At 54.3% G+C, this 139,743-nt stretch overlaps 4 protein-coding genes across 6 annotated transcripts in view; all 4 read left to right on the top strand.

Annotated features, from left to right (window-relative positions):
• Nucleotides 1–46,530: 46,530 nt before the first annotated feature.
• LOC111158085 (ribosomal protein L38) lies at nucleotides 46,531–51,523 on the top strand. Of its 3 annotated transcripts, none has more exons than XM_022519913.1 (5): nucleotides 46,531–46,570; nucleotides 46,786–46,824; nucleotides 46,993–47,053; nucleotides 50,118–50,240; nucleotides 51,307–51,523. In XM_022519913.1, exons 2-5 carry the CDS (start codon nucleotides 46,822–46,824, stop codon nucleotides 51,330–51,332), a joined length of 213 nt encoding a protein of 70 aa, XP_022375621.1. In that variant the 5' UTR covers nucleotides 46,531–46,570; nucleotides 46,786–46,821; the 3' UTR covers nucleotides 51,333–51,523. The 3 variants fall into 3 exon arrangements, with proteins under 3 accessions (XP_022375621.1, XP_022375623.1, XP_022375622.1); XM_022519915.1 differs by having other exon boundaries at nucleotides 46,552–46,616; XM_022519914.1 differs by having other exon boundaries at nucleotides 46,566–46,631.
• A 4,986-nt stretch (nucleotides 51,524–56,509) lies between these two features.
• On the top strand, nucleotides 56,510–93,188 carry LOC111158176 (tweety family member 2). Its single transcript, XM_022520078.1, has 14 exons — nucleotides 56,510–56,641; nucleotides 64,111–64,283; nucleotides 69,061–69,172; nucleotides 74,016–74,236; nucleotides 78,184–78,279; nucleotides 78,824–78,896; nucleotides 83,222–83,291; nucleotides 83,552–83,607; nucleotides 83,837–83,929; nucleotides 84,159–84,251; nucleotides 85,804–85,946; nucleotides 86,589–86,774; nucleotides 87,247–87,325; nucleotides 91,616–93,188. The coding sequence occupies exons 1-14, from the start codon at nucleotides 56,513–56,515 to the stop codon at nucleotides 91,694–91,696; spliced, it is 1,605 nt and encodes a 534-aa protein (XP_022375786.1). The 5' UTR covers nucleotides 56,510–56,512; the 3' UTR covers nucleotides 91,697–93,188.
• Nucleotides 93,189–100,032: 6,844 nt separating this feature from the next.
• LOC111158169 (dynein axonemal intermediate chain 2) lies at nucleotides 100,033–126,579 on the top strand. The gene is made up of 13 exons (XM_022520067.1): nucleotides 100,033–100,092; nucleotides 106,070–106,263; nucleotides 107,614–107,775; nucleotides 108,830–108,951; nucleotides 111,822–111,964; nucleotides 112,932–113,045; nucleotides 117,006–117,145; nucleotides 118,229–118,351; nucleotides 120,574–120,797; nucleotides 123,615–123,750; nucleotides 124,247–124,393; nucleotides 125,177–125,404; nucleotides 126,493–126,579. The coding sequence occupies exons 2-13, from the start codon at nucleotides 106,081–106,083 to the stop codon at nucleotides 126,577–126,579; spliced, it is 1,809 nt and encodes a 602-aa protein (XP_022375775.1). The 5' UTR covers nucleotides 100,033–100,092; nucleotides 106,070–106,080.
• Nucleotides 126,580–131,286: 4,707 nt separating this feature from the next.
• The window catches only part of LOC111158147 (kinesin family member 19), a 25,798-nt gene continuing 17,341 nt past the window's right edge, over nucleotides 131,287–139,743 (top strand). Inside the window, exons 1-2 of the mRNA XM_022520031.1 lie at nucleotides 131,287–131,325; nucleotides 132,818–132,898. Of these exons, the coding sequence (XP_022375739.1) occupies nucleotides 131,287–131,325; nucleotides 132,818–132,898 (120 nt within the window). The remainder of the gene's footprint in view (nucleotides 131,326–132,817; nucleotides 132,899–139,743) is intronic.

The raw sequence follows: 139,743 nt of genomic DNA, 5'->3' as shown, positions 1-139,743 counted from the left end.
CTGCAAGGGCGAGGAGGCATAGACCCCACATTTGGTGCGAGAAGGAGCATAAAAATTTTAGTGCCATTTTTTCAGACTTCCAACAGGAAAGGAAAGGAAGGTAACACGTCCTGTTGCCTACTGTGTGCCCGGCTCAGTGCAGGATGTTTCCAACCATCAGCTCACGGGGAGGGGCTTGTCCCCGCACTGCGTGATGGGAAAGTGACACGCGTGTGGTGTGTCTGCTCCAGAACATGGACCCGGGACCCTCTGCAAAGCCCAGCTTCCTTCTTCTAGATCACAGCACCTTTCAGAGGAGAGACATTCCTGGTAGTGGGGAAACCCTGGGGCCGGGGAAGAGTGTGGGGGAACAGGGGCCCCGTCTGCGAAGGCTTACCCAGTCCATCAGGCTCCTGGTCACCGCTTCCTGTGCTGAGTTGCTGGTTCCCTCAGAGCCAGTCTCTGCAGACAATCCAAGCCGTCCTGGAGGGAGGTTTCTGCTATTGGGTTGTGAGCCCATTCAAGGCAGGACACAGAGCTCGGGCTGCTCCCGCAACATCGAGAGACTGGCCGAGGGTGGGATGCCCCCTGGGGACAGCATAAACACGGTGACCAGTGGGGGTGCTGGCCTCAATGATCTAGCTTTTCCCTTCTAAGAGTCAAGGAATCTAAAGCAGCATTCCCCAGAGAAGAGAGAATCTCCAGCCGGAGAAAAATTTTGAGTCTTTTCCAAGGGGGCTTAGTTACAAAAGGACCCAAATGATTTGCCTTTAAGACTGTGTGTTGTCATCAGCCCAAAGAAAGGGCTGGACCAGAGTTTCTGAACCAGACATTGTTGACATTTCAGGTCATGTCATCCTTGGTTTGGGGGTCATGCTGTGCATTCCCTGTAGGACATTTCTGGCACCCCTATCCTCTGCTCCCTAGATGCCAGTAGCTAGCCTTCCTCCTCCCCAGCCATGATAACCAAATGTCCCCAGACATTACCAATCTTCCCCTTGGAGACAGAATTGCCCCCAAGGATTGGATTAGAGGGATTTTTTTTAATATTTTATTTATTTGACAGAGAGAGAGATCACAAGTAGAGAGAGAGAGAGGAGGAAGCAGGCTCCCTGCCTAGCAGAGAGCCCGACGTGGGACTCAATCCCAGGACCCTGAGATCATGACCTGAGCTGAAGGCAGAGGCTTAACCCACTGAGCCACCCAGGCTGCCCTAGAGGGATGTTTAAAGCAGCTTTATTTGCAATATTGTCTCCATTCTGGAACAAATGTTTCCTCCTCCAGCTCCATTATAACTCCCGGTCCTTTTCATCTTCTGGATGCTGTGAACACACGTGTGACCATGCAGCTCCTTACCTTCTGATTATTGGAAAACTTTGAAGCAAGCCCAGTTCAACATCGATCCCACTAGAGCACGCCTTTTTGGTCTATTTCTGTTCCATCCTGAATCCTTTCTTCTTTCCTTCCAGCTTTTTATTTACATCGGTCTTCTTATATTTTATGCATTCGCTTTGTCTGCTTTCAATCTTTTCTAGTAGCAGGGAGGATACAAAGAGCGAAATAAACAACTACTCTCCAGGTAAATATCCAAAGAGATGACATCACAGAGAAAGCAGACACTTGCTCAGAGGGAAATAGGACACCCCGGAGTAAGCAATGCAGAGCCTGGCAGGTCCAAGCTACACTCGGGGCAAGGCAGAGTACGGAGAGCTAAGTGGCAGGGGGCATAGGGGGGGCGCCCAGGACAGACTTCGGGACAGATGAACTAGAGACAGAAGCTTGGATGGCCAAAACCTCTCCCGTAGGAAAAGGCCATGTTCTGTCTTCTTTCTGTTCAAAGGAAGGTTTTACTGGTGATGTTGGCCAATGACCAGCCCCAACTTGCCAGCGGTGTGAACGAATGATCTCAAAAGTGGATCCTCCAGCCTCATTGAGTCTCCCAGACGGACACCCCTGGAGCAAAAACGGGCTGTTGCCACTCTCCGCACCCAGTCCCGCCCAAAGTGCAGACTCAGGAGCAAAATAAATGCTTGCCGTTTTGAGACACGACATCGTGGAGTCATTTGTTATGTGACCATAGGTAAGTAGAGAGCTTGGTCATGTCACTTAACCAGTCCAAGGTTATTTCCTTATCTGGATGAGTGCCTGGCATGGAGAAGGGACCCCACTGTCAGAGGTCCTATTAGGGTTACTGCAAAGGAGGGCAGGTGCAAAACACCCTATCTTTAGTACAGCTGGTGGGTGAACCAGATAGAAACCATGGACCATATTCTCCTTCACTCAGAGCTGCCTTCTGGAGCACCTACAGTGTGCCTGGAGAAGGACTGGAAGGAATACAGAATTACAGGCAGAGTCCAGGATGGGGCATCCCCAGTGCCCGGTGCGGGGCCTCTTTTACCCTGTCTTCTTTCTTTCCAGGGCTCTCCCATCTGCCACCCCCGGCTTTATACTATCTCTATCCCCAGGCAAAGTCTCTCTTCTGCGTCCCCGCCTGTGCCTCCAACTTTGCCTCCTGGCTGCTTCAAAGACGCTGACCTCAACCCATCCAAGTCCAGGCTTATGCCCCATCCACCCACCACCATCAACTTGACCTTCTGCTCTCCCTGCTAGTGAATGGCTCTGTCCAGGGTCATGAGTCATAAACTGGCCACCCAGCTCCTCCTCCATCCCCCACATTCCAAATGTCACTGAGTCCTGATAGCTTTGCTTCCTAAATACCATTCAAAACGGTCCACTGCTCTCCATCCTTACTAACATCCCCCTGTCATCCTCCCCTATCAGCCCTCCCACTACCCTCCTTGTCCCCTCCCCACCTGTTGTCCAGGCAACAAGAGCAAGTTTTTCAAAATGCAAATCAAATCATGTTGCTTCTCTGCTTAAAACTTTCTTCTGGTTCCTAGTATTCTTAGGGAAAAGAACCATACCCTGACACCACCTACGACAGCCACTGCAAGGTCTCACCCTCGCCTAACCTACCCGCTCAACCTCAGTCCACTCCCACCCCTGCCCAGCTCGCTGTGCTGCAACCACACCGGCTTCTTCCAGTTTCCCAAACACTCCACACTCCCTCCCACCACAGAGCCTCAGCCTGAGATGCTCTCTCACTCACCTGCCTCCAACACCCACTTTTAAGAAGACGTCTCTGCTCTCCCTGACCAGACCAACCCCTCTCTACCCAACCCTACTGGTAACCAAGTGGTATCTCTCCTTCGTGGAACTAACCTCTACTTAATTTTGCATTCCTTTGTGCAACTCTTTGATGGATATCTTCCTTCTGCACTAGACTTAAAGCTCTTGAAGATTGTGCCTAGTTTTTTGTTACCATTACGACCCAAGAGGCTAGTCCTGCGCTCTGGCACATAGAAGGCCCTTGGAAAATGTTTGCTGAGTGGACAACAGAATGGAGAAGAGAGTGTTGAGAGACAAAGTAGTTAATGGTCACTTGAAAAGTCAGACAGCTTTTCATGGAGTAGGTGGGACTTGAGCTGACCTTGAAATGTGAAGAGATTGTGTATTGACAGAGACATCTGGAAGGGTGTTCTAGGTGTGTGGAACAGAATAAACAGTGTGTGTGTGTGTGTGTGTGTTGCGATGAAAGGTCAGGCTAGTGCAGGTACAGGTTGAGAAAAAGTTGGACAGCAGGTCAGCTGGTGGGTAGACAGAGGGTCTGGAAGCAGACCAAGGAGTTTGTGTGCGGAAAGAACAGGGGATTTCCAAGCAGAGTGGTGATTCTTCCAGACTGGCATTCAGCAGGAAGGTCGGAAGTGAAGTCTTCTAGCAGAGGGAGAGGGACATGGGGCAGGGATGGCTGGAAGACCTGTCAGGAGGCTGGTCAGTGTCCAGGCATGTGCTGCTGGGGCCCTGGATGGTGAGGCCAGTGGACATGGAGAGGCCAAGTGGATAAGAAGACATTAAGAAGAAAGACATCCATCAGCCTGGCGACTGCCATTTGCAGGAGACCTTAGCACGAGAAGGGTCCTCCTCTGCTCCCCCTGCCCAGTGTAAGGAGGAGTCTCAGACTCTCCAACATAGGGTGGAGCAGGAGACAAAAGGCACCAGGATGACTTCCAGACCCTCCCCAAATGTTCTGTGCTCTGCTCTGCGTCCCCTCTTGAGCAAGCAAGTCGATACCGGCCATCTGGACAGGTGCAAGGGACAGAGGACACGGTTCGCTGTCTGCATGGAACACGGGGAAAAGCCACCAAAGCAGGGCTGCCTGGGTGACTTACTGGTTATCAATAATATAAATATGTAAATACGAGAGGCCGTATTGATCCTGACATGGGAGCCATCCATCACGACGGCGAGGAACGGGGTGGTACAAACATCAAATAAGTCTGCATCCTAAGACTCATCAGTAGAGGTGGGTTAAGGCCAGGACAGGCCTGGAAGCAATTTTACTAAAGAGAACAACTCCCCGCAGCCTCACCCAGTGCGGGGGTTGTGCGGGGAAAGGGAGGTGGAGGCTCCCCAGAGGCAGAGGAGACGGATGTGTGCAGGGATCCCAGGGAAAAGTCCTCCCCTTTTCCCCTTCTCCAAGGGCAGGAAGAACAGTCATCAGAGCTCCCCAGTCTCTTACTCAGGGGTCTACCAGCCTGGAAAAGAGCTCACCAAGTGTGAAGAAAAAGCCCATCTCCACTTACCCTGAGACCCCGGACCTTAGAGATTAGGCATGGGGGCCCACCCGGGGACAAATTCTGCCCCCTCACTAGCTTTGCAAACTTCACAGGTTTAACTGTGGTGAGCCTCAGTTTACTCATCTGCGAAATGGGAATGTTGATACCAAGCTGCAGGGTTGTCGTAGAAATTACATGGGAGGATGTTTGTAAAGGAGATGTCCACAGTGGTTGGGGTCACTGTGGCAGAGCAGCGAGGGGTTCTCAGCTGCATCAGGTGCCCCCCACCCACCCACTTAGGGACACAACCTGGAACAGCTCAGTCCCTGGGTGGCCCAGTGCTTCCCCAGAAGGCGTAACCTCGTGAAGCTGGTTCTGGCATTGAGGGGGGAGCCACCTGACCCTAGCCACACTGCTCTCGCTCCCCAGCTTGGTTCATGGACACACGGGGGCTGGGACTGGGGAAATGGGCCATTCTTACGTGGTCTCTGCACGCAGGAATTTCAAGCTAGAGATGGGGAGCACCAAGGACCTCCTAACAAGTACCATAAAAAAGGGGCTCCGTGCCCTGGGACTCAGAGAGTGAGGTCACATCCAGCTGAAGGAGAGTCCCAAGGGGCTTCCTGGAGATGAGCCGAGGGTGGGCTGCCAGAAGGGGGAGTAGGTATCAGCTTGCCACCCTGAGCCCCATGCAGAACAGCAGCAGGCAGGGATGTCCCCATCCCCGGGCGATGGCGTGGGAACCCAGCTCCGTGGCTGTGAGGAAGCACCTTGTCCCCACCGTGGGGAGCTGGACCCCACCACTAAAGGGTGGTGACCCCAATCCCGGAAAGGCTCAGCCTGGCACCCACGCCCACCTCTGTCTGCATAGCACTTACCGCAAGTGTGCATACCCCTGGGCGGGGAGCCTGTCCCCAGATCAGGCCGGCTGGGGAACACTGAGCATGTGCAGAACAGGGTTAGCTCTCAGGGCTGGGATCAAGTTGAAGGCCAGAGAAATGAGGTGTGAAAGTGCAGGCTCCCATCACGTCTCTATTTAAATTTTGATATTTTGGTGGTCATAGATTTGGGGGGGCATTAATTTTGGCTCTTTAAAAAAATGACAGGAAAATATCATTTATCGTGAGTACTGGTCTTGGCACACCCTTTCCTTTTGTGCCCAGGGGGTGCCTCCCCCACCTCCCCCTCATCCTTGCCCTGCCAGAGGCCGCATTTCCGAGGACCAGCTTTGCTCTTCCCCATCCCATCCCTTCTCCAGCTGGCTCCAACCTGCCGCAGCTGTCTGCCCAGTCTTCTGTCTTGGGTTTCGGGCTCCAAAACCCCCTGGATCATTAAGAACCATTGTATCTGGTGGTGTAGGAAGTGGGGGGAGGTGGACATCGCTGAGAGAGATCTCCCCACCTCACCGCCCCCCACCCCCGCCAGGCACTGCCTGGCCCCACTGTCAGCCCCAGGCTGACCTCACTGACATCCAGCATCACCTCCGTCTCACCAGACGGAGAGGAGGCAGCATTTATCCCATTTGACAGGTGGCGACCCCAGGGCCCAGAGAGGTTACCCAGGGTCACACAGGTGGTGATCCGTGGTCAGGCTGGAATGGGATGAGAGCTCAGAGCCCGAAGGAAAGTGCTTTTACACCAGAACCCAGAGTCGTCCCTGGAAGCCACATTCCATGAGCCTCAGGGTCAGTGAAGTTTACCCCGCTGGAAGACCAGGAGACTACCAGGTACATCAGCAAGTTCAAGGTTTGTGGAAGTGTTGCATTTTTTTTTAAATTATTTTGTCAAATTCAGCCTTTTCCAAAATTATTGGCTCCAAATTTTTTTTTTTTCATGGAGCACTTCCTGGGGTCGGTGTTCTGCCTCCTGCTTCCCCAGAAACGCTGGCCCGTGTTTAGCCTGAGAGTTTTGGGGCAGGTCGAGGTGAATCCCACCAGGATCCGTGCCTGAGCCTTCACCTCCACGCTTCACCCCTGTTCCCGGCTCAGTCTACCCAGCAGACGGGGAAGGAAAAGGTGGGAGGGGGCTTCAGGAGAAGCCAAGGGTGGGCTTTCAAGTCTTGCATTAAATTTTTCGATATTGCTTGACCATCTCACAGTGGGCATGAATACTTTGGTGAGGAGGGAGGGACGGAGGGAAGGAGAGAGTCAGAAGGCACAGAGGGAGGGAAGACGGGACACGCTTCCAGCCCTGCTGTCCGTCCTGTCCTCTTGAGCCAACGCCAATTGGGCAAGGCCAATATCAGGAAGAAAGGGAAATCCTCCAGGCAGTTGCCTGGGCTCCTGCCCCTCCCACCTTGCCCCAAAGCCTGGCCGGCCCAGCCCCAGGGCGGCAAGCCCCAGCACACACTACCACCCATCGGAGGCACATGCTAATTAAAAGTCCTTCCCTGGCAGAAGCTGTACCCCTGCCTTGTGTCTCTGCCACACCAACCTCGGCAATGTGACAGTCTCCTCTTCTCTGCCCAGAAGGGGGGGGGGTGCATCAGGGTCCTGGGAGCCCCGGTCCCCGCCCCCGCCCCCCCTTCCCCCGCCCCAGGCCCAGGTGCCATTAGTATTCTGCCTCTTCAAGGCCACGGGCCCTCCTCATGCCGGTTTGATTTTATTATTATGCCAACACACTTGCTTAATTCTCTGCTGTCTTTCTTCTGCATTGTTGATTTACACTGTTAGTGTTTTAATTATACAATTCAGCACTCCTTAAAACATGAAAAACTGCTCAACTTTTCAAGCAATTAAATGGCAGCGGAGTATATCAGCAGATCCCAGACGAGATAAGTAAATCAAGCAATTAAAAAACTCATTTGGTGAAAATGCAGCAAGCCACCCAAAATGGGTGAGGTTTCCGGGGACCCTCTTGACGAGAACTTCCAAAAGAGGCCCCTCCCCCCATCTCACCTTGCTTTTCGGGGCCTCCAACCTGCTCCCCCTCACCGACCGCCTCCCCTCTGCTCCCAGGACACCCACCTGCCAAGGGGCCTGAGCTGAGAGCGGCTCAGGGCCGAGAGCCAGGACTGGGGCAGTCCAAGTCCAGGCTCCGACCTGGCCCTGAGGCAGCTCGTAAACTTGGCTGTGTCGTCCCCCTCTGGGCCTCAGTTTCCCACCTGCAAATGGGGGCTGCGTCGCTGACATGGTGTTCTGTCTTTGTTTTTACTTTGGTCAAATACACATAACATAAAACTGACCGTCTTGAGCATTTTTAAGTGGGCAGGTGGGTGATACTAGGCGTATTGATACCGTGCAGGTGAGGCCCCTACCTCCAGAACCCTCTCTGTCTTGCAGAACTGGAGGTCCACACCCATGAAACAGGAGCTCCCCAGCGCCAGCTTCCCGCATCACTAGGTTTTGAACTGGCCTCTGAGGAGACCCAGGGGAGCATCCCAAGCTCTGGAGGCTGCCTGGGAGGGAGCAGGTCAAGGGCAGGATGAGTAAGCAGGGCTCTGTTCTGATATAAGTGGGCAGGCAGCTCTGTTTCCATCCGTTTATGCTACCGGGTTTCTGGGTTAGGTTTCATTTGCATAAAGGACTGCAGATGATTTTGTGAAGTCTGGAGACAATGGACCTCAAAGCTCTCCCGGCTTGGAAAGAACCCGATCAAGGGGTTTAAGATTCTCTACAGGAAATCTCTCTCCCCTGCAAGGATCGGGGACCTGCTTCTCGGGGTCCAGAGCAGACCAGAACAAGTCCCCCAGAGCGGGCTGGCCACACTCCACGTCTTCGCCTATTGCATTCCCCACACGCACTTGGCATCGTGACTCCAGGCTCCGTGGGACCCGTGCAACCTGTGACTTGCCGCTGCACTTGGGAAGTGAAGGTGGGATGAGGTAGGAGTGGGGACAGGAGGGGCACAGCCCACTCATCCATCACACTGGAGCCCAGAAGGTGCCCCGGGAGGCTACTGGGAGGACATCAGCCAGGGCGAGAAGGGTGGGGAGGTGGGGTGTGCCCTCGGGCAGGTGCTGGAGGAGGACATGGAGAGGTGGGGAGGCTGCCTCTTCAGCAGCATCTGGTCCAGGACAGAGCCGCCCTGGGTGGACGTGCTTTCCCCATTCCTCAACCTGCACTGACAGGATTATAAATGCCCAGTGACAGTGCCCGGAATCTCAACCATGTTGGTCTCCGCAGGAAGAGACGAGGACAGTGACCCAAGCATTTGGCTCTGCAGCCGGGGTTCAGGACTCCTACAAGAGACGAGCACACTCCAGAGAAAAGCCTAGATCCAGCCCTCTCCCAAATCGTCCCTGTGAAGAGGAAGCTAGATGGGACATCCTGGGTTTCTCTCCTTCGAGGAAACAGCTTTGCCACCACTCTCTTTTCAGGCTGGGTCCCCTCCCTTTCACAACACCCCAGGGACCAGTCAGTCAAGCTCTGCAAACATGGTCGCCCTTCCAGACAAGGTGGTTTGCTGCCACCGGTGTCTCTCCTCTCCAGGTCTTTTCCAGAAGAGGATCCCCTGGCCACCGAGTCAGGCCTTGCTGCCACAGGTGGGAAGCAAGCCCAGGGCACGACCAGATGCAGATGAGTGAGGACAGGTGCACACAGAGGTCCAGCTTTTCTGACCCCTGGCAACCCCTCTGGCCCTAACCAGGTCCACACCTGGGCCCACCTGCTGGGCCACGGCCCACTGCTGTCCCAGACCACAGCTTTCTTCATCTTCTCTCACGGGCACTCAATGGGTCCCAAACTGTCCTCAGGCCAGGCCCACACTCTCCTCAAGGTTATTCCCCCTGAACTGTTTCTGTCCCGAACTGTTTCTACTGGTTGCTCTTGGTAATTCCAGAACCTCCATTAATCATTCTTAAGCTCTCTGAGTGTAATATTTTCCCTAAGAATGGAAATTCCTTCACAACTCTGCACCATCCCGCCATCTCCAATTACCCGCTCTCATCAGTCATTAACATATAGCATTAGCATATCTGTGACTTCAAGCCACCTTGATTAATCTGGCTCCCAGTTTTCTGCCAGGGAGCCCTAATTGGCTGAGGAGTGACCAGGTCTGGGGGAGGAACGCATGTGGGGGAGGGTTAAAATATTAGAGCACAGAGTCCTGAGGTTATTAAAACCAATTCTTTCTTTTTGCAGACAAGGGAACCAAGACCTGAAGAGACAAAGTAGCATCCCTCCTCCCTCTCCCTCCACCTCCTCCCCCTTCTCCTCCTCCTCCTCTTCCCCGTCCTTTTCTTCCCCCTCCTACTTCTCCTCACTCTCCACCCCTTCTTCTCCCTCCCCCTTCTCCCCCTTCTCCTCCTCCTCTCCAGGCAGCGTCTCCTCAAGTGTGTTTCCTACAAACTAGCTTCCAGAGAAGCTCCGCAAAAAGTAAAAGTGGGAGGAGACAAGAGAGTGGGTAGAGCCCAGAGGATCTGCGCTCAAATAAATTTTGGAAAGCCTAAATATTACATCACCCTCTTGGATATTCATGACATGTGGTGGCATAATAAACGATTTTGAGAAGTCTCATGGTAAAGAAATCTAACTTTGTTTAATCCTAAACACCTTTAAATACTATCGATCTACCTACGAATATATATGAATACAAATATAGTTATCTACTGCTGTGTAAAAAAATTATCCCCAAACTAAGGAGCCAAAACAAACCAAACATGTATTATCTCCCATAACAATGTAAGCATCAGGAATCTGTGTATGGCTTAGCTGGGTGGTTCTGCTGAGTCTGGTGGGTCTCTGGGATCTGATTGGGTCATGGAGGTGGGGTTTTCATGAAGGGTATTAGTACCCTCATGAGTCATCAGAGAGCTCATTTCTGCCTTCTGACCTGTGAGGACTCAGGGAGAAGATGGCCGTCTGTGACCCAGGAAGCACGCCTACCAGACACCAGCTCTGCCTGTGACTTCATGGTGGATTTCCCAGCCTCCAGAACTATAAGAAATACATTTCTGTTGTTCATAAGATACGCAGGCTGTGATATTCCATTTTAACAGCCCAAATGGACTAAGATAACTACACTGTATAATTTACATGAAATTCTAGAAGAGGCAAAATGATGTGATAGAAAGCAAATCACAAGTGGTGGTAGGAGTGGGAAAAGCATTGACTAAAAGAGACACAGGGAACTTTTAAGGGGTGATGGGGATGTTTTATATTTTGGATGTGGTGGTAGTCACATGCATAATTACATCAGTCAAAACTCAGTAAAGTGTACACTTAAAATGGGTGAATTTCATTTTGTAGCATTTATACTTCAATAAGCTCACTTTTAAAAATCTGTGGGATACCACTAAAACACTGCTTACAGGGAGATTTATACCTTTAAATGCCTTTATTAGAAGAAGAAAGGTTTAAAATCAAATATCTAAGATTCTACTTTAGGAAGCTAGAAAAAGAAAAGGAAATTAAAACCAAAGTAAGCAGAAGAAAGGAAATAAAAAAGATAATGAAATATATAATGTAATAGCAGGAATCCGTGAAATAGAAAACATTTAACAAGGTGCAAAATTGGTTTCTTCTAAAAGATTGATACAGGGCATCTGGCTCAGTTGGTTGGGCGACTGCCTTCAGCTCAGGTCATCGTCCCGGAGTCCCAGGATCAAGTCCTACATGGGGCTCCCTGCTCAGCAGGGAGTCCGCTTCTCCCTCTGACCTTCCCCCTCTCATGCTCTCTCTCTCTCATTCTCTCTCAATCTCTCTCTCTCTCTCTCAAATAAATAAATAAATAAATCTTTAAAAAAAATTTTTTAAAAATAAAACAAATAAAAATTGATACAATTTATAGTCTGCTACCAAAGCTGATGAAGAAAAAAAAAAAACACAATTTACTGATATAATGAGTAAAAGAGAGGATATCACTATGTATCCTACAAAAACTTAAACAGTAATCATAAACATTATGAAAAATCTGTATCCACTTACATAAAAAGGACAAAGTCTTTCAAAAACACAAATTATCAAAACTAACTCAAGAAGAAATAAAAATTAAAATAGTTCTATACCTGTTTAAGGGGTGGAAATCCTTCTAAAAACATATCTTCCAACAAAGAAAACTCTAGGCCCAGATGACTTCACTGGTAAAGGTACCAAATACATAAAAAAAGAAATAATACCAATCTTACACAAAATTTTAGAATATAGAAAATAAGGGACATTCTTTAACTCTTACTATGCAATGAGCATAACCTTGTACCCCAAACCCATAAAAGGCAATATGAGAGGGAAAATTACAGATCAATATACCTTATGAACAAAGTTTAAAAAATTAAAACCTATTTATAGATGTTAGCAAATATGGGGCACCCAGGTAGCTCAGTCGGTTGAGTGTCTGCCTTCAGCACAAGTCATGATCTCAGGGTCCTGGCATCAAGTGCTGCTCCAGGCTCCCCGCTCAATGGGAAGCCTGCTTCTCCCTCTCCCTCTCCCTCTGCCACTCCCCCTACTTGTGCTCTCTGTTCTCTCTCTTTCTCTTTCAAATAAGTAAATAAATAAATATTTAAAGAAAAAATGTTAGCAAATTAAATACAGCAATATATAAAAAGGTGTAACGCATTTTATGTATATAAATGTATAAACTCAACGAAATATAATTTATCCTGAGAATGCAGGATTGGCTCAACATTTTAATATTAAGCAATGCAATTCAGTATAGCAATGCAATTCAGTATATTAATGAATCAAAAGAGAAAATGCACAAAATCTCAAAAGATTCAGAAATCTAACTCCCACTCCTGACATAAAACCCTCAGCAAACTAAGAATTGCAGGGTAAATACTTCAATCAGATGAAAAGCATGTGCAATGAAGCTACACCTACAATGATACTTAAGGGTAAAATGCTTTCATCCTAAGATGGGGGAAACACAAAGATTTCTGCTCTCAGCACTCTGACTTGACATTGTACTGGAAGTTCTAGCCAGAGCAATATGGCAAGAAAAATAAATAAATAAAGTACATACTTCTTGGAAAAAAAGAAAACTCTTTTTCTTCTCTTTTTCATCTCAATTGAGATGATTGTTTACATTTTTAAAAAACTAAAAAAAATCTACTAAAGAAATACTGGAACTAAAAAGTTAATTTAGCAAAATGGTAGAAAACAAATCAATATACCAAAATTTGTTTTTTTCTCTATATACCAAATAACCATTAGAAAATGAAATTTTAAAATCCCATTAACAATCACATCCAACTATGGAAAGTACTTAGAAATAGTTCTAGCAAAGCTTTGCAAGACTTTTATATTGAAAATTACAAAACACTGCTTAAAAAATTTAAAAGACCTAAATAAATGTAGTAATATACTATATCTGTGGATCGAGGGCTCTGTATTTTAAGATGTAACTTCTCCTCAAATTGATCTAGATTCAAAAGAAACTCTAAAAATCCCAGCAGGCTTTTCTGTAGAAAATGACAAGATGAGTCTAAAATTTATATGAAAATGCAAAGGAGCAAGACTAGCCAAAACAATTTTTTAAAAGGGATAAAGTTGGAAGACCCATATTACATGATTTTAAGACTTGCTATAAAGCTACAAGACAGTATGTTATTGGTAAAGGGTCAGACAAATAAATCAATGAAATAGAATATAGAGTCCAGGAATAGACTCACACATACATAGTAAATTGATCTTTGAAAGACACCAAGGTAATTCAATGGGGAATATTTTTGACAATCATGCTAAAATAACTGGGTATGTATATAGAAAAAAAAAAAACCCTTGACCCCCACCTCACACCATACACAAAATTATTTGAGAAGGTTTACTGAAACATGAAAGATAAACTACAGATCTTAGAGGAAGAAATCTTCTGCGAACTTAAGATAGGCAAAGATTTCCTGGAAAAGACACAAAAAACACTATTTTTTTAAATGATCAAATTAACCTTAACAAAATATAAAAAATATTGCTCATCAAAAGACACCATTCAGAAAATGGAAAAACAGTCATCACAAGGAAAAAACTGCAACTACATGTGGTGATGAATGTTAACTAAAGTTATTGTGGTGATCATTTCACAATATATTTATCAAATCATTATGTCGTACACCTAAAACTAATACAATGTGATAGGTCACTTATATCTCAATTTTAGAAAGAAAACGAAAAGCCTAATCCTCCCTCTCCCTCCGCCCCTCCCCCCACTCAGGTTCTCTCTTGCTCTCTCTAAAAATAAATAAATAAACCTAAAAAAGAAAAAAAGAATTGCAAAATAATCATGGGAGAAGATTTTCAATATCATGAGTCATCAGAGAAATGCAGATTAAGACCACCATGAGCTATTACCACACATTCACTAGGACAACTAAAATCCAAAGAGCAATCACCAATGTTGACAAGAACGTGGGGCAAATGGGACTTTCACACACCAATGACGGAGTTTTAGAAAGTGGTCTGATCTCTTTAGAAAACTCAAGCATTTCCCTATCCAATGGACCATCATCCCAGCATTTACCCAGGACAAACGATGACAAAGGTACAAAAATACTTGTACCAGAAAATGCACAGCAGCATTACAATGGAGGAAACAACCCAAATATCCATTCACAAGAGTCGAACTGACAAAGCATAGAGTGTTCTTATGGTGGAGTAGTACGCAGCAGTATAAAGGATGGAACTACTGAAACCTTGCAAAGTATGCATGAGTCTCATAGGTCTTCTCACTGATGAAGAGAAGACAGATGCAAAGGAGTACTTAGAGTAGGATCCCGTTTATGTCAAGTTCAAGCATGGGCAAAACTCATCAGGGGGATAAGAAGTCAGAGCTGTGATCACCTCTGGATGGGCTAAGTTTAACTGAAAGGGGGCATGAGGGAATTCTTATATTCTGATTGGAAAGGGGTTCAGACACACCGGTGTTTTCATTCGTCAAAACTCATCAGACTGGGGCGCCTGGGTGGCTCAGTGGGTTAAAGCCTCTGCCTTCGGCTCAGGTCATAATCCCAGGGTCCTGGGATCAAGCCCCGCATCGGGCTTTCTGCTCCACAGGGAGCCTGCTTCCTCCTCTCTCTCTCTCTGGCTGCCTCTCTGCCTACTTGTGATCTCTGTCTGTGAAATAAACAAATAAAATATTAAAAAAAACCTCATCGGACTGTGTACACTTAAGATCTATGCATTTCCCCTTTATGTAAATTTTACCTTTAAAATTTCTTTTAAAAAAATCACATGTTAAAGAACAAATGGAAAATCATAAACTCTGCCTGGCCTGTCTGACCCTACAAGATCAGGCCATAACTAGACACGGGCCCTGTTTTGCATAACTCACTCCTTTACTGACCCTGCTCTCGCCCAACCAGGCTTCCTTCCTTCTGGTTTCACATATGCAGCAAGCTCATACCCCACCTTAGCGCCTTTGCATTTGCGTAGCCCCAATCCCAGAGTTCTGCCCCAGACTTTTGCATGACTGTGTTCCTATGAGAGGTACCATCAGTCAGAGTCCTGACAAAAAAGAGGTGGCAGAGTCAAACTGAGTAACTGGAGGCCAGCTCAGTAAGAGGACCATTTCCGAACCCAAGGGTATAGGAAGATCGCCAGGTATAATGCAATGCCAGGCACTAATACCAGCCTGGGGCCTGACATAGGGGGCAAGAAGAAGGATCCATTTCCAGAACGTGTTGATCTGCCAGGGTGAAAGTCAGGGGATAAACCCAGCTTCCCCACCTCCTTACTCCCTCTCTCATCCTGGTCCTTGTAGGCGCTCCCCACAGAAGAACCCAGCCCCCTAGACAGGGAGGGGAGAGAGAATCCGGGGAAGCAAACAGAGACCATCCAACACGGACACTGTTCCTGGCTTCTGACCTAAACAGGCTTTCTGTCCATTCCCTGCTTATTTTCTCCATAGAACATTCCACGGTCCAAACGCTTCTTATCTATTTATTTGGTTACTTGCTAATTGACAAACTCCCCTCCTCTGAGTGTAAGCTCCAGGAGCACAGGGACTACGTCATCTTTATTACTGTCTCCCTAGAGCCTAGAACAGAACTTCCCATTTAAAACCAATGTGGAGCACTCCCACAAACTCTTGAGAGAAAACCCAGTGGGCAGGTTATGCTGCCCCCACCAGGCTGGGATACTCTTGTAGGCTCCCACATGCTTTCCATCATTTTTTTTCGGAAACTAATAAACTTTCTTTCTTTTTTTTTTTTTAAAGCAGTTTGCAGAAAAATGGATCAGAATGTACAGAAAGTTCCCAAATACCCTCTCCATCCACCCCCATAGTATCCCTTATTATTTATATTTTGTATTAGTGTGGTACTTTTTACAATTAATGAACCGATACTGATACATTATTATTAACTAATGCCCATAGTTTATATTGGGGTTGACACTCTGCAACAAATGTACAATGACATGTGTCCATCACTGCTGTCTCATACAGAATCATTTCATTGTCCTAAAATCCTCTACACCTCACCCATTCATCCTTCTCTGTCTCCCCCAAGCCCTTGTCAACCACTGATCTTTTTACTCTATCCTCTCGCCTTCTGCAGAATGTCATATACTTAGAATCCTGCAACATCTCCAGGGTTTTTGATCTCCATGGCCAGGCACCGCACCTATCCCGCAAGTGTTCTCCAAATACACAAATGAATGGATGAAAAGACTCAGGATGCCCACATCCTCCCCAGGACTCTGGGTACGTCAGGAAGGAGTGAGCCCAGGCTCCTTCCCTCTTTGGGGTGAGAAGCCTCCATTCCCATTCCCTTTTGCCCTGCCCGTCCCCCAGCCTCACTCTATTCCCCATCTCCTTTAAATTATACAGAGATTTCCCCGTATGAAAGCTAATTTAGGCGCCATAACAGAGACTATATTTAATGTAAATGGAAGAAGTAGAAGCAGAAGGATTTATGGTAATAATAACCTGCTTGTAATAACACAGAGTGGGTCACCTGCTTAAGATACAGTGGATTAAAGAGAAGGAAATTTACCTCCCCAAAGAACATGGTGTCACCAGAAAACTGCAGTAGAGCAAAGTCTTGGATGATCTTATTAAATCCCATAGATCTTATTATGCTTTCCTACTGGAGAAGGCTACTTCTTGCCTGGTTCAGGAGAATGGCCAGAGTGAGGCCTGAGTGGAGCTGGGGGCTGGAGGGTAAAGAGCAGTTCCCAGAAAGACCTATTGGGCAGAGGCTCCTGTCTGCGTAGAGCCCATGTGGAACACCATGATGCTGGGCACAGCACAGTCCTGGGGGTGAAGGGGGAACCCCTGGTAGAGGGGCTCGGGAGAGCAGAGGAGCATACAGAAAGCAGGAAGCTGTCATCTGTGAGGTTGGCTCTGACGTCATGGATCCAACCCTCTTGGGGCATGGGTGACAGGGAGGCCATCAGCAATCTTCCAGACAGCAAATGCAACAAATGCTTCACCCCAAAGTGTTTACCCATAGCAGGAGACTGCGGGGAACCAGTGAGCTCTGCATAGTTGAAGACACTTGGATCCAAATTCCAGCCCCCTTGTTCACAGCCTGGGCAATGTGGAACAAACCCAGGCTTGCTTCATTCATTCCTACCACTGGAATTCTCAATCCAGGTTCATTCCCCTTTGGACACTGGCCTGGCATCAGATCTGCCCTAGCCAGGAGGCCTGGTTCAGAGCCTGGATGTCTTCCTGGCGACAGTAGGACTAGTCAACCCCTCCTTGCCTCGTGAGAGCCCTCATCCCCAGGAGAGATGCTAGCCCCTCATCTCTCGCCTCCTACCCACATTGGAGAAGCAGTGGAGGGTGCAGAACCCCATCTGCTGTTAGCTTGAGTTGTGCAATTGGTTGCCCTTGCCTCAGCCCCCTCCCTCCTCCTTCCCTCTTCCCCTCCCCACCTACTTTCTGTGTTAATGGTTTGTTAGGAAATGGGTAATCTGGAGAGGATCATTAATGCAGTGAACAGAGATATTGCACAAAAGGATTATGGCAGCTTCCCTAGTGCACTGCGGCTTTTTTAATGTGTTTGCGTGAAATCACCCCATTATGAGAATGTCCTCATGGGGGACGATGGGGGAAGGGGCACCAGGCCTGAGAATGAAGGCAAAGCCACATGTGCTGAGGGGAAGGGAGGCTTCCAAGAGGCCCCAAGACTCCAGTCTGAGACCCCTTAAATGACCGTGTATGTTTCTGAGGTCTCATGGCACGATGGATGCTATGACATCCCAGACAAGGGACTGGTCATCTTCCTGCAGGGAAAGGACCTGGACGTCAATGGATCTGACCCTGGAACTTCCGTTCCCAAGGGACTGAGTAAAGATGGTGGGGGTCCAAGATATCATTTCCCCATAAAAACAAAGAATGGACCACCCCCAGAGCTCCCACGGCAAGCCCCAACTCACCTGCTCTTGCCCATGTCTCTCCTTCCTGAGTCTTCCCCGACTGCTTATTTAATCTGCAGCCCACCCCCCCACCCACACCTCCCCATCTTCCCACCACCCTTGTCTTCTGCTTTTTCTCTTCTTCATTGGCTCTCATGACCTCCTAAGGTACCATGAAAGCTACTCAGATGTGACTGTCACGTTCAGCTCCCCAGAAGAAGGTAAGCCCCGTGAAGCAGGCACTGTTACCTGCTTTGTCCATTGACAGATCTCCAAGGACTACAGTCATTTGTGGAACATAGGAGAAGTTCAATAAATGCTTCTTGAGTGAACGCATGACTCAGGCCCCTAAGGAAAGAAGTGGGTTGTTGTCCCACCTCATTTGCTCCCATTCTGCATGCTCTCCCAGGTCACCCTGGCACAGAGTAAGCCAAACCTAAACCACATCTCTGGCCTAAACAGCATAAGGTCCCTCCTAAACCTGATGAGACACCTTGAGAAAAATGCAGCGTTTGCTCAGATTCCAAACTCCGCTATCAGGGCGCCTGGCTGGCTCAGTGGGTAGAGCGAGCGACTCTTAATCTTGGGGTTGTAAGTTTCAGCTCCATGTTGAGCAGAGAAATTACTTTCAAAAACAAAACTCTGCTGTCTCACCTGCCTCACTTTCTGGAGTGGCGTCCTGCCCCACCGCCCCCATACACCCCTGTGAGAGCCTCATCAGCTGCTGGACACACATTCCTCTGTGACCAGGACGTACTTTGTCCTGACGTTTAGATACTTTCCCTGTCACTTCCCAGCCAGAGGCCCCTGCTTTCCCCAAGAAGAATGACCAAAAGTATTGGCTTGCCAGGACCAAGGAGGTTCCAAGATGGGGTCTTCCCATACCCAAACCAGGAAAATCCCAGGCAAACCAGGTTGGTCACCCTATTTCTAAGAAAGCTAAAATAGGGTTAATGGGATACCCTTCCCGGAATAGCTGGAGGCCATCCCAAAGACCAGGTCATCTATTGCTACATGAGGGGTCACCAGCCAGGAGAAGGAGCTGGATCTACATATGACTTGTCATGGAAGCACTGTCTGCTCCTCTGGGTCTTCCCCAACCCAATGATGGGCACCACCTTTAACCAACCATTCAGGCATGAATGAGCAAAGCATCCTGACTCCTCCTTTTTTCTCATTGCTCCCCACATTCATGTCTTGCCTGTTCCATGCACTCCCTACATCTCTCATCTGCTCCCTCCTCCCTGACCATCCTGTATAGCCACCATATTAGACTCTAGGCTAGGGGAAGTGAGAGTAACACATTGGGTCAGCCCAACCCAGCCCAGGTACGAATGCAGAAGAGTGTTACAGGTTGAATTGCATCCCCCAAAAGATACAGTGAAGTCCTAGCCCCCAGTATCTGTGAAACTGACTTTGCCTGGAAATAGGGTCTTTGCAAGATGTGACCAAGTTCAGATGAGGATATTAGGATGGGCCCTACTCCAATATGGCTTCATTCCCTATGCAAGAGGGAAATTTGGATGTAAACATACACACAGCTATAAAATGGTCAGGTAGAGATTGGAATGATACACCCACAAGTCAAAGAAAGCCAAGGGGTTCGGGGAAACATGGGCAAAGCGAGGAGGCAAGGAGTGATCCTTGCTACGGGTTTAGAGGGAGCACAGTCAGCCTGACTTCAGACTCCCAGCCCCTAGAACCATGAGACAATGCATCTTTGCTGTTTCAAGCCACGCCATCTGCGGTTCTTATTCCAGCAGTCCTAGGAAACTAATGCGCTGACAAAGGAACAGATCAGACTGAGAAACCAGAAGGAGAGTTGAAGCCAAAAGAGAAAGTGGGAGCATGGGAAGCCATCCTGGCTCAGGGTCCCCACTGGACCACGACCATGTCCCAGAGATAGGACTCAGCATGTTCTCATGCTTATCCAGGCCAGAGTGTGCCCTTCCTCCACAGCCCTGCCTCTACAACATCAAGTAGCCAGGCCATGGGCCACCCCCTGTCCCTCCTGAGCCCAGGTCCAGAGGCTCAGCTCGCTGTCACTAAATTAGGAGAGCCAGGTAAGGCCACTACACACCTTTTCATCTTCTGCTTGCCGCATTGCCCCGAGAGAGTATCCCAGCCCAGAATGAATACTGACCTGGACCTCAAAAACCTTCGCTCCTCTCTATTGTTGACCCTCTGCAACGTGGGCGTCTTAGCCTGGGTTCTTCCCAAAGCAGAGCCAAGATGAGGACTTGAATGCAGAGGTTTTATTTGGAAGATGGCCCCAGGGAGTAGGAAGGAAAAAAAAATGATGCAGGGACAGACTAAAGCAATACAAACAAAGCAGGCTACTGACATCAGCAGAACTCACCTTCTCCAGGAGGTCCTAAGAATGGTACAGGCTGGGCGCCTGGGTGGCTCAGTGGGTTGGGCCGCTGCCTTCGGCTCAGGTCATGATCCCAGGTCCTGGGTTCGAGGCCCACATCGGGCTTTCTGCTCAGCGGGGAGCCTGCTTCCTCCTCTCTCTCTGCCTGCTTCTCTGCCTACTTGTGATTTCTCTCTGTCAAATAAATAAATAAAATCTTTAAAAAAAAAAAAAAAGAATGGTACAGGCTGCCCCCTGGGGTTGTGCCCCAGTAGCACTAGTGGCCAAAACTTTGCTGCATTGCCCCAGCACATCCCCGGCACGCTCCAGCAGGAAACAAGTCCCTGCAGAGATCTGCTGGGTCTGGCATCCACAGCTTAGCAGCCCTGGGGCAGAAATCCAGATCTGTGCCCTTGCTTGAGGCACCACAGCGTGAACCAGAGGAAGCCTGCTGGGACTGTCTCCCGGATGGTCTGGATCAGAGGTGGGGCAAGTGGATGTGGGTCAGGTACCAGACTACCTGCTCAGTAGATGAATCTTCCTACAGACCTCTGAGAAATGACTCATCACTTCTACCAGGTGGAAAGTTTGTCTTCCCCTTCCGGGTCTCAGGAAAGAAAGAGAGAGAGAAGGTGGTACAAGAAAGAGCCTCTTTATCTTGTTTCCCCGTGTTAAAAGCCCAAGGAGACCTCCAGTGGCCCGTGGGCCCACAGGGTACAGAGCAGGGGAGCAATCCATCTGGGAGACTGAGCTGAACTTGGAACAGGGGTGCCTGGAACAGGGAACTCAGCAACAGAGTAGCTGGACAGGAGAGATCCTGCAGGGCCGAAAGCCCCACTTGCCTGTAGGTGTCTGTCTTTCTGAGCCCAGAAGCCTGTCTGTCCCCAGCCTGGGAATAGGCTGGGCTCTGACAGTGCTTTGAAAAATCTGCTGTTTGGAGCTGGAATGCTTGCAGCACATTTTTCCATCAAAACAACAGCATGCAAGGTTCCTAGGGTCCAGCCCCGCCCCCAGGAAGCCCAAAGAGCATGAGCCCCCAAGTGCAGCACCATGGACAGCTCAGCGCATCACAAGGTCCCAGCGGAAAGTCCAACTGGGGCTACAAATGGGGGACCCAGAGCACAGAGTCCCCTGGGCAGCGAGATCAGGGGTTCTCCCCTCCTACCCCCTTAACCACGGGCAGCAGAACTAGGCAGTTACCAAGCTCCAGATTTCTGATCATGAGTCCTAGGGCTGGAGCAAGCCGTTCAGCAAACGGGCAGGACGAAGCTGGTGGAGACTGAGCCTCCCTTGAGGTTAGCAATAATCTGGGACTGCGGGCATGAGGGAGAGTAGGGGAAAGGTGACATTATGACCTCTTTCTAGCCGTGTCCAAGGCTGATGTGGGCAGCCCCTGCCCCGGGGCTAATAATCACCACACAGTCACCAGCTCCCTGGGGCTGATTCTGACTCCCAGGCCTCCTGGAGTCTTCACCGTGCTTGCTGATCTTGGCTCCTTCTTTAAGATCTAAAGAGTTCCTTCTTTAAGGTCCCTGTGCTCCATTGAGATTCAGTCCCCACACACCTTGCTTCCCCAAGCCCCCAGCATAGCCTCCACTTTTCAGATGGGCAAACTGAGGTCCAGAATTAACCAGTAAGTTGGCCGCAGGACCTAGACTAGGACAGAGAGCAGGAAACCCCTAGCCAGTCTCCCTGTTCACCAAGAAAGGGAAAGGGGACCCCGTGGTCATGGGGTAGTAAAGGCAGCTCAGCCTCTGTCTCGGGACTGTCTCAGGAAGCCTGGAGCACATCTTTGGGGGAAATTACAGGTATCACTTCATTCTCCAGGGGAAAAATAACCGTGGAAAGCGTCTGCAATTACAGCTCATCACTGCTAACTGTGTAACCTGCAATATAAGAACCGGGTAATCAGAAGACCGGAGACAATGAGATTTTGGCTTTATTTAGCACCTTTCCTCTCCACTCCCTCAGGCCTTCATGCATGATGTGACAGAAGGAGCTAGGTTTCTCAAACACTCCATGCAATCCCCCCCCCCGCCCCGACCCTGACCCCCACCCTACCCCGTCTCTCTATACAAAGATCAGACCACTGACCCTTGGCAGTGCTCAGAAATTTCAACTCCTTTTCCTTCCCCAGCAGTCAGGCTGAGTGTCACTGGGCCACTTGGCCCCTCTCCACCCCCACCATCCATCACTCACGGAGAAGGGGGGCAAGTAGCGCAGCAGTGGACAGTGGACGTGCCCGGCCAGCCTCGTCCTCATAGAGATGATAATCTAGGCTGGGAGACAGACCACATCACTGTATGACTACAGGAACCACAGCATGTCAAAGAGCATGAAGAAACGCAGAGGTGGGGAGCAGAGGGTAATGCCGCAGGGACCTTTAGGTGGCATCGAAGCCACCTCCAAAAAGGTGACATGTAACTGACACAAGAAGGATGGAAAAGACCCAGTTGCAATGGAGCATAAAGGAGCAACAGGTGCAAAAGGCAAATAAAAATAAGTTTACAGGCAAGAGCAGCAGCCATCGTGTGCACCCCCAGGTCCGCTGTGTGTTATTCACAATAGCAAAGATGCAGAAACAGCCGAAGTGCCCATCGATGGATGAATGAGTAAAGAAGGTGTGGTCTACATGCACCCTGGAATATTACTCAGCCATGAAAAAGACTGAACCCCTGCCGTCTGCAAACGTGGTCAAAGCATCATCACAGACCTGCAAACACAACAGTGCCAGCCAATCAGCGCCCCCCAGTGGGGTCCGAGCCTGGCTCCAGGCAGCCTCTTCAAGCTTCCAGGGTCAGGAATCCCCAGCCTCCCCCTCTTTGTGCTATCAGCCCTCCAAGCGATGGCTTCTCTTATAGTTACTATGTCCTTGCTACTTCAGTGTTCTTTCTCTTTTCAATCTTCTAATGCATGGGTAGCCAATTCTCCACATTAAATTCTTTCTGCTAAAATAACTGACGTAGTTTCTCTTTCCCTGACCTGACCTTGACTTATACCAGCAGACAACAGTAACTTTTATTATAAGCCTCCTATACAATTGGATTTTTTTTTTTTTACTTCTAAACAGGTGCAACTAGTTGTTAACCTCTTATAACTCTGTGATATAAGTGTTATGAGAGTGCAGCACCGTGTAGAAGGAAAACCTTGTGTACCCTGGATGGGTCACGGAAGACTTCCAGGAAGAAGTGACATCTAAGCTAAATTTGAAAAATTAATTGGATCTTTGTAACCTTGGTGAGGGGTTAGGACATTTTCCTGAGGACTATGGAGATTGTTCAGGAGTTTTCAACAGATGAGGGGTGCAATTGTATTTGCTGGCAGCAGACACCCCCAATGTCATTGTGCTGACCTTGGCACCCACTCTCAGCCAAGTTACATCTGCCCCAGGTGTTTGCCCAAATTCCAAACCTCCTTGTCGCCCCAGGGACCTCCTCAAAACATATCAGTGCTGTGTCTCTTCCTCTCAGGAAACTTGTTAGGGCACTAGTTAGTGTGATCAACTAATTCACAGTGAAGTGTTAGCAAACAAAAAATGGTTTATCTCTCCTCGGGGTATTTTCATTTTAATGGAGACTCAGTTGACAAATATTTACTGAATGGTCTATTACATGCAAGAAACTATGTAAAACTCCTGGGGGAGGTGAGGGGGTGGAGCTTGACCTAAATAAATCAGTCTCTAATAATAGAACTTGGGGCTCCTAGGGAACATATTGTAGGCAGCAGATAACTTTCTTACCTCTGATTAAACCACGTAGGCATCTACTGGGTGTAAGTTGTCCCAGTCACTTACAATGGAGGTGACGTTTACCACCTAAGTGGTGTTGAGTCATTGCTGCTATACTGGGGACTCAGGAGCCAATCCCTGCCTTCTGTTCCAGAATACTGAGGTCTGCCCCCATGCACTGAGGGGTTCACCTCCCATTCTTGGCCACCTTCTGCCTGCTCCTTGATCCCTCAGTCTTCACAACTTCCACCAGGACACGTATCAAGGACCCTCTGGGCACCCGGCACCATGATAGGTCTGAAGGACATGGGGGCATGGAAGGACAGACCCCAAGATAAATGAGACCCAGACTGCATTTAATTCAGTATAGAATGGAGGAAAGTAGAGCTTCCTCAAACTAGCTGGCTCCCTTCTCTCTCCTGCTGCCTCCTTAGCCACACAGACCCCCTCCTGGTCTTCCCACTCCATGGTAAGACCACCCTCACCCCTCACCAATGTGGCTCACCAGTACCATCCCTCCCCTCTAACATCTTCCCACTCACACGTCGCTGCTCCCTTCCTAGGCAATCCTGCAGAAGAAGGTGCTGAAGGAAGAGGCTGAACCTAGGGTCCTTTGACTCGATGCGTGTTATCCAGAGAAACCATTATTTATGCCTTGGCTGTGTTCCCTGAACTCACTGTGCCCATCTCTAAAATGGGCACGACTCAGACACTCATCCTCAAAGACAGTCTAGAGTCTCCCTCTCCAGCATCCCCCCTCCAGACTCCCACCCTCTATCCATTAAGAAACACCGCCATCTATTGGTTCTGTGGGGGACGTGCAACACACAGTCATCCTCCAGGGTAGAGGGACTATAGAAGTATCTAGAAACAGGGAGACCCCTATCCAAGGCTTCCCTCCGCAATTTCCTTCCCAACCCCCTGAAGTGCCCCCGAACACCCCCCGATAGTGTGAGAGTCAAGAACCATTGTTGAAAAGGCCTTGTGTAAAAAAAGAAAAGAAAAAAGTCATGTGAGCCTTAAAAGATGGCCCAGAAGCATCCATCCTGGGAGGCAAGGAGAGACACTTGGATGGAACACATCATGGATAAGCCACAAAGTGAATCACAGGAGCTGAGTACAGGCCAGATTCCAGGAGCCGCGCAGGGGCCCCACCCCCTACAGCCGTCTCAGGGAGAACCACGGACAGCAAGATGGATGGAAGCAGCTCTCTGCCAATCATTCATCTGCCTGCCACTCCATCATGGGGACCACAGATGCTTACTCAGCAAGCCCAGGTGCCCAGCGCCGTACCGGGCAGCTGAGTGTGTGTGTGTGTGTGTGTGTGTGTGTGTGTGAGTGCACGCACACACGCACACACAGGCACACACTGAGCGGCAGGCATGCTAAGGAAGAAGACGCACACAGTGTGAAAAACTGGTCAACCTGAGCAGGTGAACCACACAATAATCTAAACTCATTTATTCAACAAATGCTTCCCAGGCACCTGCTGTGTGTCAAGCATAGTCACCTCCTGAGCTACAGAGGGCTCCCACCCCGCCACCTGCTGGCTACCTAAGTTTCCCCCTACATCCTCTAACTGACCTACTTTACATAAATGCAAGACAACTTCACCATTTTCTTTCGTCTCTGAATCCCCAGTACCTAGCACACAGGAAGTGCTTAATAAGTGCTTATTGAAACCACGAGTCTGGTACAGCCCCCTGCCCAAAGCAGGAATGCTGTCGGATAACGTCACTGAAGGTTGCTCACCCAGCCTCCCCCACACTGCCACCGATGGCTACTGATTAATTCATATACTGAAATATACATATACTGTATGTCTCATAGACTCATATGCTGTTCGGCCATCAGTGCTCCGTGGCAGTGGATAGAAAAGCAATTCAAACTCCCTGGAGCAGAGAAGGGGGCGGTCAGTGGCCCCCACAGCTGTGTAGGGACATAAACAGTGGAGCTGGGTGTGGGCAGGCTGGATTCGGGGAGGATGGTATCAGGTTTCTCCCCATTTCTCTCAATCTGTCTTTCTTAACCCCACTTGTCACATCCCCCTCTCCAGCTTCTGCTGCTTTTTTTCCACTGGCTATGTCCTGTGATGCAATATGGTGGAGGGAGATGGTCACGGGCCTCTCCAGGCAGGCATGATCCTAGCTCAGGGTCCCGGAGGGCTTTCTCTCCCTCTCTCACTAAAGATACCCTGAGGAATATATCACGGGTGACTCTGAGGGGACCGGCTCTGGTCCCCTGCCCTGGGATGCTTTCCCACGGTCTGGGAGACAGGTTCAATTGTCCAGGCATCACACGTCTGCCCTTGCGGCCAAGCAGATGAGGAAGGACAGCAGCAGTGACCGCCCACCAGAATCCTGGGCTATGGGGGAGTGGGATGGATGATCCCCCAAATGAAGGTAGGTAAATTGCCAAAAAGAGGCAGGAAGAGGTTATAGAAGTAGGGTGAATGGAACAGCATCCTCTGTCCAGAAGCAAGAATGTCCTGTCCTCTTCAAGGTCCTTGTAGCCAGAATAAGAATCAAGTTGACACGAGACAGATTAACAGGAGAAAATCAAATTTAATAGCATACGTGCAGGGAATCCACACAGACACGGAAATTCCAAAGATAGTCAGGCGCAATGAGGTACATATGTCATCCTGAACTAAGGAGGAGTGGGGAGGGGTCTGGGACTTCAAGCAGAAAGAATGCACTTCACAGGAGGATGAAAACCAGGAAATGTTTGCGGGGCCACTTGGAAACAATGGGGCAGAGCGGACTTGGATGGACCAGACCTTGCTAGCTTCCTCCCTGCCTAGTCTCCCTGTTCCCATCCTAACGAGGTTATCCATGCTGACAGCTCTGTTTCTGGAGCAGGTCCTCTGCCCAGGTTCTTTTGTGGGGGAGGAGGGAGTAAAGAGCTTTTCTTGAATCTGCTGGGTTTTGATAGCTTTTTAACTCAAGCTAGTCTTCATGCCAAAATAGCCCCTCTGGGGAGAGGGTTGCCCTCACCCCTACACCCCTAAAAAGTTGTGTCCTCCTAGAACCGCAAAGTGTGATCTCATTTGGAAACAGAGGCCCAGATCACTTCCCAAAGCCATGCCCACTGTCTGTGGCTGGATGCCGGACCTCAGGTCAGGTGACCCCTTCCTCCCCTGTGTGTGTCCTGGGCATGCGCAGGTGTGATGCGGTCGAGAAGGAAAGGTCCTAGCGGTTTTCTAGTTTAGTGCCCCACCCCCAACCACGGCCACAATGTGTAAACTGAGGCCCACCGAGAATAAGCAGCCTGTCCACATTCAGACTGCTGAATAAAGAGAAGAATCCTTGATAAGTGGATTCTATTTCTTTATTTTTATCTGATTAATTAGGAGAAACTGGAGTGTTCGCTAATCACTGCTGAGAACACTGGAACTGTCAGAAAGCTAAGAGCTTCTGGGTAGCGGCTGAAGTGCTGGAGACACCGCTGCCTGTTCTCTGGCCTCACAGTGTGACGGGGCCAGCAGGACCTAAAAGCCCTGGTAGGCTGTCACCCTCCTTGTTTAATTATTTGGATGCTGGAGACTGCAGTCACCGTCTGGTCCGTTCTTCTCCTGCCTGAAATTCCTATTCCTAAAAACATGCCTCTCCTTGATGAGGTTTCTGGACCTTCCACCTGCTGGTTGACCATTTCTGTCTCCCTGGCTCTGGCCTCCCTCCCACCAACCAGTGGGCCAGGCTGGGGTGGGGGGAGAGTGCAGACGAGGTACAGGACAGCCTGGAGGCCCAGGGAGGGGTGTACTCCGTCTTCCCCATCAGCCCCAGGAGCAGAGATGCGCAGGAAGCTCAGTCCCAGCCCTCCCCACTGCCAAGAGGGACCCCAGCCTCCCCCAGCCCCGCCTGGACAACAACTCAGAACCACTGACCAGCAGCAGCTTCTCCAATGCTTGCTGTCCCACCGCCTGATTCAGGACCTCTGATCTGCTCTTGGTCCCCAGTTCTCAGGGCTTTGAGGTGCTGACTCCTCTCCCACCCTGGAAGCTGAGAAGAGGGGAGCCCCATGGTGCTGTCTCCTCTCTCTGCTCACAGACGTGGCAGAGTCCAGCTGCTTCTCGGGCCACTTGGGACGCTTCCTAGGAAACGTTCTGAAGCCTCTTCAAAGCCAGTGGCATTGTGTACTGTCACCAAGTGGCGGAAAAGCCCTGCCTCCCCACCCTGGGACACCTCCAGTTACCAAACCCCAAGGGCAAATGGCAGCCACCATGGCTCACTGTGCACTAACCCTCAGGATGACAAAGTAGGGCCGGGGCACCGCGTCGGTGGGGTCAGTCCCTCGGAGACAAAGTGAGAGCGGAGAGGCTGTGATTTCAGGAAAACACATCCAGGGGCCCTTCCTCGGAGGCCAAAGCTGCCCCACGCCACCCCCTCCATCACCCTCCCACCGGAGCCGGGATGCCAGGAGTTTCTTCCAAGTAACAAGCAACTTCAAAAAGAATTTGCTCAGGAGCTCAGGGCCAGAAAACCATACCATGGATCTGAGAGTTACTAAGCACTGGGGTGACTGAGTGCTGCCCAGGCTAGGCCCCCAGGAATACAGACGTGCTGTGCCTGGCTGCACTCCTCTGTGCTTCTGGCTCGGCCCCTGAGCCCCTCGGTGGGTGGCCTCTGGTTCTGGCAGCCTGGAGAAGGGGCACAGCTCATTGATTCCACCACAGCCCAGCGAGGTCTCTAGCAATGGCTCCTCACCCGGCCCCTCGCCTTGCCTCCGCCTCATTCTCCCAGATCCTTAGTTAGGAAGATGCAAATATTCCTTGTCCATTAGCGGGGATAATTCCAACAGATGCCCCCCACAGGGCGAGCACCCCAAGCCTCCTCCTGCCCACTCCCCAGCCCCGGACAGTGAAGTGTGATGTGCGACAGTATAGGGGGCATAGGGGGACCCAAGACTGCACGGCACCCCGGATCCATCCCTGACCCACCTGCCCCCTTAAGAACCAGAGCCCCCTCCCCACCCTCGGGCCTTGGCTTCAGAGCCTGGGGCTGAATCTCATCAACAAGAAATTTGAAGCCATTAAAATACAATAAAAGAGAAATTAAATGTAATCGCTCTGTAAATTATAACTAATTGAAACATCAATTGTGATTTTTATGATCTGCATTCAGAGTGAGTGATGCTGCGAGCCATGGAAGGAGAGTTAAAGGATGATGGGATGTCCTGAAATGCCCCGCACCCCCAGCCTCCACCCCTCTCCTCCTGCTGGCTTCCTTCCCTTTCTTCCAGACCCTGCCCTAACGCACTCTTCCAGAAGCTTCCCCAGTGTAGCTGCTCCTCACGCCTTCATAGGCCTCGGTTTGCTCTTGTTTGGAATACTTTCTATGTAGGTCCCCAACAGGCCCCCATGTTTCCCTGAAAACCCATAAACGACTGGGTCTCCTACGTCCTTCCTGATTGCCCACATTTGAACCAAGACCCTAGTTCCCACCCAACACACACCGGGTAAGCAGATCCCGAGCCCAGCAGTAAGGAGAGAGTGCCTGCCAGCCAGACATTCTCCCAGAATTTCCTTTGTGTCAGCCTCGCTGCTGCAGACTCAAGTCCAGGAGGACTGTAGGGCCATCAGGTCCCAGCTGGGTCCTGGGGGTGTTAGCACCCGTGCCGGCTTCCCTCCCCTAGGTCTGGCCAGGCGGGGCCGTGGCAGAGAAAACGTGAGTGACCCTCCATGGGCATGGACAACCCACCACGCACATTTGGGCGGCTCTTCCTATCTGTCCCCCTCTGCAGACTTGCTCCCCTCCACCGGCTCCCAGCCCTCCGCTCTGTGCACAGACACAGGAAGGCACAGCGGGTGCAGGGGTGTGGTGAGCGGCCCTGTGTTCAGGACTTCACCGCAAGGTTGCTGTGGGAGGCGTACAAGCCACCTTGCTTCCCTGGAAAACTGGGTTTTCTCGGGGGACCCTAGAAATAGGAACACCCACTGAGAGGCTTGGGGGGAGCTATGACAGCATTCGTAACGTCCTTCGCCCAGAGCCGAGCCCGGAGCAGGCGCCCACAACTCCAGCAAGGCTTCTCATGATCGCTGTCGTCATTCACCCCGGCTCCAGACTGATTCCGTCCTGCTCCGGGACTGGCACACCGGGTGCTGAGCAGGCAGGGAGCCCTGACCGTGGTGCTGCCCACACCTTCTCACGCCCACAAGCTCCTCTGGATTTGGGGAGCCAGTGGAGCCCCTCCAGGCAGGGAAACAACAAGCCCCTGGTCTCACTTCTGTGAGCAGCCTTCCGCGGGACGGAGGGAACCAGGTCTCTAGGGTGGTCGACTCCCAGCTGAAGAGGCAAGAGAGACAAGGCTCATCCCCTCCCACCTTCCCCAGAAAAAGCCTCTTCCTGTAGAGTTTTGCTTTGAGGTGTTTCGGGGGTGGGGTGTACAGGACAGACTTGCCGAGCTACAAGGACACCTTTGTGCCTCACTGTGGATGAGCTGACCGATGCCCAGAACCGCTTATCGCAGAGCAGACATGGGCTGAGCTCCCCACTGGAACGCAGGGACCTGGCCACCCACCGTGACTCCCACTGGGATGAACCTGGGTCCCTCCTCCCCCTTGGCTGGAGCTCAGTGTCCTCATCTGAAGGTGAATTAGGTCAGTGCCTCTCAGCCACTGGTCGTGCAGGACGAGCTTTTCAGTGGCCAGCCCGTGGGGGATCAATACTTTAAAAGAAATTTTGTAAAGATTTTGTTTGTTTGGTTGTTTGAGAGAGAGCGAGAGTGAGAGATCCCAAGCAGGGGGAGCAGCAGGCAGAGGGAGAGGGAAAAGCAGGCTCTTTGCTGAGCAGGGAGCCCTAAAAAAATTTTTTTTAAGCTATAATTCACACACCATGAAGTTTGCTCCTTTGAAGTGTGCATTTCAGGGGTCCGTGGTATCTTTGCGAGGCTGTACGACCCTCACCACTGCCTAATTCCAGAACGTTTTCATCGCTCTGAAAGAAACCCGTTCCTCATTAGCGGTCACTCCCCGGCCCCCAGCACCCACTAAACCTGCTTTCTGTCTCTAGACATTCGCTGATTCTGGACATTTCACCAAACCGGGATCCTACATCGCTGGGGTCTGACTTCTCTCATGTAGCAAAGGATGTTCAAGCTTCAACCGTGTTGTGGGAGTAGTTGGGGCTCCCTTCCTTTGTACGGCTGGAGAATATTCCAGAGTACATAGAGACCACATTTTGTGTATCTAGAAATTCCTCAGCTGATGGACATTTTAGATTGCTTCCCTTTCTAGGCCATTGTGAATAATGCTGCAATGAACATTCGCTAACGATGTATATTTTTGATTCCCTGGGGCAAATATAAACCTAGAACTGCCGCATCATATGGTAGCTTTAGGCAAAGGGGTCATGTGCCTAACGTTTTTAGGAACCGCCTAACTATTTTCCAAAGTGGCCATACCATTCCTACTCTGTACAAATAATATAAAAACGAGTTGCTAGAAAAATAACATTTAAGTAACTCCCAGAAAAGAAGCCTAGTTCCTGTTACTGCTGAGTCAACAAGTATAAAATCACCTTGTTGAGGGCTATGGAAGTTTCTAGAGGCTTCCTCTCCATTTCTGCCCTTTGTTGGTGGTGGAAGGGCAAGGAGGCACTCTGGGACTGGCCCGGCCCATGGCCACACCCTCCGTCATGGCTTCTCCAGCCTTGCCTTAGACCCGTGCCGTCCCCAGGTGTCTTCATGGTCCCCTCCGTGTGTACCTTATGGTCTAAGCCAGAACATTGTTTAGAGTGAAAGGGACAGCCACTAGTTATAATGCTGGGACGCTAGACATCAACCAGACCCTTCCTGGGCAAAGGAGGACGTGCAGTCGCTCCATCAAGAAACCAAACCCCAGCCACAGGGAGGATCTGTGGAAAGGAGGAGACAAGAAAACAGGGGACACTGGAGAGGCTTAGAGCAACGGGTCCCCTCACTCAGGCCCCAGCTGCTCCTCTGCAGGCCCTCGGCCCTGGTCCTGGTCATCCTCCTCGGAAACCCTGCCGCTGCCCCCTTCTCTAAGTGTGGAATGTGTCCTGCCTCCTAAGCGGTGTCACCGAGCCCTACCTCCTGGGCAGATATCCTCCTCCCGTCTCAGCTGCACAGTTCCAATCATCACAGCCAAGTCTTGGAGTCATGGAGACCCCAACAGAAGAGAAGAGGGGACCTCCTGGTGGCCCTCTCTCCCGAAGGGGGGCACAAGTGCATCACGTACCTTAGCATCTCTCCGAATGGAGTGTTTCCTCCGTGTACAAGTGAGCGCTCCCTGAGCACCAGCCACGTGCCTGGAGGGAAGGAACCTTGATGCCCCTACAGCCGCCAGTTAGACGTCCTAGAAGCCCAGGATGCTCAGGCTTCTCCGGGGCCACGGGGCGGGGGGTGTCAGTCTGTCAGCCTGGGAGTCATCTTTTCCTGCTGAAAACTGGAGAAGAGAGCAATGAGAAGCTAAAACTGTAAAGGCAAGGGCTCCCCACGTTCCTGGGTTACGGAGTGGCAGGATCTCCCTGGGGCTGAGATTTGTGGTTCCTGGTTAAATGCCGGGGTTTAATGGGCTTGCTAGGGGAAGATATTTTTTAGTGAGCAGTAAATGTCTCCCCAGTGCTTGCAGCCGTAATTACTTCAGTGGGACAATTGCTCCTTAACACACGCTTAGCGGGCAGGTGGGGAGGAGCTCTGGATGGAGGGACCAGGTCAGGCTCCTGAGGGCTCCCGCACACAGGGGCCAAGCAAGGATGACATTGGCCTGGGGAACCAGGGCGTGAGGCAGCCAGGGTGGGAGCGAGCTCAGGTGTGGGAATGCCTCCGGCTAGGTTATTCAGTCATTCAACAAACTTGAACTGAGCTGCTAATAATAACACAGGTCAAGCCCTTGGGGACCAGGCACTGTGCTAAGTAGACACTTTATAGGCATTATTAAATTTATTACGGAAAAAATATTTTAAAACCATATGCAGCAAATATCATTATTATCACCTCCTTACAAAGGAAGAGCAGTCTTGGAGGGATTAAAGGTTCCAGACAAAAGATTCAGAGGATGTAGAAATAAATGAGACAAAGTCTCTCTCTGGGTGTGGTTAAAATCAAGGTGGGCAGGGTGGGCCAGAATGAACAGAAACCAGATCTTTTTGATCCTTCTGTTGAATTATAAAATACACGCATACTTTGCATAAGACACGCAGAGCATGGCACATTTTTGCAAAGCAGACAGTTCTGCGAACCAGCCCTTACCCCCAGGAGCCCAGAAGCCCCCTCTTGACCTTGTCCGTCACTGCTTTCCTCAAAGGTAACCATTGTCTGGACCTGCGTCATTACGAGTTAGTATTTCCTGAACACTAAGGTTTTGTAGGAGATGATAAATGGTGCAGAAACCATATGCATGTGTACTCTGGAGGGACGGGGCACATGTCCCCGGGCATGAAGACTCCAGAGGATGTGATGTCTGACCCAAGTCTTGAGCAAAGCGTATGTGTGCCCATCCAAGTCTGTTGGCCCCAAATCTCTCACCTCTGGCCACTGATGTCCTTTCTGTACCGCAAAAATAGATGAGTTCAAGCAAGACCACAGTCTGTGCAGGGTCCCCCGACCCCCACACTACTTACTGACACTTGGGGCCAGATCACTATTGGTGATGGGAGCCATCCTGGACCCTGCTGGGTACTTAGCAGCATCCCTGGTTCTACCCACTAGATATAAGCAGAAACCCTCCTCCCAAGGTGGGATACCCAGAAATGCCTGCAGGCACTGTCCACCGCTCCTGGAGGAGGGGTACAGAGCCGGCCACTCCTCGTCGAGAACCTGTGGGTGAGCCAGGGAGAGCTGTCCAGTGGCCAACAAGAGCTGGGAATAAGGAACCTAGTGTGCACTCCCAGAAGGACTGTGCCTGGATGAAGGGAGATAAACAAGCTTAGCTTAGCTTGGTGGGGGGGGGGGTGTCCCAGCACCGGTCTGCATCTCCCAGCAACCACAGGGCACACGGGAATTCGGGAATTCGCAGGGGGTCAGCCCCAGAAGCAAATGTCCCTGAGCCAGCAGCCAGCCAAAGGCAGGATTTGCTCTCTGCTCCAGGGAGATAAGAGGAAGCCCGCCACTCAGAGGAGCCTTCCCACTGCTGGGATCGGATTTCAATTACAGTGATTAGTACCGTTTATTTAGACTCCGCATACAATCTACCGTGCGTACAATCTACTCTGCTTTATGGTGAGTTTAAAGAAATCATGGAGGGGTGTGGGGGGGTGGTGGAGGGGAGGCGATTCAGCCCAAATTGAAAAAGTCCTTCTGTAATTACGAGACTGGAGAATATCCACTGAGGGGATCAATAACAGGAAATCTAAGTGCCACTGTTTGCCGAGATTACAGTTTGTGAATCGCTCCTTCTTGGATTTTAATTTTCTCTCTCATCGTCATGTTGCCATGAGCAGTGATTCCAGCCTCATCTCCTAGCTTGAGAGAGGCGGGCCATAGGGCTGGATGCAAAGCAGGGTCTAGCCAGGCGTGTCTGACCCTCTGTAGGAACTTCTTATGGCTGTGTAACAAATTGCCACAAACTCAGTGGCGTAGAGCAACACACATGTATTGTCTCACAGTGCCCGTGGGTCAAGAGTCTGGTCACGGTTTAGCTGGGGACTCTGCTCGGGGTCTCACCAGGCTGCACTCAAGGGGTTGGCTGGGACTGGGATGTCCTCTGAGGCCGAGTCCTCTTTCGGGCACATGTAATTCTTAGCAAAATTCACGTTCTTACAGCTGTAGAACCCTGACAGTTTGCTTACTCAAAGCCAGCAGGAGAGAGGGTTCCTGATTTTCAGACTGGTTCTTAAGGAGTTCCCCTGATTAGGGCAGGCCCACCCAGGAGAATCTCCATTTTAATAAGCTTAAAGTTAACGGTTTAGAGACCATTACAACCACAAAATTCCTTTCACCTTTGCCATATTCTATGGGTTATAAGCAAGCCATAGGTCCCAGCCACATTCCAGGGAGAGGATTATACAATAGTAGGGTCTGTGGAGTCATTTTAGAATTCTACCTTGCACACCTACCATCAGAGCTTGCTCTCCAAGCTCTACAGATTCCCAGAATCAGGCCAGGGAAAGACGTCCCACCCTGAGCCAGCCTCACATCTGCAGGCCTCCCTAGTCCTAGCCTGAGGGACTACCCCACAAACAACCCAGCAGCCAGCCATGACTGGTAGAAAGCCTTCTCGCATGGGAGAGGAAGTGGAGAACCCAATCTGATTCCCTGCCCAGTGCTCTTTGTTGCAGACCAGAGTCGCACCTCACTGGTCTCCAGTCCTCCCTATATCCCAAACCCCAGCAAGGATTCCTGGCTGCTTGACCCAGCAGCCTTGGCCAGCTGTCTTCCTTCTGCCAGGATGCCGAGCACAGGACAAGGTACAAGCAGGTCCTCCAGGCTGGAGGAGAGGAGGAGCCCAGGATTTGGGAGCCCAGTCACCATTCTAACAATTACCACACCATACTACTTCTCACATGCTTCCATCCCCCTGTAAGACCTAGCTTAGATGTTACCGTGAATTAACCTCAGGCAGCCTGCTCAGTGCTAGCCTCCACTGTTTGCATTGTGCTGGTTTGCTCTCTATTTTTATGTTTGAATCTCTCTTTCACAGTGGTACATATATTACTTAGGATTAGGTTCAGCTGATCATTAAAACTTAAAATAACAGGGAAAAGAGAGCTTAATTTCTTTCTCCCATTGCAGTCGGGTTGTTAGCAGCCCAGGTCTGGTCTAGAAGGTCTCTTCTGCACAGTCCTCAAAAGACTTAGCCTTCTTCTGATATGTTGTTCCAAGCTGGCTGGATTTCAAGTCCAAGAAGGCTGCTCCAGCTCCAGCCATCACCCCCATAGTTCAACCAACAGGAAGGAGGAACGGAAGGAAAAGAGCAGGAGAAGGGCATGCGCTCTCCCTTTACGCCACTTGTTCTTATACTGCATTGGCTACAATGTAGTCACATTGGCTACAATGTAGTTTCACTGCAGCTAATTGCAAAGAATGCTGGAATGTGTATTTTTTATTCTGGATAGCCCTATATGATGGAAGAAAGGGGGAGTGGATGTGGGGATTTCTGGAAATCTCCATTCTAATTTCCCTGTCTTGTGTAGGCAACCTAGGGGACAGGATATTTCTTTTGCATCCAAATCCTTACCCACCCCTTCAATAGCCTGGCCATGATTCTAGAACCATTGATTGATTCTCCAAACAATTTATTCATGCATTTTTTTCCCTTGCTCCTCTTCTATTTATTCATTTATTCACTGGTCCATCCATTCATTCATTTCTCAAGAAACTCTCTCACGGTTTACAGTGCTGGGCATGTGGTCAGTACCTAGGAGATGGAGAGGATAATACATACCCTGCACTCAAGTTGCTTACAAACCGGTAGGGAAAACAGCCAAGGAAATGTAGCACTTTAGCATCTTGCTGGAGGTGCTAGGAGAATGTGCAAAGTTTGCCATCCAGACACCGTGGGCTCTAACCCTAACCCACATGGGACAGCATATAAGGTGTCCAAAGAGAGATGACCGGTCACCTGAGTCTTGGAAAAACGGGGAGCAGGAGCATGAAGGACATTCCAGATGGTAGCCTAGAATAAAGCTGTCCCCTGTCCAAGGTGCTGACCCACCGGCCCAGCCAGAAGCTCTGTTTGGAGGTGAGGTCAAACCAGTCCCTGCTTCCCAGCTTTCCCAGACCCTGGGTTGACACTGTGGGTGGGCAGGTGGGAAGGCAGAGGAGTGGCGCTTAGCTACACACTCATTTTCGGAACGACCTTCCCGTCTCCCCTCTCTGTCTCGCCTGTCAGTCTGTGACCATTAAATCTCTCATTAGTGAACCAGATTTGGATAGGCTCATTAAGATGAGGGATGGCCCCAAGCTGCGGCTGGCTAGGGGATAGTTAGAGCTCCTCTTCTCCCTGTTTATCAGAAAATAATACACCTCACATTCTGCGTCCCTTCTCCAGGCCTAATACCAGGCTCAGACTCCCTAGGGGCTGCTCAGGGGACCATTTTAAAGGAAGGTCAGGTCAGAGGACAATGAACAGCATCCAGCTGCTGATTCCCACATACCCACAGTCACCCCATGAGAGCCTGGGCTTCTGCACTTCATATAGAAGCTCAAACTTCCAAATGAGACATTCCAAATCCTTCCCAATCACGTCTCAGTCCTCCCCTCCATCCTCTCCTCCCACCCACCCACAGGTGCCCCCAATTTGGGCCATGGCCCATGACCTCATGTGTGTCCTGCTGGAACTGGCCTGCTCCAGCTCATGAAAGCTGCTTGCCGCTCATTCAAAATTCCACATCACACAGACAGCTTGAAATCAGTCATGGTGGGAGTATTTACACCGTAGGAATTGGCAAGTTCTACGGATTAAGAATTTTTTTTTTTTTTTTGTCAGTAAGCCAGATTTTTAAACACCTGCCAGCCTACCTGTCAGAAGGTCCCTGGGCATGTCTTTAGTCTCTCCCCGTCCTTGTATGTCCTTCCCTCTGCTGGATTCTCCTTCCACTCCCTAGCCTCCTGCCTCCCTTCTCTGCCTGCTGAGATCCTGGTCACCTGCTGAGGTCCCCCAGGCAGGATCCCAGCCCTAGTCTTCTGTGACCCAGCAGTACAGGGATCACAGGTCCTAACCAGGACTTCTATCTTAAGGATCATTCAGTTTCCAAAAGTGGGAACCAAGTCAAAGCAGTTGCAGAAAAAGGTAAAAACATGTGGAGGGGACCTCACAGTACCTGGGGCAGAAAGTCTTCCCCCCAAAGAGCCTTTCGCCTGCTCATTCGCACAAAATCCCAGACCAGTCCACCATACACTAGAGCGTCTAGATTTTGTTTCCAAACCCAGGATGGCCCCCGGGTTAGTCCAATTATCTGAAGCCACGGGGTACAGTCATGTAGTCACAGGGAGCAGAGCACAGCTACCCACACCTCCTCGGCAGGAACCACGGGGCTGGCTCTGAGAAGGACAAAGGGCAAAAAGACCATCTCCCAGGCTGGAGGGCAAAAAATGTGTCTGCGCTTCTCTAGAACATCAGTCCCAGGGCCGATGAGGTGCTTGATAAATATTTGCAGATTAAATGAATCGTCTGTTTTGGTCCTTCTTCAACAATCTGTGACCCACGTGGTCCCTGGAGAGCGAGGCAAAAGGCTTTCCACAAGGGACCCCCCCAAGCCCAAGCAAAGAGGCATCCTTTGGTCCTCTCATTACTAGCTGTGTGACCTTGGGCGAGTAGCTGAACCTCTCTGCCCTTCAGAAGCTTCATCAGTAAAATGGGGATTGGAATTTTGCTGCATGGAGGATTGTTGCAAGGAAGACAGGAGTTGATCTTCCTGGACCAGCTGGTATGGCTCCTGGCACACAGTAGGTAGTCAACACTGTGGTAGCTTATGCTGCCTGGTCTACCTGAAGCCACAATGAGGCTTCCTCTCCAGTAAGCCACACGCACCCAGGCTCTTCCAGTCCCACCCAGGCCCCTGCTCTTAGAAGGCTAAATCCAAGGGTTGGGCCATGATGACCATGGACTGCGGCCACTCCGACCCTCTCCTGGGAGGTCCGGGCTAAAGATGTCAGCCGCTGTAATTAACAAGCCAACTGCACCTGTCTTGCTCCATTAATAGATCAGCCTGTCGGGCAAGGGCCCAGAGGGAAGTTCTGAACAGGAAGATGGGAAAGAGTGTACAGAAGCTGGAACATGACCAGCCAGCCTCCAACCCCCCTTCACCTCCACTCCACCCCACCTTCTATTGCCTTCTGTCCCTCAGCCCCTGAAGCTGCCTCTTTCCAGAGGCCACGGGCTACATCTAAGGGAAGGAATGACAGAGTGAAGGAACAACGTGTCCCCTCCCCAGGTGCTCAGAGAGCTGTGGGGTTGGGGAGGAGAGAGGAAGCAGAGTCGCCACAGGATGTGGGCAGAAACCCCTGTGGAAAGACCCCTTCCCAGAGACTCAGCCAGGCAGGAGGTCAGTCGAGACCTTTTCCTACTCTATCCTTCCTTCTCCAAAGATGCTGGGATCCCAGTGACAGGGAGTGTGTGGCTGCCAGGAGCCTCTGGGGAGAAGATCGTAGCAAAGCTTTCTCACCACGGGACCCCTGCCTGTTGTCTCCTCCTTGCTCACAAGCCAACAGGCCACTTCCTCCAACCCCTGAGATCAAGTCTGGCTTTGTACAGACTGTTTTCCCTGCTCACACACCCCAGAGAGGGACCCAGGGAGGACATGGGATAGTGACCCACTTCCCACCCTGCCTGTGGGGCTGCTGGCCTCCATGGCTGAAATCCTGGTGTCTCCCCTCCCCCCACCCCCGACTCTGGCTTCCTCTGGGGGACTCTCGCCCTCACTTAGAGCTCACGTGCTCCAAGACAGGTGCCATGCGCACACACACGTGGTGCCTCAGACACAGGCAGCCCACAGACCCAGAGCCCCCACTTCCCGCCGCACGGTGGCCTTGAGCGCTGTCTGCAATCTCTTCACCTTGGGAGGCGTTGCGGCGCCCCGGTAATTGCTTCTGGAAACGCGGTCACCAGTTTAATTGGTAGAACTTGTCCCGGGTGATGTAACGCCAGGAAGCTTCGGGCCGTTTCTTTGGAAGCGCAGGCGGCTGGCTGAGTGGCTGTGCGCGCTCGCAGGCGTGGCTGGGCGCGCTCACAGGTGCGCCTGTGCGCGGGAGGCGCGCGGGCGGGCTCACCTGTGCGCCGGCTGGACGGCAGTCACTGCAGGTCCGTGCCTGCTGATGGGCACATTAACCTGGAGACCTGGCCTGGGTTTGGGAGATCAGGGAATGTGGGAGCTGTTTGGGTGATAAGATAGGAGAGAGAGTCCCGGGGGCTGTGTCTGCCTTGGGACCATGAAAAAGACAGATGGTGACAAGGCCACGTTAGGTCATAAGGCCACCTCGGGGTGCAGGTTGATCTCTGGGGAGGAGTAGTGGACGCGGTATCTTGCACTGTCTCTAAGTCCTTACCTCCATCCTGCTCTGTGCCCCAAGGAAGACCACCATGACCTTGCGGGGTTCAGCCAAAAGGGTGGCCTGGCAGGAGACTGGAAAGAGGGAGGGAAGGAGGACCAAGGGGAGGACGGAGAGGGAGCTCAAGAGACTCATTCTCCAGCTCTGTCTGAGGGGTTGCTGCCGGTTGAGCTCTTTCTTGTGCCAAGCTTGGCTGAAGGTCTGAGCCTGTCGGTCACACAGCCCCTCCCTCCACACAGCCCCATCTCTAGTAAGGTGACACCCCCTCCCGCCCGTCTCCCTCCTGGTTTCATGCACCTGCCCACACTTTCAAAACCAGTTCCTCTATTAAAATTATCCTCCAATCACCAGTCATGCTGCACCTGTTTCCTGTCAGGACCTAGAAGGATGCAAAGGTGTGGGGGGAGGGGGACGGCATGGGAAGCGGTCCTCTCCTGGAGCCAGCACCGTTCTGCTTCCCACACCCCACACCCCATGTGGGGCTGACTCTGGGTTTCTTTTCTGTCAGCCCTCCCTGGGCAGGTGAGTCTTGGTGGGGGGAGGAGTGGCTGGGGAGCAAGTGTGGGCGGGGACAGGCAGGGGTGCAGGCACCTCGCCCACTAGCTCCTGTTCTTCCAGAAGTCCCCAGAGCAGCTGGCCAGCTCTGGGAAGGACGTGCGGACATCCTCAGGCTCCCCCACAAGCTTGCCAACCAAGGGCTGGAAGGAGGGGCTGAAGCAGCCCCCAGACCACTGATGAGGGGAGGGCAGACGGCAACCATCTCTGGGGCTGAGGGGAGAGCGGGCACCCAGCAGGCAGAGCACAGACTCGCAGACAGCAAGAGCCAGAGAAAGAGAGAGAGGAGCAGGCAGACAGACAGGGACGAGAGGGGAGGTGGTGCTGCGGGGGAGGCCAGAGCTTCGTGGGAGGGAGCAGTTAGGGAGCAAAGCACCGCCCCTGCCCATGTGCAGTAATCCACAGGCTGGCAATCCATAGGCCTGCCCCTGACCCAAAGGACCCCCGCACCACCCCACCCCAGGATATGGGGGTATCAACAGAATCACTCGGCCTCCCCCACTCTCTCCCCCCCCCGCTCCATTAATGCCGCTAATACGAAATGCCTGCCCCCCCACCCCAGGACCCCCACCTAGCAGAAGGGGCCCTAGACCCAGGGCTCCAGGAGGTAAGGGTCTCCTGTCACTCACACCCGGGATGCTCCCTGGGCCTCAGGATTTATGGACTTTAATTTTCCCAGGTCCTCCGTCGCGTCCCTTCCTTCCCTCTGGTCTGTCAGGGTGTTTATCTCCCACCCCTCCAGCCCCTCTCCCCCTCCCCGGGTTTTTAATTTGGAGCATCCGTCTGGAGCATCCTGAGATGGGGACATCTGCCGTGGGAATGCACTGAACCGCTGACAGCTCTATTGATCTCCTCTCTCCCGCTGCATAATGCGAGATATACACAAGCTGATGGGTTGGCCCCTGTCCCTTACTTTGAAGGGACCATGCCCTTCCTCTTTCTTCCTCTAACGTCCCCTCACCCTGGCACACACTGACAGATAGGAGAGGTGCTCATCCTCTATGCTCGAGATGGATTCCCCCCGCCCGAGATTGTTTTCCTCGCCAGAGGACGGTGTCTAATCTATCCTTTTTATGGTAGCAGAGGGGACACCGTCAAGCAGCTCATGGACTGAGAGGGGCCAGCGGAAGGGAGCAGTGGAGGTGATGAGGTGTCATTGGTCGTCCCCCTCCCCCTGCTGGAGAAGTCCGGGTGGGATGCTCTTCCTCAGCCGGCCTCGCCCAGCTCTGGGGAGGAAGGATGTCTGCCCCTCTCCCCCAGGCTGTGGCTCTGCAAACACGCCGGCCGCTCCTGCCTGGGACTCACATTCAATGACCAGTTCCAGAGCCAGCTGCCGGGCTAAGCACTTTCTGTTCCTCGTGTCTTCTGGTTTCTCCAAAGCAGGGCAGCCACAGATGGTTGCACAGGCCACACACAATGGGCAGAAGGCCCAGAACTTGGAAGGAGCGAATAAAACCCCTTCTGAACAGAGATCTACCCCGAGATCAAAACCTGAACTGATATCAAGAGTTGGACGCTTAACTGATTGAGCCACACAGGTGCCCTGAAACAGTTTTCTTCCCGTGCTATATCACAAGGCCTCCTCCAAGAAGACCTCCTGGATTGATGCCCCCCAAGTCTGATTGCTTCTTCCTTCCGGCTTCCTCAGAACTCATCTGCCTTTGTTTGCACATTCTGGCAGGCTGCTCCGAGGGTGCGGGGTGGGGTTCCTCCTTTGTGAATCAGCATCGTGGTACTTCCTCTTGGAGGGTTTCCCCAGGCCCGCCCCATCCCCAGCCTGGATCAGGCCCTCACGGCCCCCACCTGGTCCCACCTACTGCGCACACAGCCCTGACACACCACTGCCTCCCCTGCCAGTCTGGGAGTTGCTGGAGATGGGGACAGAGACAGACGGGATCTGGTTTCTGTGTTGTCACACGTGTGCAGGGCCTGGCACAAAGCTGGGGCGCCGCAAGGTGGTGCTGACAGGATAGCGCCCAGCACGGTGCCTGGCCGACAGCCGGCTCGCTGAAGATGGCTGGACTCCATGTCATCACTGAGCTCTCAGGGCAGGGGGCCGTTTGCCTCTTAAGGTGGTGGGGAGGTAGGGGCATGGAGCCTTTTCTGCCACCCCACCCACCCCCTACACCAGGCCTCCAGCCCACCGAGGAGGAGAATCCTAGTCCTAAGCTTCTGAGTGTCTGGCCCACGGGCTGCCATGTGTTCCCAGTGACCACCTGCCCACACCCCACCCGCCAGCAGGCCAGAGCCGGGAGCAGAAGCAACAGAGGGAGGAGGGACCAGTCCTTGGAGCAACCCAGACAGAGGGCTAGCCTCAAAAATGAGAAATGACTTTGGGGTGCAAAGACAGTGGCCTGTGCCCAGAAGTGACCTGGCCACAGGCCCAGACAGGCCAGACGCCCATTATAATAAAGAATATTCTGCTAGTCTTGTCATTCTCGGCCAGCGGTCCTCAACAAGAAGTGAGGGGACATTTGGTGATGTCTGGAGATGTGCTTGTTTGTCAGGATCGTGGGGGTCTGGCCGCTGGGGGGGTGGTCAGGGACTGTAACCATCCTACAGCATACAGAGCAGCCCTCCACCCCAGCCCCAAAGGTCAGTAGCACCCAGTTTGAGAAACCCTGTTCCAGTTTGACCAGTCATGCTTTGTGGCTTTTAGCCCAGGCCCTGAGGTTCTCTCCGACTGTGAGGGGAGTGGCTGGAGGAGGGGAGGCACCTACATTCCTTTAGTCTCACCATCTTGGGTCCCCCAAAAACCACCAGTCCCAATGCCCACCCCAGGCTCCTTCCATCCCTCCCCATCCTTTTCCCAGGTAACCGTGTTCAGCCAGAGGGACTGCAGACTGATCCCTGCTGAAAACCCACAGGGTTTAATACAACCCCCCACCCAAGGTGGCTTGAAGGCCAGTCCGGCCGGCAACCAAAAGCATGGGCCTCCTGGGGGCCGCTTGGAGATTATTAAATGAGATAGTAGATATGAAAGCACCCCATCAGGTATTAAATACCATACAAATATTACTCGTCATTTACATAGGTCCTGGCAGCCTGGGATTTCAGAAGGCGGCAAGCAAGGGGCTGCGCCTTTGCTTTCCATTTCCAGTCAGGGCCTTGGCGCCCCCTTCTGTCCACTGTTGGGCACTACACCCAGGGCAGGGGGCTGTTTCCAGACCTCCTGGGGCAAGTCAGGAACACGGGGCAGTTAGCTTCTTCCCTTATCCCGTGGAGGCTTCACAGCAGCCCCGTGAGGAAGCAGAGAGGTAGCATAACCCCACACGCATGGCATTAGAAGCAAGTAAGTGAAGGAGGCAAGACTGGAACCGGCCATGGGCCATTGTGCCCTGATGCCTACAGTGGGCAAGCCCAGGGTGCCAGGCAGACGCACAGAGCAGCTTGGGGAGCCGCTCCTCTACCCCCCCATTCTCATGCAGACCATGAGCTCCCCCACCGAAGCCCCACGAGGGCCCCCGTGGATCTTGCTCACCATCTTTCCCCTTGGTACTACCACCCTGGGTTCTCCAGATGTGTGTTGGATGGAACACCAAAACCAACCAGCCTTTCACAGCTGACATGCTGACTTACGCTCCAGGTGGGTCCAGCTTACCAACTTCCTGCAGGTCTGAAAGGCCCCCGAGCCCAAGGTGTGCATCTGGAATGGGAGAATGTCTGGGTCCCCAAGGATACAGGTAAGACTGGGACGAGACCACCAGAGAGCTTAACCTTTCTTGTTCCATGCCCCCTCCGACCTCTTCTCCCCACCCCCACCCCCAGACCCTAACTGCCACAATGGTATGTTCCCAGAAACCATGCTATGCTGGACCATGGGAGCCTGGCTTTCAAGTCTGGGGGCCTTCATCTCCTACAGGGAGGGCTTCCTGTGTTGTGTGTGTATCAGCACCATCGGGGAAGGCTCTGTCTAGTGCAGCACCGGGCTCCCCCTCAGAGATGCAGGCTTCGGCCACACCACGGTATCTGGGGCTCACCTGTCCATGAAGCATGGCAGATGTCCCTCTAGGTTCCTTGCTTCACCTTTCAGAGGCTGCGGTTTATTTTACTATTTGTGCCTCTTGGGGAGTTGGAGAGAATTTTTAGTACTTGAGCAAATTTGCCTTTGTGTTTTGTTAGTACATGTCTGTGTTCTCTTATTATACAACTCAAGAGGGTGAACAGCTGTCTCTCTGGGATCGTTGCCAAAAGGAAGTTGCAGTCCCTCCCCCGTCCCTTGTCTCTCCCTGTCTTGTAGGTCCTATAGAGGGGAGAAGCACCAGGCATTCATTTAACAACTATTTTGTGGACCTACTATGTGCTTTGTCCTAATTAATTCATCCATCCTTCCCTCTCTCCATTCCTTCACCCACCCACCCTTCATTCAGTGAGTGATCTCAGATGGAGTGTCCAGTTTGAGAACCCTATAATGTCAGCAGGGAGTACCTGTGATAGCTAGATAGATATACTGAATTTCTAGAGTTATCCAAAGAATGCTGAGCCACATTCTTGTCTTCAAAGAAAAGTTGGCACAAATGTCTCAAAAGTTTCACGCTGTCACACAGTTTATCAGGAGGTCTGTACACGTAACGGCTGCACCAGTGACCAGTGACAGGAGTCAGAGGTGAAGGGTCCTGCCCCAGGGGGAGGTGGAAACTGGGCGGGACTTAGTATTGGAGGGGGACAGTGCGGGCAAGGAAGGACATACAGCCAAGAAGTGTCAGTGGGTTGGGCTGAGGGTGGCTGCTTGTGACTGAGCAGTGGTGGACCAAAGACCAGAGAGTCATCAGCCTGGGATGGAGGAGGACTGACAAAGTCAGACTGAGGAACTTCGGGATGTTTTTCTCAGGTCAGAGCTAAGGCTCCCATGATTCCCAGGCTGGACCCCGACCTTCAGGCTCCTACCAATTAACATTTCCTTCTGTTAATACCCAGATCCATCTGTAGTTAGTACACAGTTTGGCTTCTTTAAAAAGGCTCCCTGCACAGTTGGAGCACCTTGGGATCTCCCAGGGGCAAGGACTGCTGGATCATCCCTCCTTCAATCCCCAGTACTCCTAGGAAGCTGGGCTCTTCTAAGGGAAGGAAAGATGGGGGGAGTGAGTTCACAGTGAAGATCATGGCGACGCACTCTGTCTCTTCAGATAGGCTGCTCTGTGATAATAAACACACGGCAATTACTTTCTGTTGTGCAGTTATTAAATTTTGGGGGAAGAAATATAATAAAATGTAGACATTTGTAGAGAGGTTGAAAATAGAATAAAAATGGACGATAAAAATAAAATCGATAACCTCACGTGTCCCGGAGTCTGCCGAGAGTAAGCAATGTCAGGCACAGGGTGGAGCTGGGAGGAACCACAGGGACCAAGGAATTGCGGCCTTCACGGCCTCAGAAAGCAAGGGCCAGGAGCCTGGGCTTGGGACCTGACCTGCCCGCGTGGATTCAAATCCCGACTTCGGCTCTCCCTGCAAGCACAGCCTTCATTCTCCGCTCCCCCTCCCCCAGGCTCCGGTTAAAACTGGGGTACTGACAAGACCGACCTCTCCCAAGTGCGTCTAAAGATCAGAGGTCCCAGGGGTAAAGTGCTTAGCACAGGGGATGCCCCACATAAGTGCTCCTTAAATGTCAGTTGCTGGAAGTATTAATTTACCCTTACGTGCGCCGGCTTTTAAAGGAATTGGAAGAGGCAAGTGGAAAAGCTGCAGTAAGTGGAAAAGAGGGTCTTACTCATGCCAGATTAGATGTCCGCGGAAAAGGGGACCAGAAGGACATGTGAGAAGCCCCTACAAAGAGGTTCTAACACGTGCATAGGAGGGTCCCTTTATTTAAAATCTCTGCGTAGATATTCAATGCACACATCTAAAGAAAGCAGTAGGTAATAAGTGTTCGGTCTTTAAACTGGTTTGGAGATGAAGCTCAGCAAAGCCAAGGTTGGGGGTGGGCGTGGGGAAGGAAAAAAAAGTGGAGGGAGGAGGAAGGCGGCCGGTTTTATTCCTGATCGGCACTATTAATCTGGGCCAGGAGGGGGCAGAGGTGCTGCAGTGGGAAGAACGAACGCCTATGTAATTTTTGACCCTTTGCAGACACCGTACCCAGCTTCCTTCGGGGGGAGGGTTTAACTGAGCGGAAACGGAAGTCTTGCTCCTTTCCGGCCTCCTCCTTGCCGCTTGCTGTGAGTGTTTCGCGAGGTGGATGGGGCACTAAGGGGGTAATCCGGGGTAATCCACGATTCGGTGAGATCTGGGGACCTTGGGTGTGGACCGAGGGTGCGGGAGAGGAGGATGGAGTGCGAAGGAGTGGGCATTTCGGGGGGAGGGTGGGGAGGAGAAGCGGGGGTCGTCGCCACTGCCCGCGCCCCGTTGACGCTAACATCGGTCTTCTCCGCAGGTGCCGGCCGCGCGCTCCCCTGCTCCCTTCGTAGCCATGGTGAGTATGACCCCTGCTGGGGCTTTCTCGGGGGAGGGCAGTGGGGGCGGGACCGCCTTTGCGGGTGTCCTGGGTTCCTGGTCCCCGTGAGGGGCTGGTGGCGGTGGTCAAGTCACGACCGTAAAGAGTGTGTCAGTGCAGCTCACGAGCCTGTTCTTCGCGTTGCAGCCTCGCAAAATCGAGGAGATCAAGGACTTCTTGCTCACGGCCCGGCGAAAGGACGCCAAATGTAAGTGGTCGACCTGAACTGCAAGGGTGGGTGACGGTGGTCGCGTGCGCGTGGAGCGGTCCCTCCCAGGTCCTTCTCTAGACCTTCCCCGGGTCCCTCCGCTGGTCCTTCTCTGGACCTTCCCCGGGTCCCTCCGCTGGTCCTTCTCTAGACCTTCCCCGGGTCCTTCCCCTGGTCCTTCTCTAGACCTTCCCCGGGTCCCTTTCCTGGTCCTTCTCTAGACCTTCCCCGGGTCCCCCCCCTGGTTCTTCTCTGGACCTTCCCCGGGTCCCTCCGCTGGTCCTTCTCTGGACCTTCCCCGGGTCCCTCCCCTGATCTCACCAAGACCTGGAGCATTGGTCCCGGGGCTGTTGAAGCAGATCCTGGCTGCCTGGGAGCAGGGACTTTATCCCATTTACCCAAAGGAAGGCTTTGTCGGGCGGTGTGTTCCCTTTGGCTGGCTGTGAGCATTTTAAAGACCATCGTTAGTTCAGGAGAGGTATGTGTCTGAGCAGAGTCCTTACCAGGTGGAAGTGTGGGTCTCAGAACCCTGACCTTGGTGCCCCCCGTCGGGTTCTGGGCTCACTGCTGCCTCAGTCTGGGCCCCGCATGGTTAGCTGTAGGAAGCGGTCTGCCTCTCACGTGTAGGAGTTAGTTTCCTGCCTCTGTAAATGAGAAGGGAACGAAGCCCCGGAAGCTTCCGACGGCAAAGCTTTCACTGGTGAAGTACCAGCCCCTGGTCCCCGAGTGTTCCCGCTGGTGTGCCCCATGTGGGAGGGAGTCCTGCTGGCGCCCTGTTGTTACGGTGGAGGGAGGTGTGGGGGCTCGTGCTTCCTATAGGGTAGATCTTGGATCCATACTGGGGGGTAGCCCAGGGTCCTCATTTTTCTGCCTCATCAAATACTCCTTAAAGCTCCCTTTTCCACTCAGAGATGTGTCCTCAGGAGAACATCAGATCATTCGTGAAAGCAGAGCCGTGTCTGCTGGCGGACTGGGGTGGCCCAGACTCTAACACTCCGTCAGTGGAAGAATGAGAAGGTGGCGGGAGCTTGGGGAGAGCGTTCTAGTGGGTCCTGTTCGTGTCGCTGTGACCTCTGATCCTCTGGGACTGTTGGAAGTGGTGCAGGTGCCACCTGTGGGAACAAGGAGGAGGGTCTACCCTTTCTGCTGTTCTGGGGACCGCTGGTGACACTGTCGGTATACAGTCATGCTGTAAAGAGGTTATCGTGACCGTCCTCATTCGGGCCAGGGAATTTGAGGTGACGGCCTGGTTCAGATCCTGGCTCTTACAGCGGGTGGCCATCCTCAACAGATTAAACTCAGCACTGTCTTTTCTCTCTTGAAGGCGGGGCCGGGGGGTAATAGCATCTGTCCCACGGGATTGGTGCAAGGGTCACATCAGAGGATCCTTTGAAATCCTTAGAATCATGAAGACATGGTACCCAGTCCCATCAGATCGGTTTGCTTGGGAATTCGGGAGCCTGGTTTTACAGTGTGATCCCCTGGACACAGTGTGTTTAGGACTTACTGAGTAAACTTTAAAAAATATTTTTAATTATAAATATGCATAGCAAAACCTTACTATTTTTAAGTGTACAGTTTGCTGGCACTGGAGACGTTCACTGGGCTTTTTTTGATCTTGTGATCTTGCACAACCGAAACTGCACCCAAGAAGCATAACGCACCACTCTCCCTCCAATCCCTGGCTTCCACCATTCTGTTGCTTTACTGACTTGACTGCTCTAGAAACCTCCTGGGGGTGACAGCAGCAGCATTTGTCCCTGTGGCCTGGCTGGCTTGGCTTAGACAGCATCTCCGGGCTTCCTCTGTGCGGTGACATTCGGTAGCGTCTGTCAGGATTTCCTTCGTGAGGCTCAGGGACCCACCGTGGGGGCTGCCGCAGTTGATCTGTGCGTCCGGCAGTGGGCGCTTGGGGGCTTTCTCCCCTTCAGCTGTTTCAGATCCCGTTGCCCTGAGCAGTGGTGTACGGACCCTCTCGCTACTCTCAGTTCTCGGGGCTGGGTGCCCTTATGTGGAAGGACCGCACGGTGGGACAGTGTTGAATAAATGGTTTTTCTTAAAGAGCTCCCCGCGCCTTACCTTGCAGTTGTCCGAGGCGCAGGGCAGCTGCTGGGGCGGCACAGCATACTGAGCTTTAAGAGGAGCGTTAAGATAGCAAAGCAGGTTGTTTGAATGAAGACCCAGTTTGCCGAAATTCCTAAAACATAGGCTGAGGCAGCCATTGCCTTGGGCAGGCTCAGGCGCTGCTTCTCGTGATGCGCCTCATTTCTTCCCACTCACCGGACTGGCAGAGATGGATGGAGTCGGGGGTTGTAAGTCCACTTACTGCTTCTGTGGGGCTGAGGGCCCGTGTGTCCAGCCATCTGGTCAGGTGCGCGGGCTAACAACGTGCGAACCCGTGTGTGGATGGACACTAAAGTGCACATGTGGGAATGAGTTCTCAGGAGTGTCTGAGCTGTTTTTAAACGTAGAATGCAGAGTTTTGATGGATACATGAAATGTCGTCCCCCATGGAAACGCACTAGCACGTGTCTGCCGACAACAAAACTTCACACCTTGCACCACTGAGCTCGAGTTAACACCTGGGGCTCTGTTGTCTGAGCTGTGGTCCTGAGACGGACTTTGGCAGTAGGAGAGAACCTGGAAAATGGGTTTCGTAAACTTGAGGAAAAGCTTTAGCACATAACCCTGGGGCTAGATGGAGGATCCTGAAGGAAGTAGTTACCATCGCCCCGGGGCCCCAGAACTGATTCCCAGAAGAGGGGAGGTGGTGACAGAATGTTCTCACATGCGTTCCATGCATCAGGTACACCAGGTAAAATTAAGCCCTAGGCTGTGACATACTGATAGAAGGAAAGTGTAGGTTTTTGACACGTTTTTGACGATTGAAGTCCTAGAGCGCCTCTGGCTTTCTGTTTCTACAGAGGGGACGTCCGGGGAGGGGAGCGCAGCCCTGAGTGTGGTTGCCAAAAGTGCCACTTGGCTGCGTAAACAGAAAGCAGGTGAACTGTGTGATGTCACTTCTATGATAGCATTTAATTCCTGATTCCGGTCTCTTTGGTAGCCGTCAAGATCAAGAAAAATAAGGACAATGTGAAGTTCAAAGTTCGGTGCAGCAGATACCTTTACACCCTGGTCATCACGGACAAGGAGAAGGCAGAGAAACTGAAGCAGTCCCTGCCCCCAGGTGAGCGAGCCTGGGCTCCCGAGGGGCCGACCTGAAATGTGGAGGGCTCCTGTGTCGCGGTTTCGTTTCTTGCGTTGTCCCCAGACTTAGGAAAGTGCATCTTGTGGCTTGTCAAAGTATCTGTTCTTGCTGTTGGTGGTGAAAGGAATGAATAGGTGTGATTCTCTTGAGTTCATCCCGTTCCAGAAGTAGTTTCCCTGGCCCGAGAACAGTTGGTTTCACTCCTGTCCGTGGTTTTCTAACACAGAATAGTAACAGCGAACACTTAACTAGGGTAACTCTTCCTTCTCCCCATAACCCTGTGAGGTGGGTGCTGTCACCAATTCCCAATTTCGCAGGTTGGAAAACTAAATAGGCTGTGAGCATAGGTGAGACTGGGGGCCCATCCTTGGGGGAGGGGGAGATGGCCCGGCGCGCAGAGCGGGCTCAGGCCGCCCCTTCTCACTGGGCAGTTGGCCGGTGCACCTTGACAGTGTAGGGACTTCCCGGGGCCTCTTCATAAAGGCTGAGAGACAGACTGCTTTCTGACTGTGTTTTTGTTTTTAATTATCAAACACTAAACTTAATTTTTTTGTTTACGTTTTTTGTTTTTATTTTTTTAAGATTTATTTATTTTAAGAGAGCATGCAGGGGGTTGGAGGGGCAGAGGGAGAGCGAGTCCTGAGCAGAATCCTCTGAGCTCAGAGCCACACGTGGGGCTCAGTCTCATGACCCTGAGATCACAACTTGAGCTGAAACCCAAGAGTTGGATGCCTAACTGACTGTGCCACCCAGGCGCCCCCAACACTGACTTAGTATTTTCTTATTTTTATTTCTTTAGATTTAGAGAGAGGGCTTGCAAAGAGGGGCAGAGAGAGAGAGAATCTTAAGCAGGTTCCACGCTCAGTACAGAGCCTGACATGGGGCTGATCTCACAGCCCTGATTAACTTAATATTTTAAGCAAAACTGCCATGCTATGCTTAATTTCTGGGTTTGTTAACTCTCTTTAGCTTAAGTACAAAGTCCAGACAAGCAAGAGTAAATGTGTGTCCTGGATGACTCAATTTTGTATCTCTTCTCCTCTAGGTTTGGCAGTGAAGGAGCTGAAGTGAACCTGGTCCACTGATTTGAACTGTATTAAAGTTTTAAAAATTCTTAAAATGTCCTTTGTCTTTGAGGGTGGGAAGGGAAGTAGTACTTGGTCGTCACTTCTGGTGGGATCACGATGGGAGTCCTGGTTGCTACTTTCATCTCTGATCTTTGGCTGTGATCTCAGTGGACAAATAAAACCATCCTTTTTCTAGCTTCAGTTTGAAAATAAATAGTTGGAAACACAGAAGAGGCACGTATTTGTGGAAGGAAGCCAGTATGCCCTCGTGGGATTTAAAAGTAATTTAGGTAAAGTGAGCTTCCTAATAATGAAAATGGTAGTTACAGGGCGGAGTTGATGAGCTTCTTGGAAATCGCAGCAGGCTGCGCCATCCCATCCTCCAAACACTGCGTTCAGAGCCACCGGGGGGGAAGGATTCCTGGATGCAGGAGCAGCAGACGAAGACACTTTGTTTCCTAAGTGTCGCTCGAGGTAAAGTGGAGCTTCAGAACCTGTAGGGTGTGAGGAGATGATTGCTAAGAGCAGATGAGTGTCAGCCTAGCAAAGTGGGCCATGCTCTCCAGGGAAAGAGGGAGCGGGAAACAGGATCCTGGGACTGAGAGACCCGTCTGGTAAATGCAGCTGAAGGTTGGGGGAGAAGCCAGGGTTCTTGCCAGAGAGCTGACCCTAGGCCTCAAGACGGTGGGGTGGATGTTGAGTGCACAGGGGTAGGCAGGGGGTGTGAGTGCGGCCCACTGCTCCAACAGGCCTGTGAGGGCTCAGGTCCCAGCCAGCCCTGACTCCCTGGGGATCCTGCTTCTACTACTTGTCAGCCAACATGGTTTTGAGAAATTACCTCACTGTTGAGCACCATGCGCTGGTCCCAGCCCCAGGGAAGAACTGCACACCTCTGCCTGTAGAGTCTCCATGGGAAAATCAAGCAGGGTTGGGACAGTGCTGAACAGAGAAGAGACCACAAGGTCAGCTCTAGTGGTGGGCAGTGGTGCCCCATGGCCAGCAGGTGTCCTGTGTGGCGGCTGGGCATTCAGCCTCCTGGGATCCTCTTCCCTCCCCTCCGAGGACAGCTAATGGGGTTGGGCAAGTGTCCTGTGATGCACACGGTTCAAGCAGAGAAAGTTTCCTCCATGCAACGCGACAGGTACCACTTGTGTTGGGCTCGTAGGTGCAGGGCTGGTGTCTAGGAGGCTGAGCGGGGTCTGCCAGATTGCTTTCCCCACACGGCGTGAGTTGCCGCACGGTCACAGCACATAACCCGTGACCACATTGATGCTGCAGCATCTAGCAGAACGGTGAAGGCACGAAGAGAAAGTCCGGTGGCGTTTCTGGCACTGGGCAGTTTTGAGACGCATGGGGTCATATCAGGACAGACCGCAAGGTGGCGACATCCTACAAGTGAGCAGTCTCCAGGGCGGGTCTAGAAATGGATCACTTGATAAAATGCCCAGAAGCCTAGTGCCTGAATTCATTTAGTTGAGTCTTTTCCTATAGAAATTGTGAGGGAGTTTGCATCCAGTCGCGAGAGGCATGGGTTTCCCCCAGCAGGGGTCCTCGGGGCGCTCGGTGACCAGCCCAGGACGGAGCACCTTCACAGGTTCCCAGTCCTCCCCATTCTCAGGGTGTTCACGATTCCCAGGAAGAGGGAGGGCTTGCCACTTGGCCCCCTTTGTCCCGGCACCTTGTGCAGAGACAGGCCCCAGCTCCTAGGAGACAAACCCTGTGGACGTTGGTCAGGCTTCCGTGCCGGGAGAAGACACCCTTTCAGACCACGGTTCTCAACCCCGGCCCTGGTGGCCTAGGCTGATGGCAGAGTCTGGTTAAGTTGGTAGGAGGCCTAGGTACATGTTGAGCCCTCGGGTGGCCTGGGTCAACCACTGCTTTGCTGATGGCCGCTTATCGGTTTGCGATAAAACCGATCGCTGGCTGAGTGGTGAGGCGGGGGCCGCAGTTGCTGGTTTGGAATGGGCTGGAGGGCTGTTCTCACTTCAACTCCCGTAAGAGTCCCTGGGCACTGGTCTCCTGTTCCTGTTCTGCTGCTTTGCTCGCCCGCTCCCCTCCAACAACCACATTTTCAGGGCACCTCACCTCGATCCCCAAGCTGGAAACTCTGGAGTCCCCTTAGCAGGCCTCTGGGGAAGAAGCTAGAAGGGTCACTGTCCAACTGGGTGCACACTGGCAGAGCAGGTTCCCTGTTCACTGCTGCCCCCAGATGGCTGCCGCGCTGGCCCTGAGGGTGCGCTTCCGTAGTTCGTCTTCAAGCCTGTCAGCAGGCCTGCCCCTGCCTCATCCCCTCCCTCTGGGGCTGAACCCTAGCCCCCCAACCACCAGGTCAATCCCCAGGGTGACAGGATGCTTCCGGGAGGCAGGCCCTCCCGCTTGGGATCTCTGGTATCTTGCCCTCCCTTCTCTCCCCGGAGCACTTAGAATCACTGTTGTGACTCTAATCTTCTAGAGGAATGCCAAATCCCCGAACTTCCGGTGTTCAGGAGGCGGGATCAGCAGCTGGAGCCTCCTGTGCTGTGGACGTAGAGGGACCAGGAGGGGGAACTGTGCATGTGGCACCAAGCCGGGCCCATCACGGCAGTGCCGGGCTGTGTCCTCACGCCAGTTGTCAGAGCCCGCCTGCCGAGGGCCCCAGGACGTTCAGGTACATTTTCCCGGGCAGGCAGCAGGTTCGCGTCAAACACCACAATCCTTAACAGGCCTTGGGCAAAATGGCCCTTGCGTACCACGCCCACTCCTCCTTTTTTTTATTTTTTATTTTTTTATTTTTTTTTAAGATTTTATTTATTTATTTGACGGACAGGGATCACAAGTAGGCAGAGAGGCAGACAGAGGGAGAGAGGGAAGCAGGCTCCCTGCTGAGGGGAGCCCGATGTGGGGCTGAGGCTCGATCCCAGGACTCTGGGATCATGACCTGAGCTGAAGGCAGAGGCTTTAACCCACTGAGCCACCCAGGTGTCCCTCCTCCTTTTTTAAAAATAGGTATTTATTTGAAAGTAAGACTGATTGAGGGGCACATGGGTAGCTCAGTCAGTTAAGCGTCTGACTCTTGATTTCGGCTCAGGTCATGATCTTAGGGTCGTGAGATCGAGCCCCACATCGAGGTCCATTGTCAGCACAGTGTCTGCTTGAGTTTCTCTCTCTCTCCCTCTGCCCCTCCCCGCTTTCTCTTTCTAAAATAAATAAAATTAAAAAAAAAAATAAAGCAAGGCTTATTGAGGCAAAACTTAGAGTGAAATTCACCCTCCTTGGTGTCCAGTTCTGTGAATTTTGACAAACATTTACAGTTGTATAAATACCACTGCAATCAATGTTTCGTCTCCCAGAAATTTCCCACTTACACCGCCCCAGCCTCGGGACCAGTCAGCCTCTGCTCTGCTTTCCCGGCCTGCAGTTTGCTCCCCCGCCATGGTGCTGTACTGCCTTGATTCTCCTTTTATGCCCTTACAACCCCACCCGGACTGCGGTCCGAGCTCATAATGTACTGTCTCTCTGCTCAGAACCCCCACCCAGGACGCCCCGAGAAGCTCGCCCTCACCCCTCTACCACCAGGAGACTCGCGAAAGCACCCAGCCGGGTTTGCGGCTCATCACTGGGGCTCTCCAACCCTAATAAACTCTAGACCCCATGCAGACAGGAACGTGGGGGTTTTACTGGTCCCATTTTCCCTAGAACGGAGAAGATGCTCAGCCAAAGATAGTTGAATTAATGAAAACCCGTAGGAGAAAAGGAGCTGCCTCCCGCCTTCAGCGCCCCACTCGGCGCCTGAGCTTTGGGCATGCGCAGATGAGATGGCTGCAGTCAGGCCCCGGGAAACCGGGATTCCGACCGCAGGACTGGACTCCCTCTCCTGGCCCCGGGACCTCTGACAGCGGTCATGGTAGGGACGTCTGTGGTCCGCTCCCCTCCAAACAACCACATTTTCAGGGCACCTCACCCAGAACCCCAAGCTGGAAACTTGGGAGTTTCTCTGGAGTCCCCTTTCTTCCCCGTCTCTGCCCCCTCTTGTGACCACCCCCAGTTTGTGTCCAACTCCAGCCTGATCCAGCAGGACCCCTAACTCCTCCACTCCCACCTAAACCTCAGGTGGCCCTTTACCTTGACCTTGTCCTTGCCTCAAGCACTACCTCTACCTGCCAGCCCCGCCCTGTCCTCCCATCACATCACGCAGTCTGCAGTTCCCCAACCCGGCCTTTGCACGCCTGGGGCCTCTGAGTGCTCAGCATACCCCAGCCAGGTGTTCACAAGGCTTTACCAGATCAACCTGAGCGCATCGTGGTCCACAGACCCTGCTCTGCTCATGCTTTTCTCCAAAGCCCCTCAAAGACCGCAGTTTGCATCTTTCTGTGTGTGCTATTACCAGCTGCCCGCTCAGGCGCCACACCCCTGCTCTGTTCCGTGCCCGGCACATAGGAGGTGCCTGGTGAATGTGTGCTGTGGACAGTCCTGTGTCTCCTCGAGATGTCCAGCCTTTCCGGGCGCTCCCAGTGCTCTCCTCCCCTCCCCTCTGGTCAGCTCCACGGTCCCTTCCTCCGGGAGGCCTGCCCTGTGCCGCCTACCAGGCACAATCAAGCTACTTTTCTCAGTCTCCAGGGCTTCCAAAGCCGCATCAGTTAGTTGTTTGGGCAGATAGGTTGGGTGCTCGCAGGACAAAACCACTTACTGCTCTGAGTACACGTGGTTTACACAGTCGGATGCTCGATAAACGAGAGAGTGAATTTAGAACTAGTGACCCAGGGGCAGACTGTTGCTCCCTGCCGCCCCCAAACTGTGAACTCACTACCCGCCCTGGAAGCCCTAGGAAGGACCACCTCGCCGCCAGGACTGCCCTGCTCGCAGCACGCATTGACAATCTATATCCTGATTTGATAATAAGTCAGGAGAAGCCCGGGGACCTAGAGACCGCTATGAAGAAACAGGGGCGTTGGGGGAAGTTTTCACTTCTTGCATCTCTTTCGCCCGCGGGGCCAAGACAGAATGCTGAGCAGGAAAATCCTGCTGGTCCCGAGCACCATCCGCAGCAGCCCGTGGGCGTGCCCAGGGCTGGGGTCTGGTCCGGGAGGGGCGGGGCGGGGCGGGGCCTGCTCCGGGGCGGGGCGGGGCGGGGATGGGCGGGGCGCGCGTCCCGGGCGGAGTGGCGGCGGCGGCGGCAGCAGCAGGCGGGAGCCCTCCGGCGGAGCTATGCCGGCTGCGCGCGTGGAGTACGTCGCGCCCTGGTGGGTTGCGTGGCTGCACAGCGTCCCGCACCTGGGCCTGCGCCTGCAGCCGGTGGACAGCACCTTCAACCCCCGCGATGAGAGTTACCGGGAGGTGAGTGCGCGCCGCCCGGACGCGGGCCACGGCCGGCGCCCCAAGTTCCCGCACCACCCCGTCCCCACCCCCTCCCGGCCCGCCTCCCACCCTGCCCCGCAGTCTCGTCACCCCTCTCCCTTTCTCCCCCGGGGCTCTTGGCCACGGCGCTCCCGTCTGGGAACCTCGTGGGCCGGGAAAGCTGGAGAGATGGGAGTTCTGCCAGCGATGGGGAACCGGGAGGAGGAAGGGCGCGGGGGCTGCGTGCGGGGCGTGGGGGCCGAGCACCGGGGAAGGGGGGCTTTTGTGCCTGTACCCGCGTAACTCCCTCGCGCGAGCTGCGGGGATGCCAGGGGCGCCACGGACTTTTCTTCCGTCTGCGGTTCCAGGACGGGCGCTCTCTTTCCGGGTGTCTGCGGCCTGGGAGAAGTTTGAGCAGAAACTGACAGGTCTCCCGAGTTCGACTCTGCAGCCCCCCTCCTCCCCAGCCCCTGCCCGCAGGGTGGGAGCCGCTGACAGCACCTCTGCCTGGGCCTCTCCCGGACGGCTGCAGGGCTGGGGGAGGCGGCTGCGTGGGGGGGGGCGGGGATGACCAACCTCCGGTGCGCCCAGAGTCCGCAGGCACATGTGGAGATCTGGTGGAAGGGACGTGTCCCCGGTCAGCCCCATCCCACCCCAGCCTCACCCTCCTGCTCAGTACGTACAGCACAGAACAAGGCCCTGGATTTCTGGGGTCTTGGCTTCTTGGCCGGCCACTCCCCTCATCCTTGCACTTCGGCGCTTTCCTTGCTCCTTTGACCCTTCCCTCTGCCCCTTCCCTCCTCCTTGTCTCTACTCCCACTGGGGGAGGGGCTCTCCTGACCTCCCAGCCCGAGCGGAGCTTAAGATTCCCCCAGCCTTCTGAGGTCTAGCCAAGCCTGCTCCAGCCCCTGAGTCAGTCCACCGTTGGGTCAAAGATTCAGGCCGAAAAGCCCAGAACGGGACCCATTTGTTGAGAGCTACCCGCCCATGTTGGGACTTTGACCCCTGGTGGCCTCTGCCTGCAGAGTGTCAGGTTCTCGGACATGATCTGCCCATGGGGGGCAGGTTGGGGCAGAGCCGGACCTCTGCTGAGTCCCGGGAGGCTGAGGGGGAGGCTGAGCGGGGAGTCAGCTGTTAGCCTTCCCGGACCAGCCCTTCTGCAGGGCCTGGGATCCTGACCGGGCAGGGCGTGCAGTGCACTGGGGTGGGGAGTCTAATAATAGCCCCTAGTGTCCCTGTCAACCTCAGGCCCCAGGCACTAGGTGCCTGCCCTTCCGGAAAGAGGAGAGAATCGGGACCCCTTCCTGAGGCTGAGAGGCAGTTGGGTGGGTTAGCCTGGCTCTCTCCTCCTCTGTGTCTGCCCCTCCCGCTCTCAGCGCTCTGCCCCTGGAAGTCAGCGTTCCCTGAGAATGCGGCCGCCTGGGGATAGCTCCAGGGAATCTTCCGCTCCCAATGAATGCATGCAAAGAGGCGGATATGATTTCTGAGACAGCTGTGTTGTTGGTGTGTGTGTGTGCGCACACGCCTGTGTGTGCGCGCCCCTGTCTGTTGATGTGTCCCCAACCCTGCCCCCAGATCCTGTACTGGGGGGCAGGGAAGGTCTCCAACCATAATTTTCTTCTCTCCACGGGAGGAAATCTAAACTGGCTGGGTCAAGAAGACCTCCAGATGCCCGAGGGGTGGTGGTAGGGCACTCCCCCACCCCGGTGGCCCCAGAGACAGCACCTGTCCCGCCAGCAGCTGTGGTGGAGCGGGAGTGGGGGGAACTGCACCTCCCCCACCTACTCAGTCCCCTGGAGAGGTGGCAGCTGAGCCAGAGGCCCCCCCGCTCACAGTCCCTGCCCCTCTCCTCTCAGGGTGTAGCCTCTGGCACACTGTGCTGGGCACCAGATGACTCCAGAAGGCATCCCCTTCCTTTGGGTCCCTGTTCCTGGGCAGCCGGATCATGGCTCTGGGTGTTAGTTAAGGGGGCTCCTGCTTGGTTAAGTCCTCCTGTTGTCTGACCATGGGTCCCTCTTGGAAGCTCCCTTCCTCCCAGTTGGCAGGCCAGTTAACATCGTGGATGGGGCACCTTCTGCTGTCAGTCATCTGAGTACTTAGCAAACATGATGGAGGCCAAATGTTGTGCCAGACATGGGGGTCACGTGATAACCAAGGCTGCCCAAGGCTCTGGCAGCTGAGTAGGTGGGGCTGGGGCTCTGCTCTCGGGCTGTCTTGGGTTGGAATCCCCATTTTATCACTTACTGCGTGTCATGGCAGGTGTCCATACCTCTCTGAGCCCCACTTCCCTCATCTGCAAGTACTAGGGCTTAGTACCTCGAGGGTCCCAGAGCTCGTGGTAGGACCTGTGATACAAACCATTAAACGGGCTGCCCTTGGGGTTCAGTAATGTGTCCAGCGACAGTACTTTGTATCAGGCGATACAGAGGGAAGAGATTTTCTTCTACAGACACTGATCAGAGAAGAACTAACCCATGCCCCAAGTGTCCAAATGAACGACACCGGCTTGTGGGGATGTGCGTGTGCGCGCTCACCAAAGACTCGGTGGGAATAGAAAGGGGCAGGTGCAGTCCCTGTGGAAAACTCAGGAGGGACCAGCTGTGCAGAGATCTGGAAGAAAAAGGGGGTCCTACAAGAGTGGATATAACAGACGAGCCGCTTGCCTGGTGACCCAGAATATCCTGAGCAAATTCAGCTCACAGAAAGTTCCTGCAGAAGCAGGGGTTCCCACTCACTGTCTTCACTCTTGGGGAGCAGTGGAAGCTTGCCAATGTTTGATCCTTTCACCACCCACCCATCCCCACTCCCGCCAGTGGACTTGACCTTGTACCCCCAGCTCTAGGTTGCATGTACAGAGGGGAAGCAGCCCGGACCTCCCAGCATGAGTCTCTCACCTTGGATGGGGGAGGCATAGAAATGGAGAGAACCACCCCCATCAAGGAGAGTAGGAAAGGACCCAGTAAGTTAGGGGGTCTAACACATGTGACTGGCCCTCAGCTAGCCAGGTGTCCACAGCAGGACCTCTGGCCCTGCACCCAGCCGTGGCTGTCCCAGAACAAGCCACTGGAGTTCCCACCTCCAGCTGCCCGCACCACCCCGCTCCCCGCCACGGCGGAAAGACCAGGCGCTGAGGAACGAATGTACTTAAACTCCAAAATGCCATGCAGATGTTAGCAGCTGCCTCTGTCGAAGTGCAGGAGCCACACAGGGTTTCCTGTTCCCTGGCTCCTTTCTGGCTTCCGTAGACCAGCCATTCTTTGGGGACTTGCGTGGCAAGATAGAGGAGACGTTTTTAACTTTTTACATTTAGACGTGTATTTTCATGTGTTAACTGGGTGGCTCAGTTCCTAGGCTCCCCAGAGTCCCGAGTGTGTCTTCAGGCCAGGGGAGGGGACAGGATGGGGCTAGCCCCAGAACCGTGGGGCTCCCCCCACCCCCCTCCCTTGGGGGCAGGTCTCAGAAGGAAAGGCCAGGCTGGGAGCCCAGCCGAGGAGCCCAAGTTGGATGAGGAAGCCCCATTCATCTAGCCTGCACACTGAGTCATGGTCATCGGACAATCACGCTGTGCCCCCCTCCCCTGCTGGGGGGCCATTGGGTGGGCTTAACCCTTTCCTCCCAAGTGCTTCCAGCTCCCCTCCCTGGGGTCTCGCCCCCAGGCCGGCCCACTCTCTAGCTGTCTCCTGACCCCTTGGGTGGGGGTGGGGTCTCCCACTGCAGCCCCCTCCCGCGCCTAGTGCAGAACCCCCTCGTGGTCAGCGTTCCCAGCGTGCATATCAGTCAGTCCCATCCCAGCCTGGGTCCTGGTTTCTTGCTCTGGGTTTCCCATTACAAAGTGGCAAACCAGAACTACTTGAAGTCACTTGGCTGAGGACAGAGGCTGGAGCCCAGGCCCGTTGTGGAGCTGTGGGCACGGTGGTGGCTGGGTGTCGGGCAGGGCGGGGAGGGAGTGGCTGCTGGGCCCTGAGGTGGCCAGCTGCTTTCTCGGCTCTGTCAGAGCAGGAGACCTGTGAACAGAGCTCCCAGCTCCCTTGGGAAGAGAGGTTTGCTCTCCCCCACCCCCACCTGCCACGCACATGGGGACTTGCAGTGTTAATTAGGGGCAGGAAAATAATTGCCTATTAGAGGTTGGCAGGTGCCACCACGGTGGTGGAAGGGGGTGGGGGGGTTCTGCTATTTGGGCTACTGCTCCCTCCGCCCTCCTAACTCCTTCCTCCTCCTCTCCGCTCCCCAACTTCCTCCTTTCCTTCCCTGCCCCCCAAACCTGCCCCCCTTGTCACCCAGCACCGGTGCTGAGGAGAGATCCAGAGGTGAACTGCTAACCAAAAACCCCTGTTGGGCTTCCCAGGCCCGGCCTCTCCCGGGCGGGACTTGCACCTGCTTGAGGCCCGCTGCCCACGTGGGGAGGCTGCGCCCTCGGGGCTGGGCTGGCAGGGGGCCGAGGGGTCTCTGAGAGCACAAAGTAGGGGAGCCGCCACACAGACGGAGGGGGGCAGTTGGCCGAGCTCTGGGGGGACTGACAGCACCAGCCTTCTTGGCGGTGCTTCCTTGCCGGGTGTGGACACATGGCATAGTCCTAGATTTTCCTGTTTGGGGAAAGACTGGGACTGTCCAGACCAGCTGGAAGTCCAGGGTAGCTGGGAGGAGGTCTGGACACAAATCACTCTCTAGCGTATACAAAAGGTCCGTCTGGGGTTTTGTTGCCCTTTTTTTTTTTTTTCATTAGGAGCAACTTGTAGAAAAGTGTGCACTCTTTTATTTGTTTTTTATTTTTAAATTTTTTTTTTAAGATTTTATTTATTTGAGACAGAGAGAGCACGAGGGGACAGGCAGAGGGAGAGGGAGAAGCAGACTCCTCACTGAGCAGGGACATGATGTGGGACTTGATCCCAAGACTCCAAGATCATGACCTGAGCCGAAGGCAGATGCTTAACTGACGGAGCCACCCAGGCGCCCCAGAAAGTGCAGTTTTAAGTGTCTGCCTGAGTACGTGCATGAGAAACCATCCTGACGGAGTATTCCCGACCCCCCAGGAGCCCCTCACGGTCCGTCCCTTTGCAGAGGTGTTTCCTGTGCACACCTGTCTCTCACCATAGGTGGGCTCCTCCGACTGCGCCGTATGTCTGCCGTTTGGCTTGTCTCCCTCACCCTCCCGTCTGTGAGATCACCCACGCCACCGTCTGTGGCCGTGGCTTTCTTCCCGTGGCTGCCTGGTATTCCTACTTCTGACGACAGTGCATTGTATGTGTTTGTTCTCTTGTCAGGGGACACTTGTGTCCTCTCTGCTCTGGGGCTGTTACCAGGGTATTGAGCTGCTGGGGACATTCAGGGGCATATCCTGGGGGGGACACTGGCCTCTTTTCTGTAAGGTAAAAGACCAGGCATGGCCTTGCTGGCTTGTGGGGCAGGGGTGTAGTGATTGGCCTATTAGTTAGGGGGACCCTGGGTTTTAACAGAGGGGTTTCGGGGGCCTGCACAAGGGTGGCCAGGACACAGCCTGGCATGTCTGTCCCCTCCTCAGTCAGAGGAGGCCCTGGAGAGGGGGGCTCTGCTAAGAAGTCTTTGGAGAAAATCTTAAGCTTATAGAAAAGGTTTGAGAAAGTCTGTGGACGCTCCTTGGATCCCCCCAGACTTGCGGGACACCGACCTCCTGGGATCATCTCTAGACGTCCTTCTGGGCCCGGAACAAGGTTTGAGACCCTGCATTTCTAACAAGGTTCTGCATTCTAAGAGATGGCGTACCGTGCCGGGTCAGTGAACTTCACTTTGCGTAGCGAGCGCCTGTCACCTGTCTCTTTGTCCTCCTTGGCCATCTTCACCTTGGCCTGGGGCTCCAGGGCACTCCGGTGAGGGGGCGTGGGGGCAGGAAGGTGGCGGCTCCTTTCCACCTTCTCAGCAGGGTGGGCGGCCTCCTGCCCCGGTCACAGGACAAGCCCAGTGCTCCAGGCCGAGAACCCCGGCCCCGCCACGCTGTGAGGACATCAGGGACACTTCCGCTGGGCTCATGTGTTCGGGTCCACTGGGGGCGGCCACGCTGCTGATGGGGGAAGGCGAAGCCACGCCACACACTTCCACCATCCTGGCATCCAAATGAGCCACCTCTTCCGCCCTCTTCTGGGCTGTCCCTGCCACTTGGGCCATTTGTCGGTGAGGCTCAGAAGCCTGCAGGTCCAGGCGACAGGAGGAGTGGGTTGAATCAGGGCTCCGAAGGCCAACCCAAGCCCTCACAGACCTAGGACGGGACAGGGTGGACCCAGCAGGTGCCTCACCACGGTGAGGCTCCGCCCCGCACCCCCCTACCCCCCGAAAATGACCCCGGCCTGAGGACTGCAGACCCCAGCCTCTTTTTTCATCGCTGTCTCCTCTGTGCGTGCGTGGTCTGGCACAAGTCTGGTCTCCCTCTTAGACCGGAAGGTCCCAGCATCTGACGACTCTGCCTCACTACCACCAGCCGCAGGTTCCCCAAAACAGGCTCCCACCCCAGCAGCCCAGACTAGAGTGCGGGGGGCTGTGGAGCCGGAATCACCGGCGGGCACGTGGGGAGCAGGATGAGGCTGACTGACGGCCAGGTCCAGCCCTGGCTGGCGGCCACCAACCCTGGTGCCATCTGGTGTCCATCTGGCTGTATCGGGAGACTGGAGGGCGAGGAGGGGAGTGCCTCCGGGCCTCCTGACAGCAACTCGCCTTGCAGGACCCCGAGGTGCTCTGCTGGCCTGAGGCAGCCCCTCTTGCCCTCTCCAGAATCGGGGGCTTGGCTGCTTCCCCTGGCCTGTGGGGGACGGCTCTCCCTCTCCAGCTTCAGTGAAAGGGACCCCATGGTACATGTTCTGACTCTGCCCCACCCCCCACCCAGCCTTCCAGCCCAGAGCTGCCTTCTTGTTGCTCTCGAGGGACCCCAGCATCTAGAACAAGGCTCGGAGGAAGCGGGTGCGCCAGGCGTCCCTTCCTGGTCCTGTCCCAGGTTCCTCTCAGCTTCCAAAACATCCTGCCCAGACCCGGTGTCCTCCAGGAGGCCGCGGCCCCCAGACCCTCGTGGATGTCCCTCCCTTTGTCTGTCCCGCAGCCACGCGGCTCACCCCCCACAGCTGCCCGCTGGTGGTTCCTTCCCGGTCTCTTGAACGACTCAGAGGAGCTCATCAGGCAGGGCCTGGTCCGGATCCTAAACCACCAGCCAGGGCCCAGCCTCAAGCTGCTCCTTCTCCCTCACCTCTGCCTCAGCAGCCCAGACCGCATCCACCGTTCTTCTGGCCTCTGCCCACCCACCCTGTCCGCATGGAAGCGCCTTCTGCCCCCGCGCCCCTGCCCAGCCTGAGCGCCAGGCATGGTGTGTTCGAGAGGAGGAGGAGGGAGGAAGGGCGGAGGAGGGGATGGAGGCTACCCACAGCCCCAGGGGGAGCTCGGGGCCCCAGCACAGGGTGCTTCTCGAACCCCACCGTGGGACCAAGTTCTGACTCCGGGCCTCTCCTCTTCAGTCTCTGCTGTTCCTGGGGCTGGTGGCCGCCATCTGCCTGGGCCTCAGCCTCATCATCCTCGTGACTTACGTGGTCTGCGTGTGCTGCTGCAGACGGGACGAGGCCGTGCAGACCAAGCGGCGGGACTCCTGCTGTGTCACCTGGACGGCGGTGATGGCCGGGCTTGTCTGCTGGTGAGTGTTCTATGCACTGGGCTCGGTGTGTGGCTTTGTGGGGGGGGGGGGGTTCTCCGGTGTCCACAGTGGGGGGAAATTAGGAATACAATGGGCCTGACCGCCAGGGTCTTCCTGGTGGTCAGCCTGGTCTATGACACCCCTTCCTCTCCCTCTGCCTCCAGCCCTCCAGCCTCCAACCGTAGGGGCTCCTCTGCTGTCTGGCCACATTCTCCTGCCCAAGCACTGGGTACTGTGACGGCAGAGGCTTTCCCAGGGTGAAAGCTGTCCCTTTCCCCGCCCAGTAGCAGGAATCAGATGGGTGGGGTGGTGATGGGGGTCTCCCCAGTGTGCCTCTGCCCTGGTGCAGTGCTGGTTAGCCTGACGGGGGGAGCATGCCTAGCAGACCCGGACAGCCTTCCTGGACAGAGGGGGATGTCGGCCGTTTGCGTCCTGCGACCTTCCTGGCTGCTCTGCGAGGTCAGAGAAAATTCGACTACAGTCTCCATCAAGTCCGTTCGTCTCAAGAGATCAGTAGCTCTTAGTGCCATCCTCTGGGCCTTCTTTGCTCTGGACAGTGAATGAGGGTTCCCAACCCCACGTGAGAGCCCACATTGCCCAGACAGGATCCGCACGCTTGCCGGCTCTGTTTTCAGGAGGTTGTGTTGTTCTTGTTCTCATGTCCGCAGAGGTTTTTCCAAAAGCCTCAGGTCCTGCCGTGAGATCCTCCTGGGGTGGTCACTCTCGAGGGGTAGAGACCTCCTTGCTAAGTGTCCGTTGCATCCAAGATCCCACAGCGGGACTTGGCCCTCTGTCTGGGTAGCAGGACGGCGGGGGTGGGGGGGGGCGGGCGGGGTGCAGCAGTGCTGGGAGTGAAGACGCCTGGGCTGTGAGCCTCGCTTCGCTCCTGTGGTTTCTTCTCCATTAGCGCGCGCTCCCGTCCTGTTCTGCCTGCTGCATAAGGGTCACCTAAGCCAGGAGAGGAAGGAGCCAGAAGCAGCATCGCAGTCGTGCCAAAGCGCTGAGCGCTAGGGCTGGGTGGAGGGCGGGGGGTGGACAGGCCTCCGGGTCCTAAATCATAAACAGAAAAGAAGGAGTTCTAGTCAGGAGTTCAAAGACAAGTCTGACTCCAGCAGAGAGGCGCTCCCACGAAGTAAATGGAATAAAAGCCTCCCGCGGTGGGTGGGCAGGGAGAGACGGGAGACAGCGAAGCAGCCAGTAGTGCCTTCTACACGGCGAGCCCTCTCCGTGTGAACTCAGATTTTTTTTCAAAAACGCTGCAAATGACAGAAGAATACTTTGGAACAGTAAGAATGACTTTGGAGGGCCAGTTCCAGTAAGTAATAATTACCGGCCATTTCAGGAAAACTCAGAACAGAAGGAACACATGTGGCGTGATTCATTCTCCAAAATTCTACAGGCTGTTTGCACCAGGCAAGCGCGAGTCCGCAGGAAGCCCAGGCACTAATTCTGCCTTCTGTGGTTCTTGGTGTATTGGGAGAGGCGGAGAATCACACATTTGATTTGAGTAATTACAAACTAAGGAGTAAGTTTGGAGGAAAAGAACCAGCATAAAGGTGATGGTGTACTTGAGTCGGGCATTCCTGGGTCACGGGCACCAAGATCCATAGGATGACCAGGCAAAGGTGGGGGCAGGGTAGGAGGAGATACTTCAGGCAGAAGAAAGAGGAGTGTGTGCAAAGGCCCTGTGGCAGGAGGGAGCAGAGGACGTTTTAAGGAACTGAAAGAAGCTAGTGTGGCTAGAGCAGAGAGAGCGGGTGAGGGGGCTGGGGTGGGGCTGCTACACAGGGTCTTGGGGATCAGCCATAAGTGGAATAGTCACCAGTCATCTTTACTAGAGTTGTGCTCAGTTCAGAATGAGCTGGGGGGAGAGTCAGGGAAAGGGAGTAGAAAAGGCCGAAGTAGAGGGAGACCAGGGGAGATTGGGGGAGATCGGGAGGACTTGTTGAGCTCTGACAGTAAGGATCCTGGAGAAGAGGGGAGATTCATTCCATAGAAGAAAGTCCCAACAGCAGGTTCCCCAGACAGTCAATGGTATAGGAGGAGAGCTCCTCATGCCCCTCTGTGTGGGAGACAGAATTTTATCCCTGGGAAAGATATTCTGTCTTTTCCCTCAAACAGAATGGTCTGTGTGGCCCAGGCAGGACGGATGACGCCCGGAGGGAGCTGGGAGGTCCTCATTAAACAGCCAGGGCGATTTCCGGTCTTGAAAGACCAGGTGCCCTCCTGGGCCAGCTTCAATAAACCCAGACTAGGGGAAGGTAGAAAATGAGAATACCTCCAGGCTCAAAAACAGGGCAAGGGATGGAAAGGCTTTGGGTTGACGCTGAATCCTCAGAAAACACTAGATCAGGACACCGAGAACTAGAGGAGGTTATAGAGAAAGTTATAAACACAAGGAGTCAACAAGAGGCATTTTTCAGGGCATAATAAAAATTTTTTCAAAATAATAAAGTCACCAACTAGGAGCTCCTAGAACTCCAGTGTGTCTCACGTTCGAGCATCTCGGCTGGACGTGTGGTCCCACGGGTGCTGGGGAGAGACACCGACTGGACAGTGGTGCGGTTCAGTGGAGTCAGAACGAGTTGAACTTGCATTCTGATTGAATGCACAGAAGACTCTCAGGACACCAGACTGTCGCCAGCGCATGTGCACGTCTGCGTTACACACAACAGAGGAGCCTCTGTGCACAGGCTCGGAGCACACGGCTGCCGTGGGCGCGGGGGGCAGCGCCCCTTACCTACACCGACAACAGGCACTCGGGGTGACTTTGTCCTGTGGTCCACAGACCCCTTCCCGAGAAACACTGTGCTCGGGGCTGAGCCCATCCTGGGAGGAGATTTCTCTAAAATCTCTAGGTTGCATCCTAGACTCTTCCTCGTGAACAGAAAAAGAAGACGTGTAAGTGTGTGCACATGTGCTTTTGTCTCCCCACCTCCAGCCCCCGAAGTTAGTGTTCTGGATGAAGAGTCAGCAGGCAGCTTAGTGAACCTCCAGATGTGCACCCCCACACCCCCTCCCCCGTCCCCAGTGGTGCACGTCGGATGAAATACAGCGGATAATGTAGGCGAGATTCGAGATGATTTGTGCAGGCTGGAATGTTGGACGGATACCAGCTCGATGCAGTTTCACAGGGATAGATTTTAAAAGTTCTGCTTTTGCTTAAAACAAAAATTAGTGCCGTGCTACAGGAAGGAGGAGAGGCTGGGCTTGGCGGCAGTTCCGGCGAGGAAACCCAGGGGTGTTGTAGACCACAGGGTCAACGGGGCGGAGAGGGGGTGCCGGGGCTTAGCCCCCCAGTCCTCCGAGCTGGATAGACACCTGGCCGTGGAGGCCTCACCCAGAGTGACAGTGACCAGTTGGAGGAGCGTTTGAACATGGTGAACCGTGATGACAGAGACCGGGGTCTGCATGGAGGACACGCATCTCACTTGGAGAGCGGGAGGGAAGGGGGATGCGGAGCCACATTCTGATGTCTAAGGGGCATCCTACAGAATTGAAGGCTTATTTTGGGCTGCTCCCAAGGACAGTCAAGAGACAGGAGGTAGGCTTCAGCTCCAGGGAGGAAGGAACTTTCTATCAGCTGACCAGCCACCTTGTGGGTGCTGTGAGCAAGCAGAGGGGAAGGGTGGAGAATAGGGGAGGTCCCCAGCTCCTGGAGGTTTCAGGAAAGACCTCGGTGGTCCCTGAGCCTCCCCCGTGACAGTCACCTGGGGAGCTGTTGAAGGTGCACGTCCCAGACCTACCGCAGCAGAATCCCAAAGGCCCGACCAGCGGTCTTCACCACCTTTGGAGCTGCTGGGCTTACAGACAGTAGTAGTATTCCCGGCCCACAGGAAATGTGCCATAGAGGTAGTCAGCCAGGCCAGGGACAAGATGGCCATGAACCTTCACCCCTACCCCCGGGTCACCTCCCACACCTCCAGGAAAAAGCTCCTTAGGCAAAACCCCACTTTCCACGGATGTTTATAGCAGTTTTATCCATAATCACCGAAACTTGGAAGCAACCAAGATGCCCTCAACAGACGAATGGGTACATACACTGTGGTCCGTCCACAGAGCTCAGTTCAGCGCTGAAGAGAAAGGAGCTACTTAGCCATGGAAAGACATGGAGGGACCTTGAATGCGTATCACTCAGTGGAAGACGCCAGTCTGAAGAGGCTCCATGCTGGGACTCCAGCCATAGGACATTCTAGAAAAGGCAGAACTATGGAGACCATAGAAGGATCGGGGGTTGTGGGGAGGGAGGGGTGGATAGGTGGAGCACGGGTTTTTAGGGCAGGGAAGCTACTCTGTAGGATACTCTAATGGTGCGTGGGTGCCATACATTGGCCCAGACCCATGGAACGAACCAGAGCAAGGGTGGTCCTTAGCGGGAACCATGGACTCGGGGGGATAATGACGTGTCAGTGTGAGCGTATGAGTGTACAAAGGTGGTGAGGAGTGGTGGGAATGGAGGTGGCTGTTAGGGCGGCAGGGGCTGTGTGGGAGATCCCTAGAGTCCTACTCAGCTGTGCTGTGAATCTAAGACTGCTCTAAGGGCCCCTGGATATCTCTGCGAGTTACGCATCCAATTCTTCATCTCAGCTCAGGTCTTGATCTCTGGGCTGTAAATTCAAGGCCTGCATGGGGCTCCACACTGGGTATGGAGCCTACTGAAATTAAAATAAAACAAAATAATAAAATAAAATAACATCTGCTCTAAAAAATACTGTATTTAAAAAACAACAACTTTCTCTTCTGCATGTCACTTCTAACCTTGGGGTCTTGCCTGTAGTGCCGCGGTGGGCGTTGGTTTCTATGGAAACAGCGAGACCAATGATGGGGTGTACCAGCTGATCTACTCCTTGGACAACGCGAACCACACCTTCTCCGGGATAGATGAACTGGTAAGGCTCACGGGTGGCCCCGGGCCAGGCCGGGTGCAGCCCATGAGGTCAGTGTGCTCAGAACAAGGGCCCCAGTCACATCCCAGCCAGCTTGGCCCCCTGGGGGTAGGGTGTGGGGGGGGTGGGACTCCCCTTGGGGCTGCCATTGGTCCTGCTGGGAGTAAACAGGCGATTTCTGCTCTTCAGGCAGGGAGGGGTGGTGAGGACAGGGGTGAGGACCAAAGGAGAAAGGCGGACTGGGTCCCGAGGGGTCCCGGAGGCAGCCATGGAATCCAGCCCTGTGGACTTCGGGAGGGCCGAGCCTTCCCCCGTTTGTCCAAGGGCAGACCGAATGTGGGAAATCACCCTCGCGCTGTGCTCTGTTTGCTTCAGCTGCTACATGTGGAGTATCATGGGTCCAGACAAGGTCAAGGTGTGAGTCTTTTCAAATCCAAGTGACACAGCCCAAGGGGTGGTGCAGCAAGGTGTGGTGGGGGCTCTGGCTTCCGGCTGGGGGCTCAGGGCGGAGGACCGTGCCGGTTGATCAGAGTGGGTATTGGCCTTTTAGGGCTGGAGCCACTCTGCTGGGCATCTGGCCTGAGTGAGAGACCAAGGTGGGGGTTGGGGTTTTCTCGAACACCGACCTTGGCCTCTTGGACCCCAGGTGCTTGTCCCCTTCATCATAAGGGGCAGGCGTTTTGGGCTGGTTTCCAGGTAGACCCCATGCCGCAGGAGCTGAGCTCCAGAGGAAAAGGCAAAAGGCGGTTTTCAGGGAAGATGGTCCTTAGACATCCACACTGTTCCCCGTCCCCTCTGGACCAGGTCCCCAGCCACGGCCGGGAGGGGGCAGTGACCTCAGCACATGGCCAGTTTATGTCATCGGGCAGCCTCAAGCACAAAATCCAGCCCCAGCCAGAGCATTTGGACATTGCCCTGGTACTTGCTAGAAGAGGATTCTGGAAGAGGATTCCCCCTCATTGCCCCCTCCTTCTCCCTAAGCTCCTCTAAGGCCTTAATCCATCAGCAGCCCTGGGATGGGGGCAGGGGGCACACCTTAAAGAGACAGTCCTGGTGCTCCTCTGGACCCAGGAAGGCTGCCGATGGGGCTCTGGCCTCAGGGAGAGCCCTCCTGGGGAGCGATCGGTCACAGGCCAGACCGGGGCCCGCCTGTCCTGCAGCACATGCCTGCTGGTACCCATTGCTGGGAGACTGAGTCGTCCACACACTGGGCGGAGGCAGCTCTGTGGGGCGAGGCAGGGACAGCTGGGATGGGGAGCTGAGGGCAGCCTCGAGGCTGAGTATGGCCTGACCAGCCCTGGAGGCATGGGGGGACCTCACCTTCAGGGTCCCCTCTGCCCTACCTCTGCCCTGGAAGGGAAGGGGCTCTGGCCTCTAGGCTCTACCTCCTGCTCTCCCTCCACCCACCAGCACCAGACCCACTAAGAGGAGAAACCCAGCCCCGAAAGGGGAGTCCCCTGCCTGGGGAGACCCCAGAGCCATGACCTAGCACTGCTTGACTCATGACCACTGTAAGGAATGGCCCTTGTCTCTCCTAAGGACTAAGGAGAGAGAACCCCAGAGCCATCCTCATGGGAAAGTTTGAGTTGTCTGTGTCCTATCCTGTGAGATGAGAATGGACAGGGAAATAGCTAGAATGAATCCCCAGGATGGCCTATCCACCACAAGGGCTGAGTGAGGGCTCCAGGCCAGGTCTGGACATTCTAAGGCAAGACCCACGTCTCCAAACTCCATGTCACCAAAGGGAAGAGGTCTGTGTGTCCCTGGCTATCAAGCCCTTCATTGTCTCTGCACCATGTCTGACAGTTGCAGGAGTCCCAGGGTTTTGTGACGGTGGAGCCAGCTGGGAGCTGCCTCCATCCCGGTGAGGGCCATGGCCTGCCTCCCCTGGGTGAGCGAGGTATTTTCTCCCAGTGGAGAGATGGAGCTCTGGGCCCCTGCTGGGTGGGACCTGTGAAGTTGGTTTGGGCCTCAGGGAGGGCACCCGACACTCTGGGTCCCAAGGGCTGCAAGGGAGGCAGCAGCCTTTGGAGGGCTCCCCAGATCCGAGGGGTGAAGGCCAAACACCAGAGAAATGGTGTTCGATGAGATAATGTAAGTGAAAGTGCCTGGTAATCTACAAAGTCCCCCCAAGTGGGGGTCACTATGACAATGCGTGTCCTTATTATAATTACTGTCGTCATGTGTGTTCCTCTAATCACCCTGAAGAAGACAGGCTTGGGTTAGTGGGGCAGGGGGAGGGCAGGACTGGAAGGGCAGGTCAGAGTGAGGGGGACCCTTCAGAGCTCCCCTTCCTGGACCAGAAGCCCCACACCTGCACCCTTGCACCCTGAGGGCCCTGCCACTGTTCAAGGCTCGGGGACGCCTGGCAGGCTTCTGGATCAGCTGCACGCTTTGATTTGGGGGGTCAGAAAGGGTCATTTGGGAGTGCCAGGTGGGTCCTTTCTCTGGCCCAGTGTCCCCCATCCACTTCCCCTCCTTCAGTGAGCGGGGCCTGAGCTCTGGCGAGTGACTCACACAGGAGAACAGGCATACCTCTAACTGCTCAGGGTCTTAGCTTAAAGGTCCCCAGGAGCTTGGCTGACTCAGCTCTGAGTCACACGTTCCAGTGGCCAGTGTGACTCCTCTGGGCTCTCATGGGAGAGCCAGCAGCAAGCCTGTGGGCAGGCTTGAGTGAGGAATAGGGCATGGCGAGGTTGCATTCATGTTGCAGGATTGGAAGCTAGTGTGTTCTGGAGCAAGAACCTGAACCCGGGTGTTCTGGTCTTTGCTGTTCCCTTCAGGATCTGAGATGGGGTCCCTCCCCACACTGGCAGAGGATCCAAACCTCTGTCCCCTAGTATGGCTGCCCTTCTAGAAAACCTCAGAAAGTAGAGAAGCTTCCTCCCCACCTGGAGGTTTTCAGACTTGAGCGTGTATCCCAATTCCCCGGAATGCTTGATTAACACAGATCGCTGGGCCCTCCCTGAAGTTTCTGGTTCTGGAAGTCTGGGACAGGGCTGGGAATTTGCTCCTGGTCACCCTGCTGCCAGTCCAGGGACCGCACCTGGAGGATGACTCCTCCATCCTGAGGGGATGAGAGCTCCCGCACCTGCTTGCTCACCCCACTCCTCCCCCCAGCCTGAGTCGCTGAGCTGTCCCTCTTACGCTCAGCGCTCTTCCCCGGGGGAGTCTCTGCCGCATCTCTGGGGCACCCTGTCTCTTGGGGGCTCCGGGGAACCCTCTGAGGACTGGCAGTGGAGTGGGGAACAGGGGGCCATACGTAGGTCAGTGTTGTGGTTTTAATTTTTGTTTGTTCGTTTGTTTCCTTTGAGAGGACATCAGGAGGGAGAAAGGGGGCCAGGCAGATGTTTACTAGCTTTGGTTTTTTTCAAGGAGAGATTGAAGAAATGAAGAAGTTAAAATCATGAGCTAGGGAAGGAGAAGTCGTCTTGCAGGAAAACATTGTTAGCAGCCCTTTGCTCCAAAGTTCCTCGTATATAATACAGGAACATAAAAAGACTCCAATCTCAGCACTTAGTAACGGTGCCTTTCGGATCAATGGTTCTAAAGCACTTGTATGTTGATCTCACTGAACGGAAAGGCGGGTTGATTGGGGTGATGGTTGTTATGACTTTTTTCCTCCGCGTGAAGTTAGAAACAGCCCAGCCCGGAGTATCTCTTAGGCCTTACCCAGCATGTAAGAACGGAGAACAAGCCTGGAAATGGAACAAGCTGCTGACATTGAAAAAACAAAGCCAAACAGAACAAAGAGGGCCATTCTCTTGTCTGGAACCGGGTACCCGCAGAGGAGCACAGATGTGAAAGGCCACAGAGTTGCCCTCGAGTCTCCCTAACGCACCAGCAGCGGAGTTGGTCACCAGGAGTGTCGTCTCCGAGGACTCTCAGGGTTGCCTGTGGGATGACGCCCCTCGGTGACATTTTCTCTTCCTTCCACCCCCGGGGGAGGATTAACGCCGCCTTCCAGCCGGTGGTACCTGTCGGTTTGGTGTGACAGTTTCGGCAACAGAGCCTTTCTTGCCCTTGCAGCCGGAACACAGGCTCAGAGCAGGCTTGGATTGGAAGGGCGAGCTGGGGGTTCCCAGGCTGTGTCCCTGGGTCCGGCAGGGACCCTGCATCTGGATTGTTTGGAAGCACCTCTCCAGGACCAGGCCGTCCTTGGGCTCCTGGTTGGAAAGCCAAAGACAGTCACCACCTTTGTCCTTCCCTCTGTACCTTTGGAAAGAAAGTCGCTTCCTTCCTTCTGGAGCTCCCAGCTCCCAGCCCTTGCAGCCCCACCAAAGGAGGGAGCCTGTCCCTCCACCTGGCAGGACGGCCGTGCCCCAGGGTGGGGTGGGGGCGGAGGAGGGGCCCGAGTCCCCAGAGCAGGTGCCAACCTCCTCCTGCCACATGTCCAGGCTCTTCCAAGGCAGGATCCGTCCGTCTGTGTCATTTCAAAGTGTCATTGTTCTGGCTTCACGCGGGCTCCGGAGGCCGGGAGCTGTTGCTGGGTCCACAACAGAGCCTTTCTCTTGGGAGGTGTTTAGAAATCCCGCTGTGGGAACAGAAGGTCTGGTAGCAACAGAGGAACAGAGGAACTTTTCCATTGCATCCCTTGGTCTGAAAAAGAATTTCCGATCCAAGGTGTTTCGAGTTTCAAGGGAATCCTCTTCAAGGAAGTAAAACGGATTCTCCTGTCTGTTTCCCCATCTGGGAGACCCGGTCCTGGTTTAGACCGGATCAGGCCTGCCCCCCACCCTGGTGCAGGGATGTGAGGGCTGGGGGACAGGAGGGCCTCTCTGTCCTCCTCCGGCTTGCACGCCTCCTCCCGCTGGAGGCCAGATTCACAACCCTGGCCCCTCCGCAGGTGTCCGGAACCACCCAGAAGATGAAGGTGGACCTCGAGCAGCACCTGGCCCGGCTCAGTGAGATCTTTGCCGCCCGGGGCGATTATATCCAGACGCTGAAGTTTGTGCAGCAGATGGCGGCCAACATCCTGGTCCAGCTCTCGGGGCTGCCCGTGTGGAGGGAGGTCACCACAGAGCTGACCGAGCTGGCCGACCAGACTGGCTACGTGGAGTACTACAGGTGAGGGCCCGAGGGAGGGCCAGCGGGGGAGGCTTCCTTCGTCCCAGCCTGCGTCTTGGGGCCCAGGCAGGGCCTTAGTGGGCCATTCCTGGGACCAGAGGAGTGTGTGTGCTGAGTGGTGGGCGTCCAGAACCACCTCCTTGGGCAGGCCGGCCCCAGAGACCCAGAAAGGGGCAGACAGGGGGCGGTGTGCCAAGATCCCGTGTGAGAGGCTGAAGTTGGCCTCCAGGGACCCCTGGGACCAGCATCCTTCGTGGCTGGCACTGGGTAAGATGCCTGGGGTTTGTGGGGCGGGCTTCCCTACACTTGCAGGCTCGGCCACGGTGCAGGGGGTCTGCACGGAGCCTCCCTTGATGGCAACTTCTTAGCAAACCCAGCTTCTTGTACATAGAGAAGCCTAAGGGATGGGAGGTGGAGGGGCACCACGCCACCTTTGCCGTACTCAGAAGTACAAACTCGTACCTCCGTAAGCTTTGGGAGTCCATGTACGTCTCCCCTGACCTCCCATTCCCCAGACCCCATCCCAGGTGAGGGTGCTGGACACAGGCCCGCTGACCAGCAACCGGCTGCCTCCTTCCGTGGGCAGCATCTACTGGAGGTCGCTCTGGGGAGAGCCAAGGAAGGAGGCGGCCATCTGGGCTTTCAGGGACTCCTGGCCAAAGGGGGACTTACGCCCACCAAGTGCACATCTCTTTTCCTCCAGGGCCCAGCGCCTTGCACGGAGGAAGGGGGGCCCTGGTAAGGAAGGGGTAAATGAGTCCTGAAGAACAAGTATCAGCTCTTTGGACCCACCCCTTCCCCAAATGCATTGGTTCCCCTTCAGGCCATTTAACAAAGGTCAGAGACTTTACACGCCCTGTTGCACAATTTACTCTGGTTTTCTGGATTCATTTCTCCTTTATGAGAAAACCCCACCCGGGCTGACTAAGAAGGACACAGAGGAAATGCTTCTAGGGGGACCCCAACTTGTCCAGAGCTCTCCCTTCCCCCCATCGGGTAGGATCAAGCCGGACCTTGGCAAGGGAAGCCAGTGAAGTCAGTCCCCAGCTCAGGCGGGCGCTCCCCACTCCGCGGTCCCACACCCCATCCAGCCCCTGCCTGCCCCAGATATCACGGATCCGGTTTCCCACCAGACTTTTTCCTTTTTTTCTTTTTTTTTGCTCACGTTCAAAATGGCCTTTCTCCCCAGTCACAGAAACTCCTGATTCCGAGGATGGGCTGTGACTCGTGACCTAAAAAAGTGACATCTGATGAGTCCTGTGACCTGAGGGCCATTCTTCCTCTGAGCGTGTGAAAGCTTAGTCCCGGGGTCAGGGACAGGTGGAAAGTGGGTGCCCACGTTGACCCTGCTTTTCTCCGTGAGCGGCCCTGGAGTGGGACCGTGTATCCTTAAGGGCCCCCCGTGGGCATGAGACACTGTAAGAGTTGGAATAAGTCAGTTTACATATCAAAAGGGACTTACTTTTAAGGTGATTCCATTAAAAATGGGCGGCAGGGTGGTGACAGAGTGTATCAGCTGTTTTCAGTGTGGGTGACCAAGGGGTGCCCTCTGACCCCCGTCCCAGCTCCCTTGTCCAGGCTGGGGCAGAAAAGGCCCAGTCTGAGGACATTAGCACCAGTGGCCCCTGAAAACCAATGGTATTCTGTGCCTTCCTCCCTCCGCTGTTTGCCGGCTCCTTCTCTCCCCTGTTGTCCCAGGACAGAGAGGGGCCTCATTCCTCAAGCTCACCAGCCTGAGGGGCTCCTCCGAACAGACTTCCCATCTTTGCTTTCCAGATGACTCTAGAGCAGAGCCATCCAGCTAAGCTCGTATTTTTTTGGCACTTTTATACAAGACCCAGCTAAGTATTGGAGGCACTAAAAAAAGCCAGGCCTCTCTGAGAGGCTCAAAAGGGGTGTGACCAAGGTGCCTGCAGAGGCCGGATCCATGAGAGCCCCAGGAATCAGGGCCCGCGCAGCTCCTGTTCCTTAGAAACACATCTCCGGTCATCTCTGGGCTCCTCTGGGAAAACACATCCGCCTCGCAGAGCTGTTTCCAGGAACTCCTTACAGCACGAGGTGTGGATGTGGAGAAAACACGGAAACACGATCGTGGAGAGTGAGTGAGAGGCGATCCTAACCTGATTTCCTGCTGGTGTGCACAGCAGGGAGAAAGGCAGTAAGAAACCTTTAAGTTTGAAACATGAAACTGGAATTCTGAGAGGTCCCTGGTGGTTGGCCCTGTCTCCTGCAGGAAGACTCACAGAGGAGGGGGAAAGTCCAGAATTCCTGGGCTGGGCTCTCCTCCCACGGGCCTCCGTCCGTTTTCCAATCTGCAGAATGGGGTCGTAGTTTCTGAGGCCCCTTCCTGCCCTGACTCCAATTCTAGGAAAACTGGCTCCTTGGTGGAAGGGTGGTCTCGGCTAGCGCCCTTTCTTGGCACTCAGCCTCCACTCACAAAGATGGGAAGAACCTGGCTTGGCTGCCAGGGGGCCTCCGCGTGCTCCCTCCCTCTGGGACCTTTGTCCTTTCGTACAGCTGGCGCTGTTCCCACCCACCCACCCAAACTCCTTCTCACCTTCCTGATGGTGTTAGTGAAGCATTGCTGGAGAGGAGAGGTCCCTGAATTTAACTGGCTCTTGCATCAAGAGAAATCATAATGATCCAAAGGCTTCTTTCTCCAGGGGCTTGGAGCAGTCCCTTCTGTCTGTCCCCGCTGCCTCCTGTGTCCACAGGCTGCTAGGCGGTGGCTGCTAGGTGAGCCTGGTGCTCTCTGGTAAGGCCCTCTCTGGGGATCCCGTGTAGAAGAGAAAGGAACTCTCGGGGCTTTGCTTGGGACTGCATCAATGCCTTTGGACTTTAAGCCTTGTGGATTCCTCAGCCCATGCTTTGGAGAAGCAGGAAAGCGGAGACTTTGAGATCCCTCGGTGGCATGCCTTATTAACCTTTGTACTTCGTGAACATTCAACTTTCCACCCAGCCCTGAGAAGTTTCCAGAAGTAAAGATTTGGAAACTGAGGCCCAAGGGAGGGAGAGGCAGCTTGTCAGGGTCTGCCCGCTGGTGTGCGATAGCCTTTCCCCATCAGCGCAGCTTGGGGGTGGGTGGGGGGGCAGGCAGACAGGCCCAAGGAGTCAAGGAGTGAGGGATTTCCCTGGGGCTCCCTCGCCCTACCTGAGCTCCCTGGTGGTCTGGGAATGAGCCCGACCCCGCGTCCGGGCACCCCGTACCTGGCACAGATGTTGCTGAGACGAGCCTGTGTGTCCTAAGCAGTGGGTCCCAGGCAGCTGGGAGGGTGAGACAGGAGGCCTGAGGGAGGCCAGGCTGAGCCTTCACCATGGACGTGGTCATCTTAGGGGCTTTCTTAGATCCATGGACGTAAATGTCAGGCATGATCTGATGCTGGTGATTGTTCTGAAAGCAGGAGGAGGGTCCGGAGCAGTACCCGTGGGAGGCTGCAGAGACCTCGTAGGCCCATTCCGTCCCAAGTGTGGCCACTAGCACACGTGGCACTGGCTTGTAAATGAATTAGAAGCAGCTCAGATGAGACACAAGTCTCTTCTGTTGCCCGGGCCACGTCTCCACTCCCCTGAGCCATGCGTGGGCAGGGCCAGGTGCACAGGGCAGCACAGAGATCTGGAACATGCCCGTCACTGCAGGAAGTTCTGGCCGGCCGTGCTGGTTTAGATGCTCGGCCTGGGTGGGGAACGTGACCCCTTTGTTCAGGCACAGCCGGGGGTGCAGCCCTGGGAGTCCCCGAAGAGCCCGTCTGCCATGCGTCCTGGTCCTTCCCGTCCGGGGCAGGGTGTGCAGCCTCGTCTCCCGCTCGGTTGCTGGCTTGGGGCAGCACGTCACAGTGAAGGGTCAAGCTGGCCTGGGGGCTGCTGTGCAGGGGTCCCCCGCTGGGCACTGCTGGGCACCGGTGCGGTGACCCCCCCCCACCCCTGACCGTCTCTCCCCATTCACCCAGGTGGCTTTCCTACCTCCTGCTCTTCATCCTGGACCTGGTCATCTGCCTCGTTGCCTGCCTGGGACTGGCCAGGCGCTCCAGGTGTCTCCTGGTCTCGTGAGTATCCCTGCATGCGGGCCGGACAGCCGGGGGTGGGGGTGACAGTGTCACCGTGAGAGAGAGATGGGGGCCTGGCCAAGCTCTGAGCGTGTGGCGGGGGCAGTGGCCAGAAGCCGCCCTCGGAGCCCCCCTCGGCTGGCAGCGGAGGGAGACGGCAGCCGCTGATACAGCATCTGGACACCTGGCAAGGACTGGGCTTTGCCTCCATGTGTCCTACACGTCGCTGGGCCTGGCTGCTGAGCAGCTGAAGGAATGGGGCCCAAGCGTGAGAGCCTCCAGGGTCTCTGATCAAGCCCTCCTCATAGCCTGTGCTCTCTCAGCTGCGGCTTTTCAGCCGTGGGACCAATGCTCCAGGCACTGGGCTCCGTACCTCTCAGCCCGCAGTCAGCAGCAGATAATTAGGGACCGCCAGAGTCTCGGGGGGCCGTGGGGGGACAGGCTGGTGGCTCAGAGGAAGGTCACTAGAAGGTGGTGACAGCCCTCGCGGGGTCCCCACCTGCCAGCCTGCACCTAGATCCCACTGGCTGTGCCTCTCTCCCAGGACGCTGTGCTGTGGGGCGCTGGGCCTGTTCCTCAGCTGGACGTCTCTCGCTGTTGACAGCGCAGCCGCTGTGGTGAGTCGGGTGGGGGTGGGGGTGGGGGGTGGTCCGACCAGGACCGTCTGTCTGGGGGCATGTTGAGGTGTCCTGTCCAGAGTCCCCAGGGCAGGGCCGGCTTCCGGTCTCTGTTCCTAACCTAGACTCTCAGAACCGAGAGGGCTTGGATCGGCCTCACCAGTTCCCTTGCCCTTCCTACGGGGACAGAGGCCCAGAGAAAGGAAGAGGCTTACCCAAGATCATGAGGTATTTAGGGACAAGGCCAGGATGAGAAGCCTGATTCCTGATCCCTTTCGCACCCCATTGGCCCATTCTCAGCCCCGGCTTGTGACGCCGGGCTTGGATGACCAGGTGACTCTGTGCGTGTGAAGAACTAACCCAGTCTAATGGGGACGAGTGGGGTCTCAACCCCAGGCTGGCGAAGCCTCGGGCTCCCGAAGCACCCTCCTGGGCCGCCTTCCCCGGGCATTGGGAACGTGGAACGTGACGTTTAACTTGTCTTCCGTCCCCTTGCCTCGGACTCGCACACGCGGCCTGAAACACAATGGTGTTAATGTTTCTGGATGTGGTACCCCAGAATGTTTTTAAAACACACACACGCAGGGCGGGGAATGCTCCCTGTGTAGCTATGTTTGGTCGCTGAGAGACCTGGCGCTCAGGGGGAGCCATGCACGGGGTCTTGGATTCAGCGGACTCTGGCTCTGTGGCTCTCAGCCACGCTGGGTGTCCAAGGACGCAGACACCGGGACACGATGTTCGCTCTTGACGTGGTCTCGGTCTGCAAAGAAAGGCCTGTAGGCAGCTCACTGGGATCCCGTGTGAACGGATACCAGGGAGGCCCAAGCTGCGTGTGTGTGTGAGCGCGTGTGTGAGCGTGTGTGTGAGTCGGCGGGGAGCAGTCAGGATTTACCAGGGGATTTCGGGGAACCCCTGCCTGATTCAGGGGCCACAAAGTCAGCCCATGGCCTGCATCTGTAACACCTTAGTTACCTGGGCATAAAAGAACGAACGAGGACTCTCCCTGAAGCCTTCTCCCGGAAGTCACACCTTGCCCTGGGCCTTGGGGCTGGCCAGTCACTCTAGGCTGGGGCAGTCCGCCTCCACGGGGCCCACCCCGGCGCCGCCTGGCTCCCAGCAGCTTCGGGCAGAGTTTGTCCTGGAGGGAGACAGGCTGGGGGTCTCCTCTTTTCTTCCCTCTGCCCACTGTGTGGTGTCCGCTTTGGGTGCGAGGGAGGACTAGCCAGGCATGAGCCTACATCCCAAGGGCTGGGGGCCCCCCAAGATGCAGGGAAGGGCAGGACAGGAGGGCCCAGGTTGTGCCGCAGAGGATCTTGGGGTCACCAGCAGCTGAGTGGGTACCCAGTCCAAGGGAACGGCTGCTGGTCCAAGCCACACGCACAGCTGCCTGGCCGGCCGCCTCTCCTTTGGGGACGCATGTGAGCACAAGGAAGCCTGCACGAGGCCAGCTCTCCAGGGGGCTCTCCTGCCCCTTGCGCAGCCTCTGCCTTCTGGAAGCAGGGGAGGCCTCCAGCTTGCCACCTTGAGCGGCCCTCGGGGAGCTAGCTTCCTCCCAGAGGGGGCTTCTCCCTCACCCCTGGCTGCAGTGTTCAGGGGGACCAGAGACCATTGAATCTCCCAGCTGGGCGCCCTGGGCTGCCAGTACACTGGCGAGGAAGGCCGTTTCCCTAATTGTTGAGTCAGGCCTGTGTGAGAGAGGGCTGTGAGGGAGCTGAATGCGCCTTTGAGAGGGCTGCTGGCCGTGCTGCATTCTAATGGGAAGTGGGGTGAGGACAGGAGGCAGGCGGGAGGCAGGCCGGGTCGGGCTGTTGTGGAAGCTTTTTGTGTGGTCCTGCTGTCCCTGCGCTGGGAGGCCTGCTCTCTTTTAGCGCTGTGGGGCCCCTTTGAGGACAGATGCTGAGCCCCTCCCAAACCGTCCCTTCCAGTCCCGGAAAGAGGACCTCCTCGAAGAAGGCGCTCCACCCCTGGGAATCAGCTCCCAGTGGGAGTCTGGGGAGCTGAGCTCTCGGCTTTGGCCACCCTAGCCTGCTGCCTCCCCACTCAACCGCCCACCCTGAGAGGGTGAGGCGCAGAGAGCAGAAAGAAGAGAAAGCACCAGAGAAGAAAGAAGGGGACAGTGGAGGCTGGGGATTGGGGGTGGGACAGCTGACACACTGGGACAGCTAGGCAGTTCCCTGCAAATCCAGCCACCAAGGGGGAGGCCGGGCCCACCTGACTGAGTCAGGGTGAGGGAGTAGGAGGGTGGCCTCTGGGACCTCCTGCCTGGTCTGTGTCCCCCTTCCTTGCCCCTTCCCAGCCGGGGGGGTCCTGGGAAAGTTCTGAAGCCCTCCAGACCTTAGTTTTATTGAGTGTGAAATGGGGAGAAGCATAGCACTTGCCCCAGAGGGATCGGGTGGGTCGGTGAACCCCCGGGAGGCATGCAGGAAATGGCCAATGAGCTGTAACCTCATTGTTGGCCACGCATCTATGTTGTTACGTGAGGGGCACAGGGGGACGCCTCCAGATCGTCACCTGTTCTCTGGAGCTGCCTCCGCTGGGCTGGATCCTGGGCGTCTCTGCCTGTGCTCCGTGCCCCCTGCTCCTTCCCCCATCCCCAGCCTTGCTGTGTGAGTAAGGCACATAGGGTCCTTGGGCTATGTGGACAGGGAGAGAAGGTTGAATCCTCACTGCAGGGTCTGAAGGGCCGACCTGATCTGATGGGGGTGGGAGGCCACATCCCCAGGGGAGCCTCTCGGACAGATCCCAAACACTTTGGGACCCGGGCCAAGATGGCGGCCTCCTTCTTCATTTTTCCCAAGGCCTCCCATCAGCCACTCAGGTCTGGCTCCTCCCTCTTCGCCCCTCCAGCGACAGGAGTAGGCCTGCCGGTCCTGTGGCCCTGATTTATGGTAATGAATCAGTCTGATGGATGTATGGTCGTGATTTGCATATAGAGCAATTCTCCCAGGGTCCCGAGCATGTGGTCATGTGTGTGCGTGTGTGTGTGTGCGTGCATGCGTATACAGAAGTGACTCTGGGGGAGCTCTGAGTCTGGAGGGGGATCTTATTCCCCAGCCCCCCATACACACGTTCTAGACCATAAGTACTGCGATACAGCTCGCCCCTGGATCTCATCCTGGAAAGGCACATGGTATCCAGTATGTGCTAAATAAATACTGACTGAGTTGGAATGAATGCATGAAGCTCCAGCGTGGAGCCTGATGCCGCCCCTCCCAAAGGAGGACAGAGCTCCAGCAGTGCAGGGCCCTGGGGAGGGGTCCCCGGCTCAGGGAACCCCTAGAAACAGGTTGGAGCGCTTCCCCTGGCTGTTCTGAAAGATGGAAACCCTCCTTTCCCCGGGGGCCCCACTGTACCCCCAGGCTGGACCTGAGAGGGGCCTGGCTCAGGGGATGGGTCCTTGCTCCCACCAATCCCAGGGGGAGGGTTCCTGCTCCCACACAGCCCATAGCCCCTTAACGGTCACTTCTCCAGGCCACACTATGGGGTCCAAGCCCTCCAGCTCATCGGTGGCAGAGCCTGGAGTATGTGTCCCCCTAACTCCCAGGCCCCCACTCCTCCCAGTCCTCCATCTTATCCTGAGCAGGACCCGTACCCACAGCTCAGAGATGGATTCGGGGCCAATGTAATTCTTTCAATGTTGTTGTTACTGGTTTTTCGGTGTTTTGTTTTTTTTTTAAGATTTTATTTATTTGTCAGAGGGAGGGAGAGAGAACACAGCAGGGGGAGCAGCGGGCACAGGGAGAAGCAGGCTCCCCGCTGAGCAGAGAGCCCGATGTGGGGCTCGATCCCAGGACCCTGAGATCATGACCTGAGCCAGAGGCAGATGCTTAACCCACTGAGCCACCCAAGCATCCCTGACATAATTCTTTAGGAAGAGAGTCCCGGGGATGCTTCATACATTGGCACCCCAAAGCATGTGGGGCTTGATAACAGCAAGGCCAAAAATAAAACCAAAATGAACGAAGGCCACGGTGCAGTCACGCCCCGACACGGCGCCTGGCGGAGGTGCTCGGGCCCTGGGGTCCGTCCCAAAAGCAGCTTTCAGAGATAGAGTATGAGCTGACGCTGCCGGGAGCCTGGCCTCCGTGTTTTTTACGTCAGTGAATTTACGGGGTGGGTAGTGTTTTTCTGTCCCGAGTTCAGGCAGCTGGGACACAGGAAGAGTAGGTGACTTTCCCAAACTGACAGAGCTAGGAAGGGAGCAGGACTCAAGCCCAGGGAGGACGGAGCAGAGGAGCCTGAGCGGCTGGGCCTGAGGGCACCGGCTCCAGCAGGGCCCTGGTGTCAGAACTTTCTTCCATCCCTCCCCGCCTCCCCTGGCTCAGGGCACCGGTGACTTCTGCTCCGATCCCAACACCTTCATCCTGAACATCACGGAGGGCCAGGTCCGCACAGGTAACGAACCTCGGGGCCTCTGCTGTCTGAGCCGCTCCGGAAACTCAGACCAGGCCCCCGGCCGGCTGGACCTCTCCGCCCTGTCGTCCCCGAACCCCTCCCCACCCCCAGCCCCCCGACACTTCCGCTCCAGCTGGACCTCTGTGCCGTTTGTTAGAAGGGTCCTCCTTGGGGCATTTGGGGCCTGGCTGGGCCGCTGAGGGGAGTGAGGGCCTGGTCACTCGTGAGCTCCCGCCTGATCCCCCGTCTTCGCCTTGCAGAGGTGACCCGGTACTACCTCTACTGCGGTCAGAGCGGAAGCAGCCCCTTCCAGCAGGTATCCCACCCTGCCCACCGCCCCCTCTGGACCCGAAGCCCAGCACCTGTAGGTGGCTGGGGGCTTTTCCCTTCGTTGTGAGGCCGGGGCTGCTTCTCCGGGGACCACACTGGGAGTGGCAGGAAGCCCGAGGGGTGCAGGGTGGGGCGGGAATTGGGGGCAGGGCTGCTGGGGAGGGGAAGCGGAGCCTCAGGGCAGGGCTGTGGTCTCTCTGGTCTCTCCTGGCCAGGCGCTGACCATCTTCCAGCGCTCGCTCACCACCGCGCAGAGCCAGGTAGCCGGCCTGCTGCAGTTGGCTGTGCCTCTCTTCCCCACGGCCGAGGTAAGGCGGCCGCCTCCCGCGGCGTCTGTGCGGGGGGCGGGGGCACCCCCGCTGGACCTTGACAGCCCTCCCGCTGCCCGCACCTCCCCGTCCTCAGCCCCAGGGCTTCACGGAGCCGGGCTGAGGAGGGCCCTCCCTGGCCTCTTTGCCCACCCGGCTGCTCGCGGTTTTAGCCACAAGCCCGCCCCTGCCGCTCATGTCTGCCTCTCTGCGTGTCTGTCTGCTTCAGAAGGACCTGCTGGGAATCCAGCTCCTGCTGAACTCCTCCGAGTCCGGCCTCCACCAGCTGACGGCCATGCTGGATTGCCGAGGGCTGCACAAGGTGCCGGGGTGGGCCCAGGTGGCAGGTGGGACAGGGTACCCTGGCAGGCTGCATGTTCTGTTCCCGGAGAGCAGCCAGTAGGGGCCGGGGAAGTGATTGTCGGGGTTCCCTGCAGGCCCCGGCATGGCACAGAAGCCGAACAATAGGAAGGCAGGAGGGGTATCTGGCTTCTTGATTCTCCCAAGTAGCTAAGACAGGGAGAGTCCATGAAAAGTGCCAAGGGACAGGGTTAGGAGGGTTGAATCAGGTTAGCTCTAGAACGTTGGGGGATCCTGACCTACATAAGGGAGGCCCTTCTCCAGACTCCAGACTTCCGGCCATCTGGTCAACCCGTCCATCTCCCTGGCTGCGAGTGGACACTCCCCACTCCTTGCCGGGGTCACCTCTCCAAGAACTTGGAATGCCAGACAGCCTCAAATGCGTGGAACGCTCTGGGCGTATGTGCATCCCCTCCTCCCTCCAGGCAGTAAGCCAGTGCGTGTGGACACTTCTTCCATCCCGCATGGATTTAGCATGAAGGCTCATAGGATGTTCCTGGCTGCCGTGTGAGGCCAAGTGCTCACCCTTGTTCTGTGCCGATTGTATCCACCATATCATTAGTTGTCTCCGTCAATGTCGTAAAACACATGTTATTTCATGGACAGTTTTATAGGTCAGGAAACTGTGTGTGGGTGGATGGATGGATGGATGGATAGATAGGTAGATATCCATAGATCTATAAAGTAGCTCATGGAAGGTTCAGAGCCCTGAAGTCAAGAGCTTGGGTTTGGACCCTGGCACTCTGACTAGAGCCGAGAACATGTACCCTCTCCCTCCCAGACACCCACGTTGGATCCCTTAGCAAGTTGTAGCATCTAGACTCTCAAACGTATCCTGAATCTGACCACTGCTCTCCTTTCCCCACTTCCACCATGATCCAAGGACCACCCCCCTTCCCTGGGTGACAGCCGTGGCCTCCTGGCTGCCCCCCCTTCTCTTGCCCCCTGAACCTCCCATGACCTTTCATTCACAGCAACCACAGTGGAGTTTGTAAAAGTTGGTTGGGTCACCTCCCTTCTGTCACACCCCATCACCTTCTGATCAAATGTGAAGTCCTCACATGCCTGCAAGGCCTAGTGTGACCTGGTCCCATTCCACCCTGTCTCCCGCTGGCCTTTCTTCTCTCCTGAATGTGCCCCTCTTGTCCCCTTCCCTCGTCAGCTTAAGGCACAAGCTGTTCCTTCTCACCTGGTCTTAGACTAAATGTCCCCTGGCTCCTGGCTCCCCAGCCCCGCAGCTGTGTCTGTCCCACTCAGAGCTGACCCTCGCATGCTTGGCACACAGTAGGTGGTTAGCATCTGCTTATGGAGTGAACCCAAGAAGCCCCTTCTTTGGGCCCCAGAGTGTGGGCCCTGCATGGGCGCCCTGCATGGGCTGTACAGAGTGCTCAGGAGGAGGAAAGATAGACAATTGCAAGCACAGGCTTGGGGAGACGGGCTCTCAGAGGCTGCTCAGACCCAGGCTGTGGCCTGTCCTGCTTTCCAGCTACCGGTCCCTCTTCCTCCTCCTATAGGATTACCTGGACGCCCTTAATGGCATCTGCTACGATGGCATCGAAGGCTTGCTGTACCTCGCCCTCTTCTCCCTCCTGGCTGCCCTGGCCTTCTCCACCATGATCTGTGCAGGACCGAGGGCCTGGAAACACTTCACCACGAGGTGGGCTGCCCGGGGCTTCCTGGGGGAAGAGGCAAGAAGCTCTGCTCTGAGACCGAGCCCGGAGCTGGTAATCTGGGACGATGGCAGGGGGGGCCTGGCATTCAGCCCCAGCAGGCTGGTTGGATCGCTGCAGAAGCTTCCCTGAGAGTCCAGACAGACTCCCAAAAGGAGGCTCCGAGGGGCCAGGGCAGGAGCGAAGCTGAGGATGGTGACGATGTCATACCACAGCCTGGCATCCCTTGCTTGTCCTGTCTTCCTCTGCAGGACATTGTGGTATGAGATGATGAGGGCTCTGGGTGCCGGAGGGGCCCCCCCGGAATACCAAGAGGGATAGGTTGTAGCCCTGTGCGCAGGGCACCTTCGTTCGCATTGAGGAGGTAGAGATGAGATGGTATTTCAGTGCATGTGGATAGATCGGACAAAAGGAAGCAGAGAAGGGAAGGTCGGTGTGACAGGGTCAACACGGGGGGCTACCTGGAGGAGGTGGGCATGAAGCTGGGAACTGGTGATCTCTGTACAGGAAGCTGATGCAAACACGTGTAGCCACAGAGTTCTGGCAGCAAAGATTGGGAAGCAGGCCCGGATCCCCCTGCCTCTGAGCCTCGGCCCTCACAGCCAGCTGTGTCCTGTGTGTTATTCTAGGGACAGAGACTACGATGACATCGACAGTGGCGACCCGTTCAACCCCCAGGCCCGACGCATGGCAGCTCACAACCCGCCCCGGGGGCAGCTCCGCAGCTTCTGCAGCTACAGCAGCGGCCTGGGCAGTCAGACCAGCCTGCAGCCCCCGGCTCAGACCATCTCCAACGCCCCGGTCTCGGAGTACATGTGCGTCACGGGCTCCCCGGGCGCCCCCTTCCTGCCCCCGCACATCGCGGCCGGGGCCCCGCCCTCAGGGAGCTAGATCCGGACCGCACGTTGAGGTTCAGAGAGCCATGTGGGGAGGAAGGCATCAGAGGCTCGCAGCGGCCCCCCACTGCTGCCCCAGGGCCCACCCCAGCACTTCTGCCTGAGGAATAGCCCTCGGTAGATACCAAGCCTTTCCCCGCAGACCCTCAGGGCAGATCACAGGGCCCAGGAGCCGCATCTCTCCAGGCCGTGCTGCTGCTGGCCCCTGGCACCCCCGCCACTGCTTCTCCCCTGGGCCTCCCCGCGCTCTCCTGCCTACACGCCCTCCATGGTCCGTTGGCATCCCCCTCCTCGCACGTGCGCACCCACGGGCCCCTCCTGTCCAAACGTGAGCACCCCCGCCCCCATCCCCACGCCTCCCCCTGCTGAGCGCTCCCCTCCACCCCTGCAGGAACCAGGCCATGCTCTTCGGCGGGAACCCACGCTACGAGAACGTGCCCCTCATTGGAAGAGGCTCCCCTCCTCCCACGGTAACCTGGGCCCTCCGGGCAAAATCACAGCTGTGGCCCTTGTGGAGAAATGAGTAAAGATAAGACTTCTGCCAGTCCAGGGAATCCCTCCCACAGAGGTGGGAAAAAAACGGAAGAGTTTAGTTCCTGGACCAGATGGCCACGCAGGTCACAGACAGGCCGCTAAAGACATTGCAGAGAGAGAAAGCTCACCCCCATATGGCCAGACAGCCTCACCCCAGGGCACACCTGTCCCCAAGCAAGACTCCACAGCACCTTTGTCCACCAGGCCATCCTAAGTACGTGCTAATTAGGGTGGCCGTCAGTGTCCCTAATTGCCACAGCGATGGACGGTCCTCTTCGATGCTTACCTTCCAGTGAGATGCCTCCCAGACCCTAAGAAAACATTCCTGGATTGTAAAGCTGGCAAGAGCCCAATTTAGCCTTTAAAAAGGTTTATATACATCTCAGAGGGACCAAGAAGTCATTTACAGTGATAAGTTTGCTAAACAAAATAATCTAGAAGAGAGAGGACTAATCTAAGAAGAGAGAGCGTCCCCTTTTTGCTCCAGGGATATTGTTGGGTCTTTGCCCCGGGCTGTGGCCAGAGCCCCCGTAGTGGCTGGGACGCCAGCCTTCCTCCAGCCCCTCAGCTCTGCTGTCGGTAGGGACGTCCCCACACCCACGCCCACACCCACGTCCAGCCAAGGAACCGAGTCACTGCTTGGAGCCGGAGCCGGCGGCATGAGGGGGTCACGTTCGAGAGAAAAGGCTCTGTCCTCTCCCTAAGGACATGACTACCAGTAGAGACAGTAGACTTTGGGGTTTAAGGGCACAGACTCCCATGCCAAATGCCTGGGTTCACACCCAGATCTTGGCTTAAGACCTCTGTGACCTTGGACAACCACTTCTTCTCTGTGTGCCTCAGTTTTCCCACCCGCGGAGTGGGGATGGTAACGGGGGACACCTCAGGGTGGTGGCGAGCGTTGGACTCTCGGTCACTATAAATGGGGGAGGAGGGCCTGCAGGTGCTCTAAGAGGAGCTCCTGACTGTATCTTTTACCACCTTCCCCACGAGCTGTGGGATTTATAGGAAATGGGCGTTAGGGGGAATGGAAAACAAGGTCGAAGTCTGCAATGCGGGTGGGTACCCAACAGAGTCCTAGAGCCAGGTGTCTATCAGGGAGGGACAAGGCATTTGAATTCCGGGGGTCTGGGAGGGCCGTCCTGCTGCTGAACTAGAAGCACTGGACTCTGGGACACGGGGCTGCCGACACGTGCCTGGATCCCGAGAACCAGGCAGGCACATCCGGTGAAGCGGCCCCAAACACGCGGGAAAGAGGAGGACACCTAGCATCTGTCTCTGGCAAGTGTGCAAACTGTCACTGGGGGAGGGGGAGGCCCAGGAAAGCGGCTCCTGCAATAAGGGCTTTTGGGAGGAGGGAGGAGGTGTCCCTGCTGCACTGTGCGGTTGCAGGGGGTCCCGTGCGGCAGGTGGCACTTCGGCCACACCTTTGAGCGGGGTTCTCACACAAAGGCACTTTTGCCCCCAGGTGACACTTGGCTGTCTGTAGGCATTTTTGGTTGTCACAGTCCGTGGGCAGGTGGTACGGGCTTGTAGTGGGCGAGGGCCGGGGCGCCGCTCAGCATTGTAGGGCACACAGGACAGCCAGAGCACAAAGAATGATCCAGCCTCAAATGTCCCCAGCACTGTGGTTGAGAGACCCTGCTCTGACCGGTCCCCCATCTTTTCCACCACGACCCCATCTTGCTCTTTGTGCCCAGGGCACCCCACATGCTGTCTTTTTATGCACAGCCCTAGACCCAGGCATAGTCCTTGCTTCCTGAGGTCCTCAGGAAGGGATGAGGGGGCCGGTCGGAGCCCACAGTTCCGAGTAGGCACCTCTTAAATCCCAGCTTGGCTTTCTCCACCTGGAAGCCTCCTGGGTTCCTTTTCCTCCCGGCAGCTGCTGTAGACCCAGGAATACAGGGTGATTGTAGTAATCATCTGAGCAAAACATCACTGGGGGGAGATCTGTGAGTAATGAATGACTCTATGCATCGTGATGCCAAATAAAAATGATTTTTGGATTACCTTCTGTTTGGAAAGATCCAGGCCACTCTCCCTGCCGTTCCTGGAGATCAACAAGAACTGGCCTTATTTTCGAGGCTGGAGGACAGAGGTCACTTTTCTCCCTAGAGTCACCTGCCCAGGGACTCTCACTGCTTTGGGGGAATTGGCGGCCCTACTGGCCCCAGGGCGGACCTCTCCCCCACTTCCTGCCATGCAAGGGGCTCGAAGAGGCATCAGCAGATGCTGCTGACCAAGGAACCCCCACATGAGAATGTGGACATCCACCCCAGTGGACAGCACGGCCGTCCGCCCCCTGCCCTCCCCCTGCACCTGCTCTGTACTGGGCAAGCGTGATGTTTGGTTGGATCCCTTCCTCTTCCAGCCCCATCTCTGGGACCAATGGGGATTTTGTTCTGGGGGATGATGGCAAACCAGGCAGTCAGAATGGACAGCCCGTTCCGTTGGCTGGAAACGTGCCTTCCCCCAGCTCTCCCTTTGAGGAACCCCTCGTGTCCTCTCAGGCACCGTGTCCTAGACTTGACGGACAAAAGTGAGCCAGGCAACTGTTTAAAATACCAATGCTAGGACTTCACTCCTGACTCACTGGAGCAGACAATCCCAGGAAGGCGCCTGGAAAGTTCTGAGTGTTATCAAGCAGCCAGTGGAGCCTCAAGGAAGTTTGGGCAATAGTGCTTCAAGGAGATGCTTACCCTCGGGTGTGCACCAGAATCACCCGGAGGCCTTGTTGCAACCCAGGCTCCTGCTGTACCCCCCTCCCCGCATCTGACTCGGGAAATACGGGCTGGGGCCCCATCAAGCTGAGGCTGCAGGTCTGGGAAGCTCCGCGGAGAACCTCGGGTCTGGGTCTGGGTCTGGGTCTGGCATAGGCTTCCTCTCCCTCCACACTATTGATGGGCTTGGTCCTTCTGGAGGACAGGGCTGTCCTGGGCACTGTGGGATGTCTACCTGCATCCCTGGCCTCTACCTTTTTAATACCAATTAAGTCTCCCTATTCCGCAGTTGGGATAGACAAAAATGCCTTCAGACATTGCCAAATGTCACCCCTGCTTACCAACCGCTGGGTTAAAGGGCTTCTGCCAGCTGGGAGCATGTGCTCCCCTCTCTGCTGTGAACAGCATGGACCTGAACCCACAAAACTTCCCTGGGCCAGGAGATACTCAGGGCCCTTCCTGCTGGACTAACCCTGCTACTCCGAGTCAGCAGACCCACAGCATCTGGAGTCCGTTCGAAATGCAGAAGCGGGGATGCCTGGGTGGCTCAGTGGGTTAAGCGTCTGCCTTCGGCTCAGGTCATGATCCCAGGGCGCCGGGATCGAGCTCTGCACCAGACTCCAGGGAGCCTGTTTCCCCCCCACTTGCACTCTCCATCAAATAAATACAATCTTTTAAAAAAGAGAGAAATGCAGAAGCAGGGTCTGGGATGTGAGATGAGGTAATGTGGGGAGCCCTATCTCCCCGCTTCGGAGCAGCAGCTCGCTAACATCTGTTGAGAACTTTCTATTAGGTCACTGATTCTCCAACTTGGCTGCATGTGGAAGAGCTTTAAAAAAAAATGCTGGTGGCACTTTGAAATGCTGAGTTTTATGTGATGTGGGTTTTATGTCAATAAAAAAAAAATTACTGGTGGGTATGGCCCCGGGCAACAGGGTGTTTTTTTAGATGCAGCCAAGTTTGTAACACAGCTGAGCGTGAGAGCCGCTGCGAGGAGTCTCGCCTGTCTGATGGTATCCATCCTCCCACGGGAACTGCTGAGGGCTTTTGGGGAAACTGAGGCTCGCAGTGGTCAGAGAGCCTTAGCCAAGGTCATGGGATGGATAAGCTGCATAACTGGGATTTGAACGTGGGTCTCTGATTCTAGGGGCCTGTGCCCCTCAGCCTGTTCACTAGGCAGGCTCCCCAGTGTACTGGTGCACCCTGACACTGTCCCATGCCCTGAAGTGGCTGTGGCTGTCACAGCAGGGGGAGGGTGGCTGATCTGTGTGTGCGCCTTACACTTAAGGCTGGGAGCCCCATGTCCTTGGTGATCCCAGGACTGGAGGCATCACCAACAATGAAGCCTGCCCAAGCCATTCTAGTGTCCCCCCAAAATGTCTATGGCAAAGACTGGCTCCCGCTCCTGCTCCCCAAGAAGGGCCCGCACCTTTGCGAGCACAGTGTCTGCTCTGACTGTACCGTGTGACCCTGTTCTGACCGTGCCCCTCCCCCTCTCTCCCACAGTATTCTCCCAGCATGAGGGCCACCTACCTGTCTGTGGCGGACGAGCACCTGAGACACTACGGCAATGACTTTCCAGCCTAACGCACTTTTCTGCAGAGGTTCCTGCCTCCTTGATCTGTTTTGGTTTTTAACAAATCCCGGCACAAGCTGCGTTTCTTTAATAGAAACCAAAGGCGTCTGGAGGCCGGGGGCAGGACCGCGGGATGGGCAGGCTGCCCCGGCGCGTCAGCGATTCAGGGAGAATCCGCCTGAGCTCGGCTGAGATGCCTGACCCAAGGCCCCGGCAGACAGAAGACCCGTGACCCCGGGCCGGCCTCTCCCTCTTCTGCCCTCCTGTCCACGCAGGCAGTGCCTCCCCGGGGTGCTCAGCCATGCCGAGGGTGTTGGGAGAGCCGTGCAGGGGGTGGCCCCAGGGCTGGGGGGTGGCCACAGCCGCATCCCCAGCAGGCTTTCCGCAGAGAGACCCCTTGGGAAGGTGAGTGACAGCTGCCACAGCCCACCCACCTTCTCTTCTGCCACCCTCCACTGCCTCTCCTCCATTCCAGAATCGATGCTGTGAGTTGGTTCACTACGGATAGGGACAGTCTCAGGCATTAATAGACACTTTGAAAGCGACACTAACTCTTCCCCCCCACCCCAAGTGTTTTAAATATTGTGATTATCCAAAGAATTGAAACTCCTAGCACATCCAGTTTTTACAAGAGGTCTGGGGCGCGTTCCTTCCCCCTGGGTTGAATACCATTCTTTGGCAGGTGTTGCTGGCATCAGTTCTCTGAGGGTCTGGAGGAAGGGAGGATTTTTAAAGTACTGGTCACTGAGACCTGCTGTCCCAAGCTGCTGCTTGATGGGGAGGTGGGTTCATCCCATTCAAGGAGGGAGGCCCTTTAAGACACAAAAGAAGCTAAGAGGGACCCCCGCACGCACCCCCCTGTTCTGGGGACTGCCTAGGTGAAGTGCCCCTCCCTTTGGTCTTCAAGCAGTTCTGTCTTAAAGCTTTTAGCAAGGTGGGATGGTCGTGTCTTGACCTGAGGCAGGCCTCTTCCCCTCCCCCAACCCTGTAGCCAGCCCACTGTCCCGGGCTCTGATAAGCTGTACCCGCTCCATGAGAAGGTGTTTGTTGGCCAGGAGGAAATAATGACCCGCCGTCCTGCCTGCTGAGGGTCCAGGGTTAGGGTCTCTGGTGCTTCTCATCTCCTGTCAACTCAGAGCGCACAACACTGATGCCCCCACTGCCTTGCACACCCAGAGCCAGGGACATGGGGTGACCCTGTTGGGGACAAGGGTTCCACTTCCGTTTTCAAAGACCTCCTTTCCCATCAGAATGCTGACAGCAGTGGCTCCCAGCGCCCAGCCAAGCCTCTGTGACCCAACAGGGCCCAGGACCGCCCGGACTCTTACCTCACCTGCGCTAACCTGGAAATACCTTGTACCATAAATGTGTCCGCGTATGACCCCATCGCATGCAGATAGGAAGCCCGCAACGCCACGACGTTGCTTCTTAACATTTTGTTGCTGGCGACCGTAGAGTTGTTTTTAATGCATGTAAACTAAACTAGACTCCGGTGGTTCCTGAAGGACCAGGTGGGCTTGACTCCGCTTGATACGTGTGTGCCCTTGCCTGGGGAGAAATAAACCACTTGTACTAAAACGTGCGCTCGGTCTAACTTCCTCCACGGCGGTCTAACTTCCTCCACGGCGGCGATAACGAGGGTGCCGCACGCTCCCCGCCGGCGGGGTCACGGGCCAGAGGGCTTCTCCGCAGATCTTGGTGATCTCAGGGTAGGGACTAAAAGATGGGACTTGGAGCAAGTGGCAGAGCCCAGGTGTCTAACCCAGAGCCCAGGCCAGGTGCCCCTGGACAGTTCGATGGGGTTGGGGCCACGGTCACATGGCTGGCTACACCCCCCAGCTGCCGGCTCCCCAGCTTTGCGCTCTGTACCTGAACTCTGTCTCCATGGGGTGCCTCTCTGGGCAGGGGCACCTGAGATGCTCTGCACCCTTCGTGCAGGGCAGACTCCAACTCTGTGCCTGTGGCTCGACGCCCTGTTAGCGCCTCTGTGCCTGCCACAGTCTTGGCTCCTGGAATTGACTGCATTTCGAGGAACTTCCTGGAGGGAGCAGCTGATGCATCCTTTGGGAGCACTTGAGGCGTGACCCAGCGGAACACGCTGGGCTCAGAACTGCTCATCCCTCAAAGCTGAGCATCGGAACTGGGGCGTTTCTGAAGTAGGGATGTTCCCCCACCCCATCTAGTAGGACAGGTGCCTTCTTCCCTCGTCTCGGGCTTGGAGCCATGGAGAAACCAATCTGGTTTTTTCTTGTAGATTTATCTGTTTAGGGCACCTGGGTGGCTCAGTTGGTTAAGCAACTGCCTTTGGCTCAGGTCATGGTCCCAGAGTCCCGGGATCGAGTCCCGCATCGGGCTCCCAGCTTCATGGGGAGTCTGCTTCTCCCTCTGACCTTCTCCCCTCTCATGCTCTCTCTTACTCTCTCTCTCAAGTAAATAAAAAAAAATCTTAAAACAAAACAAAATAAAAAAGATGTATTTATTTATTTTCGAGGAGAAAAGGAGAGAGAGAGAATCTTAGACAGACTCCCTGCTGAGCAGAGAGCCTGACGTGGGGCTTGATCTTATGACCCCAGCCAAAATGAACAGCCAGACAGATGGACACCTGAGCCACCTAGGTGCCTTCCGTACCCCCGCCCAATCTTATTTGTTCAAAGGGAACTGCAGTTCAGTACTCAACTTTGGGGGCATTCATCGTCTCTGGGATCCGCAGAGAAGACCGGAGCGACAGGTGGGCCCTGCGGGAAGCGGGAAGCGGGAAGCAGGCCATGTGAGAGCACGCCCCAGCTCAAGGGCAGTTTGGCTCCCCACGTATGTCATTCCGCGACCTGCATTTCTGTCCTGGGAGCCACAATTTCTCACCCAAGGAAAGAAGTGGGGGGATAGGCCAGTCTGCCAAGCAGGCAGACATCCACCTGTTGGCTTTACCGTTTCTAAACCTCTCCGAACAGCCCCAACCCCAGACCCAGGAACCTGCTCCCAGAGGGGAAGTAGTGAACTCCACCAGGCCCCCATCTGGAAGCAGCAGAGCTCCTGCCAGGAACAAGGGCGTGTGTTTGAGGCTGTCATTTGGGGCTCCCTCATCCACGGGGGGGGGGCAGTGACAGAGTGATCCCCGCTCCAAAGCTGGACCATCTCCAGTCTTCCTAAACAAGGCTGTGCGGTGCATTTTTTCTCTTCCAGAGCTTCACGGTCTCGTATTTCCAAGCCGCAGGGGCAATATCCCTGCTTCTTGGCTATAAACTGCTGACGCAGCAACACTCGAGGCACCTTGTGTCCCTACAACAGATAATACCCAGACCGGGAGCATTTCCTTTCTTCTCCCTTTCAGATTTCTATTTTCCCCTTCAAAAGTGCACTGATGGCTTAGCACAGGGGGCCAGCAAACGACCACCACCTGTGAGCCCCACCTGACCTGCTGCCTCAATAGCCAGTGAGTATTAGATTCTATATTAGAAAATATTAGATTCTATATTCTATATTCTATATTAGATTCTATATTAGAAAATTCTATATAGATTCTATATTAGAAAATAATAATAATAAAATATTTGCAACAGATTTTGACAGTAGAGAAGACTAACTCTGAACCTCAGTAAAACCAAGTGTTGTCTGCCCTCCAAAGAATTCCATCCTTCTCATTAATAGACCCGTATGACAGAAAAATTCAACTCGATATAATATTTTTAATTTTGTTAATCAAATATGTGGGAATAGTTTTCTCCCTTATCATGGAAGCAGCTACAACATGTCTTTGATTTTCTTCTCAACTTGCAGCCTAAAATATTTACTAATTTTTTAATGATTTTATTTATTTATTTGACAGAGAGAGAGAGAGAACAAGCAGGGGGAGCAGCAGAGGGAGAGGGAGAAGCAGGATCCCCGCTGAGCAGGGACCGCGCCCCCAATATGGGACTCGATCCCAGGACCCCAGGATCATGATCTGAGCTGAAGGCAGATGTTTAACCGACTGAGCCACCCAGGCACCCTACTATTTCTTATAGTACTGTGTAGTTTGCTGGCACCTGGCCTAGCACATCACCATCTCTAAATTCTGGGGCTACGGGAGCATCTAAGGCAGTTGTGGCCCTTGACTTCATGGAGTTTACAAATAGACAAGGCTTCCCAGGTTCATAGATGGTGCCTCTTCGCTGTGCTCTCACATAGTGGAAGGGGCTAGGGAGTTCTGTGGGGTCTCTTTTGTAAGAGCACTAATCCCATTCATGACAGCTCCATCCTCATGACTAATCACCTCCCAAAGGCCCCACCTCTGCACACTATCAACGTTGAACATTAGGATATCAACATATAAATTTGAGGAGGGTATAAACATTCCAATTGCAGCAGGGGTATATGGGAGCTCTTTGTATGATCTTTACAACTTTTCTGTAAATCAAAACTAACAGTGAACAGTCTGAAAAGGAAATTTAAAAAATAATTATATTTATAATCAAATCTAAAAAAAAAACTCCTTAGGAGTTAATCAAAGAAATTAAAGTCTTGTACAATGAAATCTACAAAACACTGCTGAAAGAACTGAGAGAAAAAGATACATGGAAAGATATCCATGTTCATGGATTGGAAGACTTAATATCATTAAGGTGTCAGTACTACCCAACGTGATCTACAGATTCAACACAACCCCTATTGAAAAATAACATTTTTTGCAGTATAAACAGAAAAACCAATCCTAACATCTGTATGGAATCTCCTCAAGCTCAAAATAGGCAAAAGAATCTCGAAAAAGAAAAACACACCTGGCAGACTCACACTTCCGGTTTCAAAACTTACTACAAAGCCATAATAATTAAAAGAGTAATGTTGGCATGATGTCAAGACACGAGTCCGATGGAGTAAAACAGAGTCCCGAAATAAACCTTCACATGCGTGGTCAAATGATTTTCAACAATGGGGTCAGGACCATTCAATGGGGAAAGGGCAGTCTTTTTCTTTTCTTTTTTTTTTTTTTAAGATTTTATTTATTTATTTAACAGAGATCACAAGTAGGCGGAGAGGCAGGCAGAGAAAGAGGAAGGGAAACAGGCTCCCTGCTGAGCAGAGAGCCTGATGTGGGGCCTGATCCCAGGACCCTAGGATCCTGACCTGATCCGAAGGCAGTGGCTTTAACCCACTGAGCTGCCCAGGTGCCCCGAAAAGGCAGTCTTTTCAACAAATGGCACTGGAAAAACTGGACATCCACATAGAAATTATGTTGGTCCCTTACCTAACAGCAAATACAAAAATTAACTTGAAATGGACAAAGACCTTAATGTAGGACCTAAAGCTATGAATCCCTTAGAAGAAAGCATGGAGTAAAAACTTCATAACATGGGATTTGGCCATGATTTCTGGAGCATGATCCCAATGGTACAGACAATGAAAGAAAAAGTAGACAAGTTGGATTCACAAAAATGTTTAAATTGGGGACACCAAAAGACACTATCGACAGAGCAAAAAGACAACTCACAAAACTGGAGACAATATTTGCAAATCATGTATCTGATAAGGAATTAATATCCAGAATCGATAGAGAACTCAACCACAAAATAAAACTTGATTCAAAATTGGACTAAGGCCTTGAGTAGACATGTCTCCAAAGAAGACATACAGGTGGCCAACAAGCACAAGATGTTCACCATCACTCTTTGCTGGGGAAATGCAAATCAAAGCTATGGTGAATTGAAACGTGGCTTCACACCCATTAAGAGAGCCACTATCCCAGGGGCACCTGGGTGGCTCAGTGGGTTAAAGCCTCTGCCTTCGGCTCAGGTCGTGATCCCAGGGTACTGGGATCGAGCCCCGCATCGGGCTCTCTGCTCGGCAGGGAGCCTGCTTCCTCCTCTCTCTCTGCCTGCCTCTCTGCCTACTTGTGAGCTCTCTCTCTGTCAAATAAATAAATAAAATCTTGAAAAAAAAAAAAAAGAGAGAGAGAGAGCCACTATCCCAAAACAGGAAAGAACAAGTGCTGGAAAGGATGTGGAGAAATCGGAACCTTTGTGTTATATCAGTAGGGATGTAAAATGGGGCAGCTGCTATAGAAAGCAGTATGGTGGCTCTTCAAAACATTAAAACTCAAGAAATTCTATTAAGTCAATAGAATGACCGTAGAACCCAGCAATTCTACTTCCCAAAAGAATCGAAAGCCAGTCTCAAAGAGATGTTTGTACATTCACGTTCCCAGCACCATTATTCACAGTCATAAAAAGTGGCAGCAATCCTAGTGTCCATTAGTGGATGAGTGGATAAACAAAAATGTCATCGTACAGGCAATGGAATATTATTCAGTCTTAAAAAGGAAGAAAATTCTGACACAGGCTGCCCCATGGATGAACTTGGAAGACATTATGCTAAGTGGAATAAGCCAATCACAAAAAGATAATGTGCGATTCTCCTTATATGAGGTGCTAAGAGTAGTCAAAATCATAGAGGCAGAAAGGAGGATTATGGGCGCCAGGAGCTGGGGGAGGGGAAATGAGATTTAGGGTTTAATGGGTATAGAGTTTCAGTTATGCAAGATGGAAGAGTTCTGGAGATGGATGGTCATGATGGCGGCACACCAGTGTGAGTGTACCTTGGGCCTCTGAACTGCACTCTTAAATATGGTTACGATGATCCACTTTGTGTTATGTGTATTTTACCGCAATAGAAAAAAAAAATTGGAAGAAGAATTGTGGGGGGTGGACAGCAGTGCAGTGGATCCTGGACTGGCCTGGGGGTGGCCAGGGCGGGGGCTGCTCTCAGCAAAGAATCTCAGTAGCCAGTTCCCCTGGGATTGGGCAGAGATCAGAGAAACACTGAAAATTGTTTTTATCCGGATGCCTGGGCATACTCCTAATTATATGACCTCATGCTGGCTTCCCAGAGCAGCTGAGATGGGCCTGCCCAAGGGTGATGGCTGTTTTGCCAGAGAACAGAGCTTTCCAAGGCCATTGCAAGCATGCAGGTCTTCTGAGTGCAGGTGGGGGTGGGGAACCTGTAGCGTATCATTGCACTAAAATGAGAAAGGTAACTGGAGAATTCCTTCAACTTTTCCCATTTCCCGGTTCTTCCCTACTCACTACCCTACTTCCCCACCCGGGGACTCATGTGTGTTTGCAGGGGCTTAGCCTTCCAGGGCTCGGGGAAGGGGGAGGAGGATGTGTGTGTTTCCAGTCCCAACCAGCCAGTGCTCCACTGGGGAGCCGATCTGTTTCTTCTGGACGCTTTGTTTGGGTCTAATTTGCCTCTGACTGTACAGAGCCAGTTCAGTGGGGCTTGCAGACCTTCCTCCTCCCCGCCCCCCTCACCACCCTCAGCACCCACCCCAAAGAGCCCTTTACCTGGAGGCACTGGTGGGAGCAGGAGCCAAGTGGGGGGCGGAGAGGTGTTGGTGGCTGTCACTTTGGGGCTTGTTAGTATGGTTGGGCAAAGTGCCATCTTGGGAATTCTGTTGCACCTGCCCAGTTAAAGGCAGATGGGTAGACGGGAAGATGCATTTGTGGAGAAGTTGGGGAACCAGAGTGGGGGAATGTTTGCTTTCTTCCTGTAATTTCACAGCCCCCCAAACCCACAGGAAGCGCTCCAGATGCCTTAGCCTGCCTCTTGGGACACCCCCCCCCACACACACACCAAACTGGCCTCAGCTGACCTTTGCCAATTCCTCTCTCATCTTCTCCCCCACAGGGACTGTCACCTCCTGCCACCATGATGCATCCACCTCCCCAAAACGTCTTTTTCCATTGCAACCACCCCTCCCTCGCACACGCCAGGCCCTCCTCCCAGTCTGGAGTGCTCTCCCTCACACCTTCCCCTGCAACTCATCACCATTTTTCAGGACCAGTCCCAATCCCCAGTTCCATTTTTTGGCTGACACGTCCCCTGCCTACTCCAGTACAGATCTCCAGTGCCCATTCCTGAACTTGGTTAGCCTGCTTCCCTGTGGTGGGAAGTAGGGGGCCGGCTTGCGTCTGGGTGCAGACATAATTCCCATTGAGTGGACAAGGAACCCGAAGGAAGGGGCAGTAAGACAACCTGCCAGACCACAGACAAATAATAGCAGAGCCTGGCATCACCCCTCAGGGCGCAGGATTTCGCAGGCGCTGGCTACAGTAATGTGCATGCTCTCAGGATCTTGCCCAATGCATTTTTGGAGATTTGGATAAGCACCTTGGCAGAGATCCCACAAACGTTTACTACCATCGGTGTTTGCTTCACCTGGTTCATTTTTCTCCTGACTCTGGAGACCTCCACAAGATGCTGCGGGATGGGCGGTCACGTGCTCGCCCTCCGCCCCGCCCCGCGTCCCGGCCCAGCCGGGGTTGCTAGGCAACAGGTAAACTCCGCGGGGCTGAGCCGTTTGAGAAGCGCTGGGGCCGGCGCTGTGGTTCAGGTGTTTCCCTTGTGGCCTGGAGGCGACAGGAGAGGACCTACGGTAAGGGCGCGGGGCTGGAGAGGGGAGGAGAGTGAAACGGGGAGCCCCAAGAAGCTCCTCGTGGGGGCAGCCTTTGGGGATAGCTCCTCCCGGAAGGTGGGTGCCAGGTGTCCCACTCCATTCCTCTGGCTGCCCTCGGCACTCTCTCGAGTCACAGGACCCTGCAGGTTCTGGTCACCTAGACTCCTACACCCCGAACTCCCAGTTAGTCTGCTTCTGATCCACCAGTCTCCTGGAGGGACAGGAGGTCTCTAAAGGGTTCACAGATGGCTGGCTGGAAAGTACAATCTGGGCTGGAGTGGCGGGAGGTGGGCTTTCTGATAAAGGGGGGGAAGGGAATCCATAATTATTGATCACCGACTAGGTCGCAGTTCCCCTAAATGCATGGCTTTATTTACTCCCTAACCAGAGGGGGACATTCTTAAGCCCACTGAGATACCATGCTCAAGGTCACAGGTTTACTTTCACCTTCCGGCAACACGTTCAAAGTTTATCACAATCTCTGGAATCACAGAAGTGTGTTCTTGGCTTTCAGACCCTGTGTGCTCTCCCCTGTCACATCTATGCATAGCTGTGCTTTGTTTTTCTGATCAGAAATGGAAGAGGGGGAGAGTTCTAGGGGAGAGCCCCGGGGGACAGGGCTGGTACTCAACATGGGACAGAGGGAGTGCTGGGCTCCTTCCTGCACCAGGAGCTAGGGATGGGGTGAGGGGGAACTCTGTAGTCTGTCCTCAAGGAGACAGCGTTGTAGTGGGGAGAGCTGGTGAACCTCAAGGCAGCACGCTTCAGTCCTGGGGACCTCCTCCCACCTCTGCCTGTCCCTATCCTCCATGTGCTTGAAGCTCAGCTCAGGTTGACCCCAGTGTGCCTCGTGTTGTCCTCATGGGATGCCGTGGTAGGGGGCAGGTTGGATTCCTAGAGAGATCTGCCTCATTTGAAGACAAGTGAGTCCCTTAGGACCCCACATTCTAGAAGGTGCACAAGGACATAAGAAAGAGGGAAGGAGGGGTGCCTGGGTGGCTCAGTGGGTTAAAGCCTCTGCCTTCAGCTCAGGTCATGATCTCAGGGTCCTGGGATAGAGCCCCACGTTGGGCTCTCTACTCAGTGGGGAGCCTGTTTCCTCCTCTCTCTCTGCCTGCCTGTCTACTTGTGGTCTCTGTCTGTCAAATAAATAAAAATCTTAAAAAAAAAAAAAAAAGAAAGAAAGAAAGAAAGAGGGAAGGAAGCGCCCCACCTGTATTCCTCTGCCAGGCCAGGTGCCATACAGAGGCCGTCAGTCCCTGGTGCAAAAACTGGGGGCTGCCCTAGGGACCAGGAGGAAGAGAAAAATGCTCTCGTGTTTATGTTAGGTGGAGTCCAGCACGGAGGGAAAGCAGCCCCCCTCCTCTTGCCTCTCTACTAAGCTCGCAAACTGCCACCCCTCTCTCAGCCCCACCCCAATCTTGGAAAACCCACTTTCTTTTATTTCTTTTTTTAAGATTTTATTTATTTGACAGAGAGACAGAGAGAGAGGGAACACAAGCAGAGGGAGTGGGAGAGGGGAAACGCAGGAAGCCTGATGCGGGGCTCGATCCCAGGATCCTGGGGTCACGACCTGGGCCAAAGGCAGAAACTTAACAACTGAGCCACCCAGGCGGCCAAAGCCCACTTTCTCTTAAGTCAGGGAGGTTCTTTCCAGGAATCACTTTGCTCATTATCATCACACAAGAGGAGTTTTTATCATTGGTGAAGGTTCCAATCCGACAACCCTGGTCGCTTTGATGTTCGTCAGCCGTGCGTGTTCTTGTGTTTGAGACTCCCCGCAGGGTCCTGCCTATCCCTGGGTCTCTAGGTTCCCACGGGTGGGGGCCCCCTCCCCCAACAGCCCCAAACTGGCAGCAGGGCTGTCCCCGCCCCCCTTGGAAGCCGGCTTTGCAGACAGACAGCAACGCCTGGGGACGCCCAGCCATGGGCCCTTGTCCCACCAAGCGGGAGAGACCTCCTGAGACCCCCGTGCTGACCCTGCTATTCATCTTCAGGCCCCGCCAGCTTGTGAGAAAGAACCCGCTCTGGATATCTGAATGAGCTGTCTTCCCGTCACCGGGCCAGGCTTTAAATGTCCCTTCTGTCTGCCTCCAGATAGAAAACAATGCCTCTGTTCTCGCTCCTGGCTTGGCCTTGGGAGGCACCAAGAAGGAAAGCAAAGCTGTTTAAAATATGATCTGTGCAAAAGAGGTTATTTTTGTGCCTCTGGAGTTTCCTCCCGCTCTTAAGCCTCCTTGTGTCTCCAAAGAGCTGGCTTTTTCAGCAACTGTCTTTTCGCAGAGGGAGCACCAGGCAGCCCCTGACTCTGGGGACACCAGAGCAGCCCCGTGGCCCCTCAGCGCTCGCCCATGTAGAATGAACACATTAGGGCCACCTCCTGCAAGTCGTGCTTCTGCTCCTACCCTCTGCTGTCCAAGCCATCGCTTCTACCTCTCCTGGTACAGGAGAGTTTCCAAACCACGAGAAAGAGCGACAAATTCTGTTCTCTGCCAGTCTGTTTCCGGTCCAGCTGTTCCTGGGCTGGGAGTGGGTTGGGCGGCGCTGTCTTCAAGGAACAATGTACGTGGATGCAAAGGGATCTGGAAGTTAACTCTCCCACCCTCACCCCCTTGCCCCTGCCTCAGCTGCTCCAAGGCCAAGGCCACCCCAGGCACGTGCTTCTGGGCTGGCCCACAGCTCTTGGCCCTGTATCCCAGGGGCCAGCAGCCAGGACCCAGTGGTCTGGTTCCCTGCAGACTGGGAGGGGAGGGGAGGCAGATGAGACATGTGTCTGATCGTAATATTCGATCTGGGGGGATTGTGAAAAACGCAAATTGCCAGACCCCGTCCCAGACACAGGGTCAGCATTTGCAAGAGGGGGCCTGGGTGTCTCCATTTTGCAAAGGAACATCGCAGGTTTGAGACAGGCCGGCTGAGAGATTAAGAACCCTCGCTGTAAGTCGGTGGTTCTCACCTTGGGCTGCGCAGTGGGATTAACTGGGGAGTTTGGAAAATCCTGTGGAGAGATCCAGATTTCATTCCTCCGCAGTTTAACCCAGGCCTTGTGATTTTATAAAGCCTTCCAGGAGTTTCTAAACCTAGAGCCAAGGTTAAGAATCACCGCTTTAGAGCCAGATGGCCCTGGGCACTGGCTCTGCCTCAGCTTAAGAACTGTGGCCTTGAACAAGGTGTTTGAGGTCTCTGGGCATTGGTTTCTTCATACGCAGAATGAGAACTGTCTGTGGGGGGCTGTGGGGGGCACGCAGTGAGGGATCCTGCAAACTGCTTTTCACAGCACCGGGGACCCACAGGTGTCTGTATATTCTGGATGCAAGTCCTTTATCAGACACGATTTGCAGATATTTTCTCCAAGTCTGTGGCTTGTCTTTTCATTTTCTTAATGTTATGAGGTTTTTTTTGTTCATTTGTTTTCTTGGGTTTTTTTTGTTTATTTTTTTAAGATAGTTAACTTTTTTCTTTTAAGATTTTATTTATTTATTTGACAGAGAGACAGCGAGAGAGGGAACACAAGCAGGGGGAATGGGAGAGGGAGGAGCAGGCTCCCCACTGAGCAGGGAGCTGGATATGGGTCTTGATCCCAGGACTGGGGGATCATGACCTGAGCGGAAGGCAGTCGCTAAATGCTTAACGACTGAGCCACCCAGGCACCCTTTTGTTTTGTTTTGTTTTGTTTTTAAGAGAAAGATTGCCCATAAGTGTGAGCTGGGAATGGGAGGGGCAGAGACAGAATTTTACGGGGTCTCCACGCCCAGTGTGCAACCCAACACAGGACTTAATCTCATCACCCAGATATCATGATTTGAGCCAAAACAAGAGTCAGACACTTAACCAACAGAGCCACCCAGGTGCTCTAATGTTATCTTTTGAGGTGCAGAGTGTTTAATTCAAATGAAGTCCAACTTACTAGTGTTTTTGCTCTTATGGGCCATGCTTCTGGTGCCGTATCTAAGGAATCTGCCCTATCAGGGTCACGAAGATTTCCTTCTGTGTTCATCCCCCTTAGTTTTATAGTCTTAGCTCTTACATTAACGTCTGTGATCCATTTTGCATTAATTTGTGTGTGTGGTGTGAGGTAGGGGGCCATGGTCATTCTGTCCCACATGAATGCCCAGCGGGCCCAGCACCCTTTGTTGAAGAGACTATCATTTCTCCATTGATCCTCCTTAGTACCTCTTTCAAAAATCAGTTGGTCATAAATATAAAGGTTTATTTCTGAACTCTCAATGCCATTCCATTGATGGAGTATCCATGGATGTCCAAGGATGTCATGTCCATCTTCATACCAGTACCACGCCTTCTTGATTATTCAGTTTTAAGTAAATGTTTGCTGAATGAGTTAGTGAGAGAATGGAAACTATAAGAACAAATACAAGGCATAAAGTCTGGCATTCACAAAACCTACGAATTCCTAGAAAAGTCTATGTAATTAGATTTCCTTTTTTTTTCTTAAAGATTTTTTTGGAGATTTATTTATTTATTTATTTGACAGAGAGAGAAACAGCACAAGCAGGGGGAGCAGGAGAGGGAGAAGCAGGCTCTCCGCTGAGCAGGGAGCCCGATGTGGGGCTTGATCCCAGGACCCTGAGATCATGACCTGAGCCAAAGGCAGACGCCCAAACGACTGAGCCACCCAGGCACCCCAGATTCCTTTTTTTTTTTTTTAAATAGACTCAAGTTGGGTGCCCCAGAGGGCATTCTTGGGCAAAATCTCCAGTACATTGCTTGGTAAAATGAGGGACTCTATCATCTCTATTGCATTTTTCATCTGTTTCCTAAGCTTGGACATTTTTCTGTGGGTTTTACTTAAAGCAGGACCTATGTCCTCCAAGTATGTTCCCACCAGGTCCCCTTCCGGTTCAAAGGTAGCAACATCTGCTTACAGGCAAGAACCTAAACTCTGGGTGACCAAAGACCTTTAGTTGTAAATCCAAGCACAGCAAGGCTCCTGTCCAGACGTCCTCCCCATGGCTCCCACCCACTCATCCAAGGGCTCTAGGCAGGCCCATGAGCCTCATGGACCCACAGTCTGAACCCTGGGGAACTTGCCATCAAAGACCACTTTCTGAGAGTTAGGAGTGTCCGGTAAAGGGCAACTCTGCTCACCTCCATAGTACAGTCTTGTAGACAGACCTCATCAGCTGGCCAGCCATGGAAGTCACCAAGCTCTCAGACCCCACAGAGTGTCCTGGTATAACAGGGGTCAATGAAGAGAAGAGCTATCTGTGGGAACTGCTCACTGCATTTCTACGATTCCCAGTTAGCCTTTGTGAGGAAACTTTTCTGTGTGTCTGATCCTTGCGTTCCTGTGGCCGAGCAGCCTGAGAGCATCAGGTGTGGGAGTGACTGAGTGGCCCAGCCACAGTCAAGCAGTTGGGGAGAGTAGCAGGACCAGAACTTAAAGTCAGCATCCAGCCCAGCTTAGAACTCTAGGAAGGCAGTTGTGGATAATCAGGTGGTTGGGTGGGCGTTTCCAGAGAGGCCTGGGGCTCTCAGATCCATGGGCCGTATAGACATGTCCAGCACGTGGCAAGGAATTTAGTCCAACATGATCGCCTCAATATTTCTTCCTGCCCCCCAATAACCACATTAGCTCAGTAAACAGTACTGTTGGGTAAGTCAGGGCTGTGGAGTCAGGCAGAGCGGCTAGACCCCTTATGAGCCATATGGTCCCGGGCAGAACACTCAGAGTGTCTCTAAGTATGAGATTCCGCCAAGTCACATGAGGATGTTATTGTCCACCTCAGCGCAAATGCAAGAACAGAACCAGATATAACATACGTAGTCATTACTCGATAGATGGTTTTTATAAATGCAGATGTGGCTTCTCAACAAATCCCCTAGGACCCCTCCTCTCAATCAGACTGGGAATCTGGAACTACCCTTGGTGAGGGGAAGCAGCCAGGTGGGGCCCCTTACCACACACCGCCCTCTGCCCCCCACCCCTGCCCCACAGTCGCCAGGACCATGGAGATCGTGTACGTGTACGTCAAGAAGCGAAGCGAGTTCGGGAAGCAATGCAACTTCTCCGACCGCCAGGCCGAGCTGAACATCGACATCCCGCCCAACCCCGAGCTGGCCGAACAGTTTGTGGAGCGGAACCCGGTGGACGTGGGCGTCCAGTGCTCCACCAGCATGTCAGAGCACGAGGTGGGACCCAGCCCCAGGGCCGCGGGCCGGTGGAGGTGTGGCCGGCCAGGGTGGGACAGCATGACCCTGTGAAGGACCCCATGACCCACCATGGTGTCTGGGGCAGGAAAAGACCCCGCACCAGTCGTTCCCCAGGCCAGGTGAATGTGACTCAGGTTGCTGTCTCTCCTGTGGGCTCTGGCCTCACCCTTTGGACCCTTGCTAGAGTTGTCTTGGGCATGTGGCACACCTGGGAGAGGTAAACTGAGGGAGTGGGGATTCGGATCTCCAGGCACCTGCTCCACTTGTGAACAGGAAAGGGTGCTATGGAAAGTTCTAGTCAGAAGGGCCCCCATGATAGGAGAGTGGAGGGTCATGGTGCAGTTCGAGCTCCCTGCCTGTCTAAAGGGGAGGGTGAGCCACCTCAATTGTGTCAGGCGCTGCTGAGAGAAAACAAGTTTGAAGGAGAGAAGCCACTTGGTCATGTCCCAGATCAACCCAGTGAAAATCACACTTGATTTGGCCAAACACAATTCATGGGCAGCTCCAGTTCCTCCCGGCCCAAATGCACTGAGTTCCTTGCTCTCCCGGGGCTCACTGCTATCATGGGGACCGGGGGACATTGTCCTCGGAGTAGCCAAATAAACAAGATGGCCTTAGGGTCTCCACCCCATGAAGACTAGTTGCTTTTGTGAGCCCTGGCCTAGATAGAAAAGAAGGGGAGTGACTGCTTCCTGGGTTTGGGGTCTCCATTTGAGGTGATGAGAAAGTTCTGGAACTAGATGGCAGTGATGGTGGCACAACATCAGAAAGTTCCTTAATGCCACAGAACTGTACATTTTTAAATGGCTAAAGTGATAAATTTTATATGTTTTTAACCACAATTTTAAATGGGGGTGGGGATAGAAAGGAGGCAAAGTGGCAAGTTTAAGGGGTAAACTATGACTGCCCCTACCGTCCTCCCCGACACAGAGAACATGCAGAGCAATCCCTCCCTCTCCATCATTTCCATCTTTAAGTGCCCATGACATTGTACAAGGTAAGGCGCAGCAGGCTCACTCACTTCTTTTCCTCCGGGATCACACAGAGCAAATGGTGGGCTCCTCTGGTCCGTTAGGGTTTAGATCAAGTCAGAACTGGATTACCCACGGCCAGCGCCGTCACAAACCTGCTAGCTCTGTAGGGCAGCACTTCCGTAGCCACCTGTGACCGTCTGAGGACCAGAAAGTTCCTTGCTGGAACCTGACCGTATTGTGGCTTTGGCCAGGGGATCGCCTCCAGGGGACGGGGGGCCTGGGATGCTGGTTGGCGGTCATGGCCTCGTGTTAACACCTGGGGCAAGCACGCTCTCGCCCGCGCCTCTCTGTTCAGGCCAACACGGAGCGGTTTGAGATGGAGACCCGGGGGATTAACCACGTTGAGGGGGGCTGGCCCAAGGATGTGAACCCCCTGGAGCTGGAGCAGACGATCCGGTTCCGGAAGAAGGTGGAGAAGGATGAGAACTACATCAACGCCATCATGCAGCTGGGTTCGGTGAGGCTTCCTGCAGCTCCAACCACCACTCCGGCTCCCCGCCCGCATGTGAAGCCCTGGGTGTGCCAGGCTCTGTGCTCGGCTCCTGTGGGTACTCGGGGCGAGAGCACTGACTACCTTCAAGAACCTTCTATCTGGGAGCAGGCAGACCCATCCACAACAGCAAACCAAAGGGGAAGGCGGGAGGGTGTGAGGGCTGGACAGGCTGTAGGAGGAGGGTGACAAGAGCTCCCCTTGAGCAAAGAGGACCCCAAAGAACCCCATTCAGCAGCCACCTGCCAATAGGGATCATTCATTCACTCAGCACATGTGGATTGAGCTTCTAGCCTCTGCCAGGCCCAGCAGAAATTGCAAGAATGAATTGCAAAAAAAAAAAAAAAAAAAAAAAAAAAAAATCGCAAAAATTTCCATACATCCTGCCCCAAAGAGTTTATAATCTCCTAGAAGTCAATGACAAATACAGAGATAGCACCCTATAAGGTAGAGGACATGCTGTAAGATGAGGGATAACTTGCTATTTTGCTCTGTAAGGCAGGAGATTTGACTTCCTGCTGAAGGGATCAGGGAAGGCTTCCTGAAAGAGGATACCCTTGAGCTAGGCTTTTCCTTGCTGGGCATCTGGGAAAATGGTGAGGGCCTTCTGGGTTGCAGAACCAGAGCATGGGTGTTGTCTATGAAGCGATAACCAATTCTGTTTGTCTGGAGCAGTGTTTCTTCACCTTTTTTTTTTTTCATTGTTGTCCCCAATGAGCCTTTTTAGACATTTTTTTCCTAATTGCCTCCCCCTGAAGTTTTACTACCATACGTACATTGTTTATGTACTCTATGTATATTTGTGCGTTCTACATAGAAAGTAATATTATTTTACCCCCCAAAACCAATTTTCACCCCCTTGGAGGTGATGGTGGCCTCATGGAGAAGGTATGGATGGGCAGGAAGAATAGGAAAGACTACTGGGTATGTCTTGTCCCTCCCAGACTCCATCCCAGTCCTGGTCAGGCTGCACCCAGGGACCTCCCTTTCCCGCTAAGAACTTCCGACGTGTCCTCCTCAGATCATGGAGCACTGCATCAAGCAGAATAATGCCATTGACATCTACCAGGAGTATTTTGATGACGAGGACGAAGTGGAAGTGACAGAGGAGGCCCCTTCAGCTAAAACCATCAATGTTTTCAGGTACCTCTCTAGCTAGGCAGATGTCTGGTTGATCTCTGTCGCCCCTACGGGTGGGTGCTTCCAAAGGTCACTCCTTGCTGATCACTCCATGCCGTGGGTACAATGCCATCTGTGCTCTGGTCTTGGTAAGAAGCAGAGCCATAGAACACCCAGCAGCCAACGGGTCCTTACCTTGGGGGTAAGGTCTGGTTGATGGAAAAGGAAGACAGACTCGAGGGAAAGACTAAGGGAATTTGCAAAGCTGGGTGCAAGTCTAGTTGACTCATGCAGGGCAGAATGAGCACAAAGTACAGGACATCTGTGACCCAGCAGCACTGTGGGCAAACAGGACCCTCCTCCCACACTCATGGGAGTGCACCTGGTAATGACCCCCAAGGACAGCAGTTTGACAACAGGACTTTGTCCTATAGATACGTGTGTGTGGAATCACTGTGTGTGTGGACATTCACTGAAGCGGGGCGTGGGCTATAGCCAAAAACTGGAACCAAGCTAAATCCATCGGTAGCGGACTGCTTCTAGCAATTCTGGTAGACCTACACAGTGGAATACCATGCAGCCATCAGAATGAAGGAGGCAGATCCTTCCATGACAAGATTTACTTTGTGAAGCCAAACCAGAGCAAACAAGGTACAGAACAATATGTAGGGTAGCACTATTTTTTGTTAAAAAAAAAAAAAAAAAACAAAATACACACACACACACACACCTGAGATTTTGGAAGTGGCTAGCCTCAAATGCCAACTCTGGGGGATTCATTGTGCTACTGTGACCCTCTGAGGGTCCTGGGAATTAGTTAATCCTGTCCCAGCTCAACTAGGAAAGACACTTTCGTGATCCAGGTCTGGTGTGAAGCAGGACCAAGGGCTGCGAGGGGAGGGTCCAGGGCAGGATGGGGTCTGTCCCAGCCTCCTGGGGTCTGACCTTCCATAGGGACACCTTAGGAGGATGATGGGTTAGACATCATCCCATCCCAACCTCTACATTTGACAGATGAGGGGACTGACCCCAGGGTGGGGATGGTGCTCAGGACGCATGGTGGGTGGGCGACCCAACCAAGGATGGAACTCTGGTCTTCTGGATGCCAGCCTGCACTCCTCTCACTCTAACAGTGCTCCTAGGGAGGAGTGAAGTGGTGGAATCAGTGGGTGAGAAAGTCACTTGGCTTTCCACCTTCCTTTGTTCCTTCTGATTTCTTCAAGGACAAAGTCTCAGTTGGGACCTTTTTTACTTCTTACTCATTCTGCTTCCTGCCCTTTTTCTTTTTTTTTAAATTAAGAGTTTATTTTTCAGAGCAGTTTCAGGTCCACAGCAAAACTGATTAGAAGGCACAGAGAGTTCCCACATGCCCCCTCCTCCCAGCACCCCCACAGCCTCCCTGCCATCAACACCCCGGCCCAGAGTGGGGCCTTTGTCACCATCATGAACCACCGTTCTGATACAGCACCATAACCTGGGAGGTTTACAAACAATAGAAGCTTCTTTCTCACAGTTCTGAGGCCGGAAATCCCAGATCAGGGTGGACAGGCTCCGCGCCAGGTGAAGACCCACTTCCTGGTTCACAGGCAGCCATGTTCTCACTGAGAACTCACATGGCAGAAGGGGTGAGGCAGCTCTCCGGAGCCCTTTATCAGGGGCTAATCCCATTCTGAATGGCTCAGGACCGAATTACCTCCCACAGGTAGTGGGAGGTACCACTACCCTTGGAGGTGATGGTGGCCCCATGGAGAGGAGGTTTCAACCTATGAATCTGGGGGGCACAACAGTCAGCCTGTAGCACCCCCAAATCCACCATTTGCCTTAGGGTTCACTCCTTGTGCTATACCCTCCATAGGTCTTGACAAATGTATCATACAGAATGGTTTTACCTCCCTCAAAGTCCTGTGTTCCACCTATCCATCCCTCCCTACCCCCAAACCTTTGGCCAACGCTTGACCTCTTTACTGTCTCCGTGTGTTCCAGAATGTCACATAGCTGGAATCATACAGTTTTGTGGCCTTTCACAGACAGGTTTCCTTTGCTTAGTGATGTGCGTTGTGTTTCCACCCTGTCTTTTCATGGCTCGATAGCTCATTTCTTTTTCATGCTGATTAATATTCCCTTGTCTGGATAGACCCCGGCTTATTTATCTATTCACCTGCTGAAGGATGTCTTGGTCGGACATCCTTCAAGCTTCAACTTGGTTGGTTCCAAGTCAGGGCGATTATGAGCAAAGCTGCTGAAAACATTCACATGCAATGTTTTGTGTGGACAAAACTTTGCAACTCTTTTGGGCAAATACCAAGAATTGCTGGATTCTGCTTCCCTTTTTATTTCAATAGCAATGGGAAACCAGAGCCATATCAGAAGCAGGAAACTCCCTTCACTTCTGGATCCTTGATCAGGCTCAAAACTTTCAGCAAATGAAAATATCAGACTAGAATTTAGTATTTTTTATTTCCATGGGTATTTATTATTATTTTTTATTTATTTGTTTATTTTTTATTTCCATAGTATTTATCATTGCCTTCTGTTTATGGCTGGTGAGGGTGGATTTTTGATTAAGAGAGTCCTCTAAACTTTGTTCTTAAAATAAATTTCTCTGTGGGGCGTCTGGGTGGCTCAGTTGGTTGAGCATCTGACTCTTGTTTTAGCTCAGGTCATGATCTTGGGGTTGTGAGATCAAGCCCCGTGTTGGGCTTGGCACTGGGTGTGGACCCTGCTTGGGATTCTCTCTCTCCCCCTCTCCTGTCCCCTGCTCTCACACTCTCTCTTTCCAAAAAAAAAAAAAAAAAAAAATTTTTTCATAAAGAAATAATTAAGTAAGAGGTAAAGAGGTGTGGGGAGGCTTCAACCTCCATTCTAGTCTTCTGCCCTCTTCTTCTCCTGTAAAGGGACCCCCAAGAGATCAAGCGGTCAGCCACACACCTCTCCTGGCACCCCGATGGCAACAGGAAGTTGGCGGTGGCATATTCTTGCTTGAATTTTCAGCGGGCACCTGAGGGCATGAGCCACGAATCATACATCTGGGACCTGGGTGAGAAGTGGAGGAGTCCAGGTGGCCAGGAAAGCTGCCAGGGGGGTGGTGGTAGGGGAGAGGTCAGAAGAGTACAGGAGTGGAAGATAGAAACTACAGACCAGGGACTTTCAACAGGGCTGGTCCCTCATAGGAAGGGACCAAGGACCCCAGGAAGCCGCTCATCCCTTCCCTGTCTGGGTTCAGACACAGCCAAACCAGAGCTGTATCAGAAGCAGGAAACTCCCTTCACTTCCAGATCCTTGATCAGGGCATTCAAGACCAGACCCCAGCAAATCCCAATTCAGACAGACTCCCCTCTGTGCCACCTTTCCTGGCATCTGTCCCTCACCCATGGCCAGGAGGAGCAGTGTGTCCACTTGGAAGCACAGACCCGTTGTCTCTCTCTAAGAGCTGAGCTTGGCCAGGAGCCGGTGTTGAGCGGCTACACACAGTCAGACGTCCCTTCACTGTCACCAGTGTGATAATAAATGTTAGCCGCTATGAGTAAGTGTAGGCGTCAAGCTCAGAACCAAGCACACAACGCTCTTGAACAACCCAACAAATGCTTACAGCCACCCTGGGGGCTGAACTCCACCATTAATCCCCTTATACAGACAAAGAAACTGGTTTGGAGAAATCAGGGAGAATTGGTCTTATGTAAAAACTTTGTGGTCAAACCTGGTTTCCTACCAAACCCACAAAATGGACACACACACAGACACATAGACACATAGACACACACAACACACACACTACTGATTACCAGAGAGAAAACCTCCAGAAGAGCCCTTAGGGTCAAGAGTTCCAGATTCTGGTCACCAGGGCCTAGAGGTTGCAGCCTGGAGGAAGACGGGGTGGGGGTGGGGTTTCCAGGCTGCCCCTTGCCACCTCTCACTTCTAGAAGGGTTAAACTCTTTGACCCTGTCCTTCACTTTCTAGACCGTGGTCCCCGAATGGGACCATTTCTTGTGTGTTTGTTTTATAGAAAACCCCAACAGGCCTGAAATTGTCCTAAAGCCATCTTCTCCTCTTGTCACCTTGGAGTACAACCCCAAAGATTCCCACGTGCTTCTGGGAGGCTGCTACAATGGGCAGCTCGGTAAGGACGGGCCCAGCCCCCGACGCTGTCCACCAGGGCCCACATGCCTGCTGGGCCTCCCGTGGGGCACAAAGGGAGGTGGGGACTTCCCACAGCAGATGGGCTCCAGACATCCGGGCGGGTTGGGGTTTGCTGATAGCTCAGCTGGGTCTCCAGTCGTAATAGTTCAAGGAGGTCTGAAACCAGTTCAGAATAAAAAGTTTTAAGAAAATTATAAGTCAAGTATAAAGTCAAGGAGCATTCACCGCCCACCTGCCCCAGCTGGAATAGAGTAGTAGAGGGATAATGAGACCTGTGAGGAGCTCCATCTCAGGAAAGGCAGGCAGAGACACCTGTACAGGGATGGGTGTGAGTGATTCCCACCATGCACAATGAGTGGTGACACGTTCCCTTCCTCCTTTGATGATCAGGAGCATTTGGTACGAATTCTTTAAATGTTCAGTAGAATTCACCAATGAGGGCATCTGGTCCTTCCTTACGGGAAGTTAAAAATTGCTAATGCAGGGGCACCTGGGTGGCTCAGTGAGTTAAAGCCTTTGCCTTCGGCTCAGGTCATGATCCCAGGGTCCTGGGATTGAGCCCCACATCGGGCTCTCTGCTCGGCAGGGAGCCTGCTTCCTCCTCTCTCTCTCTGCCTGCCTCTCTGCCTACTTGTGATCTCTGTCAAATAAATAAAATCTTTAAAAAAATTTTTTTAAATTGCTAATGCAATCTCTTTCTTAATTAATTCATTGATGGATGGATTAGAGAGTACAAGCTGGGGTAGGGGCAGAGGGAGAGGGAGAGGGAGAGAGAGAATCCCAAGCAGACTCTGCACTGAGCATGGAACCTGATGCGGGGCTTCATCTCACATCCCTGAGATCATGACCTGAGGCGAAATCAAGAGTCAGAGGCTCGGCTGACTGAGCCACCCACGCGCCCCTCTAATGCATCCTCTTCATTTGTTCTGGATTGCTCCACACTTTCTAGGTCTTCTCGAATCAGCTTTGGTAGTTCCGTTCCCCTTTCTTTCTGTTTCTCAGATGGGTCATCTCAAATGACCTCCCTCCAGCTCAGTGGGTGTCTTCTGCCGGCTCACATATGTTGCTGAGCCCCTCCACTGAATTGTCATTTCAGTGAACGTATTTTTCAACTCCAGAATTTCTATTTCGTTCTTCCTTTTAAAAAGAATTCCTATCTGTTGGCGTGCCTGGGTGGCTCAGTCAGTTAAACGTCTGACTCTTGATTTCAATTCAGGTCATGATCTCAGGGTCATGGGATTGGGCCCCACATCAGGCTCCTGCTGAGCGTGAATTCTGCTTGAGATTCTCTCTCTCCCTGTTCCCCTACCCCTCTCCTGCTCATGCTCTCTCCCTATCACCACCACCACCATCATCATCATCATCATCATCTCTATCTCCTTATTGATACTTTTTCTTTAGCGAGATATCATTCCCATACTTTACTTCTTTAGATACAGTTTCCTGTAGCTCTTTGAACATCCTTAAAATCAAAGATGTAAAGTCTTGGTCCAATAAGTCCAACAGTGGTCTTCCTTGGGCTCAGTCTCTATTTATTGCCTTTTTCCCTGTGTATAGGCCATATTTTCTCATTTCTTTGTATATCTTGTAACTTTTTTGCTGGAAATTACTCTCTTTACATGATATAAAGTGACAACTTTGGAAATCAGACCCTATACCTGCCCAGGGGTTTGTTTTCCTTGCTGTTTGTTGTAGTGGTTCATTGCTTCAGTGAATATTCTGGACCAATTTTGTGAAGTCTGTACTCTATCCTCAAGCACCTGCAGCCAACCAGTCTTTGCTGAGAGCCCCCGTGTGCCTGTTTGAGCATACCTGCCACACTCAGCCATGCAGCTGCCAGCCCTGCCTGAGCCTCTGCGCAGAGCCTCGGGGTCAGCCAGAGGCAGAGGCTTAGGACCTCCCTTGTTCTTCCCTGAGCGTGTGCTCAGCTCTGGGCATGCATGCAGCCCTGCCCAGGCAGGTGGCCTTCCAGATCTCCAGGAATATGCTGGAGCTTTTCAAAGCCCCTCTGGACATCTTGTTCTCCATGCTTACCTTTTAAGCTTTGTGATTAGTTTGCTGTTGGCCCACCTTCAGGAAGCTGCAAAGTTACTCAGTTGCCTGTAATTATCGCCGTTTTCAATAGCTATCTCCATAATAAGACATTTTTTCACTCATCAAGCTCCAAGTCAAGCCGAATACAGACAACCTGCAGGAGAACCACCAGGCAGGTCAGACAGTCGCGGTTCCTTGGACGGAGACTCTGAATGAGCTCTGGCTGCATTACCCCTCTTGTGGCTGCCCAGCTGCAGATTTTACCAGGAAGGTGGAATGTTCTTTTTATTTTTTTGAGGCTGCCCTGTGGGACTTGGAGAATGTGGGGTCTTAACTTGGGCAAGTTAAACTGCCCCAAAACTCACTGTCCTTACTAACATTCAGCTTTCTCCTGAACACTCTCTGGATGGCTGCAAAGTTTGGGCTAATTTGGTCTGAAAAAGTTGACCGATAATTTTTACCAGTTTTCTCATTGCTTTGATGGAGGAAGAGATTTTCAGAGGTCCTTAGGCTGCTGATTTTGCTGATGGAACACCCATAAGACTGGTTTTTGGATCCCTGGGGAGCTTGGAAGGACGCTGCCCACATGGGCCCTGCCTGCCTGCCTCCACCTCTGGCCCCCAGACAGCAGATACTCAGCCTCTGTGGCTGCATCCCAGGCCTGACTTGACCTTGGCCCTAAAACGTCCTCCCTACCCTCCTACCTTTACATGTTCTCTTCCTTCCCCTTCTTCCTCCCAGAGCGGGAGCTGGATGGCAGGGAAACTTCTTAGACACTCTTCTGAGGCCTCTGACTACCACCCCTCAGGCCTGCTGCCTCCTCCCCGGGATCAGTCATGGGATCCCACAAGTCTCCTGCCAAATTACCTGATGCCAGGGCTCTAGAAAACAAACGGAGCCACTGTGCATGATTTATTCAGGAGGCTTGCCTCGCTCATTATTCATAACCCCTTTCAGGGCTCTTCCCACCAGTTCAGAACAGCCTGGGGTTTGGGGGTCTGCTGCCTGTGGGAGGTGCTGCAAGGGGACCTACCCTTGAGCACTGCTCTGCCCCAACCGAGCAAGCTTATCTAAAAAAGCCCATATCTGGGCCAGGCCGCTCCAGGGGCAAACGCCTTGGAGTTCAATTCCATAAATCAAAACATGGATCGTATTTCTGTTGATTTCCTAGAAATAGCTCTGGGTCATAGAGTGGGTCCTTGCTGCACACTCATGGTAAAAGGAGAACGCAGTCTGTCAAGACGGAAACTAGATAAGTTTCAAAAGTAAAGCAGCAGAGGTGAAGCCCCAGTAATGGGTGTGAGTAAAGGGTCTGTGAGTTGCATTCCCATCTCCCAGCAGGGGCAGCCAAGGTGTGGAAGATAAAAGGGAAGGCGTGTATGCAGCAGGAGAGATTTGCCTCAATGTTCTTACTTTCAGGAGCCTTTCTCCGGGGGTGGAGACACTCTGCTCTCTGGCTGTATATACTGGGTCATCCTAGGCTCATCCTCAGTCCATACTCCTTCTCACTCTTTCCAGGAAGCTTGCCCTGACCACCCCCACGTGTCCCTCACCAGACTGATCCCAGCATGAGCTGTGCTTGCGCCATCCCCCTTCCTGCCTCTCAGGGACGGGGACCGTCTTATCCCAGAGGCTTCCGAGGGTCTAGTGTGGTGCTCAACACATAGTAGGGGCTCGACAGAAATGAGTGAAGCTTGCACTCTGGGAGTCTTCCCATAGAGATTGTGTGTGAACTTCAAGGGTTGGAAGGAAACTCAGGCAGCTTGGGACTAAGCCCTGATTCTGAAAAACCACATTCCTGCCAAACCAAGAGAAGCAGCATTCCTCCATCGCCTCTCCCTGTAGCCAGAAAGGGAGTTTGGGCTTCCATTCACCTTCCCCTCATTCCGCCCCCCTCCACCCCCAGCCTGTTGGGACACCCGTAAGGGGAGCTTGGTGGCGGAGCTGTCCACCATTGAGTTCAGCCATCGAGATCCTGTGTATGGCTCCATCTGGCTGCAATCAAAGACAGGAACTGAGTTCTTCTCGGCATCCACAGATGGGCAGGTACTGGCCGGCCACTGTGGGGGGCAGGGTTGTGGGGAGCAATGACACTTCCCTGGTTCCCCTTCAAAATCCCAGGGGGAACGTTTCCTTTTGCGTTTTATTTTAAAATTAAGGAGTAAGTAATGCATGCACATGGGACAAAATCCAAAAGGTACAAAAGGGCAGAGAGGGAAACACCTTCCTCCCACATCTTCCCACAAGCCTCCCAGCCCCCCTTCCCATAGGCACCCACCTGCCTCAGCTTCCTATGGCTGCCTTCAGGGATAGTCTCTGTATACAGGAGCAAATACATCTGTCTTCTTCACTCTCTTCCTGCACACCTTACACGTAGGTAAATATCTGCACTTGATATTTTTCATTTAGTCTATCTTGAAGATGGTTTTATACTTCATAAAACACTGCCCTGTGCCCATTAAGAACTCCATTAGGGCGGCACCTGGGTGGCTCAGTTGGTTAAGCGTCTGACTCTTGATCTCAGCTCAGGTCTTGATCTCAGGGTCATGAGTTTGAGCCCTGCATGGGGCTCCACACTGGGCATGGAGCCTACATTTAAAAAAAAAAAAAAAAAAAGAACTGCATTGGCTATGCCATAATTTATTTAAATGGATTTCAATATGTTGTCATTCTAAGAATAACGTAACAAAGAGTATACTTGTATATAGGTCTTGGCACACGTGTGAAGGCACACCTATAGCATACGGTGGGATTTCTGGATCAAAGCATGTGGGCAGTTACAACACTGCTATGTATTGCCATATTGTGGGGAGGCTTTAAGAGTTCAGATCCCAGAGCCCACATTTGGCGATTTTGATGCAGTAAGGTCTGGAGTGAGGCCCCAGTTTCTAGATTTTACGAAGCTTGCCCGTAACCCTGATTGTCAGCCAAGTTTAAGACTGTGGGCCAGAGTGGTGGTTCTCCAAAGCATGTTTGTCCCGCAGGTCACTAGGCACCTCTAACACCCACCCCTTTGGTCCCAGTGATGGACCCCGGGAAGGTGGCGGGGGGGTGGTGGGGAGAAGGGAAGGCAAAAGCCAGGAGAATCGAGGCGCCTCTGGTCTCACAGTTGCCCTGCCCTCCCATCAGGTTATGTGGTGGGATATCCGAAAGATGAGCGAACCCACAGAGGTGGTGATCCTGGACATTACCAGAAAGGAGCGGTTGGAGAACGCCTTGGGGGCCATCTCCTTGGAGTTCGAGTCCACTTTGGTGAGTGTCCCAGCTCTTCCTTCCCCCGCTTTCCATCGCTGGGGCAGCCAGAGCCGAGGGCGGGGCAGGCCAGGACTACCGTGTGCTCCTGGCTGCTCCACAGAGGGCCGTCCCTCCCTCCCACGGTCATCCTGGACCTACGTGGTCTTTCCAAGGACTCTCCAGCAGGGGGCAGCAGAGTTTCTTGCGGAAAGAAGCCGAGCCCTCTCATTCACACGCAGTCATTGGCTAGTGGCCGCCGGTGAGCAGAAGGCAAGCTTTTGCAGAGGACAGGATTCCAGAAAGGCCTCACTCTGTGGGAAGAGCCCTGCCCAGGACCAACAAGGAGAGGCCACGCTCTGGCCCTGCCTCGTGTGGGTCGCTTCACTTTCTGAAGGGAAGGAAGAGATATTGGGGAAGCAAGTGAGGTCAGAGGAGGATCCTCGGAAAACCAGAGCACAGGCATGATTCCAGTACTAGTGACGGGAAGGGATGGTAAAGAAATACCGAAGCTGAGCAGTAATGTGAATGTGTCAGAGGACAGAAGCTTCTGGAAGCAGCACACGAAGACACCCCCCCCTTACCTCCAAAGCAAGAAAACAACTTTCCCAGATGACTCTTTGCCTTGGGCTGGTTCCTAGTTTATGTCTTGCTGAAGCCCAGGCCTGGCTCCCACTGGGGATTATCCCTTGTTTGCTCTCAGGTCATGTGACATCATTCCTAGGCCCTTGGGGCGTGGAGGTGCTCTGGCCTCACCCCTGCCCTGGGAGTGCTCACCAAAGGCTGGGGAACCAGCTGGTGAGATGAGGTGGAAGACAAGTTAACAGACCCCCACCGCTGGGCATGGTAGTCATGGCAGAGAGGACGCAGAAAAGCCTTCTGTCCTGAAACCAGGGGTGTCTAGAGTAAGTGCTGGATATGGTGTCCGTGCCACCACCAGTCCCCAGCGTTCCCAGGCTCGTGGCTGAGCGCAGGCCGTGTGCCAGACACTAATAACTGTCTTGTGTGATGAGCTTGCCTCCTCACACACGACGGTCTTGTGAGGTAACGTTATTATCCTGCTTTCCAGATAAACAGATGAGTCTTAGTGGGGAAGTCATGCACTCTAGAACATGGAGCCACCCGGGCTCAAACCCAGGGCTCTGACTCCAGGCCCAGGCTCGCCAGGCCAACCCCACCAAGAAGTCTGAGACTGGTGGCATGGCCGCCCATCCGGATCCGGGCACTTCTCCCCGTGACTCCCCTGCGATTTCCGGATCTGGGCACTTCTCCCCGTGACTGGCTTGTAGGAGTCTTGGGGTTTCCTTCATTACTCATGCTTCTGGGCCTTTCAAGCTGTGTCTCTTCACTTTCCTTTGACCCCCAACCTGGAGTCCAGTTGTTTCTTTTCTTTTTTATTTTAAGATATTTTTTATTGTATTTTTAAATTTTTTATTAACATATAATGTATTATTAAGATATTTATTTATTTATTCATCTGAGAGGAGAGAGAAAGTGCGCATGCACACGAGTGGAGGAAGGAGCCAAGGGAGAGGGAGAGAGAAAATCTCAAGCAGATTTCCCACTGAGCGTAGAGCCCCATGCAGAAATCGATCAACCTCATGACCCTGAGATCATGACCTGAGCCAAAATCAAGAGTTGGACACTTAACCTACTGAGCCACACAGGCGCCCCCTGTTTTTCCTGTGTAAAGCCATGAACTTCCTTCCTTTTTAAAGCCAAACGATCTTCCACTGTGTACAGAGCCCACCCCGTGCGTCCATCCAGTGTCACTGGGGTTGGGACACTTGAGTGGCTTTGACCTCTTCGCCTCTATGAATAAAGGTGCCAGGAACAGTTCTACCCAGTTCTGCAGGGAGCCACTGGAGCCTGGGTGAGGGGGCTTTCTAGACTCTGTATAGCAAAATGCCTCGTGGACACAATGGTGCTCCGTGAAGAGCTGCTCATCACGTGACTCCTGATGAGTCTCCCCGGGACCAGAAGAGTCGAGAGGGCTTCATTAAGATGGGGCGCCCTGGTGCGAGATTGCGGTGGTGGGGGTCTGATAAAGCTGGGAAGGGGGGAGACAGCTCCTTAGCAAGGGCTGCGGAACAGCCTGAGCAGAGGCTTAAAGCAAAGGCCCTCCCAGCACCTTCAGCCCCCTCCGCCCAGATCCCAGGAGGCTGCTCGCCATGACAACGAAGCCCCAAGCTGACGTTTCATGGTGCCTTCTGCTCCTGTGTCACCCCTCCCCCACCCCACAGCCAACCAAGTTCATGGTGGGCACCGAGCAGGGCATTGTCATCTCCTGCAACCGCAAGGCCAAGACGTCAGCCGAGAAGATTGTGTGCACCTTCTCAGGCCACCACGGCCCCATCTATGCCCTCCAGAGAAATCCATTCTACCCAAAGAACTTCCTAACCGTCGGTGACTGGACCGCCCGCATCTGGTCAGAGGACAGCCGGGAGTCATCCATCATGTGGACCAAGTAAGAGGGAGGGTGGGAGGGGACAGAGGGGGCCAGCCCAGGAGTGCCCCGAGCCTCCGTATGCCCACCCATAACATGGAGAGAATGCCCTTCCACACACACCAGAGCTTGTGTTGGGAGCGGCCTAATCCGGCCACTTTATGGAGGAATGTGGTTCCAGCAGCCTGGGCTGGTAAGAATAACAGCCTTGGGTTCATTTTCAGGACCTCAAGACAACCCCACAAGTAGGTAGCACAGTTCTTCTTGTCCTTCGTGGTCTGTGTCAGGGAACAAAGCCATGAGGAAGTAGAGCCACTGCTCCTGGCCCTCAGCTGGTGAGGAGCAGAGGTGGGATTTGAATGGAGGAAGCTTGGATTAAGAATCCAGACCCCTCAGCAGGACAGCTTCATGGGTTTCCTCTCCTGGGAGGGTGGGCATGTAGGAGCAGAGAGGGACAGAGCTATGAGCTCTGGTGTTGGATCAGAGACGCTTGTGGACTCGCCCAGTCTGCCCAGAGGAGAGGCCAAGGGGATGCCGGAGACTGAGTGCCCCAGCGTGGTCCCGCTGCCCCTGGGGGAGCGGGGGAGAGCCACATCCATGGAGATGTTACAGTGCGGGCAGAGCCAAGAGACCAGAGCAGAGGCCTGAGGTTGGGGAACGTGCTCTCTCAGCCTTCACGTGTGTGGATCTGGGGTTCCCTTCCAGCTCACGTGGTCACAGGTCCTGCAGTGTTGTTGCCACTGTGGACCCGGATGGGCATCTTCTCTTCCAGGGATTCCTAAATCTGGGGGCATTAGGATCTCCTGGGAGGAGGAGTTATTATTATTATTATTATTATTATTATTATTATTATTATTTACTCTAAACATGGAAAAGGTTGTACTGAATGCACACAGGCTCCATGAATCGGGATAAGTTACACAGGTGCAACCATGACCCCATCAGAGCCATAATCATACCCATCACCTCTCTCCTGCCCCCTTTATTATAATTATTCTTAGGGGGGTGGATGATAAGAACACTTAACATGGGTTCTACCCTCTTAGCAAACGTTACTAGTTGCTACAGTGTGGTTAGCTAGAGGCACTACTAGATCACACTAGATCTCCAGGACTTATGTATCCCACGTAAATGAAAGTTTGTACCCTTTGACCATCACCTTCCTGTTTTCCTCCTCCCCCACACCCCCAGCCCCTGGCAACCAGAGCTCTACTCTCTTGCTGCTGTGAGTTTGACTTTCATGATTCCACATAGAAGTGAGATCATGAAGTATTTGTCTTTCTGGATCTGGCTCATCTCTCTTAGGATAACGTTCTCTGGGTCCTTCCATGTTGCTGCAAATGGCAGGATCTCCTTTTTTAGGGCTGAATAACATCCCATTGAATCTATAGACCACATTTCCTTTATTCATCCACCGTCTGATGGACACTTAGGTTGTTTCCATCTCTTGGCTGTTGTGAATAATGATGCAATGAACATGAGGGTGTGGGTATCTCTTTGAGATTCTGATTTTAATTTCTTTGGATAAATACCCAGAAGTGGGGGTGCTGGATTGTTGGCTAGTGCTATTTTTAATTTTTTGAGGCCCCTCTGTGCCGTTTTCCACAGTGGCTGCACCAGTTTGCATTCCCACCAACCATGTAGGAAGATACACTTTTCTCTGCGTCCTCACCAACACTGTTTCTTGTCTTTTTGATGATGGCCATTCAAACAGGCATGGGGAGCTATCTCCTTGTGTGTGTGGTTTGGTTTTTCTTTTTTTTTTAATCTCTTTGTGCTTTTGATTTGTGCTTCCCTAATGATGAGTGATGGTGAGCACTTTTTCATGAACCTATTGGTCATCTGGATGTCTTCTTTGGAGAAGTACCTGTTCAAGTCCATTGCCCATTTTTTAATTGAGTTACTCCCTATGAAATTTTTTGGTATGAGTTCCTTATATATTTTGGATATTAACCCTTTATCACATATGTGATTTGCAAATGTTTTCTCCCATTTCTAAGTTATTTTTTCATTTTTCAACTTTTTGTATAGAAGCTTTTTACATTGATGTACCCCACTTGTCTATTTTTGCTCTTGTTGCTTGTGCTTCTGGATTTATTTCCAAGAAATGGCTGCCAAAGCCAATATCAAGGAGATTTCCCCATGTTTCCTTGCAGGAATTTTATGGTTTCGGGTCTTGTGTTTAAGTCTTTAACTCATTTTGAGTTGATATTTTGTATTTCTTCCTCATAGCAGAAATCTTCGAAAATCTAAATCCTACCATGTAGGAAGTATAGCACTCTTCCTATGTCAATATTAGGAACTTCTCTGTGCGCACTCTTCCTCTGATTCCTTTCCATGAGTCCCACGGCTGGAAGACTGGGCCTAGATCCAATGCCATGCACCTGTTCCCTAGAGCTGTGGGGAAATACCAGTGGCCAGCCCCTTGGCAGGACCGGAGCCTTTTTTTCTTTTTAAGATTGATTGATTAATTGATTGATTTGAAAGAGAAAGAGCATGCAAGCATGGGAGGGGCAGAGGGAGAGGGAGACAAGCAGACTCCCCACTAAACACAGAGTCCAACATGGGGCTTGACCCCAGGACCCTGAGATCATGACCTGAGCTGAATCAAGAGTCAGATGCTTAACCAGCTGAGCACCCCAGGCCCCCCAGGCAGACTGTGAACTGCTGGTGAGCGGGTTGGCATGGCTAGAAGTCAGACAGAAGAAAGAACTTCCTGCCCAGCAATGAGTCCCTGGAGTCCAGGGAGCCTGGATGAGCAGAGCCATTGCTCAGCAGCCTCTCTGTGCCCCCCAACCACAGTAGTCCTTGACCAGTGACACCCCCGGGTCCCCCCAGGTACCACATGGCTTACCTCACCGACGGTGCCTGGAGCCCAGTGAGGCCGGCGGTCTTCTTCACCACCAAAATGGATGGGACCCTGGACATCTGGGACTTTGTGTTCAAGCATTGTGACCCTGCCCTCAGTCTGAAGGTCATGTATATCCCACTCCTCATGCATCGAGGCCTTTGGGGTCTGGTGGCTCAGTAGAATCACCTGGGGGAAATTTAGAAAGAAGAGAGAAGCAGAAGGCCTGTGTCTCCTCCCATCAGACGTACGCCTCAGGCAGCCCGGGCATGGGCTCCTGGCAGCGGACCCTTCCAACCTAAGCTGATGTCATATTTGCATAGCTGGAGCCGAGCCCTGCTGGCTTAGGCCATGGAAGGGCACAGGGTTTGGAACATGGCAGAATGGCCGTGGGGCTGGACGGAGGGGGTGGAGGGTGGGGGATGGGGTGGGGGGGTGGACAGTGAGCGAAGGGGGCAAAGGGTTCTGACAACCCATCTCAGAGCGTGACCTTCATTTTGCGAGTCAGGGGAGTCACCGACGGTGTTTGAACACAGAGCTTGATGAAGCGCCCCCATCCCCGGGGGCCAGATTGTCAACGAGTCTCTCCTCCCCAACCGGGTCTGCCGGGACCTTCCAACAGGTGTGTGACGAGGCCCTATTCTGCCTCCGGGTGCAGGACAACGGGTGCTTCATTGCCTGCGGTTCTCAGCTAGGGACCACCACGCTGCTGGAGGTCTCCAGTGGGCTGTGCACACTGCAGAGGAACGAGAAGAACATAGCTTCTTCCGTAAGTGCCCTGTGCAGACCCAGCCCGCGGCAGAGCAGGCTAGCCAGAGTCAAACGTCAGCACCCCCCCCACCTCCCGGGAAATGCATGGACCTTTGGGGAGGTGGCGTGGTGTCCCCCACATGAGCAGGTAAGTGGGGTCAGGATGTCTGAACTCGCCGTGACCTGCCTGCACAGCAGCCCGGGGTGAGTGGCCTTACCCCTCCGGGCTTTGTCGCTGTCAAAGTGGTTTGATAGGTCAATTTGTCTGGCTTCACAGATGACATCTCTTTGCAACAGACCCTGTCAAAGGGTCAGAGATGCCCTTAGAGAAGACACAGGGAAGGCAGGGATCCTGGGGAAGGGGGTTGGGAGGCTGAGATCTGTCACTACATCCCCCACCCGCCCAGAGGGACCCCTGCGGCATCTCCCCAGCACCTTGGGCACACCGGGGAACTGGAGGCTTGGTGCTGAGGCCTGGGGCCAGCCCCCGGGCTCTGCTGGGACCATGGGCCCGCCCCCGAGCAGGTGCTTCCTTGGGCCCAGGGCCCCACAGTGCACAGCTGTAAGGGCGTTCTTTATGCTGCCATCTTTGTTCTGGAAACCCCTCGGAACTGGGCGACTTGGCAGCTCTGCTCCTGCCTCCTGACCTCAATGTCCAGTCCTCCTTTCTTGCCCTTAGTGCTGAGAACAGACCCCTTTGGGGCTGCACTGAGCAAAGAGAAATCAGCTTGACCCCACGCTGAGAGCTGGCCGCTGGCTGCTGCCCTCCTCCCACAGGCCTCCCTGTCCCTATGTGCACCAGATATTTGAGCGGGAGACCCGGCGGGAGAAGATTCTGGAAGCCAGGCACAGGGAGATGCGGCTGAAGGAGAAGGGCAAGGCGGAGGGCAAGGACGATGACCAGAGAGAGGAGGAGACCACCCTCAACCTGGAGGAACTGGTCACCAAGGCCGAGGAGGAGTTCTTCGACATCATCTTCACGGAGCTGAAGAAGAAGGAGGTGGAAGCCATCAAGAAGAAGCCAAAGCCTGTAGGGCCCCAAGCGGGGGCACTGGGTGGGAGGGGTTTTGGGGGGAGCCCCAGGCCTGGGTTCCTCCTACTCGCTGACCTCCTGGGTGACCTCAGGAAAGTGGCCTCAGCAAGTGGACCTTAACTTGTCCATCCGGGAAATGTGGGGAATGACTCTCTTCCTCCTGAGAAGTCTTAAGTCTCCAGGTGGACGGCCCCGCTTACGAGAGATGGGTGGTGGGCTCCTGGGTGTCGACGGAGCGGGCAGGTGGCAGAAGACAGGTAAATGCTTGGAGAGGACAAGCCAGTCCCATGTCACGAGCTCTTCCCGCTCTGTCTCCCTGCGCTGGGGCTGGGCCCAGCTCTGATGTCTGCCGCTCCTTTCGCATCTGGAAGCATTTGGCTATGAGAGGCCTTATCCTCACACTGTCTGCGCGGCAAGGCGGGGCACAGCCCTCCCTCCGCTTACTGCAGAGGTGGGACTGGAGTCCCAGCTTCCGGCCCATCCCGCCCTCCAGCAGGCAGTGCTGACGGTGGCCACCCTCCACGGTGCAATGTACCCGACAGCGGGCTTGGTCCTGGGGGTTCCCGAATGGGGCTCATCCCGCTGCTCGAACACCCCCTCTTGGAGAAGCTGGGCCTCTGCAGGGAGTGCGGGGCACAGAACAACCCCACTTCGGCCTGCCTTTCTCTTAAGTTTTCTGAGGTTGGCCAGAAATTCTGGGGTCAGGGCTGAGAAAGCGGTGCGGGGTCCTTACCCCTGTTGTTTCTATTCCGGGTCACAGCCCTGTGAGGAATCATGTCCATTTTACAGGTGAGGGGACCAAAGAGACTCCCCGAGGTCACCCAGAAAGCGCAGTGGCAGACGTAGGACTCGTACCCGAGTCCGTCAGATGCCCTAGACCTTGCCCGCCCTCTGCACCCGCCGGCTTGGACCACCCACTAGGCCCTCGAGGCCGCGGAGCTGGTAGCGGAGCTGGTAGTGGTCTCCTGGGCACCCAGCAGCCCAGGCCTCCACTGGGGGGCTGTTTTGGCCTCAGGGGATTAACTTCCCAGGGTGCAGGGGAGCCCCGCCCCCGCCCCCACAGTGATTCTGCACGGTTTCTGCAGACACATCAGGGTCTGGAAGCAGATGAGGAGATGGAAGGAGAGGATCAAGGGGAGGAAGAAGACAACCGTGCCGAGACTCCGGCCTAGAAGGGCCAGGCCAGCCTTGCCCGCAGCCCCACTTGCTCTGCACCCCCGTTTCCCTCCGTTTCCTGGCACAGCGCTGGCTTCGCAAGTGGGCACTGAGCGCCTCCCTTAAAGCATCAACAGAGGGAGGGCTGGGGGAGCAGAGGGGCCCTGACCCGACCCGACACCCCACAAAGGATGGGCCCCCATTGACCCTCTGAGCCCAGTCCTACGGGACCTGCTGGAGGGAGGGAAGGGGCAGGGCTCATGGCGGAGCTGGGGACCCCTCCTCTCAGCCAGCCGAGCACACCCTGTCTTTCAGCCAGGCCCTGCCTGTTCCCTCGGGTTCAGCTCCCCGCAGGGCTTTTCGGGCAATCATTTTCCTGTGAAGCCTGCAGACCTTTTCCAAGTGGGCTTGCCTTAGCCGTGGCGAAGCCTCAGAAAGACCTGTGAATGGGGAGAGGGGCTTCTCCTTCTCCCTTTCTGAACCTCCCCTCTCCTACAACTCAGAAACATGGTCCATCCGCTTCTAAAATGTTTCTGGGCAACCCCCCCACCCCCCTGCCCTGGCATGTTTACCTCGGGGAGGAGATACACGAACGAGTTCGATTATAGCTGTTTGCCTGCAAGCTTTCCACTCTCTTAATTCTTACAAAATTAAATTAATAACAGTGCTAACAGCGAGTGCTCATTGTATGTCCTGTGCCGAGAGCTTTCCGTGTTCTCTCATCTAATTCTTTGTACAGAATCCCTGGAAGGCTTGTTCTTTGATTGCCCCTACTCTCCAGAGGAACAATCAGATTCCAGGAGAAGTGGGGAGACTGGCCTGGGTCACAGAGCTAGCGCAGGGCAGAGTAGGGACAGGAGCTCAGACATGCAGTCTCCGCCCTGCCTGGCAGGCACATGCAGGGCCCGTGGCGACAGCAGGGACCGTGGTACAGCAGAGCACTCAGTGACCATTACCAGAAACGTCCAAAGCCAAGAGGTCTCCTCAGAGCCAGCTGTGCACCTAAAGTCCCCCAACCACCATGCGTTCTGTGGGTGTCGAATAGTCCTAACGGGGACCCAAAGTGCCCTTTAAAAACTTGCCTGAGTTTAGAATCCTACTGGGGAGGGACCCAGGGTCAGCCACCCTTTGTGACCAAACGAAAAACAATATGAAGTTGCCACTGTGGCCAGACTTTAATACGTGGGGGGTGCCTTGGTGGCTCAGTTGGTTAAGCGTCTGCCTCTGGCTCAGGTCATGGTCCCAGCATCCTGGGATCGAGCCCCACATTGGCTCCTTGCTCAGCAAGTCTGTTTCTTTCTCCCTCTCCCACTACCCCTGCTTGTGTTTGCTCTCTCACTAGCTCTCTCTGTGTCAAATAAATAAAATCTCTATTTTAAAAAAATACTCATCGTGGGACCTATTTATCCAGTGCCTGACCTTCACAACAGCCCCATCTTCAGTCCCCAAGTCACCGATGCGCCACGTGAGGCACAGAGAGAGGGGGCAATGCCTGAGTCCTAGGAAGAGGAGTGGGCTGGCTGGGTTTCTGCCCCCTGCCTGGCCTTGCCATCTGAGCAAAGGACGCCCACACCCCAGGTGTCTCGCTCTGTATTGTCTCCTGTGACAGGCGCCTCACTGTGTGAGGACACGGGCCCCAGAGCTGCCCGGAGAGCTGTGGTTTCAACTGGGGGTGATTTTGCCCCCGACAGGACGTTTGGCAATGTCTGGGCACATTTTGGACTGACCTAAGTGGTAGCGGGTGCTCTCAGCAGGACCGTCGGGCGAGGCAAAATTGACTACCGGTCACCCCCCAGGGTCAGACCAGCACCCCCTATGGCTTTTCCCTGATTTCCAGAACCAGAGATCCAGGAGCCGGCACCTCCACGTGCTAAGGGCCTATGGCATGGAAACATCATGGTGGACAGGGACAGGTCTCTAGGGAGCTCACTGGCAGGCAGAAAGGGCTGAGCTCTGAGGTCTCCACCCAGCACTGAGCTGGGTACCGACCACAGAGTGATGAGCAAGCAGATGCCAACTCTGCTCTCCGGGAGCTTGGACGTCCACGGGAGAGACAAGAGCGGACAAATCCACAGGGAAATAGAGAAACACGGTTGCACAGAGGGACATCTTCTGGGAAGTCCAGGGTGCTGAGAGGGATGACAGCAAGAAGGGAAAGTCCTCAGTGGATGTCTTGTGTCCCAGGGGCCCTTTCATTTTCCCTCCTGAGCTAGAAGTAGCCACAGCCCCTCAAAAGCAGGGGTGGACTTAGGTCCCTGAGGCCCCAGAGGGTCACAGGGCTTGAAAAGCACTCAGGGCTCATCAAAAGCATTGATTCTAGCTGCAGGCGAGTATGGAGGGAAGAGGAGGAAAACGCCACAGATCCCTGTTTGAAAATACCATTGCTTTGTGCAAATAGCGGTCATGGATGACAACATTTGAGAGAGGAGCCGTGGCCGCCTCAGAGGGGAGCTTTTGCCCGCTAGAAGCTCCAGGTATGTGACTGAAGATCTCAAGAACTCAGAAAAGCCAGAAAAGGGGGAAAGGACATGTAAGAGGAGGCTTTGAAGAAGCAATTTGTCTGTGCTGCCCACCAGACAAGTAAGTGAAGGACAGACCTCCAGGACAGACGGACAAGAACAAAGCCAGGGGTGACAGAAGGGAGCAGCCCATCCAGAAGGCTGCCCATGATAGAACACGGCCAGAACAGGGGTGGGACGAGGGCACGGGCCAAAGATGAGCCGGGGAAGGCTGGGACTCCAGGCTAAGGGGCACGGTCCGTGTGAAAGGCCTTGGGGAACCATGGTGGGATCTCAAGGGAGGGAATGAAGCCAAACTGTCTTTTAGAACGGTGATGGTGGGAGCCTGCATGTGTGGAGCAGATCAGGGAGACGAGGCCGGGAGGAGGCTCGAGGAGGCGTGGAGAGCAGGGTAGTTGGGTTTGCTTATACGTTAGGGTGGGGAAGACAGCAGGCAGGGGCAGAGCAAGCGGTCGCGTGCTGCTCAGGGGAGAAGAGGTAGAAGCAGGCATGTGGATGGAGAAGAGAAACACCTGCAGAGGCAGAGCCCCCAGGATCTGGGTAGAAGGGATGAGGGGAGAGGGGTCGCGAATGGTGGCTCAGCTGGGTCGTCAACAGAAACACAGAAGGCAAGCGGAGGACTCAGTTGAGAACATGGACAACGTTGACGAATCTCTATGTAAAGATGGGCTGTGGCCAGAAGCTCAGAATCTTCTCTGGTGTTCACCTCCGTGAGCCATCCTGGATGGGACTCATGCACGTGGGGGAACAGAAAAGAAAGAAAAAAGAACGATAGGCCAAATGACCAGGGGTCTCCTGTGGCTGACCCACACAGATGAGAGTCAGGGTCTGGTACGCAAGCCTGGAGGGTAGTTTCCAGCCACATCATGCATCTTCAGACTTGACCTGATTCTCCCAGCAGCATCCCCATTTGCAAACCAGCCAGCCTGGGTGTGCAGCCTCGGGGCCAACCTGGGCCAGAGAACAGGACAAAACCTTAAGGGAACCCCCACCCACCAGCCCAACACAGGAGTATCTGGTTTCCACCAAACCTCGCTTGGTTTATCTCTGTATCCAATCAAAGGCCACGGGTAGCTTCCTGCCACTGTTTATTAGTAAGTACACCTAACACTAGCTCCTCAGGGGCGACCGGGGAAGCCAGTGTCAGGGAGCAGCCTGGCACCGTGCTCTGCCCCTGGATGTGTGCCAGGTTGTCTGAGACAGTACTGGGGGAATGAATGAAAGGCTCTTCCTTACCCAGCTCCTTCCACGGGAAGAAGATCCCCCGTGTGCTTCCCTCACACAGTCTTTGCATGGGGGCTGCCTCGCTCAGCTTCCCTGGGGGGGGGGGGGGTGCAGGAGAAGATGAAGAAGACGGACCATCAGGACCAGGAGGAGCTCCACCACCGCCACGGGGAAACCAAGCCCCGGAGCAGGGACCGGAAACACCGGCTCTCCGTGGTTCAGCAAGTTGGATGTAAATTCGAGCTAGTGGTGTCCACTGAGGCGGGCTCTTTGTGAAACACCCCATGTCATATGCAGGTGCTCCCCTGCAACTCTCCAGTGGGCAGACTGGGCAGAGACAGCTCGATACCCCTCTGCCCTTGGACAGTGGCTGAAGACACGGCGCCAGACACCCCAGCCACAGTCACGATGCACGTTGTGCCCTTGGAAACACCGGGCAGCCAGTCGCCGCCCGGAGATGCCCAGACAGACGGGCAGGCGGGCAGGCGAGCAGCAGGTGCGAGCGGCCAGGACCCAGAGCACGGCCCGCGCAGCCGGCCGGGCGCCCCCTGGAGGTCAGTGGGAGAGAGGGGCTGGGCGCGAGCCGCGGGGGTGGTGGGGGGCGCGGGGAGGCTCCCAGAAGCTCCCAAACGGACGCGGCGGCGCCGGGCGGACGCAGGGTCGCGCCAAGGGCGGAAGGGACGCACAGGCGGGCAGCCGCCCCGGAAAGCTCGGGCGCCTCCCCGGCAGAGGCCGCCGACTCTCGCCTACAGCGCGGGAGGGGCGGGGGCGCAGAGGCGGGAGGCGCCGTCGGGGCCCTCCCCTTGCCCCGCCTCCCGGTCAGCGCCCTTGGCCGGGGCGCGTTGTTGGTTTCGGGTTGTCAGGCAGCGCGGCGGCAGCGGCGGCGGCGCAGGAAGGCTGCGAGGGACCCCACGGCGGCCGTGGGGGTGCGGCTCGGCCATGCCCGCTGTCGCGGCCTGAGCCCCTCCATCCGCCGCAAGCATGAAGGACAGTGGGGACTCCAAGGACCAGCAGCTCATGGTGAGACCCCGACAACCTCCTCCCTGCCCCCATTCATAGCAACCCCCCACCCCAGAAACCCAGCCTCTGAGTTGGCCACGGTCACAACTGTCCTGTCCCCTGACCCCGACTAAGGTCAGGGATGGGACTGTCCAGAGCAACTTTCCCCAAGTCCTGGATATCAAGAAGGAACTTATCCTGGCCATCCTGCTGAGCCCTGAAAAGTCAGCCTAGCTTCAACCTCACTCCCCCCTTACACCTTGCCACCAGGGGACCCCCTCCCATCCCTAAAGCTTGTGTAGATGGGTCTCTGGGGTGAGACTGCTCTCTGAACTAGAAAAGCCAGGGGGCAGGGCGAGCCAGAGCTCCCTGAGCCAGAGCTACCCTGGCGCTGTGGGGTTGGGAGTTTAAAGGGATTGGGAATCACAGATGGGCAGACAGGAGCCCAGGGAGCCAGAGTTGCTGGCATGGGATTGAGAACAGCTGGTTACTGGGTTTCAACACAGATGCTGTCCGTTATTCCAGAGAAATGTTGGAAGCAACCAAGATGCAGCCCCTCCCTGAGCTCTGGGGGCTGGGACAGATGAAGGGGTGTGAGTGGGGGCCTCTGGGGCAAGTAGAGACTGAAGACAGACCCCTGGGGACGCCTGTGTGGCTCAGTCGGTGAAGGATCTGACTCTCGATCTCAGCCCTTTGTCTTGATCTCATGGTTGTGAGTTCAAGCCCCACGCTGGGCTCCATGCTTGTCCCGGCACAGGACAGGGATGGCAGGTCCTCCCTCTCCCACCTGTGGGGTTGGGCCCAGGAGGCCGGTAAAGATGATCTGACGGTCCTCAGAGGTCCCTCAGAGAGCGATGTTCTTAACCGGCATGAGGGTCCATCAGTGATGCCCATACTTTCAGCAGGCATTTCCCCTTGGTCTGCAAAAGAAATGCACCTCTTTGTTCTTTGGGGAGACCTATGACCAGGATGAAGACCCACCAGCTCTTACCAGCTGGAGAATGGAGAGAGGCGGGAGCACCTCTCCTCTACCTGTGCCGGGTAGGAATGCAGTCAAGGGTTGTTTAGGAAGTCAAGGTGCAGCCCCGTCCTGCCTCCGGCCAGGCCTGCAGCTTCAGGAGCCGTGCATTATTCACAGATGCACACACAGGCTGTTCCAGTGCCAAGTCTCCAAGTTCAAAGCCCTGGGGAGCAGCAAGTGCTTAATTTGGGCGTGTGACTGATGCAGGATTGAGAAGCAGACCACTCTCTCCCCTGGGACTCTCCCGGAGGCCCGGCTCCTTGGGGAAATTCATACACTCAGAGGGAGCCTGTATGCCGTGGACCTGCTCCCCTCCACCCGGGTGGTGGCCTTGAACCGCTGAGTTTTCCTTAAGACCAAGGATGCCTGGGATGGTCACACAGGGGAGAACCCAGGAGCCTTGCCCAGGGGAATCCTGGGGTCCTCTCATGCTTCTGTTTGGCCATCCTGGCCCTTGTCTTCTAATCTCAGGGGTCTGGCCTTCCCTCCTAGGTGGCACTCCGGGTCCGGCCCATCAGCGTGGCAGAGCTGGAGGAAGGAGCCACCCTCATAGCCCATAAAGTGGACGAGCAGGTACACGGGGCTGTGGCCGAGAGCCACGGGGCCATAGAGCTGCACTCACATGTGGCAGGGTGGGCATCTGCTTACCGGGTGGGGGCAGGAAGGGTCCCTGTGGCTTACAGCATCACCCTCCCTCCATCCACTGAGCTCTTGGTTGTGTCACTGATGACATGTCAAGGAAGCCAGGGTTCTTCTTCCCAGAAGCCTTCCCAGATTGATCCAAGGGGAGCCGAAAGCTTCCCTTGCATGGGTGGGCCCTGCGCTCTCCAGTCCAGCCCTTAAAATGCCACATACCTTCCATGTGCCCATGACTGGATGTGCCCCACTTAGCAGGTCAACTACGCATGGAGCATGTCTGCTGCCCACGGAGCGCATATCTCCGAGGTCTAGAGCTAGAGCCTACCTCCGGTTCAGATTTTGCAAAGACTGCTGGTGTTTTGTAAAGTCTTAGGGTATCCGTTTGCTCTGTTGGTCCTAGTGTCACTGTGATGTGGTGGGCAGGGCGAGTCCCGCCCCCATCTGTGCAGGGGGCAAATACGTACCAAGTGGCCCCAGCACACGGAGCTAGCGCATGGATCTGGAGACCACAGTGAGCAGAAGAGGCCCCGCCCTCGCCTCCGGTACCTTCTGGGCCGCACAAGGAGACAAAGCACTAATCAAAGCATTAACCCCAGCAAGGGCTGCAGAGAAACGTGTGGCGCTGAGGGGGTTGAGTCAGTCCCTTAGGAGGTGGCGCTTGAGGTAAAGCAAGAGAGGAGACGGGTACCTTGGGGGCTCACGGAGGGAGACCCTTCAACCAGAGGGCCTGGCAGGTGCAAAGTCAAAGGGTGACAGAAGAGGCCTGGGTGGATCCAGCAGGAGTGAGAGGGCCGAGAGGTGTGAGGTGAGGTGGGGGACATGGCAGGGGCCAGACTGCACACCCTTGGACCATGGCCAGGATGACTGTCTTGGTCGGCAGTGAGGACGCAGGTGCTGGGGTAGGGGTGGGCACAGTGATGGGGACGGCTCGGTGGCTGCTGCTGTTAGCTTCTCCTGAGTGTCGGGGCTCATCAAGATGGCAAGGTATGCTGGCGAGTCTGAGAAGTCCAGGGGCATTGCCCCCTGCAGTGAAGGGCACGCGGGAGCACCTGCTGGGCTCAGGTCTGGGGCTGGAGGGCTGGACTCAGAAAGCCCAAGGGCCGTGAGAAGTGAGCTGGAGGCAGACCGCCCACCTGCCTCTGGGCTCCCCGAGGGACAGGTGCCTCCTCCAGCCTCTTCCCTCAGCTCTCCTGGGCACCACAGAGCCTACTGGAGTCAGCCTCCCACTTTCTCTCTTTTTTTTTTTTTTTTTTTTTTTAAGATTCTTTTATTTGAGAAAAAGAGAGAGAGAGAAAGAGAGGGAGAGGGACAAGCAGACCCTGTGCTGAGCAGGGAGCCCACGTGAGGCTCAATCCCAGGACCCCGAGATCGTGATCTGAGCCGAACCAAGAGTCGGACTCGTAACCGACTGAGCTGTCCAGGCACCCCTCCTCTATTCACTCTCAGGAAGGGGGAGCCTTCCTCAGAGACCTCGGAGAAAGCCAGGGGTGACTGGGAGGACCCTAGTTGTCCGCGTAGGCTGGGCGGGAGTAGGGGCAAACACACCTGACATCACACAGGGTGGGTTGTGCCGTCGCCATCTGGGTGGCCTTGGGCAGGTTGCTTCTTGGAGCCTCAGCCGCCTTGCCCGTAAGTGGGGATGGCAACCGTAATGCCCTCTCAAGAGGGTCTTTGCTGGCTCATGTGTGCTCAGCACTTCCCCAGTGCCCGGCACACAGTAGGAGTTTAATAGTTGTAACTGGACATCATCAACTAGTGACTGAAAGCTCCCCTGAGCCGCTGGGTTGGCCGACAAGAGGGGCCAGCCTGATGAGCCAGAAACCTTCCAGGCAAGAGCCACTCCCCGTCTGTCCAGTTTGTCCCCAAGAGTATCAGGTCCTCAGGGCGGGGACAATGACGGCTCTCTTCCTCTGCTGCTCCTGGCTCCTGGCCAGCGTGGGGGCTGAGAGGTATTAACTGATGTTGATAGAAACGCTCTGGTCTGGGGTATAGCCCACTGTGTGCCCACACATGCCAAACAGTGGCTCCTTTCTGTCCCTACAAGTGGAGAGGGAGGGTCTGGGCTGATCTGGCCCAGCTGTGTATCTGAGAAGGTTCTGGACTGGGCAGTCCTAACAGGGCTGCTTCTTTGTCCACTGAGAGCGGCAGGGCGGGTCGTCTGAGCGGCGTGGGCTCAGGGCTACCAGCATAGCCTGTGGGACAGTGCTGGGCTTGTGGCCTCGAGTGCCTTCTGTCCCCAGTGGGTTCAAAGATGGCTGTTCTGGCCCACATTTTTGGAGCAGCCACAGCAGTTGGCAGGCTGGGAACCTCCTAACAGCCCCCATCTGTCAGCTGACAGAGAAGGCCCTCGCCAGTAGGAGGTGAGACACAGGAGCCCAAGAAGCAGAACGGACAGCCCACTTCCCTCGAATCCCATTCTGACCCGTCTTCCACCCCTAGACCTCTGTCCTTCGCCAGCGACCCCCCCCCCTGGTTTGTCTGCAAACCTGGCCCTCCTGGCGTGCACCCCCGCCCTGATGGAGGTGGGGGATACAGGCTCAGTTAGCCTCGCTGATGGGCCAGCTGGTGGGTTAGCGCTGCTCCTTCCTCCTGAGGTCTGGAGCCTGGAGGGCCAGCGCGGTGACTTGGGGAGGGTCCCAGGACACCACGGCCTTGGAGTCTCTTCCTGGGACAGACGCAGGAGGGTCCAAGTGGCCTCACAGCGATCGGCATCTTCTAAAGCAGACACGGGGTTGGAACGAAGAGTTGCTCTGTTCGCACTTCTTTCCTTCACTCCCTTTCTCGTGACCATCGTGGCCCAGGTGGCTCAGTGCCACGGAAAGCCTCCCAACCCTGCTTCTTCTGGCCTCCGGCTTTGGGCTCTGCCTCTTGTCTCTGTTGGGTGGGTTACTTTCCCCCTGCTGGCGCCGTCGCAGGCCTGGGGGTGAGAAAGGTAAAGTGTTCCCTGGGAACAGAGGCCGGTGTGCCTGGATTCTGGGGGGCCTGGACTGAGCGTGCAGGCTGGTAAAGGGGGTGGTCTGGGTGCCTTGGCGGGCGTGTGGTCTGAAGCCCCCCTCTCAACCCAGGACCAAAATCAGAAGACCTTGTTTGGCAGTTTTTGGAGGCTAATGTAGGCCCAGTGCTTCCAAGTGCCTGGCATATAGTAGGGGCTTAATAGATGTTAGTTTATTTAAGTACTGAGGTACAGGATGGCTTCGAGCCTAGAGGAGAGTGACACTCGGCCCACCTCCTGCTTCCTATCTCCTGAGTCAGGGGGTGAGATGGTCACCGCCCCACCTGGGTGTTCTGGGAAGCCTGTTGCCAGCACCTGAGGTGGGACTGCACCTGACGCCAGACCCCTCGGGGATGCCATCCATGACCACAAAGGGAGGGCAGGTGCAGGCTGAGAGGCTGCGGGGAGTGGGGGGGGGTCTAGAAGTTCCCAGGTAGAAGCAGCTCCACCCCTCCCTCCCACTCCCCGCCCCCAACCCGGCCCACAGCCTGCTGACCCTCCTCTCAGCTTTCCAGTCTGTTTACCTACAGGATTTAAGTCACCTGACAACATGCATAATCCCATAGTTAGCCAACGTCTGCTCCAAGTCCCACTGTCGCCCCTGGGCTCCCGGGGTCCTGTCTGAGGAGCTGTGCCTGGGGTCCCCAGGCCCTGGCAGACCTCCAGCCTCTTTGTTCTCACTAGAAGACAGGGTAAGAAGAACCCCGCCCAAGGGCTGTTGGGAGAGGCTTACTGGAGCTAGTGAGAGGGAGAAACCCAGCCACACACACAGCTCCCATGAAAGAGAAAGAAGGCATAGGGTGACAGGTGCTGAGTGTCAGATATGAGTACCCCGGGGGGGGGGTGGGGGGCAGCCCACCTTCACCTCGCTTCCCCACGCACCCACCCTCTGGAGGCCATCGCCCCCGAAGAGCTGAGCCTGGCAGGAAGTGACAGGGAAGGGATCCGAGGGCTCCCTACCATGGGCCGCCCCCTGCCCAGCCCTTCCGTAGCACCCCCCCACCCCTCCCTGCCCCGGCCAACCACTCATCTACTTTCTCTATGGATCCTCCCATTCTGGATACTTCCTATAAATGGAATTTCGCACTCCATGGTCCTTCATGTCTGGCTTCGGTCACTGAGCAGCATGTTTTCAAGTGGGGGGGGGGTCCCTACTTCTTGGCTATTGTGAATAAGGCTGTCAAACGTAAGGATCCCCAAACCTCGTGACTGGGTGGGTGCGAGGCAGGTTCTAGTTCAAAAGGCGGATCTGTGTGGCCCCACTTCCCCCAGAGATGCTCATTCGGTGAATCTGCATGGTGCCCGGGAGTCGGCCTCTCCCACATTCCTTGGGGGTCTCCGATGAAGGTGTCTGCAGAGACGTAGCCCCATCTGCATCCTCGAGGCCATGCCTCCCCTCCTGCTGGGCCTCAGGGCCCTCGGAGTCCTGGAGGCCTGTGGGGGTCTGGCCAGGTGCAGCTCTGTGCTAAGCAGCCCACTGGGCCTTGCTGGCTTTATGAGCTCAGCAGGCTCCCGTCTGGTCCTTTCCAGCTAGCCTGAAGGGTACACCTTTCTGGGGATCAGAGTCTCCAATTCTTGAGCACTCGTGGGCGGGCACATTTACAGCTAGAGATATGACTGGCAACAAATTCTCCTTCTTAAAGAAAAAGCGAACAAAAAGCCAGAAGCTGCCTCACAGGGATGACACCCACCTGGAGTCAGGCTTTCGTCGGGCTCTGCCTCATTTCCACCCTGAGGATAAAGGGGCTGCCGGCAGGCTCCCTGGACCGGAGATGGAATTTCTGAGACCTGGGCCTTCCCAGATGCTCATTCTCCGCTGGGGCTTCCTGAGTAGGCTGGCAGGGTTGGTACGATTTCTTTCTTCAAGGCAACAGCCCTGTTGGCCCTCCCTGACTTCCAACTGGGAAGAACGTGGGGCCCAGAGAGGGGATGCAGTTTCCTCAAGGTCACACAGCATTGTTGACCCTAAACCCAACTTGGGGCCCCCCTTTCCTTGGAGATCTTCCCTGCCAGCCCTGGAGGCTCCAGGAGGAATGATCTGGGTCGGAGGGTGTCAACTGGGGGCGATTTTGTCCTCCAGAGGGCATCTGGCAATGCCACACCTGGGAGGGAGGCGTGTCACTGGCCTCCGATGGCCGGTGTCTCTGCTACGCCGCCTGCAGTGCTTGGGACAGGTCCCCTCACAGTGATCCAGCCCGGAATGCCAGTAGTGCCAAGACTGAGCCACCCTAGCCAGGAAGAAGCCAGTGGAAAGTGCAAAGCTGATCAGAGCGCCAGCAGCTTACACGGCGGCGGTGTGTAGCAGGAAGAACGGTTAGGCTTTGTTCGGGGTATTTCTCACCTAGGAGATGCTGGGGAGGAGCCCGTCCGTCAGGGGCATAGAGTTTACAGATGTCCTCCCCTGCCTGAAGCCCCCTACTTCCCTCTGGATCTCGGATCTCAGATCTCCGGTTTCTGGGCTTAAAGTCTGGAACTATGGAAACGTCAAAATCTGCACTGAATGAAGAGCCGGTCTGAGAGGGAGGCCGGGGGGTGGGGGGCCTCTGCTGAGTCAGGAGGCCTGGCCCTTGGGGGGCAGAGCCCACCTTCCCTGGTCCCGGCCCTGCCCCCTGTCCGCCCGCCAGCCTGGGGAGGCCCCTGTGTATAGGGTGCGATCCAGTCCCTACTGGATCCCCTCCCCCAGTCCCTGCTGAAGCCTCACAGGGGCAGGTGGCCAGCATGCGGGGGCGTGAACATTTATGATGCTGGGAATGTGAAAGAGAGCCCCCCCCACCCCCGTGCTGAGTCCACCACCAGCGGGGGGGGGGGGGGGAGGGGCCGCTCGAGGCCCCGCCCCCTCAGGTGCCGACAAGCCCCCCCCACCACCAGCAGGTGCGCCTGCCTTGGGTATTGTAGGGTTTGCGAGGTTGACCACAGACTAGGCGACTTTAACCACAGACCGATTTTTCCACCATCCTGGAGGCCAGAAGTCCGAAGGGTCCGGTCCTTCTGAGGGTCCCGAGGGAAGGGTCCGTCCAGGCATCTCTCCTTGGCTTGCAGTTGGTTCTCTGGGCCCTATGGCTCTCCAGGTCCTCTTCCTTTGATGCGTGTCTGTATCCACACCTCACCTTTCCAGAAGGACACCGGGGTCATCCCGGATTTAGGGCCGACGCCACTCCAGTGTGACCTCGTCTTAACTTCGGTATCTCAGCAATGACCCTGCTTCCAAATAAAGTCACGCTCTGAGGTTCTGGGGGTTAGGACCTCAACATTTGAATTTGGGGAGGACACGGTTCACCCCATACCAGGTGCACATTGGCCCAGCCAGCCTGCTTTTGGTTCGCTCATCCGCTTGGGAGGAAGGGGTGGCAGCCTGGGTGTCAGGAGCCTGGGTCCTGGGAGTAGACGGTTCTCAGTCTGGCCAGCTCTCTGCTTGGCTGTGCAGTTTTGGGACATTAATGGTGTGATTCTCATTACAGTGGAGGGATCTTGGAGTGTCTGGGGAAAATGTGTGCAAAGCACTTAGCACGGCGCCTGGTACACACAGAGCTCCCCCAAAGGCAGCTTTATTCGGAAACATTCCCCGGGTGCACGCGGGGCGCCGGCCAGCATGACATTTAGGGTGCGTTGGAGGCTACACAGGGGCCGGGGACAGCATGTGCTCACAGAGGGGGCCCAGACGGCTCGCCCCTATGGCCATCTTGGGGCCGTGCTCTGGAGATTCCGGGAGTGAGAACAGGAGGGAAAGTCCCTGAGCTCTCCTCCCAACCCTGCATTTTCACAAGAACCGCCCCCTCCCCGGAGATTC

The sequence above is a fragment of the Enhydra lutris genome, unplaced genomic scaffold (assembly GCF_002288905.1).
Source record: "Enhydra lutris kenyoni isolate GAN:26980312 unplaced genomic scaffold, ASM228890v2 scaffoldscaffold57, whole genome shotgun sequence".
NCBI classification, from domain to species: domain Eukaryota; kingdom Metazoa; phylum Chordata; class Mammalia; order Carnivora; family Mustelidae; genus Enhydra; species Enhydra lutris.
This window is presented reverse-complemented; position numbering and strand designations above follow the sequence as displayed.

Bases quoted from the DNA above. Each gene is read 5' to 3' on its own strand.
- LOC111158085 (XM_022519913.1), top strand. The intron at 47,054-50,117 runs GTAAGTGGTCGA...TCTCTTTGGTAG, and splicing joins CCGGCGAAAGGACGCCAAAT to CCGTCAAGATCAAGAAAAAT. The intron at 50,241-51,306 runs GTGAGCGAGCCT...CTTCTCCTCTAG, and splicing joins GAAGCAGTCCCTGCCCCCAG to GTTTGGCAGTGAAGGAGCTG.
- LOC111158176 (XM_022520078.1), top strand. From the start codon at position 56,513: ATGCCGGCTGCGCGCGTGGAGTACGTCGCGCCCTGGTGGGTTGCGTGG. The intron at 78,280-78,823 runs GTGAGTATCCCT...CCTCTCTCCCAG, and splicing joins TCCAGGTGTCTCCTGGTCTC to GACGCTGTGCTGTGGGGCGC. The intron at 83,930-84,158 runs GTAAGGCGGCCG...TGTCTGCTTCAG, and splicing joins CTCTCTTCCCCACGGCCGAG to AAGGACCTGCTGGGAATCCA.
- LOC111158169 (XM_022520067.1), top strand. From the start codon at position 106,081: ATGGAGATCGTGTACGTGTACGTCAAGAAGCGAAGCGAGTTCGGGAAG. The intron at 118,352-120,573 runs GTGAGTGTCCCA...CCCACCCCACAG, and splicing joins TGGAGTTCGAGTCCACTTTG to CCAACCAAGTTCATGGTGGG. The intron at 120,798-123,614 runs GTAAGAGGGAGG...GGGTCCCCCCAG, and splicing joins TCATCCATCATGTGGACCAA to GTACCACATGGCTTACCTCA.